Source organism: Neophocaena asiaeorientalis, unplaced genomic scaffold, assembly GCF_003031525.2.
Source record: "Neophocaena asiaeorientalis asiaeorientalis breed wild unplaced genomic scaffold, Neophocaena_asiaeorientalis_V1.1 scaffold150, whole genome shotgun sequence".
NCBI classification, from domain to species: Eukaryota; Metazoa; Chordata; class Mammalia; order Artiodactyla; family Phocoenidae; genus Neophocaena; species Neophocaena asiaeorientalis.
The window spans coordinates 14,186,129-14,330,307 of record NW_020176571.1 but is presented as its reverse complement, the minus strand read 5'-3'; positions in this window follow the sequence as shown (position 1 = coordinate 14,330,307).

The following is a 144,179-nucleotide window of genomic DNA, read 5'->3' as shown; positions in this document are numbered from 1 at the left end:
CTTCAAAATGGCCCGACGAGGTCTGTTCTGGTAGGATGAGGTTTAAACTATTTCGCACAGCCAGAAAGGCTCCGCGTGGCTTGGCCTCTGCCTTATGATTCTGGCTTCCTTTTTCCAAGGGGCTTCCCTTAAACTTGTTTCTTTGTCTAGCTAAATCCTACATTTTTCTTAAAAAATTTCCCTGCTCCTCTGGGAAATGTTTTCTTGACTTTTTGCCCACATGGCACTATTCAGCCATAGTGGTTCTTACTAAAACTTCTGTATGGTAGCTACATTACACTGGGGTCATAAAATGCTTGTTTATTCCTTCCAGAGTGCGCATGTCAGCTAGAGAGTTAAGGTTACAACTCTATACACATAGTTTTCTGGTATTTTATTCTCAGAAGGAAGACATTAGTGAAAGGATAAGTGAATACAATAGCTCTGAACCACTCTTGTTAGCTATGTAGCCCAAAGAAGGAGATTTGGGGAAGAAGGATAAGACAAACTAACCTTCATTTTAAAGCGTCTTTTAGAGTGGTATTTTAGAAACCTTGTCGATCCAGCTTCTTCCCTTAGAAATATCGCCAGCACTTGATGAAAACTCGACTAGGGTGGTGAAAAACTGCTAGATTATGTTTTTTTCCCTAGGAACGGAGTATTTAACTTTGAGATCTCACTTTTCCTTCCATTTTTGGGGGGGAATTCATAGATTTCCATAGATTTTTCTTCTCAATTTTAATGTTAAATCATTTTTCTAATACTGTAGAATTCTTTTTTTTAACATGTTTATTGGAGTATAATTGCTTTACAATGGTGTGTTAGTTTTTGCTTTATAACAAAGTGAATCAGCTATACATATACATATATCCCCATATCTCTTCCCTCTTGCGTCTCCCTCTCTCCCCCCATCCCACCCCTCTAGGTGGTCACAAAGCACCGAGCTGATCTCCCTGTGCTATGTGGCTGCTTCCCACTAGCTATCTATTTTACGTTTGGTAGTGTATACATGTCCATGCCACTCTCTCACTTCGTTCCAGCTTACCCTTCCCGCTCCCCGTGTTCTCAAGTCCATTCTCTACGTCTGCGTCTTTATTCCTGTCCTACCTGTAGAATTCTTCTTAAACCCTCAAGAAGACAGTCTGTTGCTTACACTGTACTATTAGACCATTACAAACTCATGTAGGAAAAGATCTCTGGATTACTATTTCAAGAGGCGATATATGTCCATATCACTCTCATCTGCTTTTAGCTATTTAATTATAGCCTTTGACAGCATTAAAAAATAAAACATTGATTTTTCCCCCCCTTGTTTTGGAAGGGGTTGGAGGGTGAAAGGAGGGAGGGAGAAGTGGAATTTTGGAGCAAGTTCAATCAGTGAAGTCTTTCAGCAGCGAGCCTTTTCCTATATGCTTTTAAGGCTTCTCATATAATACTCCCTCTTAGAGGAGGAGGAAAGGATGGCTTGAAATTCTGTTAAATTCTGCATGGAAGCTAGTGGAAGGGGCCAAAAAGAAAAGGCACAGACTTCTTTGCTTTATGGCCTTTAACACTGTAAAAAAATGACAACAACATCATATACTATGTTTATAGGGCCGGTTTTTTACAAAGCACTTTGTCTCACCTTATTTCATCTGATAGGGAAGGAACATCAGGTCTAAAAGTAAATGTCTCAAAATGTTTATTTGTTTCTCATAAGAGTTTAAAAACTATTATATTATTTGCAGTTATTTAAAAACCTAGCTTATAGGTCACTTGTCCCAAAGTATACATTCCCTGGAAATAAGAAATACCCCCATGACAGTTTTTTTTTTTTTTCCTGTCTTCAAAGAACTTAAAATTCTACTTACTTACCTTAAAGACTATTTTATATCCAAGAAACTGAAGCAGATGCTTTGTAGGGAAATTTGTAGAAAACTGTAAGCCCCATAGTGGGAACTGGAAATGTTACTTTACCTCAGTTATTCATTAGCTGCACATGAAGAGCTTAATGCTTACTAAGCACTGTGTCACCAAGGCTTGAGACCCAGTTTTTGCTACCGAGGTCTTAGGAACTAGCATGGAGAGACCGATAGACATCTGTGATGGTGTTATTTTGAAATGTTTCATTACAGTTATATGTTGTGCATTATAAGGAAAAATTGTGAAAAACCTTTAAATGGGCAAATATCGTGTGTTGTGTATCCACCTGCTATAAAATGTGCTGTTATTATAGCATAGTCAATGTATTTAGAATCTGACAGTTTGCTCTTTAGAATTTCAGGATTTTCCATCCATCCATCCGTCCATCCATTTAATTAACAAATATTTATTCAGTGCCTTCCAAGTACTAAGTACTGTTCTGGGCCCTCATGATATAAGTCGTGAATAAAATAGAAAAAGCCCTGCTCCTATGGTGCTCACATTCAGATGGCTAAGGCCTTAAAAAAAAATGCCTATGTAAAATATATAAAAGATTAGGTAGTGATGTGTGTAAAGGAGAAAAAAACTACAAGGAATGAGGTTAGGAAGTGTGTGTTTGTGTGTGTGTGTAGGTGGAGAGTGGTGGTTGAGATGCTTTGATAAGGTGGCTAGAGAAGGCCTCAGCTAGAAGGTGACATTTAACTACCTTCAGGTTTAGACTGCTTCTGGATTCCTCTTCTATTTGTCACTTCTGCACGTGGAACATATTTCTTCAGAGATGGCTATTCTCTGGGTACCCATTTCATCAAATAGGTGCTCAGAGTTCTGCAGGAAATGACTTTAACATCTTTCAGAAAGGTTCTGCTATTTCAGAATTCTTGTTGCCTTTTGAAACGTTGTTTTGACACCTTGCAAAGGGTACTACTCATCTTTTAGTAAAACTTGATCTCTAGCTGGACCTCAACCTCAACTTTTTTTTTTTTTTTTTCCTTGAGCTAAAAAAACCTGCCAATCTCAAAGCCTCAGAGCCGTGGAGCGGGGAGCAATTTGAACTCAGCTTTGAGGGTAAACTGCTCTTTTGTTTTAAGAAAATCTCTTGACTAAGGCTTTTAGATATGCAAATGAAAGGCTTCTTTCAAAAGTTGTTCTTTTTTCTCCCCTGTTAGTGTCTGGGAAGGCCTAAAGGTGGTGCAGTAACTGGAAGCAGATGTTTCAGAGGGAGATGGTGAGAGTTCTGTATAGTCATAAAAATCAAGAGTATCCTTCATGTTTTCTTTAGAGAATTTTTTCTCCTCTACATGTAGACCCCATAGTCTCTGAAAATTATTTTTTCTTGTGAGGATTGAGTGTATATCCTCATTCATGCTTTGTCCAAATGCTTTGTCCAAGCATTTGCCAAAGATTAGAGGGAAGATACAATTATAGGAGAAAGGATGCAAATGGACACCACAAACTGGGGGAGGGGGACCCTAAAAATGAGTTGACTGAAGTTGTTGAAGCTTATTATTCTGGACTGTTCTGTTGAAGCCCCACAAAGGATGTTATTAAAAATTGAATAGCTTTAGACTTTAGAAAATGTGCAATTATTGAACAGTAGTGCATTGTTCTGTTACAACTCTTAGGGCATATTGGTTGGAGACCTTATATCCCTTATAATTTACTGTGGGACGAAGCCAGTTCTAGGGCAGAGAAATAAAAATTCTTGGAGGCAAATTTTAGGTTCCTGCTCTCTCTGAGTCAAGCAACAGTTTTGTTTGGACTCTGGGGTATAAACAGAGTTCCTAAACCTCCCATGTGGCGGCAGGGGTGAACTGGCCTCTGTTACCTGGAGGAGTTACAGAAACTAGGCAAGAGATTCTGAAGCTGAGTTTGTGTTTTTAGGTTCTAAGAAGAGTGGGCACCGCTGGTAGCAGTTTAAGCCACTCTTTGTTTGGTTTGTCCCTTAATTATTCTAAGTCTCTGTTAAATATGTTGGTCTGGTTTTGAGCTGTGGAGAACTATGCTTAGGAAGGAGGGACAGAAGTATCATAGTCACAGTGGGGGACAGATGTGTCCCACAGAGCAGCCTTCTCATTGAGGAATTGGCACCTACGGTTGAACCAGACGTGGTGAGGATTTAATTTCTGAAACCGAGACCTGTGGGAGCATGAGCTATTATTACTTGACATTGAAAAACGTGACCTGCTTCTGGTGTGCTAGGTTTGTGAGGTCTATGACATATTTACTTATTCACCAAACATTTATTGACCTCCTGATGTGTGCCAGTTACTATTTATGTGTTTGAGATACACCCATGAACAAAGCAGGCACAGTGGCTCACCTCATGAGACAGACAGTAAATAATTATGTAGTATGTTAGAAGGTGATAAATGCTATGAGGAAAAGGTAGAGCAGGTGAGGTAAGGGGGAGGTAAAGGGAATCAGGAATACAGGGGTGAGGAGTTGTTCACTGCTTTAGTTTAAATAGGGTAATCAGGGTTGGCCTTGTTGAGAAGGGGACACCTGAGAAGAAACTTGAAGGGGGTGAGGAAATCTGCCATGTAATTATCTAGAAGAAGTGTGTTCCATGCAGAGACAATAGCCAGTGCAAAGGCCCTGAGGTCAGCATGGCAGGCTAAATAATGCACCCCAGATATGTTCATGTCACAATGCCCCAAGTCTGTGAATGTTAACTTATATGGCAAAAGGGACTTTGCAGATGTGATTAAGGATCATGAAATGGGGAACTTATCTGGATTATTAAAATGGACCCAGTGTAATCACAACTCTTCTTACAAGAAGCACACTGAGGAGTCAGAGTCAGAGGTGAAGTGATGAGGGGAGCAGAGGTTGGAGTGATGCAATTTAAAGTTGGAGGAAGGGGCCATGAGCCAAGAAACACAAGTGACCACTTAGAAGCTGAAAAAGATAAGGAAATGGACTTTTCCCTCAGAGCTTCCAGAAGGAACCAGTACTGCTGACAACTTGGCTTTAGCCCAGTGAAACTGATTTCACACTTTTGACCTCTAGACTGTACGAGAATGAATTTGTGTTGTTTTAAGCCACTACATTTGTGGTAATTCGTTACAGTGGCAAAGGAGATTAATGCAGTGTGAGTGTGCCAGTGATTGTTCAAGCAACAGAAAGGGCAGTGTGACTGGAGAGAGAGAATGGTAGTAGGAAAGGCTAGAGAGATAACGGGGTGGGGGGCAGCTCTCATGAGTTTAACTGAGGTTTTGTTCAGAGGGGTGAAGTGATCTGTCTTTTACAATAGACTCGTGTGTGTGTGTGTGTGTGTGTGTGTGTGTGTGTGTGTGTGTGTGTGTGTTGGAAGGAGGTTAGGGGAGCCTAAGGTGGTAGAAGGAGACCAGTTTAGTAGCCTAGTTCAGTAGTCAAGCAGAGAGATGACGGTGGGTCAGATCAGGGAAGTAGCAGTGGAAGTGGTGAGATTTGCTTTAAAGATAATTCCAACAATACGTCCTGACAGATTGGGTGTGGGATATGAGAGAGAGAGAAGGGTCAAGGATGGCTCCAAGATACTTGGCCTGAACAATTGGAAGGATAGAATTGCCAGTCGACTATGCGGAGGAAGCCACAGGTAGAACGTGGATCTAAAGTTTGAGTCTGGATTAGACACCCAAGTGGAAATATTGAATGGGCACTAAGATATACAAGTTTGGAGTTCCGAGGATGTTCTGGGATGGAAATACAAATTTGGGAGTTGTTGGCAATATAAATGCTATTTAAGTGATGAGATTGGATGAGAGCGCTGATGGAGTCATGGCAGGCAGGGAAGAGAAGTATTAAGACCTGGAGCACACCGATGTTCAAAGGTCTGGGAGAAGAGGGACCAGAGGTGAAAACGAAGAAGAGCCACGAGTGAGATAGGAGGAAAAGGAAACATTTTCTTGTCCAAGTGACAATAAACCCTTGTATTTAAGAAAACACACACTACTCCAGAACCCAAGGAGAGAGGGGACATTTGGGGGACACATCTCCACGAGTCTTTTGTTTTTGTACATTTTGTGAGCAGAGGCACTGACGGTCTTTATTCCAGGCTGTGTTTATAAAGATATTTGTGGAGTGAACAGCTTTGGAAGATACTGTGTCTCCCTCTGGAGCAGAGAACAGTTTTATTTACTGTCCAGTATAACAGGGGTAATGCCTCCTCCTTCCAGAGCTAAGTTCAGGCCAGTTTGCTAACTCTCATTATGAAAGGTTGAGGATTCCTATGCTTAAGTTTCCTCAACTATGACACAAACCCATCTAGGCCCCCTCTGCCCAGCCCTCAAGGGACTTGGGATAGAAGGAAACTGACACAAATAAGAAGCTCATACTTCCTGCTGTGCTGAGACTAACAGGTTCTTCTCTGACTCAGGAATCTCCAGTCTTCTGCCAGCATGAAACTGTAGCAGTTGCAACTAGGCTAAAACCTCAGGCCATTCACAGTTTGGGACAGTCACAATTCTTCCATTATCTGGATGTACGGATAATTATCCTGCCACACACGAAGATAACAAAATGCTAAAATGTTTGTACATTAACAATCTTCGAGGATAACCTTTCTCATTTGATCACATATCTTACCACCTTCTAAAAGAGGTTCTGAAATAATCTTTGACTTTTGGGGGGTTGGTGTACGGTCCGGCCCTGAAGGCCTACTGAGTTAGGTAGGGTTGTCTGTGTCTACACCTGTGATTCTCAAACTGACCTTTAGGAAAGAATCACCCGAAATGCTTGTGAACATTGCACTTTCCCACACCACCAAAGATGCTAATACGGGGCTTAGGACCTTACCGGTTTAATAGCCCAGGTGATTCTAATGTAAGTGCTTCATTACTTTGAGAAACTCGTGAAATGGCTCTGGATTAGCTAGGGTTTCACCTCTTTTGACGGCATGTTATAATTGTGTACCTTTTTCCCTTGCTGTCATTGCAAATTATTGCTGTTAACAGTGTAACGGCTTCTAGCAGCTTCTCACTCCTGCTTCATATTTTCTGTGCCCTAAGGAACATGATAACCAAATTTGTTAGCATTGTGTATAAACGAATTAAAACAATCTTTAAGTGAGGGACAGAGGCATTCTCCTGGTGCAACATGTGTGGTCTTTGGTGCAGAGCTTTTGTAACTAGGTTCAAACTGTTTAGAGTTTTTTTTATTTTACTTTCTTTGATGATCAGAACTGTGTTTTAGAGAGTCAGTGTTGCCATGTATGTGCTCTCTGGATAATTTAATATGCTGATTCCAGTCTTTTCCCCAGAAGAATACGAAGTAGCTTTTGCAACGTTAATACAAACATAATAAAATAAAAAATCAGAACTATGGAAAAATGGAGAATGCAAAATGATGCCATATGGATTAACTTATTACCATATTGAGCTTCATACTTACTTGTGAGATTTCTGGCAGTCAGTGCAAAAGGGGAAATAAAATAAACTACCTGTTTCTTCTTATTTAAAAGCAAAAAGCACAGGTCTTAGAAAAGATAGTTTTTCCTGGTAGCATTTTCTAGAATAAATTTTGTCCAAGGGCTTTTCTTTTCTTTTTTTTTTTTTTTTATGGTACACGGGCCTCTCACTGCTGTGGCCCCTCCTGTTGCGGAGCATAGGCTCTGGACGCGCAGGCTCAGCGGCCATGGCTCACGGGCCCAGCTGCTCTGCGGCATGTGGGATCTTCCCGGACTGGGGCATGAACCCGTGTCCCCTGCATCGGCAGGCAGACACTCAACCACTGCGCCACCAGGGAAGCCCTAAGTGCTTTTCTTTATAGGAGACATTGAATGATAGGTTCGATTATCTACCCAATTATTTTTTTAAACAACAAACGCAAGGGCAAATTTCTTTTGAATGTTTCTTATTACAACATTGCATAGAAGCTTAAGGCATCATTAAAGCATATTTCAATCAAAGCAATGCTGGGAGGTGCAGAACTCCTGTGGTCAAAATATGTATCATTTTGGTAATGTAATAAAGTAAGGCATAACTAAGTTTAATTTTTCAGGAATAAATGCTTGCAGAGAAAATGTTCACATTCGTCTTCTGGAATGAATGGCTGATGTGATATCTCTCAATGAGATAATTTAACCCTGATCTATAATGTACCTACCTCTCTGACCCACCCATTTAGTTTATACATCCCACATTGTGCTGCCTTACTTATCTAAAGGTCTGTAAATACTGTATATGGATCCTGTCTTGTTGTGGGTTTTGTTTTCTCGATTGTTGTTCTGCTCACCACATGGATTAAAAGCTGCCTACTTTTAACTCAAGCCTGAAAACTTTAGGGTACTCTTGCACTATGATCATTTGTGCTTGTGCTGTATGTTTTGAACACATCATTCACCACGCGGTTCTGTGAGGCACCACATAAAACTTCCCACCTTGACTCTAAGACATTATGTTAGCTAACTGTGACTAAAAAGGTGTTTAGATACTAGCTGTCAGCATGGTTTGAAACTCCCACGGAAAGATGGAAATTGCAGTAACAGCAAAAAATCCAACATGCCTCTAAACACAATGCTAAAGAAACAACAGTTGTCAATATCAGTCAGAACAGAACAATTTTAGACAGGGAAGTACCAGTGAATAGAAATTTGCAGTAAACTCAAAAAAATGTAGGCATTTGTCTTTGTAAGTATCCTGTTTAAGTTGGAAATAGACAACTGGTTACACAGAGCTTTATGATGTGCTACATCAAGATAAAATTTCTGGGGTGGGTAGAGCTAAACCCTCTGCACATAGTAAACATTTTGTTCTTGTTGTTAAGTGCAGTTTTCTTTGTACTTCCTATGGTTCTCTCAATTTGCACCAGTCAACTTCCTTCATAGGATATGGAGGCTTTTCTCCAGCTAGAATTATACTTGTGTTTTTAATTGGAGGGCCAGCATAAAATATCTAGCATTTCTACTTGAGCAAGGTTTTGATGTTATCTTGAGATGCTTTTTACCATTCACCAGCAAGAAGCATAGCAACCAAGATAATTATATAAACACTCTATGTAAAAATATTCTCTCTAAATCTGTGTAATTATATAATAATATAATATAGTAAGCTATATATTCAGACTACCTCTCAGAAAGAGATTGCAAAGCTTGTATATAGATGTGCTCTGGGATATACAGGAATCTGCAGACAAGGAGGGATTTTAAAATTGGAAGCAAGGTTGAAAACAGTTTACGATTCCAGGTTTCACAATTGGTGCCTTGAATATTAAAATGTTGTAGCAATACAAAAATTATTTTCTACTTTTCAGGAGAATTTTATCTACTCCCCTATAATGATAATCTGAGTCAAATGGTTCAGCATTCTTGTCGTAAATTCTTACCCTCTGTATGAGTGGGTTAGATATTTTCCAGAACGCTCGACTGGGCATTGAAGAACCTTTCAGGGCTGTCATGGCGGGCAAAAGGGGGACCTACAGTGGTGATGAGCTTGGATTCCAGTAGCTAAACACATCCTCCCCTAGAAGAGTCCCTGCTACTTCTTGCAAGCCAGAACATTTGGGAAAGAGCCTCGGTAGGCCAGAGAAAGCAGAGGATCAAAGTAATTAATAAGATCAACAAAATGGTTTTTAGGTGACTGTGACTGAGTGATAAAAAGCAATACAACAGGTAAAAAGCAACTTCTTTTATCACTTCAGTTTTGGGGATTTATTGATCCTGTCATTAGGTTTGTGGTTCATGAACTAAGAAAAGAATGAAATTGGAAAAAAAAAAAAAAAACTCTTACTATTTACATAGGAGACTAAAGTAGGAAGAGCAATGACTCAACTTGATTCTCCTTCCTTTGACAGCTTGGTGTTAACGTTCTTTTTCCCTGTTGTTTTTGCATGAAAGTAGTAAATAAGGGCTCATTAAAGCCAAACTGTATTTTAACATAAGTAAAGCTACTACTTATGAAGCATTACTATATCTTTTTAATGGGAGCAATATCACAAACTGTCTTGAAGTTCCACTTGAGCAAAGTTTTCTATGTAACCTTGATATGCTTTGCATCATTCATAAAAAATAAAAATATTTTAAAAATACTATATGAAAGTAAAGTACTAAGCAAAAGTGTTCATTCTACTCTGTATTCTATTAGCAGTCATTGTAGGGTTGGCGTTATACCATATGTTCTGTTTCAACTTTACAGGTTAACAAATTGAGGGTAAGTGGGTTTAGGGAATTCACTCAAGGTTATGTAGTTATTAAGTATATTGAGGGGATTATACCCAGGCTTGTCTAAATGGGAAATTTAAACTCAAGTTTACCTAATTCCAAGGCTGGCATTCTTTCCATGAATTTCCTAAATAATGAGCTCACACAACTTTAGCTTCATTGATTATATTGGAATTAGCTAAGCTGAATGACTTCTACTACAGAACACTTATAAAAAGAAAAGTAGTCAAAGAGACTTGCTTCATCAGAGGTGTTCAGAAGAAAACAAACAGATTTACTCCATGGAAAAATTCAAAGGGTTCAGAAGTTCAAAGACCCATAGGAAGGAGGCTTTCCTTCAAAAGTACGGATTTAAGTTTAGGACAAATGTTGCTGTAGGGAAGTGTGGCCTAAATCTACCTTATTAGAAGGCTCACTTGTGATGCTTGGTAAAAAATATAGAGTCCTAGCCTTCCCCCTTAGAGAATCTGATTCAGCAAGGTTTATGTGGGACCCAGCAATCTGTATTTTAACAAGGACTCCTCCTCTCAAGAGTTTAGTTTAGTCTATGATCAGGCAAGTTTAGAAAACATTGCTTAAAAAGGATGGATTGGTATTCTCAACTCCCAGAATCTAACAGAGACATGTATTTTAAATAGATGTTAGAAAAAGAGTTTAACAACAACAAAAAAATCATCAAGGAGAGTTTGTTTAAAGGTAGGTGTAAATACCAGACTGTGTGAGAAAAAATAAATCAGAGTAAATGGAGTTCAAGTAAAATAAAGGATAGTAAACATATTATTCAGGACTTTTTCAGATGCATGTGACCAGAGACCAGCACACACTAGTTTAAGCAAAATAATTTGGGGGGTGGGATCTACTGGCTGACAAATACTGGAAAGATTCAAGGGCTTAAATAATGTGTGGATTCCACTTCCCTGACTGCTGCTTCATTCTCAGGGAAGGCAGTGATGGCCAGTGTGAGTCACCTGCCTGCCCAGGTGGTGGTGTTTTATGATAAGTGACTGGCAGTCACATGCACCTCCTGGAGAGGAGAGGCAGGATTCTTCAAAGAAAAGAGTGGTGATATAAGAAAAGGGCATGGGGAGAGAGATCTAGAGCTGGGGAGAAAGTGATTTAGGTCGGTCACTACTGTACTGTCACACACTGTCATTATTACTTTCCTGTTATTTTGTGCCATATTTAAGACTTTGCATAAATTGTAAGATTAACTGCTTAAAATATTACAGATAAAGTTAAGTATTGTAAAATACTTAATATATTAAAAATGTAGGAGGGTGGAGTCAAGTTGGTGTACTAGGAGGATGTGGAATTTGCGTCTCCACACAACTCCCTCCTGCCACGCAGAACCCAAGCCCCGCCCCTACACCCCCACCCAGGGCCCTACCTCTACACTAGGAGACCCAGGGCCTTTCCTGCAAGCTCTGAAACTCACCCAGGCTCTTCCCTGCGAGCTCTGGAACTCCACACTCCAGAGGTCCTCATTTGGACGTGCTGCCTCTCCCCTTCCATGCAGGTCCTAAGAAGAGGCCACACCCCAAGCTTGAACGTCCTCCTGACTAGGCCCCACCCCCAAGGCCTTTTCTGGCTGCTGGATCCTGAGCCTAGGCCCCGCCCATGCTCAAATGTCACCTCCCACCTGCCAAAGTCCCACCTCACCCTAAACCCTGCCCTTGCCTAAGTTCCACCCCTGCCTAAACTCCGCCTCCATAGCCAAGGCCTTTGTTTTATCCTTTTTACCTCTTTTAGATTGGGGTTATGTTTTACCTTGTTGATTCATTGTTATTGATTCATTTATATTTTCATTTTTTCTAATAAATCTTTTATTTTTCTAATTTTATTTTATTCTTTGTTATTCTCCTTTTGGCTTGTTTCCCCCCCCCCCTTTTTTTTCTTTCTTCTGTTAGGGTTTCATTTTAACTTGCTGCAGTTGTTTCAATTATATTTTTATTTTTCCTAATATATTTTTTGTCTTTTTAATTTTATTTTGTTTTTTATTCTTTGTTGTCATAGTGCTCCATTTTTTTTTTTTTTTTTCCTTTTGCCTCACCACATGGCTTGCATTCCCAGGCTGGAGGTCGGGGCTGAGCTCCTGTGGTGGGAGCTCTGAGTCCAAACCACTGGACTAACACAGAACCTCAGACCCCAGGGAATCTTAATCAGAGTGAGGCCTCCTGGAGGTCCTCATGTTGGCACCAGAACCAGGCTCTAACCAACTGCCTGCAAACTCCAGTGCTGGACACCTCAGGGTAAACAACCAGTAAGACAGGAATACAGCCCCACCCACCAAAAAACAACAACAACAAAAATGTTACAGATGAAGGAACAAGGTAAAAACCTACAAGACCAAATAAATGAAGACGAAATAGGCAAACCACCTGAAAAAGAATTCAGAGTAATGATAGTAAAGATGATCCAAAATCTCGGAAACAGAATGGAGAAAATACAATAAACATTTAGCAAGGATCTAGAAGAACTAAAGAGCAAACAAACAGTGATGAACAACACAATAACTGAAATTAAAAATACTCTAGAAGGAATCAATAGCAGAATAACTGAGGCAGAAGAACGGATAAATGAACTGGAAGATAAAATGGTGGAAATAACCGACAGGAAACAGAATAAAGAAAAAAGAATGAGAAGAATTGAGGACAGTCTCAGAGACCTCTGGGACAACATTAAAAACACCAATATTCGGATTATAGGCACCCAAGAAGAAGAAGAGAAAAAGAAAGGGTCTGAGAAAATCTTTGAAGACATTATACTCGAAAACTTCCCTAACATGGGAAAGGAAATAATCAAGTCCAGGAAGCACAGAGAGCCCCATATAGGATAAACCCAAAGACAAACATGCCAAGACACATATTAATCAAACTATCAAAAATTAAATAACAATAAAAAATATTAAAAGCAGCAAGGGAAAAGCAACAAATTACATACAGGGGAATCCGCATAAGGTTAACAGCTGATCTTTCAGCAGAAACTCTGCAAGCCAGAAGGGAGTGGCAGGACATATTTAAAATGATGAAAGGGAAAAACCTACAACCAAGATTAGATTACAGCAAGGATCTTGTTCAGATTCAATGGAGAAATCAAAAGCTTTAGAGACAAGCAAACACTACAAGAATACAGTACCACCAAACCAGCTTTACAACAAATGCTAAAGCAACTTCTCTAAGTGGGAAACACAAGAGAAGAAAAAGACCCACAAAAACAAACCCAAATCAATTAAGAAAATGGTAATAGGAACATACGTATCAATAATCACCTTGAATGTAAATGGATTAAATGCTCCAACCCAAAGGCACAGACTGGCTGAATGGATACAAAACAAGACTCTTACATATTCTGTTTACAAGAAACCCACTTCAGACCTAGAGACACATACAGACTGAAAGTGAGGGGATGGAAAAAGATAATCCATGCAAATGGAAATCACAAGAAAGCTGGAGTAGCAATACTCGTAGCAGATAAAATAGACTTTAAAATAAAGATAGTTATAAGAGATAAGGAAGGACACTACATAATGATCAAGGGATCAATCCAAGAAGAAAACATTACAATTATAAATATTTATGCACCCAACATAGGAGCACCTCAATACATAAGGCAAATGCTAACAGCCATAAAAGGAGAAATCGACAGCAACACAATAATAGTGAGGGACTTTAACACCTCACGTACACCAATAGACAGCTCATCCAGACAGAAAATAAATAAGGAAACACAAGCTTTAATGACACAAGAGACCAGATAGACTTAATTGATATTTTTAGGACACTCCACCCAAAAGCAGAAGAATACACTTTCTTCTCAAGTGCACATGCAACGTTCTCCAGAATAGATCACATCTTGGGTCACAAATCAAGCCTTGGAAAATTTAAGAAAATTGAAATTATATCAAGCATCTTTTCTGACCACAAAGCTATGAGATTAGAAATGAATTACAGGAAAAAAAAACAGTGAAAAACACAAATACATGGAGGCTAAACAGCATGTTGCTAAATAACCAAGAGATCACTGAAGAAATCAAAGAGGAAATCAAAAAGTACCTAGAAACAAATGACAATGAAACACGATGATCCAAAACCTATGGGATTCAGCCAAAACAGTTCTAAGAGGGAATTTCATAGCAATTCAATCTTGCCTCAAGAAACAAGAAAATTCTCAAGTAAACAATGTAACCTTACACCTAAAGCAGCTAGAAAAATTAGAAGGAAAGAAATCATAAAGATGAGAGCAGAAATCAATGAAATAGAGACAAAGAAAACAATAGCAAAGATCAATAAAACTAAAAGCTGGTTCTTTGAGAAGATAAACAAAATAGATAAACCTTTAGCCAGACTCATCAAGAGAAAAAGAGAGAAGACTCAAATCAATAAAATTAGAAATGATAAAGGAGAGATTACAACTGACACTGCAGAAATACAAAAGACCATGAGAGACTACTACAAGCAACTATACGCCAATAAAATGGACAACCTGGAAGAAATGGACAAATTCCTGAAAAAGTACAGCCTTCCAAGATTGAACCAGGAAGAATTAGAAAAAATAAACAGACCAATCACAGGTAATGAAATTGAAACTATAATTAAATATCTTCCAACAAACAAAAGTCCATGACCAGATAGCTTCATAGGCGAATTCTATCAAACATTTGGAGAAGAGCTAACACCTATCCTTCTCAAACTCTTCCAAAATATAAAAGAGGGAGGAACAATCCCAAACTCATTTTATGAGGCCACCATCACCCTGATACCAAAACCAGACAAAGGTACTACAAAAAAGGAAAATTACAGACCAGTATCACTGATGAATATAGGTGCAAAAATCCTCAACAAAATACTAGCAAACAGAATCCAACAACACATTAAAAGGGTCATAAACCATGATCAAGTGGGATTTATCCCAGGGATGCAAGGATTCTTCAATATATGCAAAACAATTAGTGTGATACACCATATTAACAAATTAAAGAATAAAAACCATATGATCATCTCAATAGATGCAGAAAAAGCTTTTGACAAAATTCAACACCCATTTATGATAAAAGCTCTACAGAAAGTGGGCATAGAGGGAACCTACCTCAACATAATAAAAGCCATATATGACAAACCCACAGCAAACATCACTGTCAATGGTGAAAAACTGAAAGCATTTCCTCTAAGATCAGGAATGAGACAAGGATGTCCACTCTCGTCACTAATATTCAACATAGTTTTGGAAGTCTTAGCCACAGCAATCAGAGAAGAAAAAGAAATAAAAGGAGTACAAACTGGAAAAGAAGAAGTAAAACTGTCACTGTTTGCAGATGACATACTATACGTAGAAAGTCCTAAAGATACCACCAGAAAACTACTAGAACTAATCAATGAATTCAGTAAGGTTGCAGGATACAAAATTAATGCACAGAAATCTCTTGCATTCCTATATACTAACAGCAAGAGATCAGAAAGAGAAATTAAGGAGACAATCCCATTTATCATTGCAACAAAAAGAATAGAATACCTAGGAATAAATATACCTAAGGAGGCAAAAGACCTGTACTCAGAAAGCTTTAAGACACTGATGAAAGAAATCGAAGACGATACCAACAGATGGAGAGATATACCATGTTCTTGGATTGGAAGAATCAACATTGTGAAAATGACTATAATACCCAAAGCTATCTACAAATTCAGTGCAATCCCTATCAAACTACCAATGACATTTTTCACAGAACTAGAGCAAAAAGTTTCACTATTTGTATGGAAACACAAAAGATCCCGAATAGCAAAAGCAATCTTGAGAAAGAAAAACGGAGCTGGAGGAATGAGGCTCCCTGACTTCAGACTATACTACAAAGCTACAGTAATCAAGACAGTATGGTACTGGCACAAAAACAGAAATATAGATCAATGAAACAGGATAGAAAGCCCAGAGATAAACCCACGCACATATGGTCACCATATCTGTGACAAAGGAGGCAAGAATATAAAATGGAGAAAAGACAGCCTCTTCAATAAGTGGTGCTGGAAAAACTGGACAGCTACATGTAAAAGGATGAAGCTAGAACACACCCTAACACCATACACAAAAACAAACTCAAAATGGATTAAAGATCTAAATGTAAGGCCAGACAGTCTAAAACTCTTAGAGGAAAACATAGGCAGAATACGCTATGGCACAAATCACAGCAAGATCCTTTTTGACCCACCTCCTAGAGTAAGAGAAATAAAACCAAAAATAAACAAATGGGACCTAATGAAACTTAAAAGCTTTTGCACAGCAAAGGAAACCATAAACAAGACGAAAAGACAACCCTCAGAATGGGAGAAAGTGTTTGCAAACGAAGCAACGGACAAAGGATTAATTTCCAAAATATACAAGCAGCCCATGCAGCTCAATATCACAAAAACAAACAGCCCAATCCAAAAATGGGCAGAAGACCTAAATAGACATTTCTCCAAATAAGGCATACAGATTGCCAACAAACACCTGAAAGGATGCTCAACATCACTAATCATTAGAGAAATACAAATCAAAACCACAATGAGGTATCACCTCACACTGGTCAGAATGGCCATCATCAAAAAGTCTACAAACAATACATGGTGGAGAGCGTGTCAAGAAAAGGGAACCCTCTTGCACTGTTGGTGGGAATGTAAATTGATACAGCCCTATGGAGAACAGTATAGAGGTTACTTAAAAAACTAAAAATCGGGCTTCCCTGGTGGCGCAGTTGCTGAGAGTTCACCTGCCGATGCAGGGGACACGGGTTCGTGCCCCGGTCCGGGAAGATCCCACATGCCGTGGAGTGGCTGGGCCCGTGAGCCATGGCTGCTGAGCCTGTGCATCTGGAGCCTGGTTTCGGCAATGGGAGAGGCCACGGCAGTGAGAGGCCCGCGTACAGCAAAAAACAAACAAACAAAAGACAAACAAAAAAACTAAAAATAGAACTACCATATGACCCAGCAATCCCACTACTGGGCATATACCCTGGGAAAACCATAATTCAAAAAGAGACATGTACCAAAATGTTCATTGCAGCTCTATTTACAATAACCAGGACATGGAATCAACCTAAATGTCCATCAACAGATGAATGGATAAAGAAGATGTGGCACATATATACAATGGAATATTACTCAGCCATAAAAAGGAACATTGAGTTATTTGTAGTAAGTGGATGGACCTCGAATCTGTCATACAGAGTGAAGTAAGTCAGAAAGAGAAAAACAAATACCGTATGCTAACACATATATATGGAATTTCAAAAAGTGGCCTAATGAACCTCACGTCAAGGCAGGAATAAAGATGCAGACGTAGAGAACGGACTTGAGGGCAGGCGGGAGGGTAGGGGAATCTGGGATGAAGTGAGAGAGTAGCATTGACGTATATACACTACCAAATGTAAAATGGATCACTCGTGGGAAGCTGCTGCATAGCACAGGGAGATCAGCTCGGTGCTTTGAGATGACCTAGAGGGACGGGATAGTGCGGGTGAGAGGGGGGCTCAAGAGGGAGAGGATATGGCGATATATGTATACATATAGCTGATTCACTTTGTTGTACAGCAGAAACTAACACAACATTGTAAAACATACTCCAATAAAGATGTGAAAAAAATTTTTTAAAATAAAAATGTATACACAACCCTGGTGTGGCATTTTCCTGGAAATTTCCTGTACATTGACAGCTAAAAATCAAAGCTCAAATTGACCATGCTTCTCATTTTCCATTGCAATTGAACAGAAGGACATGGCTTCCAGGGCAACTATAACAAGCCTTTTTTTTTTTTTTTTAAATTGGAGTATAGTTGACTTACAGTATTATATTAGTTTCAGGTGTACAGTAGAGTGATTTGACATTTTTATAGATTATGCACCATACAACGTTATTATATTATTGACTATATTCCGTATGCTGTACTTTACATCCCTGTAACTTCGTTATTTTATATCTGGTAGTCTAACATGTCTCTTTAGGGCTTGCTCCACTCCCAAATAATGAGTACATCGTTATTTCATTTCCTTTTACACCCAGTCCTTCCTTAAAGGACCTGTTTGAAGTGATAAGTGGTCTTTGGAAATTGATTTCTTTCCAAAATTAAAAGCATCAATTTTGCTAGAGTTTTCCAGTGATGTTTCCAATAAAAATTCTGTGACTTTACTTCCTTGAGTATGTATTAACCTCCCTTCCAAAAAAAGCTTTATTATCAGTAGTTGCAATGATAGAGTGATTATATTTGAGTACCTTTTACTGAAAAGTTGTGGAGGTTTTAAAATATTTTTAGCAGACTAAAAAATATAGGTTATATTAGCAACTTTTTAAAGCAAAATGTCCTTTAAGATCAAAGACAAAAGAGACAGTGAAAGAGAAACCATTCATTGGTTGAACAAATCTTAAATACAAAAGCCCACTGTGTGGCACATTATAGTAAATAGTTTGGGAATGTTGGTATGTGTTATTTGTTATCTAGAATATTAGTTCTCTAAGTCTCTCAGAAATCTGTTGCATAACAGCTTTTGCTCAGTAAAAATTGGAGATTCATGGTTGTTGCCATCACCAGAAACATGGGGTGGCAAAGCCGGCCGTTCCTTGGTACTTGCTCAGTTCCCTTTTGGGATTCCTTCCTTGCCTCCTGTTCCTGTTCTTTCTGGTCAAGTTTCTGCACAGCTCATTCCCTGAGTGCTGTCCCTCTGGGGCTCCAAAGGGTCTCATTATTCACTCCCTGTCTAGCTCTACTCTCACAGTGTGCTCTATTCCTGAATTACCCCTTCTACCAGTTATGATAGGTCTTAGTTGGTGTTAAGATGATATTATGGTTAGGAACACAGTAATACTTGAATCCTGCCAGGCTTTCCGGCACCCTTTTTCTCCAAGTTCCCAAGGGAGAATGCAAGCATTGCAAAGTAAAGGAAGAAAATGTTTTTCTCACTTATGCTAGGAGAGAACCTGGTGAGGGAGGGTGGACTTGGTGGCTGAAGCTGGAGGACCACGGAGCTTTCCTCTCCTTCAGCCTACACTCAAACCTTGAATCTTCCTGCTATATAATAAAAGGCCCGTTAACATACTCACCAGCTCCTAGAAGATGGAGCCAGAGAGACAGATGGCAAGAGAGATGGCAAGTGTCCCTACTCTCCCAGGAGGCTCTGGCCCTGCTGCCTTGTGGGACAGCAAATCCTTCAATGTGTCTTTAAGATTTGTCTCCCTTCCAAGAGCACAGTTTAGAGATGGTGAGTGTTTCCTAATAACCATGAATCATTCTGTACTTGGTTTTTCCTTGCACTCTGCACAGACTGATTTAGTGGATTAGACCTTACTTCTGAAATGCTGGCTGTCGGCATTTGTGTGACCCTCTTAACTAAGGCACTGGGGTGACTGCAGAGAGGATGCAGCTGAAAGGCAGGCAACTTGTTCCCCTCCTGCTACTTGCCACCACTTGACTTTAGGCAATTCGCTCAAGTTCTCTGATCTGTAATCTAAGATATTACTACCTTTGATATTTTTCTGATGGAAAGATAAACTCTCGACATATCTGCCACCTCCCAAATCCTAAACGTCTTATTTAGGCTTTTAGGGAGCCCAGAGTGTGAGGGGTTTCTTTTTTCTTTTTCATTTATTTACTTAAAAGGGAGTGAAAATAAAGGTGGAAGCCTCATCTGCTTCTACGATGTCAGAACAAGTTACCCAAGAGGCTTGGTTGCATCGAAGCCTCCAGGCCTCCTGGGAGAACAGATGCAAAGACCTCGGAGGCTGAAGGCAAGGCCTTGGGAACAGCAGGATGGAGAAGTTCTAAGGAGAAGGGACTCACTGTGGCCCCAGCGTCTGGCAGCAGTTCTTGCAGTGGCACGAGGCTGCAAAGAAGGGCACAGGTGCTCTGTGTCAGCCTCCAGTTCATGGTTTGGCAGGAGCAGAGTTTGAAAACCATGAAGGGTTTCTCAGGAGATAAAAGGCAAACAAATGAAGAGCAGTAGAATAAATACCTTCCCCATTGAAAGGTCACCTGACATAAAATTATACAATATGTAAATCCATTTCTGAATACCTTCCTGATAACCTTGAGGACTTGCTGGGAGCATGGAGAGTTGAGAATCCCTGCTCATAAAAATCATGTAATATTTGGAGAAAGGAAGGTTGCAGAAGAAAAAATACAATCTGAGAATGAACTCTTCCCTAGAGAGATTCTCATTAGTTTCTGATGAGCAAGGCGTTGGTGGTAGAGCAGAGGACATCCCTCTCTTTACTGATACACTGGACACATGTTCCCTGGGCCTCCCCACCTGTGCACACACATGGGCTCAGGCTGGCGGTCTTGTCTCTGGTTCTCTGGTTCTTGCCTTCACTGGGCCACGGCCAGCTCTCTGGTGCTCCTCAACTTCTCATCCACTTATTTCCGGCCATATCTGACATGTATCTCTCGTGCTTAAGAGCAATTCTGTTGGCTAAAGATGTTGCCAAATCTGCCATACAGTAAGTCCCCTACATACGAACGAGTTCTGTTCCGAGAGCACGTTTGTAAATCCAGTTTGTTCCTAAGTCCACCAAAGTTAGCCTAGGTACCCAACTAACACAATCGACTATATAGTACTGTACTGTAATAGGTTTATAATACTTTTCACACAAATAATACATAAAAAATAAACACAAAAAATAAAACATTTTTAATCTTACAGTACAGTACCTTGAAAAGTACAGCAGTACAGTCCAACAGCTGGCATACAGGGGCTGGCATCGAGTGAACAGGCAAGAAGAGTTACTGACTGGAGGAGGGAGAGGAGGTGGGGGATGGTAGAGCTGAAGGATCGTCAGCAACAGGAGATGGAGGGCAGGCTGCAGTTTCACTCACACCTGACGTTGATGGCACAGGTTCTGGTTCCTCGCTGGAATCAATTCTATCTACCCTCTTGAAAAAAGGATCCAGTGATGTCTGGGTAGTAGCTCTTTTTTTCTCGTCATAGATGACACGGTAGCACTGGATTGCATTCTGAACGGCTGCTGCAACCTTCATGTACAGTTCTGTGTTTGGATCCTGTGCCTCAAATACTAACAGTGCCTCCTCAAATAAAGAAAATCCCCTTGCCATTTCCTGTGTCTTGAATCTCTTCGGTCTTTCAGTTACTTCTTCTTCCTTTTATCTCTCTTCATCATTTCTGTGGACCTCAAATTCCTGGCACTTCTTATCAGTACCAGCTACATCACTGCTGCTTTTACGCTTGCTTCCAGACATCCTGGCTTGAAATAAAGATACTGTACTACTGTATTCTGTACCATACTATACAGTAAAGTACACAACAGCACAATCGCTTATAGAGGATTCACACACATACGTGACAATGTACACCAGACACGTGAACTAGCTTTCGTGATTGGATATGAGAATGCATGTTCGTATCTTTGAAAGTTCACAACTTGAAGGCTCGTATATAGGGGACTTATTGTATTCTTCTTTCTCTCTCTGGTCCTTTTGCTCATTGTGATCACCCTGGGGGGTCACTGCTGTCTGGCTGCTGTGGCTAGAATCAGCGAGGGTGCTCCAAGCATGGTCAGTGAGGGGCATTCAGTGCTCCCAGAGGGCTACCTCTGAAGTCTTCAAGCAGCAAGGTGAGAAGTGGAGGGAGGCTTCTGTCCCATCCTTTAAGTCACACTGTTACTCACTGTTACATGTTACTTGGACACAAGTGCAGTGTAGGCTTCTACTGGGTGATTTGTAGAATCTCTCATTCAGCCTGGGGCCTATAGTCAGTCCCTATAAAATGGCTCATTGTGAGTCCCTGGGGCCAGGCCTGGGAATCCAACCAGCTACAGATGCTGTGTTCTTCTCTTTTCCCCATCTTCTCCCTCTCTGTATGTGTCTTTTCCCCACATGTAGATCAATTCTTGCAAATAGATGCTTGCTGACCACCTGCCCCCTTTCCTCATGTATATGCCTTGACCAGTAAAATTTTAGCGTTTGGGACCCCTGCTGTACTAACAATGTGTTTCGTTGCTATATTCATTCAACTATGCGGTCTATATTTAGAGTTGCCAGATAAAATACAGGATGCCTAGTTAAATTAAAATTTCAGATGAACCACGAATAATTTTTAAAGTGTAAGTATGTTCCAAATGTTGCATGGGACATACTTATACTAAAAAGTATTTGTTGTTTATCTGAAATTCAAATTGAACTAGGTGTTCTGTATTTTAATTTGCTAGATCTGGCAACTCTAGTCTTTATTACCTTATTTTCATGATTATAAAATATTTAAGAACCTTTTTATGATCATGATGGATGTTGATGCAGTTTTTTTTTTTTTTTTTTTTTTCTGTAAAGTTTCCTTTAGCCAAAATCCCTCTACAGAAGAGTTCTAGAAACCCAAGCTCAAAATTTGGAGAGTTAGCTGTCATAATCAGTTTCTTCCCCAAAGCTGAGAACCCTGCATTGGAAAGTAGAGATGGGGGAGATAGGCAGGGTAAGACTGGGAGGCCTGGCTTCCACAGAGAGAGAGTGGTCTGAGGAGCTTGGAGATCTTGGACATTTTTCAACAGAGGTTTGGGAACAGAGGCACCTGGGATATTACCCATGTCCTTGGTTATTGCTCAAAACAGGTGTGACCTGTATAAGAAGGATTTACCCAAAGTTAATGCTTAAGCAAACAAAACAGGAAACCTATGAGAAGAGCATCCAGGCAATTCTGATGTTAACAGTTCTATCTCCTGAGTTCTAATATTCTATGTTGAAAAATTCTGAACTAAGACTCTGTGGATTTATATAAAATGACAGAAAATACTTTTCCCATAGAGAGATATGAAAATAGAAATAGTGCCTTGAAAACTTTAGCCTTAGAAATACAGTCTCTATTGATCTGAATTGCTAATGCAAAAATATTATGCTTTTATTTTTAAATCTATATGCCTCTGCCTTAAATTTTTCATAAATATTGTAGCAGAATATTAACTTCCATTATTTATGAATCTGTTGAACTTTGCAAGGATTTGCTGACAGTTAAAAGATTACAATTTTAAGGATAGTTCGTTTTACATCATAAATAACCTAAAAGGTCATTCAGTATTCTACAGTAACATCCAAAGAGTAGATACTGAGAGTATAAGAGTTGACAATTACTTATAAAACAATCCATTGATTTAAAAAATTTGGAAATTAAAAAAAGGGAGTTCAATCAGGGTTAATATGTATTGCAAAGTGGTTGTTTTTGTTCTATCTTTTCTGAAAGTCCTATTATTTTCCTATATTCAAGGTCGTTGTTTTTTGGTTTGTGGCATTAATTAGGGTACAGGCTAGGCTGCTCTAACAAATAGACTCAAAGTTAAAGTGACAAACAAAATAGAGGTTTCTTTCATTCTCTCACACAGACACACACACACACAGACACACACACACACACAGACACACACGCACACACACACAGGCCTAAATGTCCTGGACTGGCAGGCACTTTTCCTTTTCTCAACCTGTAGCCGCCATGTTTGGGTCCAAGCTGGCTGTTTCTCTCAACCAGTGGAAAGGAACAAAGGAACCAGGAGATTCATGTTCAAATGTGTTGAGAGCAAGACCCAGAAGTGACACACATTATTTTTGCTGACGTTCCACTGAACAGAACTTAATCAAATGGTCACACTAGCCACATGAAACACTGTGAAATATCTGGGGCCATCTCAAAGTGTTATTTTCTGATTTATTTAACTAACAGGTGTTGACAAAATAAGCAATGAGTTTTTTTTAAGCAGAAACTCCTTTTTGTTTTAATGTCTTTTACTTTCTAATAAAATAATCTTATCTTGATTAACTTTCACTTAAGGTAATAATAAAATTAATTCTTATTATGTAACATTATAAATAGTATCTGTTCATCTGGATATTTTTGTAGTAATTATGAACTCCATGTAGGATGGAGTTAGAAAAGTATAATTGTTAGAAAAGTATAATTGTCACCGTAAATGGAAAATAAGCTAATATCTAGGTTTAATCCTAGATGGGGGTTTACATGCTTATGTTTCTATTGGATTTATGATTTAATGTGGAACTTTCTGTTTTCAGAAGTCTGATACTGAAAGTAGTTTTCAAATATTATGCCAACTAAAACATTTGTTTTGACTTTTTTTTTCACATCTTTATTGGAGTATAAATGCTTTACAATGTTATGTTAGTTTCTGCTGTACAACAAAGTGAATCAGCTACATGTATACATTATATCCCCATATCTCCTCCCTCTTGCGTCTCCCTCCCACCTTCCCTATCCCACCCCTCTAGGTGGACACAAAGCACGGAGCTGATCTCCCTGCACTATGCAGCTGCTTCCCACTAGCTATCTATTTTACATTTGGTAGTGTATATATGTCCATGCTAATCTCTCACTTCATCCCAGCTTCCCCTTACCCCGTGCCTTCAAGTCCATTCTCTATGTCTGCGTCTTTATTCCTGCTCTGCCACTAGGTTCATCAGTACTGTTTTTTTTAGATTCCATATGTGGGTGTTAGCATACGGTATTTGTTTTTCTTCCTGACTTACTTCACTCTGTATGACAGATTCTAGGTTCATCCACCTCACTACAAATAACTCAGTTTTGTTCCTTTTTATGGCTGAGAAGATGTGGCACATATATACAATGTTTTGACTTTTGAATCCAAAAACACTTTGAGATACTTAATGGAAAAAACTTCTCTAATGAAACGCTGTTTCCTTCTGTGCTGCTTAATTGTATAATTTGGTTTATATCATAGAAATTCTGTTATTCTGTGACATGTAGGCTGAGCTGCTGAAAGTGTTGACTAATATGAAGGGTTCGTGATGCCTCTGGAAGGTTGGTGGCAAGGTGCCAATCAGGCCAGTGCACAGGGCCTGCCATCCCATTGGTTAGAGCCCAGAAGTTTCAGATAATTATGAACAAGGGCTTAAATTGTACTGTTCCCTAGCCTCTTCGAAAATAAGACTCCCCCGGGGCCACTTATTCAATATTTAACTTTCCAGCCCCCTCACCTAGAGGTTCTGATTCATTGGTTCAAGGTGGGGCTTGGGGCTCTGTGTGTTTAACAAGGACTCTAGGTGCTTCTTATCATCAGGGGAGTTTGAAAAACACTGCACAGTGAGAGACTTCATCCACTGTGCTAAAGGGCAAGGCAGCATCCTCCTTCAAGGGGTCCTCCACCCCAAGTGCTAGGCGGGGTGGCTGCCAATCACCACCCAGTGGCTTCTTAACCTCTTCCTCTGCCGTGGAAGAGCCGAGATGACCGCGCCACTGTCCACTGTGTGCACCTCGAGGGACACATCTTTGTTCTTTGACAGTGAGTCGAAAGATAGCGTAAAATATTTTCTCTCTGGTTCCAGACTCACTACCTGATGGCAACTACTTTCGCCCAAGAGGAAATCGTTTCATGACTATGGACACTGCCCTAGCTGTCCTACCTTACACTCCAGTCCTGAAGCAGAATTGACAGTAGTTGACAGCAATCACTACCTCAGCGTTGTGGGTTCCGCAGTCTATCAGCGATGGCTATTTTACTTTTTATAGTCCTTTCATCTCTAGATTCTTGGTATCAGAATATTTTCCTTTTCTTTCTTTTTCACTCATGGGAGCAGGGAAAGTAATGGTCTGTGTATTGAAACTCTCTAAACTTTCTCTGGCTTTGAAGAGTTCAAGTTGAAGCCAGAGCCCATAATAGGATAAAAATAGTCAGGGCCTCTGACAAGCAGACATGTGGAGTCTTTTTTTTTTTTGGAAACTTTATTAAACATCTGAACTGAAAATCTCTTCTTCTTCTAAGATTCTGAATCCTTGGTCACCCAAATGGGGCACTATTTAGAATCTCATTTTAAGCAGGGGTTTTTACACAAGTATTTCCACCTTTGCTCTCCAAGTTCCAGTGCATCTACGCTCCACAGAGTGGGGTGGCCATAGACTTAGTTAATTCTAAGTGGAATTGTGCTACCATCCCATGACTAAAGAACCTTGAGTCAATAGTGAGAAACTTTTTAAAAAGCAGCATCCTTTACTGCGGTCTGCAGTTGCCTTGAATAGTTAGTAGGCAAGAGCATTCTTTTCTGACGCAGGATGACAAGTGGCTCTGTAAGCACATCTCTATTCTCAGAGTGTCTCCTTGAGGCAACCCAACCGGGGCAGTTTCTGTTCAGTGTGGGGTAAGTACCAATTTGATGAAATGGCCACTAAATTTTAGAAGGTGCAGAAAGAGTCATTTTGAAACCCTCTTACAGTCCTAAGCAGGCCCTCGTATATAGTAAAATGCTGGAAACACAAGTATGTTTTTACATACTGCAAAATGAACATCCATAATACCCACCTTCTGGAGCTCTGGAAATTATCGTCATTCATGGTAATGGGGATGACGTCTTTTCTGGAGAAATAGTGGCTATTCAGTAAGTATGGAGCAGCAATCTTCTTGTGTTTTCTTCTCCTCTCTGCCATTCCTTAAATGTGACTTTCTTCTCATTTCTATTGTAATTCAAAGGGAAAGGACTAATAGAATCATAGGATCTTATGGGCTTGAAAGAATCTTAATGGTTGTCTCGTTGTCCAACCATCTCTTATTTGCTGGAGAAACTTTTACATCCCACCACGTTGCCCTGCTGGTATTTATCTTGCTCCAGGGAGCTGGAAGCAGCTTCCCAGTTCTTGCAACAAATCATTCTCCTCGTGAATGACTCAGATTGTTCAAGAGCTTTTCCCCCAACTGAGATGAAAACTGTTTCTGAGTTCTACCTATTTTCTGTCTTCCACATGGCCACTCTTTACATGTTCGCTGACGCCATTCATAACCTCACGTGAGTGTTTTAATGATAATAACGATAGCTGCCATTTACAAATAGCCAGGCCCTGTGGTTAGTACTTTACAGGCATCATCTCACTTAACCATCACAATAAACCTGCATGTCAGGTGCCACCATGATCTTCATGTCACAGATAAAACCCTGAGGCTTAGAGATGTAAAGTGATTGGTGTAAAGTCACGGAGTTAAGAAGCCACAGAACTGAGACTTGAACATGACTGTATTGGAATTTGATTTCAGGTCAGCTTTATAGTGAATTTCCATTATTTGTTTAAGAAGCTCAAGTTGCTCTCTGCTATTGGTGGCCACAATTGGCCTAACAAATGTAATTGCTAGTCTGCACCTTACAGTATCCAGCTTGGATTTAGAAAAAATGTCAATTTTTTGTTTTCTGTCTCCAGTCTCACAACCTTTCCCCCCTTTTCCTGGATTCTTAAAGATCACTGAACATGGTTTGAACTACTTCTAACGGGAACGAACTATGTCTACAGAGCAGGACATGTAAATTCCCACTGTGCCAGGCCTTTGGGCAGAGTTTCAGGGGTAGCCCACCACTGCTGCTCTACCTGCCCCTCCTTTCACAAAGCACAAAACATGTATGTTGCCCAGCAGGGGTAGGGAGAAGGGTTGGCAAGATAGGAAAAAGAACACATTTCCTTCTTGTTTTATCCTCTTGTTTGAATACATCCCCTTGTGGCCTAGAAACAAAGCAAGACTTACGAGATACTCTATTTTCTTTTTTTAAATTTTTATTGGGGTATAATTGATTTACAAAGTTGTGTTAGTTTCAGGTGTACAGCACAGTGAATCTGTTATACAAATACATATATCCACTGTTTTTTAGATTCTTTTCCCATATAGGTCATTACAGAGCACTGAGTAGAGTTCTTTGTGCTATACAGTAGGTCCTTATTAGTTATCTGTTTTATATATAGTAGTGTGTATGTGTCAACCCCCATCTGAGATACTCTATTTTCTGAGCAAATTTTTGGTGTTTATAAAGCCACTGTTTGAGTATGTTACAACTCTGGGTTGAGTCAATCTAGACAGATCACCCCAGTCTTTTATCAGAGAAAACATAGTACCCACCTGACTACTGTTACATGAATGAAGAGATTTCCCAAGAACCTGGGAAACAGAAGAGACCCTAGAGGTAGGAAAAGAGGAAACATGTTTGGCCACAAAAGTTAAAAAGTCAAACACATAGTTACATACTACAATTACATCTTTAAAAAAGTGTGTGATCACCAATGTATCTGTAATTCCTCTTTCTCACATTTTCCTGGGAGTAATATATATTTTTAACATCTTTATTGGAGTATAGTTGCTTTACAATGGTGTGTTAGTTTCTGCTTTATAACAAAGTGAATCAGTTATACGTATACATATATCCCCATATCTCCTCCCTCTTGCGTCTCCCTCCCACCCTCCCTATCCCACCCCTCTAGGTGGACACAAAGCACCAAGCTGATCTCCCTGTGCTATGCAGCTGCTTCCCACTAGCTACCTATTTTACATTTGGTAGCGTATATATGTCCGTGCCACTCTCTCACTTCGCTGGGAGTAATGTTTTTAAGAGTGATATTAAGGTTAGTAATATTTCCCTGGTTCTTATCCACTCAGATCCACTCCTGGTGCAGCTCATGCACACTCAGATTCAGGTCCTCTCTGCTTTCATGCGTTGGGCAGTCCATTTCCCTAGTTGCTGCATTGGCTGCTCTCAGTAATGTCTGATGCAGAAGTCTTGCCTGCCCACCACGCTGGACGAGGTGCACTGGCCATTGCTACTAGCTGCCAGTGACTGGCATCCAGAGAGCTAATTGCTGCTCCAGGCTCCCAAAGTTGCTCTACCACCTCCAGGCAGGCCAACTGTTTGAGTCCTAGCCAAAACCACAGACTCAAGTTCGGAAACCTCCTTCCCCCACTGCAGAGCATTATTTCTTTTAAAAAGGCCTATTGAGATTTAGCTAACTCTCATTGCTGCAGTGGAGAACAGGCTAATTTGTATGTTGATTTTGATTCTCCCATTGTTGTCATTTAATAATTTATCTACTTATTACCCTCACTTTCACCAATGAGTTAACACGGTCAGGAGCAGAAATTGGAAATCCAGTCAATTTTATTAGCAAATTTTGTGGAATGTTTGGCGAAGAAAAGTCCAGAAAATGTAGTGCTGGCTACAAAGAGATTTTAGGATTATTCGCGGGCTTTGCTTATCTACGCCCTTCCAATCATGCTCTACCGCAGATAATTGGAAATATGCCGTGTATGCGTTACCATGTCAGGACACAGCAAGATGACACAGTGTGAAATGGCAGATTTGGGTGATGATGGTAGCTTGGTCTAAAGCAGCGTGATAAAATTAGTTAGCGAAAAACAAATTTAAAAACAGAGATCATGTTACTGAACTAAACAGAATGCAAAATTAGTTTGGAAATAGAAAAAAATCCGTGTGTTTAATATTCAGTGTATGGACCTGTAAAAAGTCAATTAAAGGTTTAAAATTTCAGTGCCGATCCATATGTCACTGCATATTTCCTTAAGCCCTGGTGCAGAAATGAATATTTCTAATAATAATCCTTTCCTCACGAGGTCCCTTAGGCCTACCGTGCTCACGCGTTAGAGCCTGTGGTGAAAAGAACTGATTGAAAAAGTATGATAGTCCTCCAGATCTGAGAGCTGCAAAATACGAGTGTGTCATAGCCAGTACAATTGGTATTATTTTCAGCTTCAAACAACTATGGATTTTCTTCTACCATCGTTTGTTTGCAGCCTGCAAACAATAGTGACCTGTAATTTTATTCATTAGTTTTTTTTACCCCTCCCAAAGGGGAAAAACAAGAAGTTAAGTGCCATAGAGCTGATGTGATAAAGATGGCAAGGAGGTAAGAGTCCTAAATTCAGAAACTCTCTGCAGGAAACAGTGCTTCATTAAGAAGGTGCACACAAAATTATTTCAACTCTAATTTCAGATTCTGTCTGAAAAAATAAAAGAATTTGATTTTATTATCACTTGCCTTCTTCTCGGGTTGGAGCGCTGATGACTGACACAGTAGAGTCCAGGCAATGAAAGCAGAGTTTGAAGGCTCTGGCCCCTCTTCTGGGGATATGGCCAGGCAGGCTGGAACAGTCCCAAGAGCTGACACCCTTGAAAACTCACTTCTGCTGTCCCCTGCTCTACCTCTCCTGGCTGTGTGCCAGGACAGAAAAGGCAGCAGGAGCGACTGAGCTATTACTTGATTTCTCAGAATTCAAATGTGACTGACCCCTGATTTCCAAGACGCACAGGCCCCTGTCTTTACTCTGGTTCTTTGCCTTCTCGGCTTGATAGGAGAAAGGAGAGGGGCAGAAATGCCACTTGAAGTCATCCCATGATACTGGAATGTGGAAAAGACAGAGAGAGGCTTCTGAACAGCAATGATGGAGTCATCTCTCAGGAAATCTGCAGCAATAATTATTTTAAAGAGGGGGAAAGGGTGGTGGGACTTAGAAAGAGACCAACGTGGCATTGTGAGGGATGGAAGAAGCCAGGTGAGGTCAGCTTCAGGGATTATGAAAGGATAGGTTTGGAAAGACAGGGAAGAGGCAACTTTATGATCTTTTTTTGGCAGGTGAAAGAACTGAGATGCATGGCGGCTGTGACTTTACCAAGGTTTCAGAAAAGTAAGACTGCTTATGTATGGGTAGGTTTTGATGTTATGATAACAGGTTCCAGCACTTCTACAAACAGGTGTGAGTGCTGACAGGTGAGGAGGCCAGCACGTGTGTCAAGAGTCTTCGCAAGAGTCTCGATATACTTTTATTGGTTCTCCAATCAGGGCACTGTTCTGAAGCTAGATCTTATCCAAACAATAAGCTGTATACTATTCTGAGCTTCACTTTCGGAACAGAGTAAAAGGAAGCTTTCCCAGCTTCAATTTCACTTTGCATTAGTGCACTACTGTAGATGCACGTGACACGCATACCTTGGAGAGCAAAAACCACCACCTCCCACGGGGTAAGACAACCTTGCCATTCTGCATTTTCCTCCTCTCCTTCCCCAGGCGAGATTGAGAGTGGGGTGGAGGTAAAGGCGTTAAGCATCCATCTTTTCAAAATGCCAGTTTTCTCTTGGTTCCATGATTCTTTGTATAATTGGAAGAGTTCCTAGAGCAAACCAAAGCCGCAGTGGTAACCCAGTCATCCCTGAATCGTATTAGTCAGACCATTACAGCTGCCTGTCGTGCTGAGATTACAAACCTCCAGGGCACGGACTAGGTCTTCTCTTCTGCTTTATATTACTTCAAACTCAATATGGGCCCTTGAGAAACCACAAATATGTGATTTAGTATATGATTTAATATTTGATATGATTTAATATAGTATATGATTTAATGTGTCACCTCAACCACTATATATAAAAAATTGAGAAATTTAAGAAAAATCCTGCTTAACTCCGTAAGTGAATTTAAAATTGAAACACAAAAATAAAACACCCTATGAACCTCTCGTTTTAAATTAATGTGTCATTCTAGTAGACTACTGCTTAGCTCAGAATAAAAATGTGGCAATAGGGCTTCCCTGGTGTCACAGTGGTTGAGAGTCCGCCTGCCGATGCAGGGGACACGGGTTCGTGCCCTGGTCCGGGAAGATCCCACATGCCGCGGAGCGGCTGGGCCCGTGAGCCATAGCCGCTGAGCCTGCGCGTCCGGAGCCTGTGCTCCGCAACGGGAGAGGCCACAACGGTGAGAGGCCCGCGTACCGCGAAAAAAAAAAAAAAGATATGGCAATAGCTTCTAGACTTTGACCAACACCTATCATTTGACACCTATGTCCAATTAGTTTTCAACACCTGTAGCTTCCTACATAGTACTGCTGGTATCGACTCCGTCTTATCTATATGGGATGATGAACGTTCACTAAACTTATTGTCATTATTTCATGAGGTATGGAAGTCAAATCATTATGTTGTATGCCTTAAACCTATGCAGTGCCATATGTCAGTTATCTTAATAAAACTGGAAAAAAATAAGCACTCATAATTACCTAGTTCTAGAATTCTAGTATCTGGCAGGTGCAGGCATTCATAACATCATTTAAAATTACACAGTAATTTAAAAGTTTTAATATTATATTGAATAGAACTGACAACTGCCTGTATCATTCATCCATTTACTGTTTTCTGTATGAAACTGGTTTCGTCTCTACATCACATTGTAATATAAAGCCCTTCCAAGAACATGATACTTTTAATTACAGTTAGCGGCAATTTTATCCTTCACGCTTGCTTTTCAGGTTGTGTTGGAAGCTCTGAAGAGTTTCTTGTGGCTTTAGGGCCATCTGTTGGGCTCCAAAGCAGTCTAGGTAGGAGTGCTTGTCTGTATCACCCTTTCCTCCTCACATTTGATTGTCTCCTTGTTCTTAGACTTACATAAAGACACTTAACCACGCCCTCCCGTTCTCCTTGGTTACTTCCTCTTATTTCTTTCACTTGACCCCTTTTCTTCCTGTTCCCAGCTGGAGCCATTCATTAACTCTTTTGTAAATGCTTCATTAATGGCCATGCTTAATCACAGCAATTTCCCTCCATGATGTTCAACTTCCTCTGTCATTGGCCAGTGTGTGAGTCTTGACCCATTTCTGGATGAGCTTGTGATGCTGTTCGTCTTTGAAGACCTTGAGTAGTTAATTCCAGTGCATGCCTCTGCTTCAGGCACAGCCACAGCCGTCAGAGAGAATGTTTGTACAGTGCTGAGAACAGCACCTGGCGGGTAGTAAGTGCTATGCTATTCCTAAATGTATAAATAAATAAATTGTGCCCTACATGTACTCGGTTTCCGAGACCAGGCTTTGGTTTGCTTACACTCCTTTTCACCCTCGTTAAGTCCTGGGTTGTGAACTGTAGTCAGTGGTGTGCTGAAGCTGGCTTGCACTGGCTTACCAGTAACTTGTGAAATTTTCAGGGTTTTTGTGAGCTGGTTATTAAACGAGGCCATAATTAAGGATTAAGTTCTAGGAACTTAAGATTAATAATTTATTTTTAAAACAGAGGTAATAAATACTCAAAACCGGTCACTTCCTAATGATACTTCTGCAATTTAGTATCATCTATGTGTTGAGGTTATTATGTCTGTCATATCTGTACCACAGGTAGCTAACAGCCACTTGACAGAACACGGCAATGGTTGTTTACTTCAGTGGCTGTCCTTCTTCAGTGGCTAGAAGGGGACATCTCATGTTTTTACATATATCACTCTATACCAGAAACTGGCTTCCAACCTATTCTAATGAAATCTTTTTCTTTAAAAAAAATACTCTTTAATATAGCATACAACCAAAAAAGTACAGAAACATAAATGTATAGTTTAATAACTAATTTGTAGTAAATACCCATGAAACCACTACCCAGGTCAAGAAATGGGACATGATCAGCACCTCAGAAACTCCTAGTTGCCTCTCTCCAGATTGAGGAAACCCTTCTCCTGACTTAATAATCTTTTACTCACCTTTCTGTAGAGTTTCACCATTTCTTCTCATGTAATTCTACACCACCATTTATGTCTGATTTAGAACATTTTATATCACTGAAATCAAACAGGATGTATATGTCTAGCTTTTTTTCTTTTCAGTATTATTGTTATGTGCTTCAGACATGCTGTCATTTTTGCTAAAAATTTTAATGCTTGTAACTCTGGTGACAAGCGGGCATTTGGTCCATTTTAATGAACTTATCCCACTAAATGAAGGTGAAATTTAACTGAGGTGCTGAAAAGGGTAACCTTCATGTATTCCAGGTGTTTCCTGGCCCCAAACTGCCTTCAGGCTCTTTCCATTTTCTCCTCTCGAAGCCAGGCCACCAGAGCCAAAGCACTCAGCCATTTTGTGCAAAACGGTCTCATTACCTACATATATGTTCTCTCCTTCTCTCCTCTGTGCTCTCAGAACCAAAGTCCTATGGAGGTATAAGACCCCACAGCAATCTTCTAAGGGCAACACCTGCCTGGTGGCAGTTGGTCATAGCCTTGGGGGCCCAGGTAGGAACTTGTCATTTACTTGAAGGATGCCAGTATTGCTGCCAAGGAAGCGTCCCTCCCACCCTGTGTTGGGGAGCGGGGTCAGACCTGCTCAGGTTGGAGCATATATAGGGGTGGGAGTGGCATGTCAGAACCATGGTGAGTGGCCAGAGACAAGAAAACACTGAAACTAATAAGCTACTCTAGGAAAGGAGCTATTAGAGAAAAAGAAGTTTTTGGTAGTTACAAATATGGTTGCTGATTAGGGACAAATTACGACAAATGGAGAATCCATCCATGAGCTCCAACAAACATCTAATAGGAGTTCTAAAAATAGAAAATTGAGGGGAAAAAAAAGAAAGGAGAAAACAATATAAATATATCTCAGGATAGATGAAATATATGAGTGATCAGATTGAAAGGGCCTATGAAGTGCCATACTGAATAATAGTTTTTAACATCTTACATTAGCTATATCCCTGATAAATTTCAGAAGACTAAATTTATTCAGATGAATAAAATGAACATTCTGAAAATTATTCAGAGGAAAAGCTATTTACCTTCAAAGGAGAAGGAGTTACATTGGTTTCAGACTTTTCATCAACAGCACTAGATGCAGGAAGATAATGGTTCAATAATTTCAAGTTCTGAAGGGAAAGATTTTATTCTAGAATTCTAGGCCTGGCCAAAAAGCCATTTCCAGAAATTCTAGCAAGAGGTCCAGAAATTTTGTCTCTTATTAACTTTTTCTGAAAAATGTATTTGCAGATATGTCAAGAGAAGTAAAAATGAATCTAAGAGAAAAGAGGATATGGAATCCACGAAACAATAAAGCTAATCTAGTAATATGATAAAATCCTTGGATGATCCAAATTAAGGTGAAGCCCAAGGTATTCAGAAAGGGTGTCTTCAAGAAGAAAGCAAATTATACTACAAAATTTTATCAAGAAGTTATGTCATCTTGTTGATAAGAGAATGATTTGTTTTACCAATCACAAGAAGGAGGGACAATTAGCAGCTATGGGCAAAGGAACTGTTTTTTGTTTTTGTTTTTTTAAATCATAATCCAAATGTTGAGCAAACTAAAATGTGACATGGCTTTGAGTAATTCATGAATTGTAAGAAAGGTGAATTGATTTGACCCTAATGTTTGCAATATTTTCCTTCCACACAGGGTTAGCTGAGATTTGGAGTTTGTTGAGAAGTTTAAATGTGGTAACATTTGAAGGTACCCACTATACAGTAATACACCCACTATGGAACACCTACTGTATAGTAATTGCTCAAACATTATTAGTTCCTTCGTTATTCCTACCCCAACTCCTAGCACTTCTAAGTACTTATCAGCAAAACTTGTATTTTAAGTAAGCATATAAGACTTCCTAAGTGTATAGATGAGGTTTCAATCATTTAAAAAAATTGTTACATTTCCCTTTGGGAAGAAATGAAAGAAGCTTGACCAGATATATAATCAAATGATTGCATTGGGTTGACTACAAGATTCTAAAGCAGAAATAATATTTAGAGAGAAGACTTTTGTTTTGGTGGGGATGTTAATACTCTGAGTACCTTAAAGGAATAATATAGTAACTGAAAATACAATATTAGAACACAAGTACCTGTTCTCTCTAAAGGAAAATCAGTGTATCATAAAAGACCAAAGTGATACACTTCTGATTGCTTTAGTCTTTTTCTTTCTTTATATATAGCAAAGCGTATATTCCCACTGCTCCATTGCTGCAGACATTTCAAGGAGATTGGTGTTTTTCAATAGGTGTCCTGTCCTTCCTTCAAAAGAAGCAGAGTGTATGAAAAATCCTAGGCAGATCATTAAAATTGTAATAATACCCCAATGTGGAAGATGAAAGGGAAGAACTCTGCCTCATGCTGGATTTATTTTTAGTACTCAGTGGTGTATTTTTTGTATGGTACTTGGATCAGGTCATCCAGAAGGAAAGGATCACATTAACATTGCTGTTTGTGGTGAGATGTAATATTATTTAGTGGGACTATAGCCTTTGAAACCTAGATGAAAATGAATGGAGACGATCCTGCATCAAATCCCATTTATTGAAACCAGTTATTTTGGCCAGTGATGTGCCTGACAATTCAATGTAAACTCATCTCTTTTTTATCAATTTATTGCCCAATTTCAGTTAGCAATCTATTGCCTGAAACATGCCAGACCACATTCAAAGTCTGTCAGATTTACCCGACAGTCTTAGATCATAATTTATTTGCTTCCACGTCAATAGAGCCCTAACCGCTCCTCAGAATTTTCTAAAAATGCAAAGTCAGTAGGGTTGGATATCCTAACTACTAATAAGAGGTGGCTCGGTTATTGATGGCCCTGTGACTTCAAGTGAATCCTGTAGCGGCTACCCTTCCTCTTTGTTTCTGCCTGACTTTTCCAGCTCCCCTGTTGCGTTAGGGCCTCAGCAGACTCAGACTTGAGGAACACATAGGTGGCTGAAGGAAGGCAGGCTAATTTTAATATCTGGGGAGTTTTGGAAAAGGTTGATGGAGAGGAAGTTTTAGAAATGATCCAGAAACTAGAAATTTACATTTGATTTCATCTACCATTGGCATTGCAGGATTAGCTTTGAATGTTCACATAAGAAGAGTATTTTTCACAATGACCCGTTTTAAAACAAATCACACTACTCAAAAATGTTAGTAGACAATGTTCGTTTTGCTAACATTGTGATTCTGGGCAAGATACTCACTTGGCTTTAGTCTCCTCATTTATAAAAATAGCACCTACTTCATAGGATGATGGGGAAGATGAGCTAAGTTATAAAACATGCGTATAGTGGTACTTGTGCATATGAAATATAAATATAATACATGATTTAAATATTTACAAGATAGAGAAGAGTAACAAAAAAGTGTGACCTTTTAAATAAACAAAAAGGTGCTGAATCTTTATGCTGTTAGATTTTAATTTAAAGATTTGTTAAATGCTCCAAGTTTCAGGTCTAAGCAATTAAAATTTTAGTAGGAGACAGAGTTTCAGCAGATTTCTTTCTAGGACTATAGCATAAAGTGCTAAGGCTGCTTTCATGTCATTTACCTCCCTTTCTTTTTCCTGTCCATCACAATAACCAATCTGTTCTCCTCTTCCCCTATTGATACGGTTCCCCTGCAGATTTTGACTTTGAGAACTTGAAATCAGTCACAAATTTGGACAACTAAATTTTGCTCTCAGGAATGCCAATTTTTTTAAATCTAAAAATACTAGAATTCTATTAGGTAATTTTTATTCTCAACACTGTGCATCATGGAAAATGATCTCTGAAAAAATGTAAAATGTGCCTCAGCTGAGTATTGCATGTTTAAAGCTTTAAAGCATGTGACTATACATCAGTATTAACACACTTTTTTTCCCAAAGGCTTTTATTTTTAGAATCAATTTCACCAGATTGTTTTCTAGGTCAGGCACAATATTTTTATTCGTTTTCTATTCTCTTCTTCAGTAATTTTAATTAGAATTATGTTAGTCATTATTTGGCTTTCCATATGTCTTAGTGTCTGCATATTTTGCATCTCTCTGTCTTCTCTGCTTCATTCTGGGTAATTTCTTTGTGTGTGTGTGCGTGTCTGTGTGTATATTAGTTATTAATTTTCTCTTCAGCTGTGTTTTTTTTTTTTTTTTTTTTGTGTTACGCGGGCCTCTCAATGTTGTGGCCTCTCCCGTTGCGGAGCACAGGCTCCGGATGCGCAGGCTCAGCGGCCATGGCTCACGGGCCTAGCCGCTCCGCGGCATGCGGGATCTTCCCGGACCGGGGCACGAACCCGTGTCCCCTGCATCGGCAGGCGGACTCTCAACCACTGCGCCACCAGGGAAGCCCTTCAGCTGTGTTTTATTTTCAGTTTAGCCCATTGACTGAGATCTTGACTTCAACATTATATGTTTCCTTTCTACAAGTTTTATTGCAGATATATCTGTCAGTCTTTAACAGTCTCATTTTGATAGGTGATCTCTGATTTTATCCTCTATTTCTTTAATCATTTTGTATGTCATTGTTTTGTATTCTGTAGCTACATTTGTAATCTCTACAGCCTCTGGATCTGTTCTTTCCCCTCTCTCTCACTGGTGGCATGTTTTCAACTATGTTTGGCATCAAATATTGTGAGTTTCTTGCTTGATCCTTTGTGCCTAAATTGAACATTTGAGAAACTGTTCTGTAGAGAATTTCCTTTTTTTTTCCTGCTGGTGGTACCCTCCAACCTGGAACTACCTAAGCTCTGCATGTGAGTTGTAGGTCCTTGTTCTGAGACTCGTACTGGCCCAAGGCTGGCGTAAGGCTGAGTTTCCAGACAGCGTTGCTAGTATAGCAGCTGCCTTCTGGGAACTCTGCTCCTCCTGGATGTCTGCTACCAGTCTGGATCCAGTGACTTTTTAAAAAGAGAGTATGTCCCTGGGAAATGTTCCTATTCCTTTGAGGTTAGCAATATTTCACACAATATGTTGTTTCCAAACTTCAGTTGTTCTATAGAGGGATGTTTCCTTGAACCTTCTAGTCAGGCATATCGCTGGAAGCAGAAACCTGTTATTACTTGTCATGTATACACACACTTCACAAGCAACCTGAGCATGTTTTGCCTTATCATTCGTGAGTATATATAGTTGTTTGGAGGAGTATATGTTAAATAAATGACATCTATCTATGTATCTACCTATCTTTCTTTCTATCTATTATCTCTCTCACTGTTTTATTAATGTTTTAAATGATAATATTATCTGTTAAATCTGAAACAGTCAGGTTTCAAAAGTAAATATTCAATATTTGTTTTATTATTTTATGTCATAGCTTATTTATATTCTTTTGTATATACCAGATATTTCATTTACCTAAAAAAATGGGTACATAGTATTGAAAGGAGATGTAGAAAGCATTGTTTGTCAGTGACCTCACAGAAAGCTTTAACATGCTCAGCCTGATTGTTCATGAGTATTTTGCAGTGCTTTGGGTGAGCACTTATTACATAAGATGACATTAAGGAGGAAAGGGAGCATCTGGAAATAGGAAGATAAGATTATTAGACGAAACTGAGGATCACAAGAAGGCTTGGATTATATGTATAAAAAGAAGAACCCCCCTCCCCACACCCAGGTATATTTCCAAGGCACTGAGCCACCCAACAAACTGGGTAAGTTCAAGAATATAGTGAATTCTGAGACCAACTCGAGGGAGTGGGCAGTGTCCTCAGAGATGGGTCCGGGCTCACTCGACTGAATAAATACACATAGACTTCATTCTGGGAATCAAGCCAGCTCACATCAAATGGCAGATTGAAAACTTCAGTAAAACTACTAAAGTATTTTATATTTGAATATTTACAAAATATCATCAGTTCCTATAAAATAATCACCTCCATAAGGCTTTAAAATAAAAATCTTCTTTCTACTGAAGTTAACTTTTCTATTATACTCAATAAAATCAAAAATGAAAAATCACAATGAAACCATGCATTGGTATGAAAAGAGAAGGCTCATAATCTAGGAGCCTAAAATGTAGTTTTTCTTTCACCCAAAACAAATTCTCAAAATATATCGAGGCCTTAGTTCTTGAGAAGAATTATGGCACAACTTGCCAGAAGTGGTCTTTCCAAAGCGCTGATCACCGTTCTGTAGCTGGTTTTTGGATTTTAATGGGTCTCATTTTTATTTGACAGTAACAGTTGTGTAAAAACCATGTGCTAGGTCCTAAGGAATTCCAAGGTAAATAAGACACGTCCTCTGCCTTTTGTTTGCTTACAATCCGGCAAATCACAAAGAAGCAATTAAGCTGCAAATTTTATGACACATTAGGGGCAAAGAAGGTGCTTTCTGATTTGTATTTGTGCACTTGACACGATAAGACCCAGTTAATAAACATATATATAGCTTTATAAAGCCTACATTTTAATGAGGTTTGAAAGAATATACAAAAATATTAACTGAGTGATTACTTCTGGGTGGTGGGATGATCATGTGTGAATTTTACTTTCTTTTTTTGTCTCTTTAAAACATATTTTCTGTAATGAACATAAATTACCTGTTAATAATCATTAAAATGGATTATTATTGTTTAAGTATTCAACAAGCAATTACAATGGCCCTTTTAGGTAGGGATTAAAGTGTTGGCTTTAATCTTTAAATTGTGGCCCTAACACAGACCAAATGTTTCTTGCTGTGGATACAACGATGAGTAAGTTATCACAGTTCTACCTTCGTGGAGTCTAAGAGTCCAGTGGACAAGGCCATTAAATGAACAATTACAAGTGTGGGAAGTACTGGACTGAAATAGTAAATGTACAGATTTTATGGGACTTAATAACAGTTATATGCCAAGTATTTAAAGATGTAATCCTCACAGTAACTTTATTAAGAGTGCCTAATTATCACCCCCTCCCCAGGTTTCACTTATGAGGAAACCAAGGCTTATCGAGGTTGTAGTAAGTTGCTCAAGATTACACAGTTTATGTGCCAAAGTGTCTGTCATGGGGTCTGCAGCCTCTTTGCAGATGGTTTGGTCAAAGGGCAGTGTGTGTCTCTGTGTGTGTGTGTGTATTGGTATCCATCTCTCTATATTATCAGGATGGCAAGCTATGAACTGTGCTGCTCATTGTACTTTTCTTTCAAATTTACTGTGGGAATAAAAAATTTCAAAATTAAAGGGAAGGTTACACAACTGGTAAGAGTTGGGAGTCAAATGAAAATCTAAAACCCAAACTCATATACTTAAGTGCTCAGCTACTGCCATCTTGTATGTAATCTCTCCATTCTCAGGCATATGTATCATTTTATATGAGGAAGCAGGAACAACATATAATATGTAAACCGACTGAAATGTCATAATTCTCTCGTAGCTTCAGTTGAATATTTTTAAAGATTATATTCAGTTTGGACCTTGGAGCAGCTGACTTGTAATCCTGTTTTGTATCTGTTTTCTGATATGTGCTCAATTTGACTGATTGTCATTCAACGAGTATTTATTAATCACCTACTCGACATTCAGTCCTGTGGTAGATGTAGCTAATACAGAAAAGTTCAAGAGTTCAAAATATCTATCTTTTAAAGAGTTTAGAGTTTGGTTAAGTAGACATGATGATACATGACAAACAAGAGTGACCAACACCAACACAAATATATGAGCAGAATTTTGATGCAGACTCTAAGTGCTCTAAGAAGTGAAAAGACAGATACCGATGTGGTCTGGGGTAATTAGAGAATGCTTCGTGAGGAAGGCAATCTTAGAATCTCTTTGAAAGATGGTTAAGATTTGAAAGTTTAGGAAAGGACATTGCAGATGGAAACAATATAAGCAGCGACACATGAGTATTTTGTGTTCATGGATCAATGATGCAGCCTGATAGAAAGGATTTGTACAGAAAGGGTGTTTAATAGTGTGATGAGTTGGATTGGAAGATATAAATTCTAAGGTGGAATTTCTTGTAATAGAAAAAATTACAAGAAAAAATAAACTAAGGTTATATTTATCAGAGGTGTACATGATGAAGCTTTCTTTTTGAAAATCTTCATGCTTTACTTTTTATTGTTGAGGCCACCATCAGAACTCCTTTCAGTGAATCGGGTTTTTTGTGTTAGAATCACAGGTTTCAATAAGACATATATACATATATATATATATATATATATATGTAGACATATATATGTATATATATATATATTTTAAACTGTGTTCACTGCAGGGAAGTTGTCAGATACCTTGCTTGCCACATCCCTCAGGGACCCTGATGTTGGGAACAAGGAACTTTTCTCCCATGTTCTTGATTCAACATGGAGGAAGCTGCAAACTATATATCTCTTTGCCCCTCACCTGCTCCTCCTTTGGGGAGGTGTGAGTTAATCTGATGGGTGATTTTGGAAGGAAGAACTGGGCAAGGGTAGCTCATTCCCTCTCTCTGCTCTTCTTTTTGGGAGTGAGTCTGTCCACAGAGTGTGCTCTCAACTGTCCTCTGCTGTTCTGGAAGCTGAGTGGTAAAGGGGGCCCTGCTGCCTTTACTGGGGGCCATGGCAGGGACTGGCAGAGGGAGTCGACCTAATTCTGGGTTCAGTGTGTTAAGCCTATTCGTCTACAGATATAGGTCACATTCTCAAACTGCAGCTTTATCGGTGGTAATCTTGTTATTTTAGCTCCACTGGCTTGTTCCTTTCTTCTAATTTCTCAGCTGATAGAAAACCTGGGTAGGAGAGAGGGTTGCTATTTGTCGAATTTCTTCCATACCCCATCATCTTATGAAAACAATGTTCATATTTGGACATAGAAAACTATGAATGTACATCTTTCATTTCATTTTCTTCATCATATTGTTCAAAACCAATTTTTTACTAAATTAGAACAATTATATATGCTTTTATAATCTACATATCTGTGTTTTAGCCCTCCCCGATATTGTATTCTAATTTCTACTTTCTTTAGTTCTGATTTTTTAAATTTATGATGAACTATTTTGTTTATGTGCTTTCTACATGCCATCTCAAATATTTCTATGGATTTAGGCCAAGTTTAAATCATATAATACTTCCATGATATGTTGACAGACCTGGAAGATTGGCTGGGTATAGAAAATGAAGGAGAGAAGTTAATTAGAAGTGAGTCAAAATCTCACATAAATGACTATAAGAAGGTGGCATTGCTGTGAGACGTCACCATCTCACAGATGGCAGGTGATGGTTTTCAAGTGAGCAAGGGACATCTGAGTGAAATACCCAGAAGATGGGGCATTAGAGAGGAGCTTGGGCAAATGAAAGAAAGAGAACAAATTGATAAAGAATGAATGAGAAGGGTTGGGGTGGGGGGTGGGGGAGAGAGAGAGAGAGAGAGAGAGAGAGAGAGAAAGAGAGAGAGAGAGAGAGAATAACCATATATTGTGGAGGAATTTCCATAGTTGATGTAAAGAGGAAGCACAACTAGAGAATAAAATGAAAAGGATCAGACAAAGAAGGAGGAGAAAGTAATGTTCCTGAAACTGTGGGAAAGAACAGGTAGTAGACATGCAAATGCTGCAAGTTTTGTCAACTGCAAAACAAAGTTTTAGGAGAATGATGATTGTAAGCCCATAGCTAGGCAACAGTCTCTTTGAGGGATTTATTTTATCTTTCGTTAATTTGTTTACCCCATTCCAGAAATGTTTATACAGTGCCCAGCATAATACTATATAATTTGTGCTTGGACGTGATAAGAATTAAATAAGGGATTCAATGGATGAATTCAGCTAGCTGGTATGTTTTGTAGGGTGGTTCTTCCTACAAGGCTCTCCCCTGCTTTGGAAGGCTGGCTGTTGAGTGTATAGTATGTGGGTGTAGGCGTCAGCTGGAATGTGTGAGCAGGAAGTATATAGCCACTGGATGATTAAATAAGAAGCACCTAATTCTGTGGTATCCCATCCACTCTACGAACCCTGCCCTTTCCAGGCATGTTGTTCAATTTCTTTAGAGAGCATATCTTTGATTTTAGTCTAGGGCAAAATGCTGCTGCTGCCAGTCACTTTGCACACGTGGGCGTGGAGGCAAGTTGGGGGAGGGGGCTGTATCATGCTCTAGAGACAGTCCTTTGATTGATCACCTGATTTCTGCCCCGTTCCCACTCAGTTCGGGGTTTGGAGCTTCTCTGGAGCTGAGCTGGGAAGAGTGGCTTCCCCTTTCCCTGCTGCCTTCTCCTCCGCATGTTCTTGACCGCAGTCTGTCCCCCCAGCCCCTCTTTTCCATCTGCATATTTCCACCTGCTTTCTGTTTTCTAGAAGTCATTCAAATCTGTTAATGTCACTCCTTCTTCTTGGGGCTGCTATGAATTAGTTCTCTTTGTTTTTGGCATAAATTATTGTCATTTCAATTAGATCTTTGCAGGAAGGGATGGTAAAATATGTATTCAATCTACCCTCTTGCACTGGCGGGCAACTCACTTTGTTATCGAGCAGAAACTTAACACACCATTGTAAAGCAATTATACTCCAATAAAGATGTTAAAAAAATAAATAAATTGCCAAGACCCTTACTTTGTTATTGCTTTCCTTATGGACATTTGAAAGATCTTCATTTCTCAAACTGCGTTTATGATAATAAATTAATTGTGATGATAAAAACGTATTTTTCCCCTTAAAAAATCATTATTTCTAAGGGCCAGACAGAGCTTCCAATCAGCAAAGTAAACTATGACATCAAACTGAATTGATGCAATTCCTGGCAAGAGCAAGAAATTTAATATTTTTTAACACAGCTATTGTGTCAGAAAATAAATTATTAATGTCAAAATCTGATTCAGATATTCCAAATTGTGGTCTTTTAAAGGAAAAATGTAGGTTACTATGAGGAAGCATAGTAGGAGGAGCCTAATTTAGTTTGGAGGATCAGGAAAAGTCCTCTTTGGAAAGTGACATTTAAGCAGAAGCCTAAGATATTAGCTAACAGAATAGCAAGGGGAGTATTGGAGGTGATGGAACAGCAGGTCAGTTGCTCAGTGGGCTAGGAATGGGCCAAGAATGGGGGAGAGAGGCCCAAGATGAGGCTGGAGAGAAGGGCAGAGACCAAATCAAAATCCTGCAGAGTCTTGGATTAATATCCTAAAAGCTGTCAAAAGGTTTTACCCTTGGCATTGATTTGACCTTGTCTGTACTTTTAAAGGTTTGCTCTTTTTCGCTTTGTGAAGAACAATTTGGTAAGGTGGTTCTACTGCAGTAGTATAGGTGAGAGATGATGGTGGCATGGCTAGAAAATGGCCAAGGCCATTGAAAAAGGTAGATAAAATTGGAGACACACACACACACTCACACGTATTGAATTGATAGAACTTAGTGATGGTTGTGATAGGCTTAGGAAGGGAAATTGAATAACTTCCAGGTTTCTGATTTGGGCAATTGGTGAGATTGAAGTTCCATTTACTGAGATGAAGGATATAGAATAAGGATGAATTTTGGGGAGAAAAATTAAGAGTTCAGTTTCTAATTTTTACTTGGGAGGGAGACAAATCCAAGTAGAAATGCTAAGAAGGCAGTGGATCTGGATCTCAGAAGAGAGATCTTGGCTAGAGATATAAATTTGGGAATTGTCATCATATAGATATTATTTAATGCCACAGGAGTGGAAGGTATCAGGGAGAGAAAGAAAAAGAGAAAAACCACATGACTAAACCCCAAGGAACCTCAACATTCAGAGGTTGGATAGAGAGGAGAAGCTGCTCTGAGAATGTGAAAAGAGCCAAAGAGATGGAAGGAAAACCAAATGAGTTGATGTCAAGGTTTCCAAGAAAATAGAGTATTTTAAGAAGGAGGATATAAATGGTTACCCCTTTAAAGTATTCCTAATATACCTTGTATGTTCAAGGATCCATATTACCTTTTTCCTGTAAAGGTTTCAGACAGAGATGAAACCACATTCTAAAGCCAGGGAGAGATTCTGGGAGTGGAGCTGGGCAGGCGGTCTTGGTGGTGTGCGTCACTGGTTAATGGGAGACCAAGCAAAGAAATGTGTGTCAAGGATCTGGCTTATCTAGTGCCTCCCCCTCCTCCACACTGCTTCCCACCTCAAACATCATTGCTTCATAATCTCAACAAATATTATGCTAACATATTACTTGAAAAATTGTTGTGAAGACAATACCATTGGAGAATTTCCCAAAGAGAGAAATTTCTCCTATTCGTGTCTAATATGGACCAGACTGAGAACAACTGAAATAGTTAATACAAGTAGTTTTATTTTACAAGTAGTAGGGGAAAAGGACGTTCGTTTTTTTTTTGTTTTTTTTTTTTTTCGGTACGTGAGCCTCTCACTGCTGTGGCCTCTCCCGCCGCGGAGCACAGGCTCCAGACGCGCAGGCCCAGTGGCCATGGCTCACGGGCCCAGCCGCTCCGCGGCACATGGGATCTTCCCGGACCGGGGCACGAACCCGTGTCCCCTGCATCGGCAGGCGGACTCCCAACCACTGCGCCACCAGGGAAGCCCAGGACGTTCGTTTTTAACTCAAGTTTTCTGACTGATTTTATGTGAATTTATGTGAGTCAGATAAGTCTTTGACCATCTGCATCTGAACATTAGTTGAAAATTGAATATCAACTTCTCCTGAGTCCTTCTACTCCTGGCTAGCTTACCATACTTTATGAAGATAAGATTATAAAGTATTGTCATTTTTTGTTTTGCATGTCGTTTTTCAAATCAGCATAACAACCAAATATTACTTTTCTGAGTTTTGTAGTTGTGCAAAATGTAAGAGAAAATGCTAGGGGAAATTATATGAAATTGTCATTTGATGAAAAAATGGCCAAACCTGGGCAATTTCATGTAGTTCAACCTAATACTTGACATGTGTCTAGCAGCTTACCCCAGAAATGGCTCTTTGCTTTTGTTCAAATAGTCTCTCTTAGTTACTGTGAGCTATGGTAAATTAACTTGTACTAAATTTAATTTATTTTATTTTGAATTTTTATCTCCTTACATACTTTCTTTGTTAAATGGTTTCAGACAGTTCTAAGGAAGGAACTTAATCCAGAATGTAGTGAAAAGCTTTCAAGTTTTACTCATTCTTTTCTAGTCCTTTCATTATGCCTAGGATGTAAATGGATGAGATTTCATAGAAGCTCATCCTGTGCCTCAGAGCTATATTCTAGTATGTTCTTGAGCAGTGAAGGCAACAGCTCAGAAAGATACCTTTGGCTGTCTTGAAGGATAGTAGCTTTTATTTTATTGCTCTTCTCAGGCAAGATGATCTTTAGCTATTTTTTGAGATATTTTATAAGGGAGCAAATTTCCAGTGCTTAACCACGGGCCCTCTAATAAGGTCTTTCATTCTTGGTCAGAATCAGCTCTCATATTGCTGAATTTATCTTAAAAATTTTTTCATTTTTAAGATTTTTCATTGAAGTATAGTTGATTTACAATGTTGTGTTAATTTGTGCTGTACAGCAAAGTGATTCAGTTATACATATATTCTTTTCATATTCTTTTCCATTATGGTTTATCACAGGATATTGAATACAGTTCCCTGTGCTATATAGTAAGAACTTGTTGTTTATCCATTCTATATATAATAGTTTGCATCTGCTAACCCCAAACTCCCAGTCCATCCCTCCCCCACCCAGCCCTCTTGGCAACTGCAAGTCTGTCCTCTATGTCTGTGAGTCTGTTTCTGTTTTGTAGATCGGTTCATTTGTGTCATGTATTAGACTCCACCTATACGTTTTATCTTTAAATTTAACTGAAGCTGGAATTGTTTTGGGGCTGCCAGATAGTAATTTAAAAAATTGTGTATAGATTCAATACTCAGTAAGATTAGATATTGATTTTATGTTTGCATGTATACACATGAGAAAAAGAACTTCAAGTTTTGTTATAGCTGTAAATAGGTAAGTAGTATTCTAATCCACGGAATTTGAGTTATAGTTACTTGTGTGTATGTGTTTTAAATTTGAAAAACTGTCAATGGGAAATAAATTGAAATCGAAGTTAACAAGGGCCTGTTAGTTCCTTCCTCCTAATATAGACAAATTATTTGAAAAACCACAGAGTCCACAATCTATGGACTCTAAAATGATACACATAGTTGCATTTTCTTGAGATTGTACATGTAGTATCTTTCAGAAGATTGGGGAAACAGAGAAAAGAATAAAGGAAATCAGAACCCTTTGTAAATTTACTACTAAGAAATAGAACCTATTAATGTTGTGGTGTGTTTTGTTTACACATATGTAACAGAGCGTGGCCGTTCAGACTGTCCTGATTTATTTCTTTTTTCTTTGCTGCAAATGAAAGATGGTGCACAACAATTTCTTCTTATCTTCTGGAAGGGCTGAAGATGAGACTTTCCCTACGCTCAAGAAAAGGCAAGCTATTTTTAAATATAAATAGCTTTTAATTGTTTAATTTTGTTAATTGCTTAATAGTTAAAGATATGAATTGCAGGTGTAATGGGGCTTCTGGGTGTATTATAAAAGAGAAGAGGAGTGTACAAGTGCTGCTCAAGAAAGCCTGAAGAGAAAAGGTGGGCTGTGGGGATGTGTGCCATGGGATGGTGGTGGAGCTGTGAAGAGTAACAGAGATGTACCTATTAAGGTGGGAAATTTTGTCCAAGGAAGGAGAGGGCCTGATTTCTGGGAAGTCTCAGCTGAGTGAACCTGACAAAGGAATGCTGTAAGGGCGTTATTGAACTTACCAGGACGTGCACTGGACCTGAGTCTCTGCCCATTGATAACCCAGCCTCCTGTAGCCTCCCACAGCATTTCAACCCTTTCCAGCAGGGCCAGAGAAGGGTTTGCATTCTGTCTGTAGCTAGCGTTATCACTCATTGCCCAGCAGAAGTGATCCTGTCCATGACACAAGACTTCGCTTGGTCCCTGTTTGAGTATCACGTGTGGACATCCCTCCAACAGGGACCTGGGAGTCTTTCTTAGTTTGTCTTCTTCTAGAGGTAAATCCAGAGATGAAGACTGGAGTACAAGTAATTTATATGAGGATGACTCCAGGAAACCCTGGTAAGAGGGTGGGAAGATGAAACAGGGGAGAGATGACAGCCAAGAAAGGGATCATAGTCAAGCAAGTAATCCCTGTAGATAACTGGAAACTCACTGAAGAACTCCAGGAAATTGCAGAACGTGTGCCTCAGAGTTATCCTCCCCCCATGTGAAAGGAACTGTGGCATTTATACCCCAGTTCCCTTCAGTCATTGGTTGAATGCTGCTCCTGGGGGTTGTTAATTCTCTGACACTTCCGACCTGCCATGTGTGTGGACAAAGAGGCTCTGGCCACCAGAGAGGGTCATTAGACAGTTGGAAGTCAGCTTTGTGCACTACAGTGGTAAAGTTTGAGGGTGTATGGGTGGTACACTGACAATCTCTGCTACAGTCTTCCCCTTGGCACTGCTCAGATCCACTCATGCTCCATGATGAATTCATTCCATTCTGTCATTCATTCTTCAAGGTGGCGACCAGTCACCAATTCTTAAAAATTTTTTTTCAGCAGGTGCCCTCTAAATCCCTTGAGTCCCAAACATACTTAACCCCTGTGCCTGTTTTGTAGAAGAAATTCCAGCTCCCCATGAGAGTCAGTCACTCTTGCTTGTATAATGACTCACTTTGTCTGCTGATCTATTAGCATGAATGATGAAAATGCCTGGGAGGCAGTCATAGCTTTAGGTTTAGTGGACCCTTACTTTGTCCTTTACTGTATTTCCACTTACCCAGGAACCAGGATCTTTAGTCCAGTTGACCTTAAAGCTGAAGGAGCAGTAAGCACAAACTCCTTGAATAATTTACTGGGACTAATGGTGAGAAGGGCCACGTTTACTCTCATTCCTTGGTGCCTGGACCTACTTCAATCCTAACTGTTGACACAGAGCAGCAGATAATGGCCATTCGTTCAAAATATGTACTGCATCCTAACCTCATAGGCTATTATCCCATAGCAGGCAGCTCAGCTGTGCCTTTAAGGTGTTCAAACATCCTGAAAGGCCAATAGCTTTTGGCGTGAAGTATATGGTAGGAATGAATGTGAGCTGCTCTCCAATCCAAGCAAATGCAAACTACTTCAGATACTCTTTCCTGCAAAGAATCTAAAAGAACTCCTTCAAATCTGTAGCTTCATTCCAGAGTCTGTGCTAATTTCTTCTAGTAAAGATACCACATCCAGCGCTGCTCTAGTGACTAAGATTGCCATTTAGTTAAGTTTACATGATCCATTATCATTTTGTGTGACCCATGGGGGTTCTGTGTGGCCTAAACTGGTAAATTAAAGGGAGATTAGTTGTAGTCTACCATCCTGCCTCCTTTAGGACTTTGAGGGCGACGCTAATTTGCTGTTCTTTCCAGGATGTAATATTACTTTGATTCACAGTCCTGGATGGGGAAGGGACAGATTTAGAGACTTACAGGTTGCCTTTCTTACTACTGTAGCTCTTATTCCATAGGTTAGAGAACAGAGGTGAGGGTTATACCAGCTGCTAAAATGTATCTACCATAATTATGCACTCAGACTGGGAAAATGACCACAAGAGGATTCTTGGTCCAGATCTTCAATTATTGCTTTGCCTCTGTAAGTTCCCCTTCTAACACTGGGACTATGGCGATGTTTTGAATCTCCTAATATCTCAAGAGTGTCAGCTCAGACCATGTAGCCAACTGTTCTCAAATAATCTGGGCGTTATCTTTTTAAAAAAAAATAAATTTATTTATTTATTCTTGGCTGTGTTGGGTCTTCACTGCTGTGCACGGGTTTTCTCTAGTTGCGGCGGGCAGGGGTTACTTTTCATTGCGGTGGATTCTCTTGTTGCAGAGCACAGGATCTAGGTGTGTGGGCTTCAGTAGTTGTAGCTTATGGGCTCTAGAGCGCAGGCTTTGTAGTTGTGGCTCATGGGCTTAGTTGCTCCGTGACATGTGGGATCTTCCCAGACCAGGGCTCAAACCCGTTTCCCCTGCATTTGCAGGGGAATTTGCAGGCGAATTCTTAACCCTTGCGCCACCAGGGAAGTCCTCTGGCCATTATCTTTATGGTAATGAATATCCATAGGTCCCTTTTTAGAAGGATTGGGGAATCTGTTGTGTTTGTAATTGCTACGGTATCACAGTGTCCTTCCTCAAGAAGTCAGACGCTTCTTCAACCAGTGGGCTTTGGGTCTGAGAATTGGCTTGGATCTGGAATCAATGTCATCCGAGGAATACTGTGATATATTAGCCATGGCCACAGATCTTTGTGGGTCCGGATTCTCTGATGCCGTTTTAGACTTGTTGCTGTAGTGGTTATTGTTAGTGTTGCTACTTGGCCTCTGCACTTCTAGAATCCATTCATCCGCATTGATACCACGGAGCCCAGTTGCATACCATTAACCCTATCATCAATCCTGGCTTACAGAGAACATCCAGCACTGAAATGTTCAAAAATGTCTTGTACACCTCAGTAGCATATTACTGTTTCTTTAATGAAGAGTGTTCTCTGGCCTCCTGGGGAACATATACAACTGATGAGTCCTCTGATTTTATATATAATAGACACATCCTGGCATGTCCACCTTTGGACCAACCTTGGACCCCCTTCCTTAAACATCTGCCAAGGAAGTTCTGACTTCCATCTCCTTTACTGTAGACCATCATTTTGTTCCTAGCTTCAAGTAGCTATTCTAGCAAGGTATTAGAATGGGTTACAGGTATCTGTCTCTTCCAGATGTTCAATCCTGAGTCACAGGAGAGTACTCCTATATTATAAATATTTCCTTTACTCAATAGTATTTTCTGCTTCCTTTGGTTCAGTACCATTAAGATTCAGGTCCTACAGTTCTTTTCATAGATAATCCCTTTCCTCCAATCAGAGAGACCCATGTTTAATAATGCTGAGACTTAACCCTAGTTATTGGCCTGGAAGTAATCAGAGGAGGTGGGAGCAAATCTTGAGGAGGCAAGTGTTATCTTGTGGGACATCCGCCATAGGTGTGGATTTTGCATGATCTGTAGACAAGAGAAAGCTGCTATCTTAGCAGGGGTATTAGAGAATTTCTGCCAGCCCAGAAGATTTAGGGGAACCTAGGGGTTCAAGTTTCTCAAGTACGTCTAACCAGATGTCCCTGTTTCAGTTTTCTGAATCCCACTCCTTCAATATCTAGGGTCTTCTCTAGACTTGCTGGACTCTGAATTCAGTCTCTCATTGTAATGGCTAATCTCAGATTCTAGGCTTGATATTCAGCAGCTGCTCTTTTAGCTGCAAGAGTTAAGTGTCTCTAAAGGCTGTCACGGAGGACATCTTTTCGTTTCCTCAGTGTGCTCTGATTGGTTGACCTGAGCCTGTCAATACTTTTCCTTTAGTGCATCAATGATGTTTCACAACAACTAACTAATCAAAAAACCTCACAGTCTTTATAAGTTCTCTCTAATTCTGTGGATATTGCATAAGTGAGTACACCTTAATCTCATCCCAATTCACCACTGTTGAGAGTCTTCCTTATTAAGATTCCACAGCTAAGTTATCACTCCCTACAATTTATCAGTATCCAATTCCAGAGTCCATGATAAGGATCTGCTTCCTAGAACCATTTCTGTCACGAGCTGTTTCAGTATGGGTTTCCACAGAAGTACAACCTGAGATGAAGACTTGGTACAATCGTTGGGGTTGATCTTAAGGAAACACCAATAATGTTGCGTTATCAAGCCAGTTAGCTTTGTGGGTAACTGGAGTTTAATTCTGCTGGGAGAACACATACAGTCAGGACATAACATGTGTCTCAGAGTTGTCTCTCTGGAGGGGTGAGAGAGTTGGCTTATTTGTATCACCACTCTACAGTCATTGGTGGAACACTGGTAGAGATGGAAATGTGAACTGTCGGTCACTTCCAGCCTGTTCTAGGTGCAGGCAGAGCAGACTCTGGATGCCAGAGAAAGCCCAAAGGCAGTTGGAAGCCAAGCAGTGTAACCTGCCTTATATGACCTGAGGAAAGCTGCTGGGGTGCTGACAGTGTCTGCTCTGGGACCCAGTGACTCAGCAGAGAACCCTGGATGCCTTGTGGGCTTGTGGGTCACATGTGTATTTGGGGGTGTCTGAACTCAACATGTTTGAGATCCTCAAGCTGGGACATGGCTAGATGCTGCCATATACATATACATGCTGCATGTCCAATTTTGTACCTTTTTATCACTTAACATTGTATACAGTGAGTATGGTCATTTTACCCAAAATATTATTAAAACCATTCTTTAGGTGCCATCAGGAGTTTCATCTTCAAATGAGAAGGCAAGTTATACTCTTTAATGACAATTTTTGGAAATTAAAAAGCATGACAGAATGTTGACAAACGTATTTTTATGGCTATATCTAGATACAGTTTTGAATCTGTAAGCTTAGAGTGCATCCCATATTTAAAAAATGCAAAATGCACACTGAAGTCCAGATGTAGTTTGTACGTACTTTATCATGAGGACGGTTCCCTTTCCTCCCTGCCTCTGCTCCCTGTTTGTTCTCTCACAACTGCAGAAGTGTCATCTGCATGAGTGCTCCTGAGAGACAAATTGCTTCCTATCCTGGGCCTCCATTGCTTGTCTGGAGTAGCGCTTAAGAAATAATTACTTCAGGGATTTCAGAGTACTCAGACCTAATGAGTTCTTCTGGCTGTTTCTCAAGTAGTCATAGGACTTGCGACTGAGGCACCAGAAGATTGATTTGAAACATAGGAAGCAAAGATGTGATGACTAGGGCACAACCAAGAAATGCAGAAAGTGTTTTGTGATGCCCAACCCAATGTGCTGAGTTATATACTCATCAGGTGTGCAAAACTGGGAGTTGCTAGTTTCTTGTAAGTGGAGGTGGGGTGGGGTAGGGTGGCCAGATAGCTATGAACAAAATGATGGAGGGCTGTAGGGTAAACAGTGCATGCCATACATCACCCGGCAGACCTTTAGAAACTTAATCCCCCCAAAGAGCATGCCGAGGAAGAGGGCATTCCATAATTCATAAGAGGCAGCATTGAGTGTGTATAAGCTACCCGTGGAATGAGCTGGGCTCAGAGCAGCCGAAAAGCATAAAGTAACTTTGACTCGCTTCAGAAATGCCTCTTATACAGGCTCGGGGGCTCTTCCCTCTCCCTGGTTCCCGTATGACATTTCAAGCAGGTTTCATAGTTTTAAAGCCACTTTTAGATGAATCAATTATCCCCTTGTTTTAGTGCTAAAAGCCCAGATCGGTCTAATAATGAGATGATTCCTGTCTAGTCTACTGTTGTATAAAAATAAAAAATAAGCCCAATGTACTTCAAATTCACTTACCCAGCTCAAGGCTGCTTCAGGCTTGTCAGCCAGCAGTGGGAGAGCAGCTGTGGTCAGCTTCTGGCTCTTGATACATTTCCTTCCCCTGGAAAGCAGCTGCTCTGACCCCTCCAGAGCTGGCCCAGCCAGAGAGCAGATCCGGAGCAAAGTGGCCGTTTTATGAGGAAATATAAACAGCTCTTCTTCAGATAAACCTACCCTTTTCCTGCATCTGTAGCAGAACAGCTAACTCCCAGTATAGCCCTTTTCTAACAACTGCTATCTTTTTCCTTTAGTTTTGCCTAGTGGAAATGAGCTATTATTTTTCAAAGTCAAAGGGACACACATCTGACTTTTCCAGTGTCCTGTGATGTTCCTCTCTTCAGCTTGAGGTAATGGGGACCCACCCTCTTCTTCAGTCCCCAAGTCTCTCTAAAAGAAACATTTTCTCTAGTGTCTTCATTCATTAAACCCTTGGGGTGTGAGGTAGGCTAACACTGACAGCACTGGTTTGATACTTTCCCAGCATGCCCTACATTTATTGGTGCTCTAGAATCTCACTTGAGGATTTGGGCAGTACTTGCCACTTGTATTATTCTTGGTCTTTGGAAACTCAGCTGAAACTGAGATATGTGTAATTTTACCACCCATCTCCTGTGCTTTGGCGTTGGATGGTCATAGGTTTGAATGGGAGCTCTCTTGCTTGTAACTGAGCAACCTTGGACAAGTATCTTAATTTCTTTCAGCTTCAGTTCTTACTTCTGTAAAAAGGAGAAAATAATATTTCTCAGAAACAGGTTTGTGAGGAATGCACATGCATGAGTTCAGGACCTGGGGCTCCTAAGATGACGAGCATGACGATGGCAGTGGCTGGGTTCCCTTAGGTTCTTGAGTAGTTTCCTGCCACCACCTACTAAAGAGAAAGCTGCGGCCATTGATGAGATTCCCTGCCTACAGTAATTCCCCCAGCTCTCCACTCTTAGAGTGGTGGAAATGCCTGGGCAGTGGCAGGGTGGCACTTCTAAACATCTTCATCCTTCAGCAGAATCTTGGGAAGAGATGAAAAGATGTAAGAGATGGTCATAGTGCATTATTCTTTTCTCTACTTATTCCTGTCATGTACCCATTGGAAGTGTTGGAGGAGTCCTCTCCCTGGACATTCGTTCTCTCACCAGCCTCCCTTACCAATCAGGAAGGGGGTTCAAGGAAACCCTGGCTGGTGGTGGGGTGCCAGGTAGTCTCTGCTTGCAGGGAAATTTGATGTGGCAGCTATAACTTATTATCCTTGCAGCTGCCCTGCAAATGCCAGAGAAAAGAGCTTTGTAAATAAGTGCGAGGAGCTGACAGCAAAAATTTGAGACCGCCCTGCAGTACTTCAAACACTTTTATAGAGCGCTTGTTTAGTACTGGCTCACAGAAGGGTAGGCTACCTTGAGTACTGAATTAGCATGTCCCCAGGGCATTCTTTGGCATTCTACCCAGGCCGCTAACCAAGTCCTCCATGCTTCATTTATGGAATCTGACACTATCACAGACTCCAGCAGTATAGCTGCAGGCTCTAGTAAACTCCTAAATTAAAAGTCAGCCCAGTCAAGGATATTTTGATGTCCAGGTATTTGTATGCAGCTCCCATGAGGATTAGTGCCCAAGTAACTTCTGACTTATTGAAATAAATGCAGATCCTTCTATCCTAGCTTTATGTTTTTGCACAGGAATTTTTTAAAGCTGAGATGAGATTTTTATGTAGGTCAATCACTTTAAGAATGCATCATTTTTGGAAGGAGGCATATTACATATGTAAGGCACTATTCTGCAGAAAGGATAAAAATACTATCCTGAAAATAAACTATTCTCTTTGGTTTTGTGCTTTATAGCCCGCATTCTAAGAGAGTCCACCTAACAGAGCCATTGAGGAAAAGGGAGAAGGAAAAACCTGTTAATAAAACAGTCATGAGTAGCATTGAGGTGGACAGAGAGAGGCTTCTCAGCTTAATTCATGGATCTAGGTGGTTCATAGATCAGGTAGTTGATCAGAAGCCACCAAACATTTAACTATGGTGCTATTTAGGTGTCACAGACCAGTAGTGTGCCAACCTGTTGGCAAGATTAAAAAAAATAATGTACCTTTCAGAGTAACGCAACCAACTAAAGTTTTTATTGGTTCCTTTTTTCACCCTCATCCATGACATGCAATTTAGAGTGGAGTATTGTCCCAGTTACTCACCGGGGATGTGTAATCAATGTGCTCAGCGGCCACTCAGTCATGTGGGAGACTAAACTGCATTTAGAGTCTTTGATCTTACAATGTCTGGTTAGCTATCAATTTACAGATATGGTAAAAAGAGAAAAAGAAGGAAAAACAAAAATAGAAGCAGAACTTCTGAAACTTCTGTTGTTTGTTGGTACTTTTTTGGGTGCCGGATCCTTTGCTTATACTATGTTGCACTTAGAAGAGGTAAATGGCTTAGAAAAAAGGACTCAGTGGAAGTTCTACTGTTTAAATTTTGATCTGTAGGGGAAATAAGTTATTTCATTTCAGTCTTCTACTCTACTGCAAATTATGGCAAATGATTCCAAAAATTCTAATGGTTTGTGATATAAAATTGTAAGGCAAGCATTTTTTATGAGAAATGAGCATACTGCTAATTAAAACACCCAACAAGAAGTTTGACATTGAACTGAAGAACTTTAGAACTGGAAGGTGTTTTAGAGAGCATCTATGTAAAACTTTTTCTCCTTATCTGTGTCCCTATTCTGTCAGGGGGAAAACTAAAACACTAAGAGATGTGGTGGCTGTCCCAGTTCACAGCACAAGGTAAGAGACCGTTGTCTAATGCGTATGGCTTTTTGAGTCATTATATCTAATGGGGGAATTTTAGGACTGTGGTAAGACAAACCAGTATGGAAATATCTGGGAGGGGGGCAAGGTGGGATGAACAGAGAACTGTTTCTGAAGTTCTTGTGCAGCCACAAATAGAATAGTAAAGAAAACCGTCTGAAAGAAGAGCAATGGTGGGGTGGAGGAAGGTGAGGAAGAATTAACCCTGCCAAGATGTTAAAATATATTATAAAGCTTTAAAGCTTTACTAACCAAAAGATATGGTACGCGTTCATAGACATATAAACCAATGGAACATACTAAATCCAAATATATATAGAAATATATAGAAATTCTATGATAAAGTCATCTTCAATAAGTAGGGAAAAAGTAGCCTATTTAATAAATGATGTTGGGACAACTGGTCAGCCATCAAAAAAAATAATAAAGAGTTAAATGTAAAAAAGAAACCCTAAACATTCTATAGAAAGAAAAAATAGTGAATGTCTTTAGAACCTTGGTGTGGTTCTTGGTGTCTTGGTGTCTTTAGAACCTTGGTGTGGTTCTTGGTGTCTTGGTGTCTTTAGAACCTTGGTGTCTTTAGAACCTTTTTGAGTATGACACAAAATCTGAAGTCCATAAAAAGAAAAGATTGATAAATCAAAATGCATAAAAATAAATTCTATATGGTGGGACCATCAAGAGGGCCAAAAGACAACCTGGTGAAAATATTAGTATTCTCATGTCACATATAGAAAAGTAACCTCCTTAATATCTAAGGACTCTTAGATGATACAGAAAGACCAACTCAGTAGAAAACTAGTCCAAAAATATGCACAGAGGTTGTACAGCAAAGGAAGTAGAAAGGACTCAAACATATTACAAAGATATTCTATATCACTCTTATTAAGTGAAATGTAAATTATATATCCACTGAAACGTACCTTTGTAATTTATTGAATTGGCAAGAATTCCAAAGATCAATGACACACTTGTGTTGCTGAGGCTGTGGAAAAACAAGCACTTTCTACCGAAATACTTTCTTTGATGATGGTGGGCAATTTAGGACAATTTAGGAAGATCTCTCAGAATTGAAAATGCATGTACCCTCTAACCCTTTAAGTAATTCCACTTGTGTGTTCTTCTACACGTACTCTTGCTCAAAGTACACAATGATTATACAGACATAAGTCACTGTGTACAGTTCTATCTATCTATCTATCTGTTTAGCTGTCTATCCATTTATATTTTAAAATATTTTTAAGGATATTCCCTTGTGAATATTAGCAAATGTGTTGAAATAAGCTGAATGTTCACCAATAGGTGACTGATTAAACAAATCATAGTATAGGGCTTCCCTGGTGGCGCAGTGGTTGAGAGTCCGCCTGCTGATGCAGGGGACATGGGTTTGTGCCCCGGTCCGGGAACATCCCACATGCCGCGGAGCGGCTGGGCCCGTGAGCCATGGCCGCTGAGCCTGCGCATCCGGAGCCTGTGCTCCGCAAGGGGAGAGGCCACAACAGTGAGAGGCCCGCGTACTACAAAACAAAAACAAATCATGGTATAGACATGCAATAGAATATGATACAGCTGAGAAAAAACATAAAGTTCTTTGCATACTGAAATGGAAATACCTTTCAGGAATATTAAGGAAAAAAAAAGCAGAGTGCAGAACATTGTATGTAGCAGGCTACCCTTTTTTCTCTTTTGTAGATTTGTGGGAGTTGGAGGAGATGTATATCTGTATTTATTTGCTTATGCATAAAAAACTCTAGAATTACAAAGAAATAATTATAGTGGTTATATGTGACAGGTGGTAGATTAGGAGCTGGCAGGATGGGGAAGGGAGCTGGAAGAAATCTTTTCACTGTGTACTTTTATATAAATATAAGGAATAGGGAAATGTATTACCTTTTCAGTTAAGTAAATGTCAAAAAGGGAGAAAATATTAGGAGAAAAAAAAATACCACCGATCCTCTGTATCAGTCAGGGTTCCAACAGAGAAGCAGAACTGTAGAATATATATAAAAGGTTTGATTGCAAAAAGTTGGCTTATGTGACTGCAAGAGCTGGTTAGGCAAGTTCAAAATCTGTACATCAGGCTGACAGGAAGGACTGGATGGAAACTCTGGGAGGACCTGATGTGGGCCAATTTCTTCTTCCTCAGGGAAACTTCAGCTCTACTCTCAAAATCTTAACTGATATGATGAGGCCAACCCAGATTTATGGAGCATAATCTCCTTTACTTAAAGTCCATTGATGGAGGATGTTAACCTCATATGTACAAAATACCTTTACAGCAGCACCTAGATTAATGTTTGATTGAATAACTGGAGACTAGAGTCCAGGCAAGTTGACACATGAAACAGACCATTACACTCTGCCTCTGAAATCCAGTTGGGATTAAAGAACTGCAAGGTTTGAACATGTGTAAAAACAGATTGTTTTTCCTGGGTTTTCTGGGATTATCCTGGTGTCAGTTTGATCACATCTAAGATGCTATTGATTGTAAGACACACCATTATTTTGTGTACCACTAATCAAGAAAAAACGTTAAACCAACATGTTGTTGATTGCAAGACACATCCTTATCCTTATTTCAGTGATGTTAGAATAATAAAACTATGTGTATATTAGAACTGATTAAAAAATACTCTATGCTCTGTTCTTGTTTGACCATGTGCAACTAGACCAATGTGTCTGACCAGTATGTTTCAATTTTGATTCAGAAAATATGATTATATTATACATAACTCATGTTTTTGGATTGTCTGCCCTGTTTTCTGGCTCAGAAACTGAAAATTAGCTCTGTCTAGAGTCTATAGATGTGTCTCCAAAGGTGGGGGGGGTGGGGGTTGGGAGGCTTTTTAGGTAGAGAGTGAAGGATGGCAGGAGAGTCCTTTGCAGACCTCTTCCTGCCCTCCTTTCTCCATCCCCATCCTAAGTGGGGAGGAGGACCACAGCAGTCTGGGACGTTGTTTGCCACACGCTGAGGGTATGTTGGCTTCTCCCACTTCCTCTTCTTCCTCTGGTGGTCAGAGACCTCAGGCCAACCTGAGGTGTCTCACCTGCTGAGCCTAAATATTAGAAGATTGCTTTCATATAATGATAACTATAGGAATGTGCAAATTTCACTCAGTGGTTATGAAGTATACTAGCTCCTAATTAGTTTAACTGTAAGACAGAAGGGTGACAAAGCCTCCTTGCGGTCCAATTTAGAGTTACAGAAAAAAAAGTTGGGTGCCGTGATTCTAGCCAGTGAGTGGAGAAATGACATCTGGAACCCCGCTGAGCCATCATAATCAGTTACAGTGGCCTACATGTCCTGAGGGAGTGGGCGGCTGGCCCTTCTATTTGCCAGGGCCAAATTTACAAGCACCATTATGAATTAGAACACTTACATGTTGCAGATGTTTGAACATCATCTCATTGAGGGTAGCCTACTGTTTGTAGAAAACTGGTTCTGATTCCTAACTTCAAAAGGGCCAAAAAGGCCTATCAGAACCATGCCTTGTTCAGCTTAACTCACTAATCTTTCTGTATCCCGTTTTACTCTATTTGATGGAGTCCACAGAGGAATCTTGTTTTTGATACAGTGGGTTCAACAAAGTAAGCCATGGTACAGACTGTCTTTAATGCTCAGTTAGTGGGAATATAGAGCTCAGAAAAGATCAGCTTGCTTTTATTTAAACTGATAGTAAAAATATAAAAAAGATAAAAACACAAAAACAACTGAATCACTTATAGACACTTATTTCTAAAGAGCTAGGTAACGATTTAGGGTGTACTTGTGCTGTTTAAAAAGATGGCATCATAAGCTCTTCGTGCTTTGAAACTTGCTTCTTTCTTCATTGGTTTTCTTTTTCTGAAAAACAAACTATAAACAATTTTAATGCTGAATTTCCTCCCTAATTTGCCAACCACTGGAGGTATTATTGTAGATACAATGTCAAAAGAAGGAAACAAAATCCTATAAAGGAGCAGGAATAAGTACCCCTCAAACAGTGAGTGATTCTGAGAACAGCTGTTAATATCCATTGTGTTGAAATCTACTTAAAATGTACAGGTGTGTACAATAGCCTCATAGCAGCCTGAGGAGCCCTTTTGTGTCTGACAAATAAGTCATCTGAATGCATCGAGAATAGTACTGTGCCTCAAAAATATGTTTTATATTAAAGGTATTTGAAGAAAAAAAAGAAAAAATAACAGCTAAGGTCCAAGGTTCTCCCACGCAAAAGAGGAAAAAGTCATTGAGAAGAGAATTCAGAAGCTGATGAACTTTGACACTTATTTTCATTATTTTTGACAATAGCCCCCTATTATACCTCTGATTCTACTGTGAAATCTAATTTTCACCTCTACCTTTGAAAATATGGTTCTGAAATATGCACAACGTAAGAGGTAAAATTATGAGTGGCCTCATTGAGTCTGTTACTTGAAAAGGTAGAGTGCTTATTCAATGAAAACATTTACTGAGTATCTTCTATATATAAGATAATGACTCTGGGTTGTGGAAGGTGCAAAGATGGGTAAGACACAGTACCCGCCCTCGTGAAGCATGCAGAAGACAAAGGAGAGAAAACTGTAAAAATAATGACTCGTTGTGCTGAAAATAAGTCATACAAATGAATGCAGTGGGATGTAATACTTTCTTACAAATTCAGCCCTTCCCTCTTTTCAGACTTGAGAGCCGGTCGCAAACCTCACCTCCTCACTTGCCCCTCTCACACCGTGATTGCAGTGTTCTTTGTCTTGGAGGCCTCCATTTGCAGAATCTGGATTCTAAGTAACACTTGCTTGTTTCTTCCAGTTTCTAGCATGGCTTTGAGAACGAATGTGTGAACTTCTAATTAAATGAATGTGTAAGAAAAGATCTTTTTCTAATCTTTCCATTTAAATATTCTTTTCAACAAAAGCTTCTTCTTTCCTAATAAGAATTGATGCCAGTACATGGCATCAGTTAGAATTTGACTATTTTCTGCATTTGTAGAGACCGCATTAGGTTTTGATTCTAGGCATCCTTTAAAAAATATAAAACCTGAAAAAGAGATGGGGAACTGATTTCTCGAAATTGCTAGTTTTCTGTTATTGGTTAATGGAATCAGACACAAGATGGCTGTGTTGATCTGAAAACCGGAGGAATGCTGCTTCAGTGAGAACAGGAGAGGGAGGAGGGCAGGACAGGGGAGGGAGGAGGGCCGGAAGGCACCAGGCAGCACGAGGGCTTCAGTTACCTGCAGGATGCATTGTGGCGTCATGGGGAGAGTACAGATTCTGGAGTCAACACACTGGACTGGAAGCTTGCGTATTAGTTGTGCCTCTTTGGACACTTAAGTTCTTTAAGCCTCAGTTTCCTAATATGTAAAATTGGTTTAATACCGCATAGTTGCTGAGAGTGTTAAGTGAGACAACAAATGATTTAGCATGTGTTACTTGTGTATTTCATGGTGTCTAGTGCATAGTGAGTACTCAGTAAATGTTTATTTCTCTCCCAGGGCAGAGGGAAAGTACTGGAAACAAAAAGCGTGAGGGAAATGCTAAGGAAAAAAGGAAGAAAACAATGGAAGATGAAGTTCATAAAGTGACTGGAGGTGGTGCTGATTTTGAGTATCTATAAACTACAGAAAGCTGGTATTGTCTAGGAAAATAGTTATCCTTCTTCTAGGCTCACAGGTAGATGGGTTGAAAGACCACTGGATTGGGGTTTAGGAGGCTTGGGTTTTAGGCTCAGCTCTCCCACTAAGTAGCATGGCCTTGGGCAAATCACTGAACCCCACTGGGCCTCTGATCCACCATTTATTAACTGAAGAGCTCATTTAGATGATCTCTTCCAGTCCTAAAATTCTTGATGAAATATTTAAGATGAAAATAGCTGAGAATCAACCTATGTATTTCATCCAAATCTAAGTAGTGACCTTGTAAAGGTCAGGAATGAGTTTTAAGACGTTTATTTACAACGGTGCAGTGCTCATATTATAAAAACAGTGAGGCAGTTACCCCTTCTAGGCCTGAAGGTGGGGTGGGGTGGGAGATACAGAAAGAGTCTTGTGGAGGCCACTTCAAGAGGAACCATGACCTTGGGTCAAGGACATAGCCAACCCTAGGAGATCTCACAGAGTAGGGGCCAGGGGAACAAATCACTCCATCTCACTCTTCCTTCCGATCTCCTGCTGGGACTTCCAGTTGTTATTCTAAATCCAACTGGAAGGCTTAGGATAAAAGAACTTAATGTTAGGTCTTGGGGCAGGGAGCAGGGTAGTAGGCTGGGGAGTATATGTGGAGGGAATGTGGAAGACTTACGGTATAGATCTAGATTTACACTGGAGTCTTAAGTGAGAGCTTGTTTGCTAACAGAAGGACCCCAAGATGCTGCTGTTGCAACCAGCCTGTGGTTCCATAGAGCCTGTAGATGCGAACATACAGTCTTCACAAGACAAAGGCCCTTGATGTGCACTTCTCTCCACTCTGAACACATCCTATCTATCCTAGTTTAGCACTAGTAAGAGCCCTTAAATGTTCATAGTATCAGAGAGCTCTGAAACACACAATCAGTCTGATCCCTGAGCCAACGATATGTAATATATAGCTAGATGTTATATAAAGGATACAGAGCCTGCCATACCTCATCGAGAGTTCCACTCAAATTGCCCTAGAAACTAAAGAGGGCAGATATTTTGCCTCCAGAGAAGTAAGTTTTATTCTGATGCTCCGTATCTTTAGGGCATTTTCGGTTACCTTCAGGGAAAATAAATAATTGCCAGTAATTGAGGGCTGTCTGTGTGCCAGACGTTGTACGTACTTCACAGGCGAAGTGAGATAAAAATTAGGCCACTCCCTTTTAAATCCTAGGAGGGATCTGGTAAGACTTCTTGGGCAGATTTTTCTTATTAAGTGAAACATTGGTAATATAAGAAGACCTGTTTGCTGTTCCTCAGTATAGCAGGGAGGATAAAAGAAAAATGTACATAGGGAGTCCAGTGGACTTTCTTGGAGGAAGGGGTATCAGAACTCTTCTTTCAGAGATTTGAAATTCGGGAAATGGGTCTTCAAGCTTTGCTATCAAGAAGGGGCCCTGTAGTGCGTTGAATAGTGTCCCCCCCTCCAAATTCATGTTCACTGGAACCTTAGAACGTGAGCTTTGGCAATAGAGTCTTTGCAGGTATTAGTTAAGATGAGGTGGTCCTCACTCATGGGCCCTAAATCCAATGACTTATAAGAAGAAGACAGAACTCACAGGGATAACAGAATGAAGAAAACATGTATAGATGGAGGTAGAGGTGGAGCGATGCAGCTACAAATCAAAGAATACCAAAGATTGCTGGGAGCCACCAAAAGCTAGGAGGCATGAGACAGTTTCTCCCTTACAGCCTCCAGAAGGAACCAGCCCTGCTGGCACCTTGATTTTATGCTTCTAGCCTCCTAAACTGTGAGAGAATACATTTCTGTTGTTTTAAGCCACCCACTTTGTGATAATTTGTTATGGCAACCCCAGGAAACTAATATAAGCCCTAAGGCCTTGAAAAGGAGCTCCAGGAGGGGACATGGTAGCTGGGTTAGTGCCCAGGCCCAGATGCAAGAGTCTGAGGAAGGATTGGTTGCAGCAGAGTAACCTGTTAGCCCAAGAGTGAGACATCATTAGTCCTGGGCAGAAGTTGGATCCAGCAATGCCATTACTGAGATGGTAAATAAGCGTCCATCAGAGAACACAGGAGTAGCCTTTATGTCATACCGTGTGACAGAATCAGGTGCGTGGACCAACGGGCAGCTCCAGCTGTCTCTCTGATTAACCTAGATTTGTCTTCTTTGGACTGACTACGTCCTCAGCATTCTTGGACTACTTGGCATTAGAGATGAGTTAAGCAACAAGAGGGAGACATTGAACATCCAGTTGGTAAGAGCATCTGGGTGCTTGAGTTATTAACTCTAAATGAAAAGAGTCTTGGCCATGTGTTTATGCTGAGTTGGTGAAGCTGACCATGCTGCTTATACCTTTATAACTTACGGGGTGGGTTAGATGTATTTATCATGTTTAGATTGTTTTGGAAACTTGGAGAGAATAGGTAACTGGCTTATTGTCACACAGTCTAGATTTGAATTCAGAGCTTGTACTTTTAATGGCTGTACTTTCCCTCCTCCAAGACTCACTGGGAAGCTACTGGATCTTCATCATCTCACATAGAAATGTGTCCAGCATACCAGCATTGGAATTGGGTGGGAAGGGTGGTCTGTACCCCAAGGTTGAAGCAGGGTCCTGAGTGTGGGCATGAGTATGGTGGAAGCTGAGGAGGGTTGAATGGAGCTGGAAACCAGGTGTGGGGTGGGCAGACCGAAATGGAGCCTCAGAGATGGTAACAAGTTGACACCACAGGGTGGGGTTTCCTGGGTGAATCCAGATGTAGCAGCCAGCTAGCAAGCATGGCTCAAACAGGACTGGGTTGTCATGGAAACAGAGACAGATCCAAAGGCCAGAACCTGGAATCCAAACCAGGGCAGAGCGAGACAGTGACTGAAGCCACAGCTGGAGCAAAAAGGGAGCTCGCAAAGGGCCAGGGTGCACAGATTCCCTCTGAGTGCCTGTCTGCTGCTCTGACTGCCTTTGGTTCCGCTCAGTGCATTGGAGAGCTCTCTGGCCCTGGAGTGCCTTAAAGACACTCTCATGCTTCTGACAAGCAAAAAACTCTTCCATTACCTCTCCTTAACTGGTTTACTGGTTCCTGCTCAAATATATTCAGTGGCAAGGTTCGGAGGCAATGGTTCTATCTTTAAACAGTTTAACTGTGATACAGTTTTGTTATATGGCACTAAAACCTGATTCTGGACCGACAGGGAGTGTTTTCTCTTTCTCCTGGGGGCCAGCCCTTAAATTGTTAGTCACAGAGACTGGCTGGAGGGATCTTCAAATTCTCAAGGCTTAAACAGCAGAAACTCTGATTCACTAAGTCCGAGACAGGGCCAGAGAGTCTGCATTTAGAAAGACTCCCAATATGCCTGGCATGTGCAGCTAGAGTCGGAAACCACTCTTCTAGTTTCCTTCATTAAAATCCAGCAAACTAGTGACTATAACAGAAAAGGAGCAGACTCACAAATATAGAGAACAAACTAGTGGTTACCAGTTGCGGGGGGAGCGGCAATATAGGGGTGGGAGAGCGGGAGGTACAAATTATTGGGTGTAAGATAGGCTCAAGGATGTGTTGTGCAACACGGGGAATAGAGCCAGTATTTTGTAATAGCTGTAAATGTAAAGCAACCTTTAAAAATTGTATACCAATTTTTAAAAACTCCTGTCGATTCTACCTGCCGAATTATTTCTATAAACAGCTGGCAAGGCTTGCCCTCCTCACCATGCTTGCCATCTTCTAGCCAGTTTTCATCAGCGTCTACCTGTATTATTACACAGACTTCCCACTGGGCTTCCCATCTCCAGTTTTTCACCCTTTTAATCCAACCTCCCCACAGTTACCAAAGTGCTCTTTTAAAACTACACGTATGAGCCTGGCGCTCCTTGCCTCCAATCCTGTGCTCACTGTCCACGGCAATGATAAGTGAAATAATACTAAAATAAATAGGCAACCAACGATGTATTAGGCCTTTGGCAGTGAGGCCTCCTCCTGCCTTCCTTCCCCTGCTGTGTCCCGGCTATGCGACACCATTTGAGGTTCTCCGATGCTTCCTGCTTTCTCAGCATCGTACCTTTGCATTCTTCCTTCAGCCAGGAATGTTCCTTTCCTTGGCTGATTAATCTCCTGTTTGTCCTTCTACACTCAGCTTTGGTATCGCCTTCACAAATAAGCTAATCCCAGACTCTCCTGCACCACATAATTCCTTACGCAATATTTTGACTTGGCTATTCTGGTAAATTTTACCCTGAGGACATTTTTTTTTTTTGCGTTTTTTTTTTTTCTCCCGTTGTGGAGCACAGGCTCCGGACGCGCAGGCTCAGTGGCCATGGCTCACGGGCCCAGCCGCTCCGCGACATGTGGGATCTTCCCGGACCGGGGCACGAACCCATGTCCCCTGCATCGGCAGGCGGACTCTCATCCACTGCACCACCAGAGAAGCCCACCCTGAGGACATTTTGATTCCAGGAACGTTTTTATACACCATCATTTGATTTGAATTCACTTTGATGGAGCCTAAAAAAGTGAACCATTAAATTTTTGACTTAGAAGAATCCCAAGAAAAAACATTTATTCTTACTCCATTACTGACCTTTACAAGCATTGCTGACCTCCCCCTCTGGGGGTGGGGAGAGAGAGGGGATATGGTTTAGGGATGGGGTGAAGATGAGAGTGTGGACTGGAATAGAGTCAGAGATGGAGGATGGGTCCATGATGGAGCAAGGATTGGGGTCAGGGTGGAGGGTCAGAGGCTTCTGTGAACATGGGAGTGTAACTTTTGTTACAACTTCTGCTTGAAAAAAAAAAAAAAGGTATTTTGACATGCCTATTTTAAATTAGCCATGTGTTATGGGTTGAACTGTGTCCCCGTCCCCCCAAAAGGTGTTGAAGTCCTAGCCCCCAGTACCTGTGAATATGACCGTATTTGGAAATAGAGTCTTTGCATATGACCATGTTAAGATGAGGTCATTAGGGTGGGTCCTAATCCAATATGACTATCCTTATAAAAAAGGGAAATTTAGCTACAGAGACAGCATACATAGAGGAGAGACTACGTGGAGAGACACAGGGAGAACACCGTGTGAAGATGAAAACAGAGGTCAGGGTGATGTATCTGCAAGCCAAGGAACACTAAGAATTGCTAGCAAATAACCAGAAGATAAGAGAGATTCATGGAACAGATTGTCCCTCACAGCCTTCAGAAAGAACCAACCCTGTGGACACCTTGATCTTGGACTTCTAGCCTCCGGAACTGTGAGACAATAAATTTTTGTTGTTTTAGCTGCCCGGTTTGTGGTCCTTCATTATAGCAGTCCCAGGAAACTAATACACCATGAAAAACAATTGTATCAAGAAGTCCTGGCCAAAACATCCTGTTTCAGGGTGAGTTGCCTGTCCTCTGAACTCCCAGAGCATCATTACTCTGTATGTTAATGGACTGAAACTTGTCTATCTTGGGCACAAAGTTGTTAGTTCTCTAAGGTCAAAAGCTTGCTTTTTATTCTGTTTTTAGTACCCAATGTATTAAGCCTAAATAATTTAGGAATAAGCAAACCATATGCACTGAGGATGCTGCGAGGTTGAGATTAAATGGTTTTCCTGATTCTCAGAGTTATTAGGGTTGGGAATGAATTCTGCCTTGGTCTCTAGGCCATTTACTTCCCATTACACCATGAAGAGTGCTAGCAGATTTACCTCTAGTGTTTTCCTCTTCAGGCTAAACTTCCTCTGTTTCTCTAGCTTTGCCTTATGTTCACAGGTTTTCAAAGCCTTCATTATACTGGTTACTCTACTCTGGATAGACTTGATTTTAAATAGTGGCATCTAAACTGAACACAATCTTCCATCACCATTACCTCCTTTGATACAGACCCTGGGCTAGTACTCATTTACTTAAGTCTGTTTGCACATTCTGGCTAATTATGAGCTGCAACCTACCTCCCGTGCAATGCTTTTTCACACAGAAAGTTTATCCAAGTCTCCCTTTCCCTCACTCTCTATTCAATTTCTGCAAGTTTTGGACTCAAATATGCAACTTTATAATTAATTCTGTTAAATCTTGCTGTTTTCCCTAGTGTTCTGATTTGTTAACATAATTTTATATCTCAGTATATTGTCTTAATTATATTAGCTCTCTCATTCAGTTTTGGGGCATCTGAAAATATGCTCGGGGTGTTATTTATGTTTTCAAATCACTGCTAAAAATGTTGAACAGTTGGATGCTTACCCAGTGGAGAAGAGCTGGTTAATCATCGACTCTCTGCTTTGCTTTTTTTCTATGTAGTCTGGGATCAAATTAACACAGATCTGGAAAGCAGAATAAAGACTTTTCAATATGATGCCAGCCAGCAGCTCTGTGCGCACACTTGGGTAGCAGATAGTAAGATTTTCGTGAGTTACAGATTTCTTCCTATCACAGCTGTTCTTCCCACCTCAGCTGGGCGTGTCTGGTTCCAGCAGCCTGGCAAGAGCCCCCTCCTTACCCAGCTGTGCTAATGCGACCTGGCAGAATGGTGGCTGTGTGTTCTCAAATTTTCCAGTTGTAGAAAATTTTGCCTAAACTTCCCATTTGCTTTCTTACCTTCAGTTAAAATCCTCTTGATGGGAATTTTAAATAGTAAATTAGCCAGCTTTTTCCAAACTCTGCTACCATCTCAGGTGTCAACTAATTGGTAGGGCATTTAGTTAACTTGGGATTTAAAGTAATCTAATAAAGAGTGGGCACTATGGAATTTGTTTTGGGTCCAATTTCAGTTCTGTTAGTGGACTATGTGGCACCAGCTAAGTTATTTAGCCTCTCTGTACTTCAGTGTTCCCATCTGTGACAGAGGATCTTAATACTTGTTAGTATTAATGAGTTTTAAATTGAATTAGGGGGGGTAAGTAAGTGCTCATCATAGGGGCTGGCACACAGGAGGCATTTAATAATCATTATCAACATCATTATTATTTAAGCATAAAGCATTTACATCTTTTAAAAGCACTAAGACTGAGAGGACTATACATGGAATACTTAAATTGTCCTTACCGTTACTAACATAAGAGCTTAATGCCCCTATCAATCTTGGCATGAACATGGGCTTATTGAAATTATTTCACACATCTAAGGAATGCCTTCAAATAAATGGAATGGGTCACCTGATTACCCAGGTCCTTTCACTCTAAGCAGAACTGATTCACTCTTCTAGTATGCCTTGGAGATCTGTGAAATCCAAAAAAAAGGGAGCAATCTCAACAGAAAACAGCCCAAATTTTCTAAAATAGAAGCTAAAAAATCCTCTACAAAGTCCTCAAAAGAATGAAGACAAATTCTGATGAGGTCCATCATGCACTATTAACTAAATAGGAATATTTCCTTAACATTTGTACATTTGACCACCACGCTCAATAAGGAGAGTATGAAAATTGTTCTTCCATGGAATTGACTTTTATAGTCCAGTTTTTTATTGTCTTAGCCTGCCTACTTGCTTTCACTCCTTTTCTTTTCCTGAAAATCTGGTTTTTCTCGTCAGATTAAGAAAGAACTGCAGTATAGTTCGGTAAACCCGTGTTTGCCCTGTGATATGATCACTATAATAATAACTGAAGTCTGCAGTCAAAATTCAGTTCATTTGAGTGAGTGTTTATCATACAACTTTTTATATGCAGATGCCACACTAGGGCCTCTAGGGGTTCAAGGATGACCAAGTGTTGGTTTCTGTCCTCAAAGCAATTACAAGTAAGGAGGGACAATTCCAGAAGAAATTGCATGAGCAAAAGCATAAGGGAGGCAGCGAGGACTGGCAAGATGTTCAGAGAATAGGGCTGGAGCAAATGATTTGTTTTGGGAAGAAGGAAGTTGCAAAAGGAAGGCTAGGGGACTGACTGTGAGCCCTTGGCTATAATTATTTTTCATGCTATTTTCTATTTGGTAATTGATCTAATACATCAAGTGTCAGTTTTCATTGAACGGAACACTGAAATAGTGGTGCTCAAATGAGATGAAGTCAGTGTTAAATAGCTTTTGGTATGTGTATCTGTTAGTTCTCTCAGTATTAAATTTTCTTGTCTGACATATCATTTATTTATTAATTAGTGATGAAAGTGCTCTAAAACTTCTAATGAAAAGCTTCACAGATTGACAACTCCGTCTCTAAATTTAAAGTGCTTTTTCCCCTGTACCATTTGCTTCACATCTGTAAATCTTTAACCAACTCCAAGTAGATGGATTACGTCATTTTATTTCCATTAGATAGGACTTGGAAGAAGTGATTGTGACCATGGACAGTTTGTAAGGACAAGACCGAGCTCTGATTTTTAGGAATAGTAGTTAGCCTTTGGTAGTTACTAAGAATATCTGAGATTACCAGTCCATAGGCAAAATAAAATCTTTATTAATAAGGCAACATAAATGTTAAAATCCTAGAGAGAATGTGATAGGTGACATACTGATTCCAGGGTCCAACCTGGGGTATCATTTATTATTCAACTGTTTGTTTACTTTCCTGTCTTCCTTCTCCCAGAGATGGTGATCCCTGTTCTCTGGGCTCTCTAGCACTTTGGATATAAGCCCTGGCAGCTTTTGGGGTAGATAGCCTTCAGGCATTAGGTATTGCATTAGACACTTATCCTAAGATCAGAACTAGCACCATTGTATCTGTGAGAGATCCCTGTCCACCTCTTTTTTTTTTTTTTTTTCAAATCTCAAGTTAGACAAAAATATATGGTGAGAAGTAGAATGAGCTGTCTTTCACTAGTGGCCTACATAAGTCTGGTCCAAGTCCATAATCTTTCCTTTTACTGATGAGTATAGGTTTTTAAGCTATCTATTCTAGCATATAAGAATGGACACACTTCTTTTTCCCTTAAATCAATTTAAATCTGCATTTGAGCTCCCATCCTGTTGGGGCTGGTAGCAAATTTGATCGTTAGTATCATCTGCCCTCTACACCACCAGGTTGTACACAATTCTGAGGCATTTTAGGCTGCACCAGAATATCAAGGAAGCTCCTCCTGTCTCATTGATAACCTCTGTGATGCCTGTTGTCCACAGTCCTTCCAAGTCTAACAACTGTGTTGCTTTTGTTCCAAACTTGGGGATCATTACTTTTGACTTAGGGCTCAGTGTCCCTGAGTGACTACATAGCAATGGTCTGAGTTTCATTACCTTCTCAGCTTGCTGGTATCGAGTAGGGCTATTCTTGGGAGAGGTGTGCCTCTGTTATCCATATACTTCCCTTTACACTGTTCTCAAGTCATGGGTCTTTTTTGCCTTATCTTCTAAGACACTGGCATGATATCTTCAGTGAAGTCAGTCCTGTGATGTCTGCACAGCAAAACACTTGAACCGAGAGAGCTAAAGGATCTGGCTACCTGCTTGGTAACATGGAAAGAAAACGGAAGGGTGGTCTGATATGATTAAATATCAGTAAAATATCTTGCCTCATTCTCACTGAAGGAAGTAGGATTCTTAGTGAGACCCACTTTCTCTTCTAAAATTTTTTCCTTACTGGGTTCCCTTACCTTCAATATTTTTTATACAGCCTCAATGTTTTCAACATTTTGAAGCATTTTGAAGATCTGAAGTTTCAGATCTCTACTAAAAAAACATTGTCATTTCTCCCCCTAAATACCTTTCCTTGAATAATGATAATCGCACTCTAATAGTTTATTTTAACTCCTCCGTTATGTGTGGGCCCATGCAATGTATTTCTAGGAAAGAAACAATTTTACATTAGTTGGTCATAAACACATATGTCATCCAGAGGAAGCAGGTGGGTGTGAGCAACCATTTTACTTCTTTCCTTTTCCTGTTGGGTTGCCACTTCTGAGTTAATCTTATTTGGATTTCTGCGAGTTCTTTCTCTCCGTGGTCTCTTCTACCCTGCACAAGTCCCAGTTCTGCTGGTGCAAAGAAAAACCAAGGTCATAGTAACCTTTGTTTTGTACTGGAATGGCTGTTATCAATTCTTATGGTTGCTGTGTGTGTTAGTCATTAGAATTTTTTCATCTCAATATTGGCAGGTGGTAGGATTACAGTCTTAATTTTGTAGTTAGGCATGGCCATGACTTGTTTTGGCTAATGAAATGTGAGCTAAAGTGATGTGTGTCACTTCCAGGGGTAACTTTACCAGCTAGTGCATGATTTTTGTTGCCCCGTGCCATGCTGTGGTTCATCAAGGAAATGTGTATTAAGATGGACCTCTGTTTAGTCTCAGTCCTCGAGTGACTATAATGAGCAGGATTCCGAGGTCAATTCACACTGGGCATGAAAGAGGGAGTGAGAAATAGTTCTGTGCTGTGTTTAGTCACTGAGATTTGGGGGTTGATTTTTACTGAAGCATAACCTAGCTTATACTGATTGACACAATTCTCTTTAATAGTGGATTAGCTGTTCTAGATTGTTAAGAACATCTAAGAGATACAAAATAAATGTCTTACTAATCTCCACACACTCTTTGGTTTAAAAAAAAACTTATGATGTCTTTGCTTCTTTCCTTGGTCTTTCAAAGCTCCCTTTCCATCTGAGCGAGAGTGGATGGAATGAAAAGAAATTGAGTGGGGTGGACAATCCCTTTGTGCCACAATGGGTCTGGGTGCTGGTAGTCTCCATTTTCTTCAAATCTTCATATTTCTCAAATGATACATACATAGTTAAACACACATACTTTATTTCTCTCTTTTGATAAGTCATTTGATTATTCTAAGATTGAAACCTCAGGAATTCCAATGATCCAAGACCAAAACCAAGAGCATTTTCCCATACCAATGTGGTTGCTGTATCTGTGTTCAGCAGAAACTTCAGGTCTAGAATGGCACACACAGCATGCTCTTCATTCAGTCTTATAAAATTATTAATGCCCTAATATGTACTATGGCCATGGCTAATCATAATCAGTGATAAGTGCTCTGAATAAAAATTGCAGGGGAAATATAAAGGCATGTATCAAGGAGAATTGATCTATTTGGGGGCATCAGGAAGGTGTTCTTGAGGAAGCAACATTGGAGTTGAGAGCTGAAAGATGAGTTGCATTTGGCCAGGAAAATGATGGGAGAGGGTTGGGAACCAAGAGTTTCTGCTGAGTAAGTAGTGCTATACTTACGAGGAATCTGAGGCTGGAGGAAGCAGGACATATTGGAGAAAGAAAAAGAAGGCTTGTGTAAGGTGGAGCACAGAAGTGAGTGGATGGTATATGATCAGACTGAACAAGTAGCCAGGACCAAACTAATAGGGCCTGTATGCCAAGTTGAAGATTTGGTTATCATTTTAAAAGTTACGGAAATCCACTGAAAGATGGATATCTAAGGCTGGCTATTGACACCATCAGATTTGGGCTTATGACTGGATTTAAGATTGTTCATTTATTTATTCATTCATTCAGCTTTCACGTGGGGATTACATAACAAGGTGTTGCATCAGCTGGGTTTACCTTTACAGAAGCCAGAGAAAGGGCAGGGGAATTGTCTCCAACAAGCTTAATCATCTGTAGCTTGCTTTGATGTGGCAGCTAAAGTGTAGGGCATGGGGTAGGGATGAGGTTATCTGAATTTATTGGACCAAGTCTAAGACAGATAATAGTAAGCCTTGTCTTTTTTTTTTTAAAACATCTTTATTGGAGTATAATTGCTTTACAGTGGTGTGTTAGTTTCTGCTTTATAACAAAGTGAATCAGCTATACATATACATATATCCCCATATCTCCTACCTCTTGCATCTCCCTCCCACCGCCCCTATCCCACCCCTCTAGGTGGTCACAAAGCACCGAGCTGATCTCCCTGTGCTATACAAGCCTTATCTTTTAAATATATTCCCCCAGGGACAGGCTATATCCTAAAATACTGATTCAATAAGCCAGACTAAGGCAGGGACTTTATATGTAATTGCAAGCAGAAACTATGTTTAGATGTGGATAGGTAGTAGTTTACAGAAGAAGGCCATATGTTTATTTATTTATTTTCCATTTTTATTGAGATATAATTGACATATAACATCATATAACTTGAAGGTGTACAATATAATAATTTGATGTATATATATATATTGTGAAATAATCACCACAATAAGTTTAGTTAGTATTTATCACCTCACATAATTATAATTTTTGTTTTTACTTGTGATAAGAACTTTTAAGACCTACTCTTTTAGCACCTTTCAAATATACAATACAATATTGTTGACTATAGTCAGGTCACCACTTTATATTAAAGTATATTGCCCAGGACTCATACAAGTTCTCCTTGATGTTTGGTAGCAGCTGAATCATAGTTTAACATAGTCTGAACTTAACCTCTGAGCTCTTATGGTAGGAAGCAGTTCAACATTGTTAGGAATCTGAATTGAATGCCCTATAAATCATTTCCACATATGAGTCTCCATTGTTCAAAACAAATCCATATTCATTCCAATGATTTCTCCTTCATTCTTTTCAAACTCACAAGCAGAAAAGATTAGATTCAACTTTCCTCTCATAAATTACACAGTTTTAACTCAGTAAATTTGCATAAGCATCGAATACCAACTTCCTACAACTAGTTGAAAAAGACGTAGCATTTATGTATCACATTATCTATTCATAGATTTTCAAATTATAAATTATCTGACTTTTGTAGAATGTAACTATGAGAAAGGTCAGCTTCAAATCTCACAGCAAAGATAGAGCAAGAAGTGTTGTTCTACTTAATGAGCCTGAGATCCATGAATTAGAGCCCAAAGAAGGACGAGGAGAGTTGAGGAATGGAATAGAATTCCAGAGGAGCCAAATTTTAAACAAAATAACCCTTTGGAGGAGTGTCACAACATGAAGCCTTGTGTTAAGCACAAGGTCCAAGCCATCTGCTCGTGTTCACTCCATACCAAGCCTGATATCTGATATTCTGAGTTGATGATAAATTCCTCTGGGACTCCGGGGAGCCTTGCCTGGAGATTGGATGGACTCAGGATGTTTAGTTGCATGTGCCTGGCAGAGTGAAGATGGGTTTATAGTTCCTGTCCTCTTACCTTCACTTTATTGCACTTCACTCTGTTGCTTCTGCCCATCAGATGTTCTCATTCCTTTCTTCCTCATGCCTTTCATTTCCCCCGTCAAATGTAAATCAATGGCCTTATTGTCTTTATTCAGTCAATTTCCATCTTCTGAAATAATGTCTCTCCTTGTCTTCTAACCAGACATGGGTAACCATACCCATCCTTCTTGGACCTCCCTGAACTTTCTCTCCTTCAGAAGCCTTTTATGATTGTCATTCAGCCTTTCCTCCCCTTTTCCTTTTTCTCTGAATATCTATTGTTTTTATAATCAAAGCACAAAATTTCATGCCTAACTGTTCTGAATTTTTTAAAATGAGTTTTCTTGTATCTCTTCAATGAGCTATAAGCTTTCTTAAGACAGGGACCATGTCCTATACATTTTTCACTTGTTGAACAGGTTTCAGCTGGGCATAAAGCAGGTACTAAAAACCTATTGACTAATTATATTGCTTTATCTTTTCTTCCTGTCAGGATTGTTCTGTATTATTTGAGGTATTTAGTTCAGCTGCTTTGGGGAAAATTTTACTGTTACAGCATGGGTCTTGCCAAATGCATTAAAGTAAAATATGATGCAAATGAATTCTAGTAATATGGCAAGTGAATTCTAAGTTTTATCCATCATCAGTTTCCTAAGTATTCATTTCACTTATGTAAAATCACACCATTTTCTGAAATAATAATATATATATTTCAAGGTATAGGTGCTTTTCATATCTATTTTAACAATGCACATTAAGATCACTTATGTAATCTAAGTGGAGAAATAGATTTACAAAAAAATGTTGCCTTTAAAAAAAGAAGTCTAAAGAAGATAAATCCTTAGTTCTGTAGTATATTTAGGTTTTAATGTATATCTGCAATGATTACTAAGTTAATAAATAACTTTTATTATCTGTTTCAACATTTACTTTTATCATCTCCAGCTTTTATTGGTAAGTTCCATGAATTATTGACTTATGCTAAGCGAAATATTGGTTTGTTGACCATTGACAGGAAAACTAGATTTTTCTAAAATTCCTGATGGAATGAATTTAAGGATGTGAAAAATATGATATTAATTTAGTCCCTTTAAATAGGAAGACAGATGTTTGGTTATTTGAATGCTCTAAAACATATTTTCAAAGTAATGTGTGTTCATGTAGAAAATTTTAAAAATACAAAAAAAAAAAGCAATGAGCCTAATCTCTGAGTTAATAACTATTAACATTTTAGTGTTCCTAGTTTTTTAAAACTCAACATTTTACCATAGGCATAAAATATATTTGATATTTTTGTCCTTAGCTACATGGAAATAAAGATAAATGCAAATATTTATAAAATTTTTTAAACTTGTGAAAATGTGAGTACATTTTATTAACTTTATAAATTTTTGCTCTGGTGAGTTATAGTAAAAAGCTTAGCTTCTTGATTTGCAGAGTTTAAAATTTTACTATTATGTCTAGATGGAAAGTTGCTGATTCTGACCTTGAGGGTGATTAATTTTTTAAAAAATATTTTGAAGCTTTCTGGGTAAATTGTTTAGCACAAGCTAGAACGTATGCTCCAGTTAGAATTAGAGACACAGTGAATTTTCCCCTTCAAATTTTCAGTGAATTTTAAGTGTTTGAGAAACATGCCAGATTGACAGATGATGTTAACTCAGAAGACATCATAAACACTGATAAGTACAGAGAAAACCTACCTGCTTTGAGCACACTCAGAAATAACAGCAAGAACTTTTATAAAGCACAAAACACATATGGAGGAAGTGTATAAGGAAAAGACGTTCACAAACAACAAAGAATTAAGGTTAGTCAATTATATAAAAATTGTGGTATAGTAGACTACCGGTAATTCTTCTTGCTTTTATTATCGTGGAATGATCATGCATACAGTTTTGAGTAATTAAGCCTTATTTTTGGAAATGTGTGCATGTGTTGGAGCTGGTTTAGAAACAAATGACAAATATTAACAACACCAGGAAAATTAGATATCAGGATCCAAGTACAAATTCATTTAGATTGATTGTATGTCTGCAGCATTTTGCCATTTAAGAGAAACTGCATAAGTGAAAGTGACTCAAACTCCAAACCCTGTTGATATTATAAAGTAAGTCTCCAGAATCATATTTGTAGAACACCTCCTTCAACTGTGTGGGACTAGTATAGTATAATAAGGCATTTTGCCAAAGTAGGGTTTCTAAGATTTTCTTCTATCCCTGATGCTTGTCATCTGTGGTAGACACAACTGGTGGATCCATGTTGGTTCCAGAACTAAGGGGAGAAATTTACTCTCTCACTCATCCCATATTTATGAAACAGTTTGTTCAACAAGTATGACTGAATGAATGAATAAATGAGGAAAATAAACCCTTTAGATTACAGCAGAGTCATGCATGTGAAAGGGAAAGCTATGTGTAACTAGAAATAAAGCTTTGGTTGTGAAGGATACGGATCTCCTCAAGAATTATCCAAAAGTTGTTCTTGAGAAAATTTTAAAGACACCTGGACAAATTAGTAAAAAACACAGTACAGAGAGCAATTGTATAGAGGGAAATGAGTGAGATAACTTGATAAGCTTTAATTATATCCCAGTGCAGAGAAAAAGGTCTTTTCATAGCCCAGATTACAAGAAGAGCAGAGGAGAGGGTAGAGGCTCATTTTTGTAATCCTACTGCAATCACCCCTCATTTGGATCAAGATTGGCTTGGTCTCTACACAGAGCCCAGCTGTGTCTCCACCCACTGGGGGAAGAGGAGAGTCAAGACAATTATCCTGCTAATCTATCTAAAACAGACAAAATTGCAAAAACAGTTTTCTCATTTCTCCCCAAATTATCCAGATAAGGGGTCCAGCATGATTAAGTTTCTGGGGGAATCTTTCTCTCCCCTTCATTTTCCCTGTAATTCAGTCTGTTTCCTCCATTTCTGCAGCTGAAATTTGCCTACTGCTGAGTACTTTGAATTCTGTACCTTTGCAATTTGGCCATGAGGTCACTGTGTAGATCTGAGAAGTTCCATATCTCAGACACATGCACATACACACTCACAAAATGGAGATCCATTCCCACAATAATTCTACTTTGATGCACTCCATATTGTAGATATGCCAAATGAAGAGCAGAAGCTTATATAAAATAGCCCAAGGTTTAGGGGAGCCTTAATCTTGTTTTTCTAAGTACATTCTCTGTTCTTTGACAGAAAGGACCATGTTGTATATTTCTCATTGTAACTTCCATAACACTTAACATGGTCTAGTCACATAGCTGTTTTTTAATAAAGTATTTTTGACATTGAAATCTCAGTTTAGTGCTTGTTTAATGTGGTGTGAGTCTTTAAGCAGAGTCTTTAACATGTATGAAGCTGAGGTAGGGATGGTTGCATGTTGTCTTAGTCTGTTTGGGTTGCTGTAACCAAATAACATGGCCTGGGTGGCTAATAAACAACAGAAATTTATTTCTCATAGTTCTGGAGGCTGGAAGTCCAAGATTAGGGTGCCAGCGTGGTAGGGTTGTCCTGAGAACCCTCTTCCGGTGGCAGACTTCAGACTTCTCACTGTGTCCTCACATGGTGGAAGGAGCAAGGGAGTTCTCAGGGATCTCTCTTATAAGGGTACTAATCCCATTCATGAAGGCTCCACCCTCATGACCTCAGCATCTCCCAAAGGCCCCACCTCCTAATATCTTCACTTTGGGGACTAGGATTTCAACATATCAATTTTGGGTCGGGGGGAGGCACAAACACTGATATATAGCACATGATTTTTAGGGAATGACTTGGCCTATTTTAATCTCTTCATGCTGTGGGGAGGGCAGCAGAGGCAGAGCCCGACTGAGAAATGGCAGCTCCTTGATGGTTGTAATAATTTAATGACTTTTTCAAATTACTTTTCTTTGTATGGTCCTTTAACTATTATTTTGAGAAGTAACTGAATAAGATGTCAGAGAAGGATAAAGAAAGAGAACTAGCTATGGCAGTTCTCAGCTTTTCTAAAATAATCCTCAGAAAGTCAGTTTTGGCCTGAAACTTGCATTCCCCTCTTAGCAAAAGAAAAAAAAACCAAAACACAAAAAACCCTGTGGTTAATCAGATATCGTTTCCTTAGAAGGAAGGCAGGGTTAGCAGGCTGTTACGGTGTCTAGCCCTCTCTAACCTTCCACCTTCCGAGCTTATTCTTTCCATCTATAACTAGTTTTCTCTGAGAAGAGTCCAGATAAAAACAAATTTCTTCGTCTCATTCCTTTCCAGTGACATACAGTGACTTCAGAAATGGGCAGTATGTACATTTGCCCGGCCTGGGAACTGGCTTAGGGCAGAATTTGTGATGTGAAAAGTTTGGATAAAACATTTTGCTTCAGGACACGGCTGAGCCATGTGCTACAACATAATTGAAATATCCTTGACTCCATCTAAGTCCCCTCTAACCTTTGGAGATGACTTTTTGGAGGTGTCCAATACAGAGATGAAAAATTGAAGCTGCTTGGATTGTAATTAATTTTTCCCTTCTTCCTGAGTTCTGCCTGGGAAAAGACTGACTTATTGAAAATTTGTATTCTAGACACTCTCCACGATGCATGTGGTTGGGGAAGCAGTGGCAGGTATACAATGTCCTAGGGCTTCTGGAGGTTAACTTCTCAGCAACATGTAGTCAGAAGCCACCAACCTAAAAGCCACAGACAAAGTTGCACTAAGCTTTCTTTATAAGATTTTACATTGTTGACCCTTAACCATAATTCTGGTATTGAAATGTATCGGTCTGAATCTGCGTTAGCATCCTCTGGGATTTAGAAGCAATTACATTTAAAAATGGAATTGCAGTCCACACGTAAATAGGAATGATCTTTAAAGCAAATTAAACAAAGGCTCTAATTACAAATCCATTTAATTTACAAACAGAATTAATCTTTGGTTCATTGGTAAATAAATATGCAGAGAAGCAATAATCCACAATTTAATAACATGAACAAAGTATTTCTTATAAGCTTCAGGGCTGATATTTGATCATAGTTTCCATATCACTTCACCTTTTGAATTTTAAAAGGGTTGAGAAGAAATTAGTATGAGGAGAGAAGAGAAGGAGTTCTAAGTTAGATTCTGGTTACTATTCCTTATTTATTATGTCCGGAGATTATTTATATACAAAAGACCTCTTTATGACAAAGCATGTTTACAATGGGCCACGAGTCCTGACTTGTAACATTCATTCTGTCTGGCTAAACTGTGAATCTGTTCATATAAAATAGGTTTTCTGGCCAAAGATTTTAGGAGTGTGTCAGTCAGAATGTAGCCAGAAACACATGGTGACCAAAAGTAGTGTTATGGCCTGAATTGTATTCCCCCGAATTCATATATTAAGGCTGTAACCCTCAGTACCTCAGAATGTGACTGTATTTAGAGATGGGGCCTTTAAAGAGGTAATTAAGTTAAAATGAGGCTGCGGGACTTCCCTGTGTGGCACAGCGGTTAAGAATCCGCCTGCCAATGCAGGGGACATGGGTTCGAGCCCTGGTCCAAGAAGATCCCACATGCCACGGAGCAGCTAAGCCTGTGAGCCACAACTACTGAGCCTGCAGTCTAGAGCCCACAGGCCACAACTACTGAGCCCGCATGGCACAACTACTGAAACCCACGCGTCTAGAGCCCGTGCTCCACAACAAGAGAAGCCACCACAAAGAGAAGCCTGCACACCACAATGAAGAGTAGCCCCTGCTCACCACAACTGAAGAAAGCCCGTGCACAGCAATGAAGACCCAATGCAGCCAAAAAAAAAAAAAAAAAAAAAAGTGGCAATTATGGTAGGCCCTAACCTAATAAGGCTGATGTTCTAAAAAAAAGAGAAAATTCGGACACATAGGATAGTCCCCAGGGATGTGCACTCACAGAGAAAAGACCATGTGAAGAAGCTGCAAGAGGGCAGCCATCTGCAAGCCAAGGAGAGAAGCCTCAGAAGAAACCAATCCTGCTGGCATCTTGATCTTGGACTTCCAGCCTCCAGGACTGTGAGAAAATTAATTCTGTTATTTAAGCCACCCAGTCTATAATATTTTGTTAAAGCAGCCCTAGCAAATTAATAAAAGAATTAAGGGAAGTAGAGGTTGTCTATAGAAATTAGAACTCACACAAATGTGAGGCAGGGAGAGGAAGGAAGAACTGAAGAGGAGAATGAAAGATCAGAAAGTCACTAATCATAATGGCCCAGAATGTGGGTTCTCAAAATGATGTCTGGGGATACCCTGACATCCCTGAGACCTTTTCAGTGGTCATAAAGATCCTTTCAGGAAGTCTGCAAGGTCAAAAATATCTTAATGACAGTGCTGAGATGTATTTTCCTTTTTCTCTTTCAGTCTCTCATTAGTGTATGGTGGGGAATTTCAGAGGTTACATGGCTTGAGGTCATATTGAGATGGAATGTGTGTATTTTGTGTTTTAAAAAAGTCTCAGTTTTAATTTATAATATTTGTAGATATAACCCATGTATACTAAAACTCTTTGGGGTCTTCAGTAGTTTTTAGGAGTATAAAAGAATTCTAAGACCAAACAGTTTGGAAGCTCAAACATGAAGCTTTGGTGAAAATATGCAAGTTGGAGTTTGTAGGAGAATCCCAAAAGCTGTGTGTCTGGTAACTGGCATGGAATTGTGAAAGGGGAGCTCATGGAGAAGACTGTGGAAGCTGCTGCCTTCATCGGAACAGCAGTCAAGCATTTGGTAGTTGTCTTGGGACCCCCATCAGTGGGCAGGCCAGGAGTCAGGAAGACCACAGGAATCTGGACCTCTCTGGACTTCTCCACGTCTGTCTGTCACTGTGTCTGACTGCCATGGCTTGTTGAAAGTAATGGCCCCTGTTTCACTTCTGACTACTAAACTTTTTGCAAATTTCCCACTTGGTCAGCTCTAATCCAGAACATACTTAGTTCCAAGTCATAGATAAGAAAGGAATAAGCTAATAGACAAAACATAGTTTAGCACACTCTATTCCTTTTTCAATTTAGCATTACATATACATTTTTAAACCATATCTAGCTTTCAAATAAAAACCACAGAAGAATCTTGCTTCTGTAATATGTGATGAAACTATCCCTTGTACAAACAAAAACATGGTAATCCTGCCTTCAAAAGAGAAAAGTCTCATGTACCATTTTAGACATATTTGGGGAATGTTCATTCCTCTTCTAACTGCCTCATTCTTCCTATTTGAGAAACTGTAATTAAATCCTGATATATAGTGCAAGTCATTATCAGTACTTTAAGTTAGATAGTAGGTAAATGGGAGAGGAAAATCTTGGTTCATCTCTATTTGAATATATTCATATCAAAGCAAGGAAAAAATATTTATAACCATTACAGTTCTAGTTTCTGCCACTGGTAACATGGTGGTATTTAAAAGTTCCCTCTTCTACTCCTCATTTCATATTCTCTTTGCCTTAGAAAGAATCTGAGCAGGCCAAGTTTCCCTATAATCCAGTGCATTAATCCCAAAAGATCTCTGACGTCAATAGTCTTGCTTGTATTGGGTTGTTGTGGTCCATGAACTTTTACCACAGTATGTGAGATGCTAAATGGCACTACAGAGAATTTTCTGGGTTCCAGGCATACTCCTCCTTGCTTACATAGTAGTAAGAGAAATCCAAAAACAAAAAACAAAAAACAAAAAGAGATATCCAGTTTCCCCTTAATAGTCAGGGTCAACCACCCCAACCAGTGCAGTAACCCCCTTCTTTGCCTGTCATTTCAGTGGAATAAAGAGCCCAGGTGTCCAGATAGCAGTCTCAGCTTCCTGTTCAGTGAAACTGTAGCTATGTCCTCCGGTGGAAGCAGTCCTCCCTTGGGAACTAAGACTCCTAAAGCAGTTTAGCCCAAAAATGTGGAGATGAGGAAGTAAAAATTTTGCTAATGAATCATTAAGTGTAATGGTGAGAGGAATTGCTCACATATGTATTTCTTGATTCCCAGGTCATGAATTTTGGCTATGGTAGAAAGAGTATCATAGTTTGGGCACTGAATCAGAGTATATATTGGCTCCTAAAAGCAATACCCCCACTCTAAAACCTGGCATGATAACTGAGTCTTCAGGCCATTCCACTATTCTGTCAATCCAGCTGCTTCATAGTGATGGAGAACATGATGAGAGCGGTGAACCCCTTGATTAAGAGCCTAATACCACATTTCATTCACTGTGCAATGAGTCCTTTGGTTACAACTAACGTTATTTGGAATACTATGAGGGTGAATAAAGCATCTACGGAAACTAATTTTGCCAAAAGTATGGAAGGCACAGCAAATCCACATGAAGAAATGAAGCAAATTGATGCCTCTTCCATGATGGGTCATATTCAGTTAATCAATGTACCTTCAGTTCTTCTTAGTTGCCATATTGAGGGCTCAGTGTTGGTTCCGGCGGATGGCAGATTATGGTCTCAGATTGACCTTGCTGAGTGAAAAATCATGTTGCTGAACCCTTGCGAATCTCCACTCCTGTTGCTATTGCCATTTTGCGCAGGAGCCCATATGGCAATGACAGAAGTGACTGGAGAAAAAGTGACTGACCTTCACAATTGGGTCATGTTTTCTATTTGATTGGTAAGAGCCTTGTCTGCCAAAATTCCTTTTTGTGAGGAAAATTCCTTTTGTGAGCAGTTACATGAGGCACAAATATCCTCACACTACTTGCCAATTCTGAGAGGTCTGTCCAAATAACTTCCCCTGACCTTGTTGTCATCAATGTCACAATTGTGCTCTTTCCAAGTCTCCAGTCATCTAGAGAAATGGCTAGCCACTGATCATGAATGAGCGTAGATCCATACCTCTGGAAATCTTTCCTTCCAGGCAAAATGAATATATCCAGTTCTCTGCTCAAAGATCTGCCTGCTGGGACGGTTTCCTTTCACCACTGTCCATCCCTGAATGGGCTACAGTGCTCTAACCAGCCACTTGTAGGTTGTACCAGTATTTATATAAAACCAACTGTAGAGCAGGCTCACATTTTTCATTTATCAGCTACCTGGTCCCTATTTTCACAAGTTTGGTGGTTTAGAAAATACCTAGTTCATGATGGGTAGCTCAGATGAATAGTTAATTGGTGGTTTATGTTCAAGAATTCAGTTTGTATTAGGGCCCGTGAACAAGCTAGGGAGAATAGTTAAATGGAGATTAGTTATATGTAGAAGTGGAAGCAAAGATTAACTGCTTCAAAATACTGAAGACCTATATTGTGATTCGCCTATGATGACCAGCCACAGGCTTCCTACAGCGTCCCTTTAAGCACCATTAGTTCTATTGGATCATATGGACCAAACAGTAGAACAACTTGCATGATAAGCTGCATCTGGTGCAGAGCCTTCTCTTCCTCTGGCTCCCACTCAAAACAGATAATTTTATAGATTACTTAGTAAACTAGTCAGAGCAGCCTGTGCAAATGATGTATGTATGTTGACTCCAAAATCTGAAAAGGCTCATTTGTTGTTGTACCTCTTTTTCAGTAACAGGAGGTACAAGATCAGCAACATGCCCGTCGTAGAGGGCTTATCTCAACATGCCCCAGACCACTGAACCCCTAGAAATAATAGCAGGAGTTCAGGTCTGTGTTTATTTGCTCCAGGTGAAAAAGAATCACATCTGGAACAGCAGTTGCAATTGCAGCTGAAACCTGAATACGTTTACAATAACCCATTGTTATTCCCTAAGATCCATTTATTTGCTGTACAGTCCAGAGAGGTGAGTTAAATGGGGATTTTGTAGGAATAATCATCCTTCATCCTTCAAGTCCTTGATGGTAACACTGATTTTTGTGATCCTTCTGAGAATGTGGTTTACTCTTTCTGTAGGTAGAGGCTGTTATAGGAGTTTTCACTTGCTCTTTCCTTTAATCTTCCTTAGGGAATCAGTATGGTTATTGTATTAGTCTGTTAGGCATACCATAACATAACACCACAGACTAGGTGACTTAAACAGTAGGAATTTATTTTCTCAGAGTTCTGGAGGCTGGATGTCCAAGATCAAGGTGTTGGTTTTGGTTGGTTTCTCCTGAAGGCTCCCTTCTTGACCTGCAGGTGGCCACCTTCTTGCTCTGTCCTCACATGGCCTTTCCTCTGTGTGCGTGTCATCCCTGGTGTCTCTCTGTGTGTCCGAATCCCCTCTTCTTAGAAGAATACCAGTCAGATTGGATTAGGGCCCTCTAGAATGGCTTCATTTTAACTTAATCACCTCTTTAGAGGCTCTGTCTCTAAATACAGTCAAATTCTGATGCACAGGGGGTTAGGGCTTCAATATAGGAATTTTGCGGGGGACACAGTTCAGTTCATAAGAGTTATTCTGTCAGTTACATTCTGGAACTAGGGAAGTAGCCATGGGGAATCACTGGGTCCACTTTGGGAGGAATCCAAGCCAGAATTCCCTCCACCTGATTTCTGTAATTCTGCACTCTGACTGGTAGACCATATTTGTGTTTGGGTCCCTTGGAATTCATGTTGGATGTGAGCTACTGAACAGAAATCTCTGAAAAATGTGGGAAATTACTTTACCCAATGCACAGTATGCTGGAAAATGGTTAATTAGGTAAATGGCTGCCGGTCTCTTTAGGAAAATGTAAATGGAAGATTTACAGTACACATCTTAAAAGGATAGCAGGGGGATCTTCTTAAAGGGGACCTGGCCTTTTCTTCATCAGTGGACTCTGGGTCTGGGAAGAAACTGAAGTCTGGAAATTGGTTGAGGAGCCATAACTTTATGAAGGTGATTGAAGCCACACTTCTGCTCACCAGCACAAGACAAATCAAATTAAACTTCTGTAGCCTGCCCATCTCTTTCAGTCCTAGTGACGGCACGATTAATTCAAAGAACTTGGGGTGGGCCGTGGGGACTTCCTGATGGTTTAGCTTTGCTGCCATTATAATAAAATCCATTTCATACATATTTTTATTCCCCAGGTTTCCATCACTATAAACTGGCAAAATCTGATAATTGTTCTGGCATGTGTGGGACCTCTTACTGGGCCATGCTTTGTACTCAGTCTCCTGGGTCCTACTAGGATTTGAGGCTACTTATAAGTGTAGAAGCAATGAGAGGTCATGGAGGTGGGTCTTGAGGAAGATCATCATTCCCCTGCAAGGACCCCCCCATCAGAACATGTCATCAGTCTCTTCAGATAAGGGAAGGCTACTCCCCTTGGAGGGGAGATGAAGAGCCGCTTCTGTTAGAAGGGGGAGTTCAGCAGAATTCAGGTGTTCAAGGTCCTCAGCTTCCTTCAATCTGCCCAATCTTTCAGGACCCCATTATTTCCCCAATCAGCATCTTAACTTTAACATAAGGAACCTCTTAAAGCTATGCATTTAATTTACATTGTAATTCAGTCACCTGCAGATTCAGATTTGGGGTTTAGTTTTCAGAAAATAATCCTGTATATACAGGAGATGAGCATTTCCTTCAGGAGCATCATAAATGCTTTTTGCCTCCTTACCTGCATCATGATCAGGGACTTTTAAGCTCAGAGATGATCATTTTCTTTCTCCGAGCTCCATTGGTAGACAAAGAACTCCATAGTCTTTATTCTCTTTCTTTCCGCTATGATGTTTGACGGTTGCAGCAATTTGGTCATCCAAAGCCTTGACTTTTATAGGCACTCAATTGCTGGTGACTTCAGGTGACAATGTAAGTGACTTTTGCCACTGGATATCATGGACTATTATTGTCTCAATAAGAGCAACAAGGTCATTAATGCCTTTATATCTAATCAGACCAGAGGAAAAAAATGTCAGATTCCCCTCCCTATGACCCTGTTTTTCTGAAACCACATTCAGTACTAAACTGGGGCCATCAGCAGAAGCTTAATAAACCAACCACTAAAATACCATGGGGTTGACCACAGAAATTAGAGTTTAATATACATGCGGGAGGAGCCAGGAAGTTGGCAATCTGGATGAGAAGAATCAGGATCAGGAAAAGTAATACAAAAGCCAGAAGCTTTAGTGTTAATGTGTGGGTCAAAACTTGTGGGAAAATCCTCCAAGCGGAAAATCTGCCCAAATGAATTACACTGAAGGGGAATGTAAAGGCGGAGCTGGTGGAGAGGTCTGTGGAAGCTGCCACCTCTATGGGAAATGCAGTCTAGTATTTGGTGGTTGGCTTGGGTTACTCTTGGCTGACACAGCCAGAAGCTGGGAAAAGAGCTTAAATCTGGAGCCCTTTAGGCACTTTTACCACGTCTGTCACTGTGGCCAGCTTTAACCCAGGAGTTTATGGGAAGGGTATCCTGGGAGATGTCATCCCCAGCCTCAGAGGGAAGTGATAACACCACGTTGACAAAACACAATCTGGCATATAGACACAGTGGAATGCGGGTACTCTGTGACATAGTTTTACAAATTAACAAGTAATTTAGTATAATAGATATAGTGTAATATTTCTTTATTTTGCTCCCATTCATCAAAGTTATCAAGAAGAGCAACACCAATTATAATTTAGACTCCTCACTCCCTTATTTATTACAGGAACCTAGAGATTTTACTCAGTCCTTGAAAAAGAGATATCCATTGTGGTCAGCTGTGTGGCTGCTCTCAGTGGAGGGTCCATTTTATTCAGAGACAGACATCTCTCAGTGCAAACTTTGACATGGGGCAGTCATCTTCCTAGTGGCCATCTTTAGGCATCCCACACATTTTTCCTATGTGAGTAACTGTTTGACTTTGGGGCAGTACTTAGCAGGAGTCCTGCTCTCTCTCTCTCTATTACAGGGAGCCTATAACTTCTCTTCCCCAGATTCATTCATGTCAAAAAGCTCCCTTCTCTACCCCTAGAACCTATAACCTCCAAAATGTCTTCTTTGGGGGAGAAATTCAGCCTCATTCTTCTGAGAGATGTGACATTCCAAAACAAAGGTCTATATAGAGCTGTCTACATAGTCTTCTCATTCCCACTGTCAACAACTCCCTTGATTTCCCCAAATTGGAAGGTTACTTTTCTTATCTGTGATTTAAAAAAAAAAAAAAAGACATAAGTGAATTTCCCAGTCACTCTGCCTTTTAGCAAATAGTTATAAATATCTTGTCTGTTGACTAAATCAAGAAAGTCACTGTTTCAAATAGATTTCCTAGGATTTTTACATTTATTTCTTGCATACTAACTTCAGAAAAATTTGATTGGCTTTGATAACATTTGGAAAACTTTTAAAGGCTGTAAGAAAAACCTTTAAGTATGATGTATAGTTTGATCTTTGAGGATGAGTTTTCAAATTAGTGTACGTTTTGTAATTTGAAATGAATTTCAAAGATGTTTGATGGTAGATATTATGGAATTAAGTGATAATGTTGTGAAGACTTTAGTAAACAGAACCACTAGTTTGTGACTTGAAACCATACAGACGCTATTTTGATATAGGACATGCTATGTATATAATTGTGTGTGTGTATGTATGTGTGTGTATTTACCTTTGTGTTTACTCATATCAGTATAAGGGAAATTACCTGTTATGGAACAGCACTAAATCCACTCCTTATACTCTGGTTCACCACAGAGCAATCTTGTGTTTTGTCATTATTACGACAAAAGACTGTCTAGATTTGATTTCACTGTTGGGGAGTTTTATATCCTTGGGCTCTGAACAAAATGATAAATAAAAGAAAACAATGAGAGATGTAGGACACAATATTACCTTCGATATTGACAGTGGCTTAGAGGATGTGCCTCTAGTTCTATTTAACAAAGCGACCTTACTAGTAGTGAACCCCAGAAATAGACAGGCTGATGCTAACAGATGCGTGCAATGTTGGACCAAGGCGGGCACACTGCCTTTACCCCCACCATAAGGCAGATGATTCTATGCTGTCTTAGGATGAGCTGCTTCCTAAAAAGGAAGAAAGACAGAGCTGGGCTCAGCACACCCAGGTTATTACTCCCAAATTCACCAATAAGTTGAATCTTTCCAACTCCCTTAAGGTGGAGTGATTAAGAGTGAAATAGAAAGATAAAAACAAATACCGTATGCTAACACATATATATGGAATCTAAAAACAAACAAAAAATGGTCATGAAGAACCTAGGGGCAAGATGGGAATAAAGACGCAGACCTACTAGAGAATGAACTTGAGGATATGGGGAGGGGGAAGGGTAAGCTGGCACAAAGTGAGTGAGTGGCGTAGACATATATACACTACCAAACGTAAAATAGATAGCTAGTGGGAAGCAGCCGCATAGCACAGGGAGATCAGCTCAGTGCTTTGTGACCACCTAGAGGGGTGGGATAGGGAGGGTGGGAGGGAGGGAGTCTCAAGAGGGAAGAGATATGGGGATATATGTATGTATAAATGATTCACTTTGTTATAAAGCAGAAACTAACACACCATTGTAAAGCAATTTTACTCCAATAAAGATGTTAAAAAAAAAAAAAAAGAGTGAAGCTAGGCCAGGAACACTAACTGAGCAGTTCTCTTAACAAAGAAACCTAAGGAAAGGGGAAAAATTTTCTCTCTTAATACTATCAGACTGAGAGGATTATAAAGGTAGCTATGACTCATCAAATTGCTTCAGTCTACACTTTTGCCTGATTCCTTTAGTCCCTGAGACTCTATTGGCTGCTAACCTGTGATTAAAATTCACTGGGGGCTGGGGGTAGTAGGCATGTGTATTTTGGAAATGGTTCCTAAATCTAAAATATCCTCTTGGACTTCCCTGGTGGCGCAGTGGTTAAGAATTCTCCTGCCAATGCAGGGGGCATGGGTTCAAACCCTGGTTCAGGAAGATCCCACACTCCGCAGAGCAACTAAGCCCATGCGCCACAACTACTGAGCCTGTGCTCTAGAGCCTGCGAGCCACAACTACTGAAGCCTGCAGGCTTGAGCCTGTGCTCCACAACAAGAGAAGCCACCGCAATGAGAAGCCTGGGCGTTGAAACAAAGAGTAGCTCCCATTCACCACAACTAGAGAAAGCCCTCATGCAGCAATGAAGACCCAGCACAGCCATAAATAAATAAATAAATAAAATAATAATAAAATAAAATATCCCCTCATCTACCTTCTGTTAGAAACCACTGACTTAGATTGCAAATATGCCAATTTATCCTCCCCCATGGCTTTCATGAATCTTCAATTTCTGTTGGTCGTTTGGTTCTGACTCAATGCTTCATAGACCCTGCAGGTTTGCATATGTTCTACTTTTCTGGTCCTGGAGTTTCACCCAGGCCTCAAGCACACTGCTGTCCCTATGACAACCAAGCCTGAGGAGAATGGAAATGAGGCAAGAGCATGCTTATAGGAGAGTAGCTGCCTTCACGGCCAGCACTGATTGGGAACAGAACAGTTGGCAGCTGTAACACTCCACCTTCAGGTCAGCAGCTTGAGGCCCTGGGCTGCCACCAAACTGAAGAACTAATCTGGACAGGGCTGGAGGAAAGCAAGAAGGAAAGGATGAAATGTCATGGGACATATGGGAAGGACATCTGTTTAGCGAACATTTGAATGTGTAGCAAAGAGTGTCTTGTTCAGGGCTCACAAACTGACTGATGCATTGGGAGGAAAATTGAATTTGATTCTTTTTATGACTTAGACTCTCCAGTTTGCTCTTTTCCCTGTCTTCCATTTGCCCTTTCTTTTTAAACTAGGCTGCAGTCCACATTGATATTATCTGTTCCGACCGGAAAGAATTTGAGTTTGTTGCCTCAGGTCTAGTGTGAACTTGAGATTTTTTGTTTTTTAAAACAATCCAAACTTTTGATCCTCAATCTGCAACCTTTTTTGGCTTCCTTGGGGAATGATCCTTAATTTCCTCATTGCTTAGTTCCTCCCTAAACGTCAATATAATCCTAAATGTTTGGGCAGTGAGGAGTCAAGTCAGTTACTAATTAGGATGGCACTATGGCTTTTAAATTCAAAGACTATAGTATGCTCTTATGGGCTGAACTGTGTATCCCCCCCCATCCCCTTGTTCTATATGTTGAAGTCCTAACCCTCGATAACTCAGAATGTGACTCTGTTTGGAGACAGGGTCTTTAAAGAGGTGATTAAGTTAAAATGAGGCTGTTAGGGTGGGTCATAATCCAATCCGATTGGGTCTTTATAAGAGGAAATTTGGACACACATGGGGTGTGCACACACAGAGGAAAGACCGTGTGGGGTCACGGTGAGAAGGCGGCTGTCTGCACTCCACGGGGAGAGGCCTCAGAAGAAACCAAGCTTGCTGGCATCTTGATCTTGAACTTTCAGCACCTAGAATGTGAAAAAATAATTTTCTGTTGTTTAAACCACCCGGTCTATGGTATTTTGTTATGGCAGCCCTAGCAAACTAATACCAGCCATTTACCATAGGAACCTACTGCTGTGCATGTATCCTAGGGGAAGGGAAAGAGGGAGATTCTATTATCTTTTATACTTTTATCCTCAAAAAGCCTTATGTAACAGTGTCTCCACTTACACCAAACATCCTGACTTCTTTTTTTAGCACATGTCACTAAGCAGACCATATTCCAAGTCACACTTCTCCAGAGCCTCTTTTTTTTAAAGACTGATTTATTAAGATACATAACTACTAACTAAAGACAATCTAGTACTTTCACTGGTCTGCCTGTCACTCAGACCGAGTGGCCTAGATATAGTGCAGACTCGAGGGTCCCCAAAGATAACCTAGGTGAAAAGTAATCTAGGTCACCCTGCCTCATGGTTTCATTTCCTTTTTTCCCTATAGGTTCCTGGGCCCATATTGTGTCCAAAATGAATTAGAGGGATAAATACAGTCATATGGAAACTGTGGAAGCTGAATTTGTACAGCGTGACATAGGGGAAAGCTGAACAAACAGATTATAACTTTGATTGACATGGACAGTTATCTGGGCACCTTGGGTAAAAGCACTCCTATGTGCTGTTTAAGGCACCACAGCAGATTTCTAGTTGAAAATAATGTAATTGTTGATTTCAAAAAGTAAACTGTATTTCCTATTTCAACCTATCATTCCAGTTCCTTCATCTTCAAACATTCCTCTTCTTAAGATTATTTATTCACTTAGCAAACACTTTGAAAGCCTGGTATGGTTCTTGACGTTAAAGATAGAAGAAAAATGTATGAGACCTATGACCTGCCCTCAAGAAATTACAGTCTATTCAGACATATAAACACATAATTGCAGTGACGTGTGTAAGCACACTTCAGCTTACACAGATGAATTTTGTGTAAGCAACAGCAAAAGGAAAACCACATGGCATTCTTTGTAGAGAATGTTGTTGAAGTCCTCAATATGAAAGCCACGCTAGATGAAGGCCTAGGAAGACCTTCCTCTGAGGAACCACAGTGAATTCCACCCCCTCTTTCACTTTGATGGAAAGGAAATCCAGAACAAAATTTGTAACACAATTTTAGGAAATTCATAGTGAGGCTTGTTATCTGAGAACTCCTCCACCCTCTTTCACCACCCCCAACGCCCCCCCTCCCCCACTCAACACACACACACACACAGGGTCTAGGAAGAAGCAACTTGGACTAGGTTTTCTTTGTTGTCAGAATTGTGTGAGAGGGCAAGGTGTGTGTGGGTAGGGTGGGAGAATGTAAGTGGGGAACACTGGGTGGGGGAAGGGTTCATGGGAGGGAGAGTTAAGGAGCCAGGACCTTGGAAGGTCTGGTTTCTCATGCAGGATGAGAGAACCAGAACGAGAAGGTTGCGTTAAGGGCTTAATTTCTGACTTGAAGGCTCTTCCCCTGCCCCCCACCCAAATACAATCTCTAGGGCTTTGGAACCTTGGAGGGCATCCCTTCTGTAAAGAACTGTTTACGTTGTTGAGGCTAGTGTGTTTCCTTCAGGGAGAGACAAGGGCGGTGGCATTCATTACGGCAGAGAAGGGGTATCCTCCCAGTTCAGTGATGAGTGGCAGCCTCCTCTTAGGGATTCCCAGGCCATGGGGAGCATCTTCCCAGAGTCCTTGCACAGCTGAGGAAACAAGGTCTGTCAACCCATAAAAAAATAGTTCACAGCAAACTTTGTGGGATAGGAAAACCAAAGGCGCTTCTTTCATGGGCCAGGACCTTATGGCTTGACTAGAAATGTAAAAGTCTCCTCATGATACTAGCTTCTCATTATGCATTCCCCGTAATACTTCTCATTATGCATACATGTACCAGCTTCACATTTTTGCCATTTTACATTTAATACTTGTGCTACTCTTTACTTACTATTGCTGTGAATAAACTCATTTTGAAATTCTAAAAAAATAGCTTTGTTCTAAATAACTAGTACTTGTGAAATCATAGGTTCTATGTGCTATATTTTTTAAAAATGTACGTAAAATACAAGTAAAATTTCAAAAAAGTTAATTTGCATGTCACTTAAAATCTTCTCAAGTACCAGTTTGGGTAACACTATCATAATGTATTTATTAAAAACTTTTTTGATTATAAATTTAAGAAATGTGGTTTCCTGAGCTGCCTTAGTTCCTCTGTGGTGGCTAGTGATGGGAGCACATATAGGAAGGAAATATAGATACCAGTGTGATGCTGTCAGGATGGAAAGTGGGGTCTCAGGGTAAGTCTTGTTGGCTTCCCACCAGTAGAAGCCCTTTCTGGAGTTGGAGGTCTTCTCTCATTGGATGATGACTCTTGTGCTTCTGATTCTCATGGCAACCCCTACCACAAGTCCCGGCTTATTCCTGTTAATTGGGGGATTCTGCCATAGTGGAACTGGTCCAAGGAGATCATCCTTGATTTTTCTGACTTTAAGTGAAAAACCACAAATTTGTCACATTATCTGGAAGAACACACAAATTGGTGTTTCTAGGTCCTGGGGCTGCCAGATAGCCAGTTTTACATTTTCTGTATTTTTATGAAATTTTGGCCTACTTTTGACTATATTATTTCAGGCCTGCCTAGCAGAACTCACGCATAAATAGACAGCAAGGCTTGTTTTTGCCTGAATTACTATGGTGATTGCAAAACCTTTTCTCAGCTTTGACTGGAGAGACAGGGTAAGAAGGGGAGGTTTGGAGTCAGTCCTGAGTAAATCCCTGTACTTTTTTCCATTCCTCAGACTCCCTCTGGCAGGATCCTTACCTTTGGTCTCTTTACCTGTGCCAGCCAACTTGCTTACAAAGAGAGCAGCTTCTGGGAGTGAAGTCTTTTAAAAAAGCTTTTAGAAGCAAAAATAGCCTGTTTCTTTTCTATGCGAACCCAGATTAATAGTTGATCCCTTTTTATTCCATTTGCAAAGTTCAGTTGCACCTTTTTCAACAAATGTGGTCTGAACGAGCACGGCTTGCAGTGGCCTAGAATTGTCACATATGGAAAATAAACTGGAAAGGAAGTTCACTTAAGAAATGGAGAAGAAGCAGCGAGCAGTTCATTTTAGGACCATAATTGGCCAATGTTCCTTCCTGATGTGTGGCAGCAAGTTTTACTGTTGTACAGCAAAATCCACTGATACATTTCCCAGGAGATTTCATAGAGCTATTCCATGAGTGCCTTGCTAGCTACAATGCACGTTGAGAGTTGGCTGTTGAAGAAAGCCCAAGGTTTTGTACAGTAAGATTAAGTAGAGAACTAACATTTTCTGTGAGCTAAACAAGGGGAGACTTTCCTTTTGGAGCAAGTGCATTTTAATGGCAGAAGAGGAAGAATAACCGTGCGCGTTTATTTTTTCAACAGTAACACTGAAAAGATTCAAATCAGCTAAAAAGTGTTTGCCTTGCATTTGCATATAGCCTTGTCTGTGCTGCTCTGTGAATTGGCCACATCCCCTGCATCACTTTTTTAAACTGATTTCATAGCCTGATGCTCTGGGATAACACTGCTTTCAGAGAAGTGGAGAGATTGAATTTTTAATTCTGTATACAGCAGGAGCCTAACTCAGAAGGGGATGATACTCTCCCTCCACAACTTGACCTGCTGATCATAGTTGAAATGAAGTTGACAGCCTCTGTGGTCCTGCATTAGAATTTTAGCCTCCATCTTAGAGTACCTCATGTGTACAGCATGCTGCTCCTCCTGTGGGTTCTGAATCATTACATCATGTAACACGATCCTTAGAACAGTCTGAAACAGTGAACACTATTATCCCCCCTTTTTTTTAAACAAAGAAATAAGCATGGATATGTTAAGCAACTTGCTCAAAGTATCACAGCTTGGAAATACCTGCCTCTGAAACGTATTTTCCTTCCACACTGTTGCAAGCGTTGGTGGTGGAGTTCAAAGTACCACTGACCCCCAAATGTCTCTCGTCATGGGCAAACTGACCAGAAACTCTCCTTTAATCAAAAGAAAGGCTTTGTCCAAAATGAGAACAGATTCATAGATACAGTACAGAGAACAAATGAGTGGTTGCCGGAAGGGAGGGTAGTGGGGGCGAAATAGGTGATAGGGATTAAGCGGTACACACTCCAGTTATATAATAAATAAGTCACGGGTATGTAATATACAGCATAAAGAATATGTAATACAGCATACAATAATACTGTAATAACTTTCTGTACAGGGACAGATGGTTACTAGACTTACAGTGGTGATCCTTTCATAATGTATGCAAATGTCAAATCATTATGTAGTATACCTGAAATGAATCTAATATTGTATGTCAACTATATTTCAGTTAAAAAAATGAGACATCGTGTGAGGAGAAGGTGGTATATGGGAACTCTGTGCTATGTGCTCATTTTTTTCCTGTAAATCTAAAACTGTTTCAAAAAAACCTTTTTTTTATTGAAGTATAGTTCATTTACAATGTTGTGTTAGTTTCAGGTGTACAGTAAAGTGATTCACTTATACATCTATATATAGTCTTTTTCAGATTCTTTTCCTTTATAGGTTATTATAAAGCATTGACTATAGTTCTCTGTGCTAGACTGTAGGTCCTTGTTGTTTACCTATTTTATATATAGTAGTGTGTATATGTTAATCCCAAACTCCTAATATATCCCTCCCCTCCCCTTTCTCTTTGGTAACCATAAGTTTGTTTTCTATGTCTGCGAGTCTATTTCTGTTTGTAGGTAAGTTCATTTGTATCGTTTTTTTTTAGATTCCACATATAAGTGATATCACATGACATTCATCTTTGTCTGTCGTACTTCACTTACTATGATATTCTCTAGGTCCATCCATGTCGCCACAAATTGTAATATTTCATTCTTTTTTAATGGCTGAATAATATTCCATCGTATATATATACCACATCTTCTTTATCCATTCATCTGTTGATGGACATTTAGGTTGCTTCCATGTCTTGGCTATTGTAAATAGTGCTGCAATGAACGTTGGGGTGCAAGTATCTTTTCAAATTATAGTTTTCTCTAGATATATGCTCAGGAATGGAATTGCAGGATCATATTGTAGTTCAAAAAATAAAGTCTTAATTTAAAAAAAAAAGGGCTTTGTCTTTAGCTGGTTCCTGGAGACTCTGGAGGACACTTATGTCCAGTGTCTGTGGTTAGATTTATGATAGTTCTCAAACTTGTTCTGGATGCAGACACCTAAAGGTCACGGTGCTTTTTCAGTGTAATAAATGAAATATGGATATATTAGTCTTCTACCTCTGAAATACCAGTTTTTGAGAAATGAGGGAAATAGAAGTCAAATATTAATTACCAACGTGGGAGGGAGGGAACAGTTAGGGAAACAGGAATGAATAATTGGAACTTATCTGAACTTGTTTTACAGTTTTCTCTTTGGAAATATTTTTTCAGTACTGTTAAGAAATTATTTTAGTCTATGTTTTTTAAAACGGTTATATATATTAATTAATTAAATTAGTAAAGTATGAGCTTAAAACCTTATAAGCTTTCACTAAAAAATATTCTTGATTCATAGGCAACTCTAGGTATGTTTCCAGTATCAAACTGAGGTGCACATCAGTGTAACTGTCTTTATGCATTAAACCCCAGCAAGATTAACGGTTTAAAAGAGAAGTCTGGATACTCATTTTGCCAAGTTTTCAAGTCACACAGTCTATGTTGCAAAGAAGGATCTTTAAAAACACCTTTACTGAGATATAATTCTTCCACCATACAATTCACCCTTTTAAAGGGTACAATTCAATGGTTTTCAATATATTCACTGAGCTGTGCAACCATCAACACAAAAATCTATGTTAACTGTGTATAACATTTATAGGATCATTTTTCTTGTTCACGAAGTACATAACTTAAAAGTTCCTTCAGTGAAGGTCTGTTGGTGGTAAGCTCCCTCAATTTTTGTTCATTTGAAAATATCTTCATTTTACTCCCATTTTAAAATGATAGTTTTGCTGGATTTACAATTCTGGATTGACAGTTACATTCTCTTAGACTTTGAAGATAGTAATGCTCAGTCTTTGGCTTCCATTGTTGCTAACAGTGTTAGTTATCAGTATAATTATCATTCCTAGTAAATGACCTGTCTTCTCTCTCCATCTGCTTCAAAGTTTTTTTTTCTTGTTTTCGGCATTCTGTAGCCTTATAAAAAATGTCCCCACGTGGATCTCACTTATCTATCCTGTTTGGTGTATGTGGAACTTCTTGTATATATATCCTTTATCAATTCTGAAAATGTTTGCACTGATTGTGTCTTCAAACCTATCTTTTCTGCATTTTAAAATGTTCTCTCCTTCTGGGACTCAGTTGAATGCATGCTAGAATATCTCCTTTTTCTATTATTTCATACAGTTCTTTTTTTCTTTCTGTACAGCACCCTAGGTAACGTCTTTAATCTTTCTTCCAGTTTACCATCTTGCTCTGTTCTGATGCCCCACTCATTCACTGAGACTCCATCTTCACCCTATTTATGTTTTATTTCTAAATGTTGATTCTCCCATAATTCTTTATGGTGATTTCTGATTGTTACTTCTTCCTTGATCATTTTTTGGACCATACATTTTAAAAGATTGTAACATTTTGTACATGTTCTTTTATGTGTTGTATCTAATAATTCTAAAGCTGAGTCTTTGATGCCCTAAAACTGTTGTCTATCTTTTCTGCTCATCCTCACAGTGGATTCTATGGCCTCTTTTTTGGCCATTTTTGATTTTGAGGTCTCATTATTTTGAACTTAAGTCAAATTAGATCCTAAATTGGGGATACATTTCTGAAATTTATTTATTTGTTTATATATCTTACTGCCTGTATTCCTTGACAAGAATATAAGCTACTTGAGGTCAGGAACCCTATCTTGTTCACACTGTATTTCCGGTGCCTTGAACAAGGCCTGATATGTAGAAATTATTCCATCTCTGTGTATTTTCTCTTCCTCTCTTTCCCCCTACCCAACATGCATGCACATGCTCATACTTTGTCATACAGTTTCAGAGCTACCATTGATTCTAATTTAATAACTGCTAATCTAAATTCATTTGTTTGGTCATATACATATAGTGCACTCAGCTTCCAAGAAGGGAAAAAAGTATGTGCCAAGTATTTTCAGGTCATATTTCCTTATATTTTTCTAATTTATTCCTCTGAGATGCTTACTTTAAATACAAGTCACTATTGGTTTGGGATCAATAGGGCTTGAAATTGCAAGCTAAACACTTTTGCCATCATGGCTGAAAAAGGGTAAATATAGTTGAGAATTCCTTACTTAATCCTGAAAATAATTTCATGTGTTTTCTGGAGAGACCTTTCTAAGTCACAATAAGTTGTTAAAAATCCTCAGCATAAATGAGGTAAGGCACAAACATTGGCTTTATTAAGGTTGCAGTTATTTAAAATATGAAAAATGAATCTTACATTCTTGAAAAAAAGTTCTATGATTAAGTAGACTACTTCAGGAACACAGAGAAAACATAACCAAATTACTAATGCATTTATAAAACTGATATTTACCCAGGAATTTTTGTATTTTACCTGTAAAACAAAAGATTTGTATTTTGAAAGTCTTATCAGGCTCACGCTTAACTTGGAACTGAAAATTATAAACTATTTCTCACTCTGAAGTCTGAGCTTTGTATGCTAGATCTTCTTTAGGCATTTGTTAAACACCTACTCAGAGTAGTAAGTAGAGCCTCAGAAATTAAACATTTCACTCAGTTTAGTTGCTTGCATACATAGGGCATTTGACAATAACCTCCACACTATAAAGTAGGCACTGATGTTCATTAAGGTCATAAAAGATAATGCTAATGAGAACCCTGGAATGAATCCCTTAAGAAAAATCTTTATGCCACTAGGGAAATGGTTTTAGGAAGTGAGTACTATGTACATTATTAATGAATGGTATGCTTACCATCAAAGCATCACTCATGGACTTCTAATCTGCTATCAAAAGAAACGTTTACTTGGAACTGAAGTAGCTTTATGAAACGTTTTGAAGACCCTACAAAGATCACAAAAGACTTGGTGTTTCTACCTTTTTTTCCCTGAGAAATGTAAGGCCATCAGAAATTCTACTTCTTCACCAGCAACTGTGTGTTCTCTGTATTTCATCTGGTGAGAATGACTTTACTGGACCACTTTTAAGACAAGATATTTCAAGCCTTTGGAGAGCTTCCAGATCCCATGGGTACTCAACAGGAAGGGAGTCAGTGACTGAATTATCTGTGTCAGTGCTTCAGTTCTCTCTCATCCTCATTTTGGAGCTTTAGCTTCTAACACCCTTTCTGTTGTTTCTTCCCTTGTGCTTTATTCATTCTGACCCTCCAAGTACAGGTGATAAAGATAGACTGAAGTGTCTTCAACTCACACCAGGTGAACAATGTTTGAAGTAGTTGGCAAGAAGACATTCTGCATTTCTGAAAATATCAAGACTCTTGGGAAAGGTTTTAGCCTTGGAATAGTGGGGTAGGGGATCAGATTATGCTTGGTTTCATGAATAATGACATGCATAAGATACTAGCAAATGTTCAGGAAATGCTCATTGAATGAAAGATTTATTGAATGAAGTTATTACACACTGAAAACAGGATGATGATATAACTGGCTTCTTTGAAGCCAGATATAAAGTAAAGCATTTTCTTTGCTGTCAAATCATCTGAAGTGTCTTCCAGAATTTTATTCAGAGATTAAATCTGCAAACCGGAAGTTGAAAATGCCCTAAAAAATTTTTGTAAAGTGAAACAAGGAGCTAGTGTAGGTTGGCTTAAAAAATAAATGTACACCGAGTGAGTATCAAGTTTGTAGCTATAAAATGATTAATGAAATCGCTACCACAATAACACAGAACTGACCCTGGAGAATATCCAGGTAGACTTGATTACATTACATTTCCTTTATATAGTTCTCCAAACCCAGCTTGGCTTCCTTTATATTCAGATATTTTCCTCTGGATGAGATTCAGTTATGCTTTTTGACTTTTCCTCACACTTGCCTGTTAGATTCCCTTAAAGGACCAAGGTCTCTTTCTTCAACACTTTCAGGCAAATGAATCTTTTCTAAAATATTAGTCTGTTGATAAAGTCTCCTTTATCCCTCTTTCTTTTGTGTTGAATGTAGTGAGGTCTTTCACTCTCTCCCTCTAAATCCCTTCCCGTCCTTCTAAGGCACATAGAAATATGATACAGGCCAATTACCTTCCAACCAAATGTACTGGAAGAAATTGTTCAAAGCAAAATGTGCATGAAAAGAAGGATCATTATGAGTACTGACATCTACGGACCATGTTTAATGGTGAGCAAAGTAATGGAATTCATAAACGAAAATAAAATTTTTTTGATGGGGCATTTCAGTGGCAGCTTCATTTGTAATTATGGGACATTAAAGGGTTTAATAATTATCACCATTATTAATAATAATGCCACCTGAACAACCAGTCACTCCAACCCAGTCATCTAGAAACATCATGGCAGCCTCTTATCTAATTATCACTTCAAGCTTTTATCCACAATACAAATTAATATGAATTTATCTACTTTTTAGGTTTTAGGGCAGGCAAGATGGCAAGTGCAGCATCACAAATTCTGTAAAAGATTAAAATTGCTAAACTTGTTTTTCATAACTAAAATAAAATTATTTTGTAACCAATCTTATATATGCCTCTGAATGAAAAATCTCTCAGAATTTGGGATGATAAAATAATAATGATAACAACAATAATAATAGCAGCTTCTACTTGATGAATGCTTCATGTGTGTTAGGCACTAGGTTAAATGATTTACATACATTGTCTCATTTGTTTTTCTACTTACCAGCCCTTAAAGTAGGTATTATCTCCATTTTACAAGTGAAAATTGAGGTTTAGCAAGTTTAACTTGCCGAAGGCCACTTAGCTAATACGTAAAAGAACGGAAACCTCAGTCTGGGTCTGATGGCAAAATCTAGTCTTTTGGCCATGTTGCTATTCTGTGTGTGTGTGTGTGTGTGTGTGTGTGTGTGTGTGTGTGTGTGTGTGTGGTGTGTGTTTGCATGTGTGCACGCAGGGATTGTCCATATACACAGCTCAATTGATCATGAAATACAATAAAAAGCTGTTACTGTTGGGATGCTTGCCATGGCTGGAACAGGCTTAAATCTAAAAGGCAGCTTTGGATACTGAGTCATTTTTTATGGGCACCATGTCTATGCCTGGGAAGGTGTCATCAACCACTTGATGATGCCAACTGGGGTAACCAGTAATCACTAATTAGAACCTTTCCTTATGCATCCCTATTCGAGAATTTTAGAGATACAGACATATAATTCAGCTATTACGTTATTCACTTATGAAGAAATTTAACTGTTCCGTCCATATATTTATGATTTATCAAACATTTTCTGTATGCAGGTATTGTTTTAGTTTCTAAGAACTATTATTTTGTTATACTGATGAAAAATCTGATGTATAGACAGTTTAAGCAGGTTACCCTAAAGTGTACAGATTATAACTGACAGAGCTGGGGTTGTAATCTGACCACTATACCACAGAGCCCATGACCTATTCCAGGGGACTCAGTGGTGAAAAAGATGCTGTAGCCCTCAAGAATGTAGAAGAGAAAGATATAAATAGCAGTTCTCAGCTTTAGTCCATGAATACCGATGAATTAATTTTCCAAATCAAAGCTTCAATGTGCAATAGAAACTTCCAATAGGTTGTGAGGAAACTTTCTTCCTTGTGATTAATTTGTTTATTAATAGAGCCTTGAACTAATAAAGGTAAGGCTGACAACAGTGTCTGCTGAATTCCTGCCTTTAAGCTCAATGTGGCTTGAAATACTTCACCTGGATAATTCATATCAAAACAAGTACTTTCAAGGCAAAACTTCCCAGATATTTAGCTTAGAATAGTAGCCAATAAATAGCTAGTGTGTATTGCTATTTTTCCAAATCTATTCTTCACTTACATGAGCGTAGATTAAAAAGGTTCACATAACCCTGATAAAATGAAGCTTGTCTGTCTTCTAATGAAATCTTTGAATCAAATACTCTCATGAGGTATCTTAGTGTGTTTGAGCTTCTGTAACAAAGTACCATAGACAAGGTGCTTATAAACAATGGAAATTTATTTCTCATGGGTCTGGAGGCTGAGAAGTCCAAGACCAAGGTGCTGGCAGATTTGATGTCTGATGAGGGCCTGCTTCCCAGTTCCTGTGTCCTCACATGGCAGAAGGGGTGAAGGAGTGTCTGGAGTCTCTTTAATGAGGGCACTAATCCCATCATAAAGGCTCAATCCTCATGACCTATTGACCTCCCAAAAGCCTCGCCTCCAAATACCATCCCATTGGGAATTTGTTTTCAACATATGAATTTTGAGGGGACACAAACATTCAGTCTACATCATGAGGTCAAATAATAAATGAGGCAGTAAAAATGAAAGAAAAACCTATGAGCTAAAAGTGAGAGTAGAGATCAAGATGTATAGTTTTGATGATTGGGTAAAGACAGAGTTTATTACTTCATTTATTTATTTTTAAACTCAAACTGTTCCACAAGGGATTTGAAGTGGCTAATACAAAAAAAGATAAACAAGTATGTTAAAAACAACAAGAATTTTAAAATAAAAATATTGAGTAAATATAAATTAGAAGATCAAGGCAAAATTATAGGCAGAATTAAGTAAAGAGTTTGAGGTAATGATGCATCTGAATCCATTTTTAAATTGCTATATGTGAGAAGGTAAGAACTTACACTAAATTAACTACATTGGGTATCTCTACCAGATGATTTGTCTAGGTAGATGCAGGCTTCATCAGGCATTCCAGTATAATTTTTTAGCATATGTGTGTGTTACAACATTGCTCTGAAAAGCGCAAGCCTACTCATTCACAGAACAAAAGCTGGACAGACATAAAATCAAGAGATGATGTCACAGTCTTAGTTAAAACATCCATTCAGTCTCATTTATTTATTTTACTTTCATAGACTGGGAATTTTCCATTGGAAACTGCGTTGTGATTGACTGGAGTACATTAGCAACACAGACTTAATGAGCTACCATGCATTTGCCTGCATTAGACATTTTCTTGTCAGAAGGATTGGCACTAGAGTGACTCAAGTGGGCTGCTTACTGGGTACCACCCACACTCCCCCACCTGCCTCACTGTGGCCAACAATTCTAACACCAGCCTGGCAGGACTTGGGAAGCCACCTGTGATCACTAACGGAAAGTACTTCATGTTCTTGCAGTACAATCAGCAGACAACTGTTTATTACTGTTATTATCTTTATCATTATCATTATTTTTGAATGGAATATGGAATGAGGAGGAGATGAGGAGGAGAACGAGGATAGGATGGAGATGGTAGATGTCACATGGAGAACAAAGAGGAGGAAAATAGCAGCGAGAGGGAAGAAGCACTTAACAAAGGAGAAATGAGAGAGAAAGAGAAAGACAAAGAGTGAGAGTGAAACTGATGGGAAAGAAACAGGTTTGCGGAGGAGAACCAGAGACAGAATCAATGTGACGTCTTTTTTTGCCCTGATATGATCCCACTAATTCCCTGTGGATGCCAGCTTGTTCATTGCTGGGATGGTGGGGGAGGATAAGCAACAAGACATCAGAGGTCACTGTCTCGGTCCCTCTTCAGTAACCCCAGCCTCTAAGAACCTGTAGGCAGCTGTGGCCACTGTGGGAACAAAGCTCGGAGGGAAGGAGGAAGAGTCTCAGTTTCTTGGTGACTCATTCTGGCACTGACTTGGCCTTGAGAAAGTAATTTAGCTCTACTGAGCTGAACCTCATCATAATTAATAACAGGATACCTGTTTATAGAATAAGTTCAGTATTACCAACACAGTGCTGCCTGAGCGGGAGGCTGGGAAGAAGAAACAATGGCTGAAGAAAAAGAAAAGGAAAGCAAGAAAAAGGAGAGAGGACAATAATAGCTTCCAACATTCTTTAGGTTGTAGGGACCTTTTGGTGTGTGTGGGGGTGCGTTGGGAGCTCATGTGTATAATGCAATTGAGATTTAATGGAACTAATACTTCAGTGCCTGTCAGGTACGAGACAGAGTGCTGGATGCTTTTTCTATATAACTCATGTAATCTCTCCAACAGTCCTGGGCAGTAGCTGTTATTATCCTCCTTTAACTGAGGATAGGAAAATAGCTTGCTTGGTATAACAGGTTTGAACTCAGGTCTACAGGATTTGAATCCTGATAGATGTTTTTAACTTCAGAATAATTGTAAAATCTGGGTTATACTTTAAAAAGCCATGGCTTACACACACACACACACGCGCGTGCATATATATATATAAAATATATATATATATTTATTTTTACATCTTTATTGGAGTATAATTGCTTTACAATGGTGTGTTAGTTTCTGCTTTATAAAAAAGTGAATCAGTTATACATACACATATGTTCCCATATCTCTTCCCTCTTGTGTCTCCCTTCCTCCCACCCTCCCCATCCCTCCCCTCTAGGCGGTCACAAAGCACCGAGCTGATCTCCCTGTGCTATGCGGCTGCTCCCCACTATCTACCTTACATTTGGTAGTGTATATATGTCCATGCCTCTCTCTCGCTCTGTCACAGCTTACCCTTCCCCCTCCCCATATCCTTAAGTCCATTCTCTAGTAGGTCTGTGTCTTTATTCCTGTCTTACCCCTAGATTCTTCATGACATTTTTTTTCTTAAATTCCATATATGTGTTAGCATGAGGTATTTGTCTTTCTCTTTCTGACTTACTTCACTCTGTATGACAGACTCTTGGTCTATCCACCTCATTACAAATAGCTCAATTCCATTTCTTTTTATGGATGAGTAATATTCCATTGTATATATTACATATATATTTAAAAGAAAGTAAACTTTCTGCCAGAGTCATTGCCTTTCTTTTCCAGTGTCTAAATTTGTCTTAAAATCCCAATGTATCAGACTATCTTTCAGCTTCAGAAAATACTCAAGGATTTTGTGGTGGGAAAAAAATGGAAGGAAATGAACTCTGAACTCAGAAACCTGGCCTCAGATTTTATTCTCACAGTTAGATGATCTTAGGAATCTGTAAAATAGGATTAATATTAGGCTTTTTTTTTTTTTTTTAGGATGAATGCGTTATGGGACATGCCTAGAATAGAGCTTTCCACTTAGAGGGCACTGAATTGTTGGTTTCCTTTCTTGACATTTTAGATAGAATTCATTTGTTCCAGAATTTTCCAAACTATGCTCCACAGAAGATTAGGGGTTCTGAGAGATGTGATTAATGTTCTTTATTAAAACATTTTTAATGGTCAGATATGTTGGCATCAAGTAAATTACTGTTTTTCCTTTATTCTTATGACCCCCTCCCCAAATATTCCCCCACATAGGGCTCAGTGTATTAAGACACTAAATGTAAATTAAAAATTAAAGCCATTTAGAAGAAAATACAGAAAAATATTTATATGATCTTTTGATAGTGAGGATTTCTTTAAAAAGACACAAAAACTCAAAACATGAAGGAAAGAATTTTGACTATATTATGACTATATTTTGACTATATTGACTATACAAAAGACTTTATTAAAAAATCATATGCCAGCTATAGAGCTTATTGGCAAGATGGCGGAGTAGAAGGATGTGCTCTCACTCCCTCTTGCGAGAACTCCGGAATCACAACTAACTCCTGAACAATCATCAACAGGAAGACCTGTAACTCACCAAAAAAGATACCCCACATCCAAAGACAAAGGAGAAGCCACAATGAGACGGTAGGAGGGGCGCAATCACAGTAAAATCAAATCCCATAACTGCTGGGTGGGTGACTCACAGACTGGACAACACTTAGACCACAGAAGTCCAGCCACTGGAGTGAGGGTTCTGAGCCCCACAACAGGCTTCCCAAACTCGGGGTCCAGCAACGAGAGGAGGAATTCCTAGAGAATCAGACTTGGGAGTCTAGTGGGATTTGACTGCAGGACATTAACAAGACTGGGGGAAACAGAGACTCCACTCTTGGAGGGCACACACAAAGTAGTGTGTGCATCGGGACCCAGGGGAAGGAGCAGTGACCCCATAGGAGACTGAACCAGACCTACCTGCTAGCCTTGGAGGGTCTCCTGCAGAGGCAGGGGAGGCTGTGGCTCACCGTGAGGACAAGGACACTGGCAGCAGAAGTTCTGGGAAGTACTCCTTGGCGTGAGCCCTCCCAGAGTCTGCCATGAGCCCCCAAAAAGAGCCCAGGTAGGCTTCAGTGTTGGATTGCCTCAGGCCAAACAACCAACAGGGAGGGAACCCAGCCCCACCCATCAGTAGACAAGCGGATTAAAGTTTTACTGAACTCTGCCCACCAGAGCAACAGCCAGCTCTACCCACCACCAGTCCCTCCCATCAAGAAACTTGCACAAGCCTCTTACATAGCCTCATCCACCAGAGGGCAGAGAGCAGAAGCAAGAAGAGCTACAATCCTGCAGCCTGTGGATGAAAAATCACATTCACAAAAAGATAGACAAGATGAAAAGGCAGAGGGCTATGTACCAGATGAAGAAACAAGATAAAACCCCAGAAAAACAACTAAATGAAGTGAAGATAGGCAACCTTCCAGAAAAAGAATTCAGAATAATGATAGTGAAGATGATCCAGGACCTCGGAAAAAGAATGGAGGCAAAGATGGAGAAGATGCAAAAAATGTTTAACAAAGACCTAGAAGAATTAAAGAACAAGCAAACAGAGATGAACAATACAATAACTGAAATGAATACTACACTAGAAGGAATCAATAGCAGAATAACTGAGGCAGAAGAACGGATAAGTGACCTGGAAGACAGAATGGTGAAATTCACTGCTGTGGAACAAAATAAAGAAAAAAGAATGAAAAGCAATGAAGACAGCCTAAGAGACCTCTGGGGAAACAACATTTGCATTATAGGGGTCCCAGAAGGAGAAGAGAGAGAGAGAAAGGACCCGAGAAAATATTTGAAGACATTATAGTCGAAAACTTCCCTAATATGGGAAAGGAAATAGCCATCCAAGTCTGGGAGCACAGAGAGTCCCATACAGAATAAACCCAAGGAGAAACACACTGAGACACATAGTAATCAAATTGGCAAAAATTAAAGACAAAAATTATTGAAAGCAGCAAGGGAAATATGACAAATAACATACAAGGGAACTCCCATAAGCTTAACAGCTGATTTCTCAGCAGAAATTCTACAGGCCAGAAGGGAGTGGCATGATATACTTAAAGTGATGAGAGGAAAGAATGTAAAACCAAGATTACTCTACCCGGCAAGCATCTCATTCAGATTCAATGGAGAAATCAAAAGCTTTACAGACAAGCAAAAGCTAAGAGAATTCAGCACCACCAAGCCAGCTCTACAACAAATGCTAAAAGAACTTCTCTAAGTGGAAAGCACAGGAGAAGAAAAGGGCCTACAATGACAGACCCAAAACAATTAAGAGAATGGTAGTAGGAACATACATATCGATAATTACCTTAAACGTGAAGGATTAAATGCTCCAACAAAAAGACACAGGCTTGCTGAATGGATACAAAAACAAGACCCATATATATGCTGTCTACAAGAGAAACACTTCAGACCTGGGAACACATACAGCGTGAAAGTGAGGGGATGGAAAAAGATATTCCATGCAAATGGAAATCAAAAGAAAAGCTGGAGTAGCAATACAGATATCTGATAAAATAGACTTTAAAATAAAGAATGTTACAAGAGACAAGGAAGGGCACTACATAATGATCAAGGGATCAATCCAAGAAGATATAACAATTATAAATATATATGTGCCCAACATAGGAGCACCTCAATACATAAGGCAACTGCTAACAGCTCTAAAAGAGGAAATTGACAGTAACACAATAATAATGGGAGACTTTAACACCTCACATACACCAATGGACAGATCATCCAAACAGAAAATTAATAAGGAAACACAAGCTTTAAATGACACAACAGACCAGAGAGATTTAATTTATATGTATAGGACATTACATCCAAAAATAGCAAATTACATTTTCTTCTCAAGTGCGCATGGAACATTCTCCAGGATAGATCACATCTTGGGTCACAAGTCAAGCCTCAGTAAATTTAAGAAAATTGAAATCATATCAAACATCTTTTCTGACCACAACGCTATGAGATTAGAAATCAATTACAGGGAAAAAAACGTAAAAAACACAAACACATGGAGGCTAAACAATACATTACTCAATAACCAAGAGATCAGTGAAGAAATCAAAAGGAAATCAAAAAATACCTAGAGACAAATGACAATGAAAACACGATGATCCAAAACTTATAGGATGCAACAAAAGCAGTTTTAAGAGGGAAGTTTATAGCTATACAAGCCTACCTCAAGAAACAAGAAAAATATCAAATAACCAATCTAACCTTACACCTAAAGGAAGAAGAGAAAAACAAAACAAAACCCAAAGTTAGCAGAAGGAAAGAAATCCTAAAGATTAGAGCAGAAGTAAATGAAATAGAAACAAATAAAACAGTAGCAAATATCAGTAAAACTAAAAGCTGGTTCCTTGAGATGATAAACAAAATTGATAAACCGTTAGCCAGACTCATCAAGGAAAAGAGGGAGAGGACTCAAATCAATAAAATTAGAAATGAAAAAGGAGAAGTTACAACGGACACCACAGAAATACACAGCATCCTAAGAGACTACTACAAGCAACTCTATGCTAATAAAATGGACAACCTGGAAGATATGGAAAATTCTTAGAAAGGTATAACCTTCCAAGACTGAGCCAGGAAGAAATAGAAAATATGAACAGACCAATCACAAGTAATGAAATTGAAAATGTGATTAAAAATCTTCCAACCAACAAAAGTCCAGGACCAGATGGCTTCACAGGTGAATTCTATCAATCATTTAGAGAAGAGCTAACACCCATCCTTCTCAAACTCTTCCAAAAAATTGCAGAGGAAGGAACACTCCCAATCTCATTCTATGAGGCCACCATCACCCTGATACCAAAACCAGACAAAGATACTACAAACAAAGAAAATTACAGACAGACCAGTATCACTGATGAATATAGATGCAAAATTCCTCAACAAAATACTGGCCAGCAGAATCCAACAACACATTAAAAGGATCATACACCATGATCAGGTGGGATTTATCCCAGGAATGCAAGGATTCTTCAATATACGCAAATCAATCCATGTGATGCACCATATTAACAAATTGAGGTCTCCAGAAAGTGGGCATAGCAGGAACCCACCTCAACATAATAAAGGCCATATACAACAAACCCACAGCAAACAGCATTCTCAATGGTGAAAAACTGAAAGCGTTTCCTCTAAGATCAGGAACAAGACAAGGATGTACCCTCTCACAACTATTATTTAACATATTTTTGGAAGTTCTAGCCACAGCAATCAGAGAAGAAAAAGAAATAAAAGGAATACAAATTGGAAAAGAAGAAGTAAAACTGTCACTGTTTGCAGATGACATGATACTACACATAGAGAATCCTAAAGATGCCACCAGAAAAATTCCTAGAGCTAATCAATGAATTTGGTAAAGTGGCAGGATACAAAATTAATGCACAGAAATCTCTTACATTTCTATACACTAATGATGAAAAATCTGAAAGAGAAATTAAGGAAAGACTCCCATATACCATTGCAACAAAAAGAATAAAATATCTAGGAATATACCTACCTAGGTAAGCAAAAGATCTGTATGCAGAGAACTATAAGACACTGATGAAAGTAATTAAAGATGATACCAACAGATGGAGAGATATACCATGTTCTTGGATTGGAAGAATCAATATTGTGAAAATGACTGTACTACCCAAAGCAATCTACAGATTCAATACAGTCCCTATGAAATTACCAATGGCATTTTTTTCAGGACTAGAGCAAAAATCTTAAAGTTTGTATGGAGACACAAAATACTCTGAATAGCCAAAGCAGTCTTGAGGGAAAAAAGCAGCTGGAGGAATCAGACTCTGTGACTTCAGACTATACTAAAAAGCCACAGTAATCAAGATAGTATTGTACCTGCACAAAAACAGAAATATAGTTCAACAGAGCAGGATAGAAAGCCCAGAGGTAAATCCACACACCTATGGTCAACTAACCTATGACAAAGGAGGCAAGGATATACAATAGAGAATAGACAGTCTCTTCAATAAGTGGTGCTGGGAAAACTGGACAGCTACATGTAAAAGAATGAAATTAGAACACTCCCTAACACCATACACAAAAATAAACTCAAAATGGATTAGAGACCTAAATGTAAGACTGTTCACTATAAAAGTCTTAGAGGAAAACATAGGAAGAACCCTCTTTGCCATAAATCACAGCAAGATATTTTTTGATCCACCTCCTAGAGTAATGGAAATAAAAACAAAAATAAACAAATGGGACTTAATGAAACTTAAAAGCTTTTGCAAAGCAAAGGAAACTAAAAACAAGAAGAAAAGAAAACCCTCAGAATGGGAGAAAATATTTGCAAATGAATCAATGGACAAAGGATTAATATCCAAAATATATGAACAGCTCATGCAGCTCAATATTAAAAAAAAAAACCTAATCCAAAAATTCGCAGAAGACCTAAATAAACATTTCTCCAAAGAAGACATGCAGATGGCCAAGAAGCACATGAAAAGCAGCTCAACATCACTAATTATTAGAGAAATGCAAATCAAAACTACCATGAAGTATCACCTCACACCAGTTAGAATGGGCATCATCAGAAAATCTACAAACAACAAATGCTGGAGAGGGTGTGGAGAAAAGGGAACCCTCTTGCACTGTTGGTGGGAATGTAAATTGACACAGCCACTATGGAGAACAGTATGGAGGTTCCTTAAAAAACTAAAAATAGAATTACCATATGATCCAGCAATCCCAGTACTGGGCATATACCCAGAGAGAACCATAATTCAAAAAGACACGTGGGGACTTCCCTGGTGGCGTAGTGGTTGAGAGTCCGCCTGCCGATGTAGGGGGCGCAGGTTCTCATCAACAGACAAATGGATAAAGAAGATGTGGTACATATATACAATGGAATATTACTTAGCCATAAAAAGGAACGAAATTGGGGTATTTGTAGAGATGTGGTGTATATAGAGACCATCATACAGAGTGAAGTAAGGCAGAAAGAGAAAAACAAATATTGTATATTAACGCATATATATGGATCCTAGAAAAATGGTACAGATGAACCAGTTTGCAGGGCAGAAATTGAGACCCAGATGTAGAGGACAAATGTATGGACACCAAGTGGGGAAAGCAGCGAGGGGTGGTGGTGGTGGTGTGATGAATTGGGAGATTGGGATTGACATGTATACACTGATGTGTATAAAATGGATGACTAATAAGAAGCTGATGTATAAAATAATAAATAAAATTAAATTTAAAAAAATCATATACCCGCTATAGACTATAAGAAGGTATTCAAATGCATTTAATCAACAAAGCATTATTATCTGAACATATAAGTATTCTTACATTTTAATAAGAAAAATGCAAACAGTGCAATAGAAAAATAAGCAAAGGGTGTAAACTGACAATTCACAAAGGAGAAGTTACATGGCCAGGAACATTAAAAAAAAAAGCACAACTTCATTGGTAATTGAGGAAATGCCAACTATTAGAAAGATACTTCACATTGACGAAATTCACAAAAATTGAAAAGGTTGACAATACACACCTTTTCATTGTCAGTTATTACTTCCACTACATTTCTTCATTTATGCTAGAAGTTCTAGCCAGCACAACAACATACCTCAGCAAACAGACACAAACATATGAGATAAACCGCATAAGGATTGGGAAACAAGATACAAAACTGTCATTATTTATAGAGTGGAATATTTACCAAGAAAATCCAACAGAAACTCCAACTATTAAAACAAATAAGATAGTTTAACAAGTTAATAGGACTTAAGATTAAGAGTTTTTAAAAATTCAATTTTTACAAACTGTGATCAAACAATTTATAGTAACTATGATAACCATTAATGCTGTTCAATAAATAATTTTGATTCTGTCTTAGTACACGGCAGGATTTTACTTTCTTGTCCCTTTAAAGTTAGCTTTGATCATATGTCTGTGACAAATGAAATGTAAGCACAAGTGGTGCCTGTCACTTCCAGGTGTAAGCTTTGGGAGCCTAGTGCATTACTGGCCCCAGTTTTTCATTGTTCCTCAGAACATGGCAATCTGCCTGATAACAGCTGCTCTATCAGTTGGGCCCTGGGTTGAGCACAAAAGAGAGCAGTGGCCCACCTAATACCTGCCAGACACGCAGCATAAACAAGAAATAAACTGTTGCTTTAAGTCACTGAGATTTTAGAGTTACTTGTTAATAACCTAGCCCATCCTGAGTCAATAAATTAATGTTTGTTAAGCATTTATATGTGCCAGGCACTGTTCTAAGGGCTTTGCATCCCCCCTCCCCTGTTTATTTATGTAATCGTCACAACAGTCCTATGAGGCAGCCATTATTAGAATACTTGATTTTGTAGATGAGTGAACTATCTCCCACAGGCAAAAACAATTTAAATAACTTGCTTTAGGTGATATACCCTGTAAATGGCAAAGTCAGGATTTGAACTCAAGCCTCTTGGTTTCAATATCCAAACTTGTCCTGTTAATCATTTGGTAGGCTGTCTCCCTTAGAAAATGTTCTATAAAAGCTTTATATATCATTTATAATGGAAAACAAGACTGGTATCTGGAAAAAGAAACTTATGAAAGGTTATTATGACCTTTATTGAGAAAATTATAAAACTTTATTAAAAGAAGACAAATATTGGCGAGATGTAGCATAATTGTGATACCATGATTTACGGATGGGAAGAATCAAAGTCATAAAGATGGAAACTTATCCCAAATTAATCTATAAGTTCAATGCATTTTAAATAAAAAGTCATCAGTTTCTTTTTAATGGGATTTCACAAGCTAATCCTAACATTTATGTGGAAATACAAAGGACCAAGAGTAGTGAACACAATCTTGAAGAAGAAGAATGGTGGATTTGCCTGACTAGATAATAAAACTTCTGTAAATTCATAAGAATAAAATCTGTGAGAGTTGACACAGGAAAAGAATGGAATGGAAAAGAAGAGGAAATTTGGAGCCAAACCTATTTACTTGAGGACTGTGGTAATAAAGTTTGGCTGAAACAAGGTGGATTATTAAATAAATGATATTTTGACAATAATTGATATGGAAAAAGTTTATATCTTTTGAATAGGAATTGAATTCCAGATGGACTAAAAGCCTGAATTTAAAAAGTAAAATAATAAAATAATTAGAAGAAAATGTGGGAAAATAATATTTTAATTATACAGGGCTACATTTCTTATATATGATGCAAAAGCACAAACTAATAGGGAAAATACTAATAAATCTGACTTCATAATAACTTCTGTAAGAGACCATGAACAATGTGAAAAAAGTAGATAAAAACGGCCAGAAATTTGTAATGCATATAACCATCCAAGTATAAGTATCCAGAATATATAAAGAGATGCTGCAAATTAATGATAAAAAGAAAACCAACCCAATAGAAAGATAGGCAAAGGCCATGATGGGCAATTCACAGAAGAAAAAAACTGAATGCCAATGAAAATTTGAAAAGGTTTCAACGTTGCTAGTATTCAGTTAAAAGTCATGACATACTATATCAGACTTATATAATGAGTACAATGTAATAATTCTGATGACACCTGCTGGAGAAATTATGTATTAACAATGGTGTTATAAATGTGAGGATTGTTGTGTGCTGTCACCCAGCAGTTATGCATTTTTAGGGAGAAGTTCAGGTGTATAAGGAGACACATATATAATTGTTTTTCAACATCGTGTTATAGAGCCATACAAATAAGCAAACTAGAACTGCAGGTACCAACGTAGATAAATCTCAGAAATATATTTTTTAGAGGAAAAAGATTAAAAGGTTATGTTTAGTGTGTATGTAAAGTTTTAAAATACACTAATATTAGTGAATTTTCTTTATGGAGGTAAATGTCCCCAAACTTGTATGAAATGATACACAACAATTTCAGCAAAGTGGTTGTTTGAGAGGAAGAAAAGAGGAAAAGAAGGGAAGTAGGTCTTTAACTTTAGCTGCAACATTTTGTTTTTTCATATAAAGGGAAATACCTAAAACATATAATGGAAAATGTTAACATCTGTTTATATTAGTGATATGTCGATAGGTAACTGTTATAGTATTTTCTACACTTTTTTTTTTTTTTTTGTGGTACACGGGCCTCTCACTGTTGTGGCCTCTCCCGTTGCAGAGCACAGGCTCCGGACGCGCAGGCTCAGCGGCCATGGCTCATGGGCCCAGCCGCTCCGCGGCATGTGGGATCCTCCCAGACCGGGGCACGAACCTGCATCCCCTACATAGGCAGGTGGACTTTCAACCACTGCGCCACCAGGGAAGCCCTTTTCTACACTTTTGATGTTTGAAGTATTTCATGATTAAACTTTAAACTGGAAATACCCTGGGATGGTATATCTTCACATATGTACTGTAGTACAATTTTTCTTAAATCTTGAAGCTGGGTTTTTCTGGTGGTGCAGTGGATAAGGATCTGCCTGCCGATGCAGGGGACACGGGTTCGATCCCTGGTCTGGGAAGATCCCACATGCCGCGGAGCATCTAAGCCCTAGTGCCACAACTACTGAAGCCCACACACCACAACTACTGAAGACCGCGCCTAGAGCCTATGCTCCGCAACAAGAGAAGCCACTGCAATGAGAAGCCTGCACACTGCACGAAGAGTAGCCCCCGCTCCCTGCAACTGGAGAAAGCCCGCGTGCAGCAATGAAGACCCAACACAGCCAAAAATAAATAAAATAAAAAAATAAATAAAAAATCTTGCAGCTAAGCTTTATCATTGATTCTTTGTTTATCATATATAATAGACATTTTTTCCCAGCTGTTTTTTTTTTAATCCATGTTTTAAAGCAGGTGGCTTAGTTATTTCTGGGATCTTTAGCAATAATTGTGTATGTTCTTGAAACACTGTAAGGTCTATAGGCTTATTTCCAAGGTGTTAGCTTTGTTGTCACACATACTCCCAGGAAGTAGATGCTACAATCTTATATGGAGATAATGGGACTGGAACAGATTGCCTACAGTCATCTATTGAAAAGTAACAAGGCTGTTCCTCATAATTAGGATTTCATCCCCTGAATCAAATCACTCTTTTCTGCTTTCAGCTGTCTTCATTTTTTGTTTTGTTTTGGTGCATGATGGGGTCCATAGTGGACAAAGGAGATCTAGAAATACAGCTCTTTGGCCATGGTCTTGGTGATCCCCTTCCTAGCTAGTACAATAAGTCTCCTACATACGAACAAGTTCTGTTCCGAAAGCACATTTGTAAGTCCAATTTATTCGTACGTCCATTGGCTGGCATCGAGTGAACAGGCAAGAAGAGTTACTGACTGGAGGAGGGAGAGGAGGTGGGAGATGGTAGAGCTGAAGGATCGTTAGCAATAGGAGATGGAGGGCAGGCTGCACTTTCACTCATGCCTGATGTTGATGGCACAGGTTCTGGTTCCTCGCTGGATTCAGTGCTACCTACCTTCTTGAAAAAATGATCCAGTGATGTCTAGGTAGTAACACGTTTGCATCTTTGAAAGTTGGCAACTTGAAGGTTTTTATGTAGGGGGCTTACTTCATTCACATTTGCCTCCAGTGGATGGGAATACTAATGATTTTAAGTCTTAGCATAAAAAGACAGACTATAAACATTTTAAAGGAAATACTTTTGGCAAGCATTATAAATTCTGCGGAAATAAGATGTCCTTAAAGTAACAACTATCTACAGGAAGAAAGAAGAAGTGAGAAAGGTAAGGGTGAAATGAACAAGGGAGAGGAGGAAAGCAAGATGTTGGAAGGAGAGAAAAGAGAGAGAAGAGGTGTAAGGATCTGGGATGATAAAATGCTGCTGACAACTGCCTCGTGGGCCTAAGGTTCCTTTGCATCTGCCATCATCCATCCTTTCTGGTCATGCAGAGTTTTCAAGGTGGGAGCCTGACATTTAGGAATGAGGCATGCAATCCAATCTGTTGCAGTCCATGCACTGACTGCATGTAAAGCTGGCAACTGGCATTGTTGAAAGTGGAACCAGGCAAGATACTAGAAGAGCGAGGGGGGTTTCCCCGGTGGCGCAGTGGTTGGGAGTCCGCCTGCCAGTGCAGGGGGTGCGGGTTCGGGCCCTGGTCCGGGAAGACCCCACATGCTGTGGAGCAGCTAGGCCCGTGCGCCACAACGGCTGAGCCTGCACTCTGGAGCCCGCGAGCCACAACTACTGAGCCTGAGTGCCACAACTACTGAACCCGCATGCCTGGAGCTGGTGCTCCGCGGCGGGAGTGGCCACCGCCTGCCGCAGCTGGAGAAGGCCTGCGCGCAGCAGCAAAGACCCAACGCAGCCAAAAAATTAATTAAAAAAAAAAAGAAGGACGAGGAAGGGGTAAAAACTTGGACATGCGGGAACTGCAGGAGGAGAGTCACTGGAGTGTGTGACGTGTAGGTCTTCTGTCTGCCAGGCAGAGTTCATTAAGTGGCCAGCATCTATCACTTTCATCTCACAAACAGAAAGATAGCAATGACAGCTCAGTTGTCACTATTAGATAAGGCAACTCTTGACACTATTCCTCCAATTAAAAAGAGTATCAAATCAGACATTGGAAAGAATATAATTAAAATGTATGATCAGCAAACTTTTCTACATAAATTGCATTTAAAAATATTGGAAGTGAAGACATTTTAGCTATGTTGTAGCTGCAATTTGTATACAAAAAGAGGAAGCAAACTTAGTGGAGGTATTTTTCATAAACGTGTTATGTATGAAAGAAAATTTTAAATACAGTTAGATTTTTAAATACTGCTGTTTAAAAACACTATTAAGAGATGCAGATTCTAGCAAAAGTAGGGAGAATAATAAAATAAATATGAATGGAAAGATCTCTAATGGCATATATTTAACAAAATACCTATCTTGCCGTATGAGAGAGATGCACCTGGTAATTGAACTAATTCTTTCACTTGTTAAAATTCATGTATTAAACTCATATTTATTGAGGGTCTGTTCTGTGCCAGGCATTGTTTTAGGTGTTTGGGATGTATAAGTAAATCAAAGGTACAAAATCCCTGCTCATGTATGTCTTACATTATACTAGTGGAAGAAATAAACATAATAAATAGGGAAATTACATAATACATTAGAAAGTGATAAGTGCTGTAAAAATCAAGCAGAGAGGGGGTCAGGGAGTGTGTGTATCTGGGGAGAGGCAGGCTGTGCAGTACAGTTTTGTACTAGGTAAGGCCTCATGAGGAGATGATATTTGATCAAAGACTTGAAGGAGGGGTAAAGACCATTTCATGCAGAGAGAACAGCCAGTGCAAAGCCCTCAGGTTGGAGCTTGCCTGGTGCATTCAAGGAACAGTATGGAGGCCAGTATGATTGGAGAAGAGTGAACAAGATGGTGGGTAGAAGGTATCAGCAAGGTAACCGGGGCCATAGCACCTGGAACGTATAGGCTATTGTAAGGCTTTTGCCTTCAGGGGGCCTTTGGGGTGTTTTGAGCAGAGGAGTGACATGATCTAACTTAGATTTCAAAAGGCTCACTGTTGAGAATAGACTATGGAATGGCAAGTGTGAAAGCACGTAGATTGGTAAGGAGGCTAACACAGTAATCCAGGTCAAAGATGATGGCTGGAGCAGAGGGTAGCAGTGGAGGTGGTGAGAAGCAATTGGATCCTGGATATATTTTATGAGTGAAGTCAACAAGTTTCTCTGATAGAATGGATAGAAAGAATGTGGAGTGAAAAAGAAAGAAGAATAACTCTAAGGTTTTGACAAGAGTATCTACAAGAACAGAATTGCTGTCAACTGAGGTGGGAATTCTGCAGGTTTGGACTGAAAGATTAGGAGTTTGATTCTGGACATGTTTAATTTGAAATGGCTATTAGGTATACAAATAAAGATGTTGTATAGTAGGTAGCTGGATAAAGGAAGCTGGACTTCAGAGGAGAAGTCTGGGTAGGAGGCATAGAAATCATCCCATGACCCGAAGTGATGGGATGGGATAAGATTACCTGGAAAATAAATGTGGATGGATAAAGAAAAGAATTCCAAGGACTAAGCCCTGGAGTCCTCCAATATAAAAAGGTTGGGAGAAGAGGAGAAACTAGCAGCAGAGACTGGGAAGGAAACCTTGGTGAAGTAGGAGGAAAACCAAGAAAATAAAGTATCACAAAAGACAAGTGAACGAAGTGTATTAAAGAGGAGTGGGTAATCAAATATGTCAAGTGCTAGTGATGGGATTTAACAGTGGGGAGGTAGTGGTGACATCAAAGGGTCTTTACCTATTGTAGAGTCATGAGAGCAACTGGCTTGTGGGAGCAGATTGTTAACGCCTTCTATATTTTACAAAACCTTTTTCAAAGCTCTATAAAAAAGTAGTTACAAGCTTGTCATTTAGTGTAGACTTTAAAACATAAACTTATTTTCATGTCCAAATCATACCCTTTTTTCCCCTTACCACTTTGTTTTGTTTTGCTTGGTTTTGTTTGCAATGCAACCAAGAATACGTAATACCCACACCATGTCAGAGTGATATTGTTTGTAATTGTACTGTATTGTTGAGTTAATTATTTTCTCATTTGCATTTATTTTTCTTCACAGAGTAACTATGGTAATTTTGGGACAGTTGTGTAATACTCAAAATTTTCCAAAATACCATAATACATTAATTGAAAAATCTTTGCTTTAACTACAACACGAACCTTGGCTGGCAGCTTACTCCCAATATGAGAACGTATTATTTTTAAAGACACAAATGTTGAAATATTTAATCCTGAGATGTGAGTTTACTGTGATGAAACACATATAGTCATCATTTTGTTTATTTACTAGGCAGAAGTTCAGTGACAGTGAACAATTAGTCACCCCTCCATAAATCCACATCTTTGCAGTGCCCTTCTACCATGGGTGGGATCACCTTTCCCACTCCTTGACAATGGGTTCAGCCATGTGGCTTGTTTTGGCCAATGGGATGTTCACAGACATAGCACGTGAAGAGGCTTGAAATGGGCTTATGTGTTAGGGTTTGCTCTCTGGTGCCTCTGCCATCACCATGGGAACTTATTCAAGCTCTCCCGCTAGAGAATGAGAGACATGTTGAACCGAACCACGTCTCTCCAGTTGTTCCAGTCAAGACTAATCGAGATCATCCAACTGCCAGCTGACTCCCAAACATGTCAGGGATAAAAACTCACAAAAGCCACTGAAGTTTTGTGGCAATAAATAACTGACATTGTACCCTTTTCTACCCCTTAAAGTCAAGTGTATTTCTCGGTATAGTCATGCCACTGAAAATGGGTAATTGACTTATAGGCAATGCAGCTTAGAAACTTTTATATTTTTCTCTCATTGATACATTTCCAATTTGAAACCACTCAGCTGTCTGCAAGCCTATAGTTAAAACCCTGCCCCCATTTCTAAGCAGGTGACTTCTTCTCCTTTTCTGAAAAGATTAAATTAATTAATGTGGCCTCTTTTAATTTCCTCCCTGACAGCACCTTAATTTAACTTTCAACTGTTATCTTTTTTTGCCTTCTTTCAAGCTCAGCAGAAGAAACACATCCTTTTCATGGCTAACCCTGCCAAATTGTTCTCTTAATTCATCCCTTTACCGTCTCCCTGACTTTGCTCCTCCAAGTATTCTTTTTATTTTCTATCCTCACTGTATTTTGCCCTACCTGCTCCTTCCCTTCAGCGTATAGATTAACTTATGTTTCTTCGGAGAACAGAACTTTTTCCAGTGTATCCGTGCCCTGAAGTTACCATTAAAACTCTCTGCATAATGTTAATTTTATTGTGTCTACGTTCTCAGTTCTTACTTAGTTTTTCGCCTGGAGCTGTCTAAATCCTGCCAACTGAAACTGCTCTCTTAAAGACCACCATTGATCCTCTCCAGCCTTATAGTAGGCAACACCTTAAGGTCATATAACACAATTGACTACTGTATTTCCTCTTTTGTGAAACTCTCTGTCCTAGATTCTTGAGATACAGCACCCAGCCATTTCTTGTCCCACCTTGTTTCTTGTTTTCTTTTCCTTCTCTAATCTCTTACATTTAGATATTCCCCAAAGCTCACCTTTTGGCTTTCTCCTCTCTTCTCTTCTCCTTTTCTTTCCCCTTTTCCTCTTGGTGATTTCACAGGCTCCTGTGGCTTCAACTATAATCTCTATGCCCAGGACTCGTAAAACTACCTCTTTAAGGTCCTATCTGATTCCAAATGGGTATTTCCAATTGTTAGCAGGATAACTCTAGTACTTCAAACTCACATGTTCATAATCAAATAAATTATTTTCTCTATTTTCATGCATTTGTGCTGCAGTATTACAAACGGCATCATTATTCTCCTAAAATGGTAACTTCTCATCCATCTTTAATGCTTCCATTTAGTTTATATTCAACCTCTAATCTTTTGCTGTATACTGTGGAGTCTACTTATTCAACAGCTCTCTTTTTTCTGATCTCCCAGCCATTACCTTGTTTTAACTCTCATTATCTTTCAACTGCATTATTTCAGTAATTCTCTAACTAGTCCTTTCCTGATCTAATCTGCCTCTAAATTCTAGAATAGTCTTTCTAAAGCAGAATTCTGATTAGATCATTCCTCTTCTTCAAAACCTTTATTATTTCTTTGTCACGTACACACTAGAGTTTAAACGAGGGTTTCTCAAGACAACCTAAAACAGATCAAGCTGGGATAATTGTTGAAATGCAGATTTTCAGGCTCATCCTCAAGCCCTCTGAATCGGACTCTCTGGGAATGGAGACCTGGAGTGAGCAATAGCCTGCTCTTTGAGTGATTAAATACACTAATGTTTGCAATTCACTAGCTTAAATTTGCCTGCATGTTGAATTGGATACATGGATTATTTTATTGAATCAAGCTTGTTTTGTAATTCCACATGGACTTTGTGTTATTCAAATCTACTTGGATTTTTCATATTATTTTGTAAATAATAAAAATGTTCTTACTCTATATGTCAAATTTCTGTTTATGTTTTTACATCTAAGGTAATTATGTTCAAGGATAAGTGCTTTCTGTTACTTTTAAAGAAAATTGTCATTATTTTTGTGCATCTGAGGGAGCAAAATGTCCTCCAGTGACTGAGACAAGCCTCTCCCCATCCTGTGTCTTTCCATCCTTTTTTTTTTTTTTCAGTACGCGGGCCTCTCACTGTTGTGGCCTCTCCCATTGCAGAGCCCAGGCTCCGCACGTGCAGGCTCAGCGACCACAGCTCACAGGCGCAGCCGCTCTGCGGCATGTGGGATCTTCCCGGACCAGGGCACGAACCCGTGTCCTCTGCGTCGGCAGGAGGACTCTCAACCACTGCACCACCAGGAAAGTGCCCATGTGTCTTTTTGAATTATGGTTTTCTCTGGGTATATGCCCAGTAGTGGGATTATTGGATCATATGGTAATTCTATTTTTAGGTTTTTAAGGAACCTCCATACTGTTCTTTATAGTGGCTGTATCAATTTACATTCCCAGCAACAGTGCAAGAGGGTTCCCTTTTCTCCACACCCTCTCCAGCATTTGTTGTTTGTAGATTTTCTGATGATGCCCATTCTAACTGGTGTGAGGTGATACCTCATGGTAGTTTTGATTTGCATTTCTCTAATAATTAGTGATGTTGAGCTGCTTTTCATGTGCTTCTTGGCCATCTGCATGTCTTCTTTGGAGAAATGTTTATTTAGGTCTTCTGCCCATTTTTGGATTAGGTTGTTTGTTTTTTTAATATTGAGCTGCATGAGCTGTTCATATATTTTGGAGATTGTTTGTCCATTGATTCATTTGCAAATATTTTCTCCCATTCTGAGGGTTGTCTTTTTGTCTTGTTTATGGTTTCATTAGGCCCCATTTGTTTATTTTTGTTTTTATTTCCATTACTCTAGAAGGTGGACCAAAAAAGATCTTGCTGTGATTTATGTCAAAGAGTGCTCTTCCTATGTTTTCCACTAAGGCTTTTATAGTGTCTGGTCTTATATTTAGGTCTCTAATCCATTTTGAGGTTACTTTTGTGTATGGTGTTAGGGAGTGTTCTAATTTCATTCTTTTACATGTAGTCGTCCAGTTTTCCCAGCACCACTTATTGAAGAGACTATCTTTTCTCCATTGCATATCCTTGCCTCCTTTGTCATAGATTAGTTGACCATAGGTGTGTGGGTTTATATCTGGGCTTTCTATCTTGTTTTTTGATCTATGTTTTGTTTTTGTGCCAGTACCATATTGTCTTGATTACTGTAGCTTTGTAGTATAGTCTGAAGTCAGGGAGTCTGATTCCTCCAGCTCCATTTTTTTTCCTCAAGACTGCTTTGTCTATTTGGGGTCTTTTGTGTCTCCATACAAATTTTAAGAGTTTTTGTTCTAGTTCTGTGAAAAATGCCAGTGGTAGTTTGATAGGGATTGCATTGAATCTGTAGATTACTTGGGGTAATATAGTCATTTTCAAAATATTGATTCTTCCAATCCAAGAACATGGTATATCTCTCCATTTGTTGGTATTCTTAGGATGCTTTGTATTTCTGCGGTGTCTGTTGTAACTTCTCCTTTTTCTTTTCTAACTTTATCGATTTGAGTCCTCTTCCTCTTTTTCTTGATGAGTCTGGCTAATGGTTTATCAATTTTGTTTATCTTCTCAAAGAACTAGCTTTTGTTTTATTGATCTTTGCTATTGTTTTATTTGTTTCTATTTCATTTATTTCTGCTCTGATCTTTATGACTTCTTTCTTTCCTTCTGCTAACTTTGGGTTTTGTTTGTTCTTCTTTCTCTAGTTCCTTTAGGTGTAAGGTTAGATTGTTTATTTGATATTTTTCTTTTTCTTGAGGTAGGCTTTTATAGCTATAACTCCCTCTTAGAACTGCTTTTGCTGCATCCCATAGGTTTTGGATTGTCGTGTTTTCATTGTTATTTGTCTCTAGGTATTTTTTGATTTCCTCTTGGATTTCTTCAGTGATCTCTTGGTTATTTAGTAATGTATTGTTTAGCTTCAATGTGTTTGTATTTTTTGCGTTTTTTTCCCTGTAATTCATTTGTAATCTCTTAGTGTTGTGGTCAGAAAAGATGTTTGATATGATTTCAGTTTTCTTAAAATCGCTGAGGCTTGATTTGTGACCCAAGATATGATCTATCTGGGAGAATGTTCTGTGCGCACTTGAGAAGAAAGTGTAATTTGCTGTTTTTGGATGGAATTTCCTATAAATATCAATTAAATGTATCTGGTCTATTCTATCATTTAAAGCTTCTGTTTCCTTATTTATTTTCATTTTGCATGATCTGGCCATTAGTGTAATGAAGTGTTAAAGCCCCCACTATTATTGTGTTACTGTCGATTTCCTCTTTTATAGCTGTTAGCAGTTGCCTTATGTATTGAGGTGGTCCTATGTTGGGTGCATATATATTTATAATTGTTATATCTTCTTCTTGGATCGATCCCTTGATCATTATGTAGTGCCCTTCCTTGCCTCTTGTAACATTCTTTATTTTAATGTCTATTTTATTGTATATGTGTATTGCTACTCCAGCTTTCTTTTGATTTCCATTTGCATGGAATATCTTTTTCCATTTCCTCACTTTCAGTCATATGTGTCCCTAGGTCTGTAGTGTTTTTGTTGTAGATAGCATATATATGGGTTTTGTTTTTGTATCCATTCAGCAAGCCTGTGTCTTTTTGTTGGAGCATTTAATCTATTCACGTTTAAGGTAATTATTGATATGTATGTTCTTATGACCATTTTCTTAATTGTTTTGTGTTTGTTTTTGTAGGTCCTTTTCTTCTCTTGTGTCTCCCACTTAGAGAAATTCCTTTAGCATTTGTTGTAGAGCTGGCCTGGTGGTGCTGAATCTCTTAGATTTTGCTTGTCTGTAAAGCTTTTGATTTCGCCATTGAATCTGAATGAGATCCTTGCCGGGTAGAGTAATCTTGGTTGTTTGTTCTTCCCTTTCATCACTTTAAGTATATCATGCCACTCCTTTCTGGCTTGTAGAGTTTTGGCTGAGAAATCAGCTGGTAACCTTATGGGAGTTCCCTTGTATGTTATTTTTCATTTTTCCCGTGCTGCATTCAATAATTTTCTTTGTCTTTAATTTTTGCCAGTTTGATTACTATGTGTCTCAGTGTGTTTCTCCTTGGGTTTATCCTGTATGGGATTCGCTGTTCTTCCTGGGCTTGGGTGGCTATTTCCTTTCCCATGTTAGGGAAGTTTTCGACAATAATCTCTTCAAATGTTTTCTCAGGTCCTTTCTCTCTCCCTTCTTCTTATAATGCGAATGTTGTTGCCTTTAATGTTGTCCCAGAGGCTCTTAGGCTGTCTTCATTTCTTTTCATTCTTTTTTCTTTATTCTGTTCCGCATCAGTGAATTCCACCATTCTGTCTTCCAGGTCACTTATCCATTCTTCTGCCTCAGTTATTCTGCTATTGATTCCTTCTAGTGTAGTTTTCATTTCAGTTATTGTATTGTCCATCTCTGCTTGTTTGTTCTTTAATTCTTCTAGGTCTTTTTTAAATATGTCTTGCATCTTCTCCATCTTTGCCTCCATTCTTTTTCCGAGGTCCTGGATCATCTTCACTGTCATTATTCTGAATTCTTTTTCTGGAAGGTTGCCTATCTCCACTTCATTTAGTTGTTTTTCTGGGGTTTTATCTTGTTTCTTCATCTGGTACATAGCCCTCTGCCTTTTCATCTTGTGTATCTTTCTGTGAATGTGATTTTTCATCCACAGGCTGCAGGACTACTGTAGTTCTTCTTGCTTCTGCTGTCTGCCCTCTGGTGGATGAGGCTGTCTAAGAGGCTTGTGTACGTTTCCTGATGGGAGGGACTGGTGGTTGGTAGAGCTGATTGTTCTATATTTTCTCTTAATTTTACCCAATGCTGAATTAAAGTTTTGAGATTTACTATTAGTATTTCCACTGAGTAAAAGAGGAAGAACAGGCCTGAGACTGACACACACTGACCTCAGCAGAGTGATGATCTCTGGAGAGTAGGGTGAATAAAAATGTTTGTAGGGGTGTCTTTCGCTCTATATGTACCAATTTATCTCTTTAAAAAAGATCAGCCATGTGAAGCCATTTTCGCAAAATACTAAAATCTGCTTAATCTCTGTGGAGACTGCACATGTATTGAATTATTTTCTGTTTGAAATGTTTTATAATTAGACATTTAAAAAGGAGGGAGTGGAGGAGTAGAAATTGTTCTCAGGCTAATCCTGTAGTGTTCTGACCACCTTAGATTAAGCACATATTAAATCCAAGATTTCTAGGTGATTTATAATAATTATTTTTAGTTTTTATTGATAAACTGATGGAGCGTTCTACCCCTTTAAGCTTGCCTGTCAATGGCATCTGCTGGCTGACAGCCTTAGGACCAGGCTCCTGCATTTCACAGGCACCTGGATATATACACCTATATCTCCCAATCTTATTCCCAGCCAAGCTCTTGCTTCAGTTCCTGTGTCTGTCCAGGCCCACGATCAGCTTTATAAGCCCTTGCTCATGACCCCAGATTGGCTTGATACAGACACTATCTCCAACTATTAGGTTCTCTGGGCTGGATCAATCTACTTAATTACTAGCTTTATGTTGCTTGGGCTGATGTCACCTGGTTCTCAGTATGGCTCTATCTATCTCAGGCAGTTTTGTCAGAGCACTTTCCCAACCTTTCCCAGACTTTTTGTGAGCAGTTCCACTCACAGCCTTTCTGCTGTTTCTATCTCAAATTTACTTAATCCTAAAAGCAGCTGTTTGGTGAGCACTGGAGGTTAGTGACCACAGTTTAAAAAAGAGGCCAGGAATGGAAATAAAGACTTGAGAATTATAAAGATATAGTCAACGGAAAATAAAATGGGAATGAATGAAATTATCCCAGAAGAGAGCTTAGAAATAAAAAAGAAGAAAACAAAGACTGAACTCTGGGACAACCTAAAATGTATGGCGCAAGGCAGTGGAAGAGGATTCAGTGAAGAAAACAAAGCAGGTCAAGTGAGAAGAAAGAGAACCTGAAGGGAATGCTACCTTGGAAGCCAAGAAGTAGAAAGTTCCAAGAAACACAGAGTGGTAAAAATGGTCAGTGTTTTAGGATAGTTAGTGAGAATAATGTCACTGGAGCTGAAATTAAGATGTCATTGGATATTTCTGCAAGAGAAGAACAGAGTGGGGTAGTAGAAGCCAGACTGAAATGAATCGAGTATGGAGTGAGGAAGTGGAAATGAGGACAGACCGTACCAAGGATGCTCTAATGTGCGTCAGAATCATTTGGATAGCATGATGAAGGCTTTAAAAAATAGAGATGTCCAAAGCTCACTCTCAGAAGTTCTAAGTTAGTCTTAGCAAGGGCCAGAAGTTTGCCTTTTGAAAAGCTTCCCAGTTTTAATAAAGTCTGGACTATATTTTTAAAAATTGACAATGAAAAAGAGGGAAGATGTGGGGAAGAAGCCTAAATGCTGGTGGGGGTGACACATACCTTATAATTCTAAACTTGCTTCCCCCTGCAAGCTTTCCCCCAGGGCAGTAATGTGTTGTCCCGCCAAGCCAAAGAGCAGCCAGCTTAACAGTTGTGCTTTTCATGGGAAATTATTTAATTGCCTTTTGGTTTGAATCAATTTGGGCACCATGACCTAATATATCCTAGGCCCTGATGGCCCTTGGATAAACTGAATGTCGATTTCTTTAGCCTTCAAAAAACATTTATTGTTTGATTTTAGCTCTGCAGCTCCTAGAAACCAAGTACTTGAGGATTAAAAAAAAATTCTGAATTCTTTCCCGACCATCATTTCTTCAGCCTCCATTCTTATTTGCCAAGAACAAAGATTACTAGTGATAACCTTCCAGGCAATCTTTGCAAAAAAAAGCCTTTTACTGTTTTCAGTCTTTCCAAAAAACCTTTTATTATTTTCAGAGTCCTTGAGAGCTCACTCTTTTCAAACATTTGCCATCTGAATTCTACCCTTCCTATTCTGCTTAAATTATACCATTTAAGGTCACCCAATGATGTCAAAATTCACATTAAATTTTTTGTTGTTGTTTTTAATTTTTGACTACTCTGAAGCATTAGAGATTGTTAGCGTCACTTTTCTAAAATTGTCTAGTCTTTGGATGTTTCCTATTCTCCATATTGCAGCCTAATTGTGGATGGCCACAAAATACCTGTTTTCCAACATTTACATAGTAGTCTCATCTACTCCTAAAAATACAAATGTAAATTCTATGCAGTTTATTTAGAAATTTCTTATTTTCAGCCCTGCCTTTCTTTTTTAGTTACTATCTTTCTCACTGCCTTTCAGGCTTTTTAACTTGATTGGCCTGACCATGACAGTGTCTCAAATGCAATGGCAAGAGTTGAAATAAACATTCATGCCCTTTTGATTCTTTTCCAGTCATTTTGCTGTTAGTGCAACTGATTTATGTATGTTGATTTTGTATCTTGCAACTTTACTAAATTTGTTTATTAGTTCTAACAGTTTTTTGGTGGAGTCATTAGGATTTTTTATATATAAGATCACATCGTCTGCAAACAGAGACAATTTTACTTCTTCCTTTCCAAGTTGAATGCATTTTTCTTGCATAATTGCTCTGGCTAGGACTTCCAGTACTACGTTGAATATGTTTTGTAAGAGTGGGAACCTTGTCTTGTCCTAATCTTAGAGGAAAAGCTTTCAGTCTTTCACTACTGAGTATGATGATAGCTGTAGGCTTGTCATATATGACCTTTATTATGTTGAAGTACATCCCTTTTATATCTACTATGTGGAGAGTTTTTATCATGAAAGGATGTTAAATTTTATGTTAAATTTTGTCAAATGCATTTTCTGCATATATTGAGATGATTATATCATTGTAACCTTTCATTCTATCAGTGTGGTGTATCACATTTATTAATTTGTGTATGTTAAACTGTCCTTGCATGCCAGAGATAAATCCCACTGATCATGATGTGTGACAATGCACTTTTGAATTTGGTTTGCTATATTTTGTTGAGAGTTTTTACAACTATTCTCATCAGCTATATTGGCCTATGGTTTTTTTTCTTGTGGTATCCTTATCTGGCTTTGGTATCAGGGTAATGCTGGCCTTATAAAATGAGTTTGGGGATGTTATTTCTGACTCTTTAATTTTTTGAAGGAGTTTGAGAAGGATTGGTATAAATACTTCTTTACTTGTTTGGTAGAATTCACCAGTGAAACCATCTGGTCCTGGGCTTTTCTTGGTTAAGAGATTTTTGATTACCGATTTAATCTCCTTACTTGTTATTGGTTTGTTCAGATTTTGTATTTCTTCATAATTCAGTTTAAGTAAATTGCATGTTTCTAAGAATTCATCCATTTCTTCTACGTTGTCCAATTTGTTGGAGTGTAATTGTTCATAGCAGTCTCTTATGATCCTTTGTATTATATTTCTGTGGTATCAGTTGTGTGTCTTTCATTTCTGATTTTGTTTATTTCAGTCTTGTCTCTTTTCTCAGTCTAGCTAAAGTTTTGTCAATTTTGTTTATCTTTTCAAAAAAACAGTTCTTAATTTGTTGATCTTTTCTATTTTTTTCTGGTCTCTATTTCATTTTTTTTGTCCTGATCTTTCTTACCTCCTTCCTTCTGCTAATCTCAGGCTCAGTTTGTTTTTCTTATTCTAGTTCCTGAAAAAAAAATAAGGAAAAGCATCTAGCTTACAATATCATTAAAAATGATAAAATATTTATAAATAAATTTAATCAAGGAGGTGAAAGATTTGTACACTAAAAACTATAATATTTTGATGAAAGAATTTGAAGAAGGCACAAATAAATAGAAAGATATCCCATGTTCATGAATGAGAAGAGCTAATATTGTTAGAATGTTCATACTACCAAAGCCATCTATAGATTCAATGCAATCTCCATTGAAACTCCAATGACATTTTTCTTAGGAAAAAAAAAATTTCTACCACAAAAGACCCTGAATAGCCAAGGCAATTCTGAGGGAGAACAGGAAAGCTAGAGGCATCGTGCTTCCTGATTTCAAACTATATTACAAAGCTATAGTAATCAAAATATTATGGTACTGGCATGAATACTCAGTGGGAATAAAGGATAGACTCTTCAGTAAATGGTATTGGCAAAACTGGATAATCATATGTAAAAGAATAAAATTGGAAATCGTATCTTACATCATTCACAGAAATTAACTCAAATGGATTAAAGACTTAAATGTAAGATCTGAAACTGTAAAATTTCTAGAAGAAAGCAGGAAAAAGCTCCTTGACCTTAGTCTTGGAAATAATTCTTTGAATATGACACCCAAAGCACAAGCAACAAAAGCAGAAATCCACAAGTGGACTACATCAAACAAAAATCTTCTGCACAGCAAAAGAAACAATCAACAAAATAAAAGCACAACTTATGAAGTGGAATAAAATATTTGCAAACCATCTTTCTGATGAATTTATTAATATCCAAAAAATAAGGGGAACTCATACAACTCAATGGCAAAAAAACTCCCAAAAATCTGATTAAAATGGACAGAGGATCTGAATAGACATTTTTCCAAAAAAGTCATACAGATGTTCAGCAGATACATGAAAAGATGCTCAACATCACTAATCTCAGGGAAATGCAAATTAAAACCACAATGAGATATCACCTCACTCTTGTTAGAGTGGTTATTATTAAAAAGAAAAAAAGAACAAGAGATAATAAATGCTGGCAAGCATGTGAAGAAAAGGAAATCCTTGTGCACTGTTAATAGAAATGTAAAATTGGTACATCACTGTGGAAATTAGTATGGAAGTTCCTCAAAAAATTAAAAATAGAACTACCATATCTAGCAATTCCACTTCTGCATATTTATCCAAAGTAAACAAAATCACTATCCTGAAGAGATATCTGCACTCTCTTGTTTATTGCAGCATTATTTATAATAACCAAGACATGGAAACAATCTTAGTTCATCCACTATTGGATGAATGGATAAAGAAAATATGGTAGGTATATACAATAGATTTTTTGTTTTTTGCATTTTAGAAATTATTTTTTGCTGGATCTCATTATTTATTTTCTTTTCCACATTTTAAAAATTGAAGTATAGTTGGTTTACAATGTTGTGCCAATCTCTGCTGTACAGCAAAGTGACTCACTTATACACATACATACATTTTTTTTTTTTACATTCTTTTCCATTATGGTTTATCCCAGGAGATTGGATATAGTTCCCTGTACTATACAGTAGGACCTTGTTGTTCATCCATTCTAAATGTAATAGTTTGCATCTACCAACCCCAAACTACCAGTCCGTCCCTCTCCCTCCCCCCTCCCCCATGACAACCTCAAATCTGATCTCTATATCTGTGAGTCTATTTCTGTTTTGTAGATAGGTTGATTTGTGCCATATTTTAGATTTCACATATAAGTGTTATCATATAGTATTTGTTTTTTGCATTTTAGAAATTATTTTTTGCTGGATCTCATTATTTATTTTCTTTTCCACATTTTAAAAATTGAAGTATAGTTGGTTTACAATGTTGTGCCAATCTCTGCTGTACAGCAAAGTGACTCACTTATACACATACATACATTTTTTTTTTTTACATTCTTTTCCATTATGGTTTATCCCAGGAGATTGGATATAGTTCCCTGTACTATACAGTAGGACCTTGTTGTTCATCCATTCTAAATGTAATAGTTTGCATCTACCAACCCCAAACTACCAGTCCGTCCCTCTCCCTCCCCCCTCCCCCATGACAACCTCAAATCTGATCTCTATATCTGTGAGTCTATTTCTGTTTTGTAGATAGGTTGATTTGTGCCATATTTTAGATTTCACATATAAGTGTTATCATATAGTATTTGTTTTTCTCTTTTTGACTTACTTCACTTAGTATGATAATCTCTAGTTGCATCCATGTTGCTGCAAATGACATGGACATTTGTTTCCATGTTTTAGCTACTGTGAATAGTGCTGCTGTGAACATAGGGGTGCATGTATCTTTTTGAATTATAGTTTTGCCCAGGTGTATGCCCAGAGTGGAATTGCTGGATCATATGGTAATTCTATTTTTAGTTTTCTGAGGAATCTCCATACTGTTTTCCATAGTGGATGCACCAACTTACATTTCTAACAGTAGTGTAAGAGGGTTCCCTTTTCTCCATACCCTCTCCAGCATTTGTTACTTATAGACTTCTAATGTTTGCCATTCTGAGTAGTGTTCAGTGGTACCTCATTGTAGTTTTGATTTGCATTTCTCTAATAATCAGGGATGTTGGGCATCTTTTCATGTGTCTACTAGCCAACTATATGTCTTCTTTGGAGAAATGTCTATTAAGGTCTTCTGCCATTTTTCGATTGGGTTGGTTTTTTGTTTGTTTGTTATTGAGCTGTAGGAGCATTTGTATATTTTGGAGACTGAGCCCTTGTCAGTTGCATCATTTGAAAATACTTTCTCCCATTCCATAGGCTGTCATTTCTTCTTCTTTTTTTTTTTTTTTATGGTTCCCTTTGCTGTGCAAAAGCTTGTAAGTTTGATTAGGTCCCACTTGTTTATTTTTGTTTTTATTTCTATTGCCTTGGGAGACTGACCTAAGAAAATATTGAATCAGAGAATTTTTGTTCCTTTTTCCTTTTTTTTTTAAATTGGGTTATAGTTGTTTTACAATGTTGTGTTAGTTTCCACTGCACAGTGAAGTGAATCAACTATATGTATACATGTATCCCCTCTTTTTTGGATTCCCTTCCCATTTAGGTCACCACAGAGCATTGAGTAGAGTTACCTGTTCTGTACAGCAGGTTCTCATTAGTTATCTATTTTATACATATTAGTGTATATATGTCAGTCTCAATCTCCCAATTCATTCCACCCACCCACCCCTTTCCCACCTTGGTGTCCATATGTTTGTTCTCTATGTCTGCATCTCTATTTCTGCCTTGAAAACAGGTTCATCTGTATCATTTTTCTGGATTCCTCATATATGCGTTAATATACAATATTTGTTTATCTCTTTCTGACTTACTTCACTCTGTATGACAGTCTCTAGGTCCATCCATGTCTCTACAAATGATCCAATTTCATTCCTTTTTATGGCTGAGTAATATTCCATTTGTACAATGGAATATTGTTCAGCCACTAAAAGAAGGAAATTCTGTTATCTGTGACAACATCGGTGGACCTCGAGGACATTATGGTAAGTCACATAAGTCAGATAGGGAAAGAAAAATACTGTAAAATCTCACCTATATGTGGAATCTAAAAAAAATGATAGATACAGAGAGTAGAATGGTGGTTACGAGAGGCTGGGGGTGTCGGGGAAATGAGATGTTAGTCAAAGGGTATGAACTTTCAGTTGTAAGCTGAATAAGTTTTGGGGGTCTAATGAACAGCATTGTAGCTATAGTTAACAACACCATATTATATATATGAAACTTGTTAAGAGAGTAGATCTTAAATGTTCTTACAATAACAAAAAGGTTATTAGATGAGATGATGAAGGTGTTAATTAACCCTATGTGGCAATCATTTTACAATATATACATATTCAAATCTTCATCTTGTATACCTTAAACTTTATGTCAATTACATCTTATAAATTCTGAAGAAAAAAATCCACTTCCCAGATCACTTCCTTTTCCTGGATTCTTTCTTTCTTTCTTTCTTTCTTTTTCGTGATTCCACCATGCTTTCAGAAGAAAGTTACTCCTTTGATTTTATGTGCAGTTAGTTGCTGACATCTATCATTTATTCCTTTTCGATGTATTTAGAATCAGTCTCTTAATTTCCAGTCACACTACCATCAGATTTAATTTGGATCTTTTTTATAGGTTTATCCAGGTATAATTACATATTATAAAATTCACTCTTTTAAAGTGTACATTTTAATAAAATTTGACACATGTATACAGTTGTGTAATCACTGCTACAATCAAGATATAGAACATCTGCATCATCCCAAAATATGGCAATCATTGTGCAGTCACTTCCTCCTCCACTCCCCTGACCTCTAGCCCCTGGCAACTGCTGGTCTGTTTTTCTGTCCTTATGATTTTTCCTTTTCTATAAAGTCACATAAATGAAATCATTCAGTATGTAAACATTTTAATGAGGCTACTCACACTTGGGAGAATGCTTTTGAGATTCATTCATGTCACATGTATTAGTGTAGTTCTTTCCTTTTTTATTGCTGAATAGTATTCCATATATGGTTGCCCGGCAGTTTATCCATTGACTAGTTGATGGATATTTGGAGGTTTCCACTTGTGGCTATAATGAAAAAGCCTGCTGCAAATATTTGCATGCAGATCTTTGTTTGGATGTATGTTATCATTGCAACAATGCTTCAGTCATTTCTCTGCATATGGTTTCTCAAGTTCATGGTACAAACAGAGAAAATTAATAGCTGTGATAGTGCTTTTCACTTACACCAAAACTTCTAGTGGTTTTCCATTACATTAGATTAATTAGACAAACCTTATTCATTAGATAACATTATTAGATAAATGTCAGACCACTTGTTTTTGCATTAAAGCTTTCCAAAATTGATCTCAATCTACCTTTTCAGGTATATTACTCACTTTCTGCTCATGTGTGCTTCTGGGTTATTTATCATTCCAAGCATGACTTATACTTTAATACTTTTTCTGCTTATACCATTAATTTAAATAGAATTTAGCTAAGTAAACGTTCATTGATTACCTACTATGTATAAGTTATAATGTTTTATAGATACTGGTATCCCTTGCTGATCAGGTCTTATTGGTTCCTGAGTTTCTGAGAGCAAATAGTGAGAGTTCAGCTAATGAAGGACACTGGCCCTATCTTAAACATTTACTTGAGTATTTTTAAATTCAGATAGTGACAGGAGAGTCTCTAGCCCAAGACAAGTTTCTTGTATACAATGGATGTTTAATAAATGCTTGTTGAAATAAATATAATTCATATCAGTGGTATGAGCATTGGAGTAGATTTCAGGTGAGTAGGGTAAGTTTATTTTTACACACACTTGAGATAGAGGCATCATGAAAATGTGGGGTGGAAACTAAGGAGAGATCTCATTTAAAGATAGCTTGGAGCAGCAATTACATAGATGTGGTAGTTGATGCCAAGGGAGTGAGTAAGGTCCCTTAGGGAGAAAATAAAGAAAGAGGAAAGACAGAGCTGAGAATGCTTTAAGGAATGCAGACATTTCATGCCTTCTCGCTAGAGTGGGACTGAGATAACTAAAGAATGAGTGGAGCAGAAGCAGTAGAGGAGACAAGGATATGCAGGAAATGGGCAAAGTGGTAGAGAGGGAGGGCATGGTGAAAGGCTTGAACGTTTATTGAATGACTATTATATATCTGATAGAGACTAATTGGCAATTTACATAATTTGCCTCATTTAATCATCATAATATTTCTCATGAAATAGGTAGTATTATTCTCATTTTGTAGGTGAGCAAGATTCCTCTCAGACAACTTAGTAAGTTTTCTAATGTTAATATGGCTGGGAAGTGCTACAGCTGGGTTAAATATTAAGCACAGTGAGGGCATGTTGATTCATGTCTGCCTTTACCATTGATCTCCAGAACCAATTTAGTCCCTGGCACAGACTGTGCATTCTGTAAACCCTTACTGATTGTATTAAATCAAATTTAGGTTCGTTTGACCTCAAGGCTCATGGTCTTTGCACAATACCTCATTGAATGATCACAGAAACCAAGGAAGGTGAAAGTTTGAATATAAAAGCAAACGCTAAATCATTTAGAAATGTTGAGTCATCAACAAGGATTTAGAAGAGTGCGCTGAATTTTTCAGTATGGAAAATAGTCACTGGCAACTTTTAAAAGAGCATTTTCTATAAAGTAGACTTTGAAGCCAGAACGTAATAGGTTGGAAAATGCCTTGCCCCAGTGAACACTGGGATTGCATACTGGTCCCTACACATAGCAGCAACACTCTAAGATAATTGCAGCTTATCAGCCCATTTCTATTGCCTGATCTTGGTGGGAGTCAGATTCCAGTCCACTGTGCTCCTTCTAACTTCAGGGCTCACATGCTGAGTTTCAAGAGCAGACTCACTGATGCTCCCTCATGAGGCTTGAGAGCTTCCCCACCCCCAAGGAAGATGTGACTCCAAGCACAGTTTTAGAAAGAAGCCCACTCAGAAAGTCCGTCTCTTATATCCATTTTTATTTTTTAAAATATTGTTGATATGGCAGAGGGTTTCAGGCATTGTTTCTAGTGAACTAGTTAAAAAATTCTATAAGTGATCTAGCCACTCTTTTGGAATGTAACATCTATTGTGTTGGTGTCTCCATTGAAACTTATAATTTATCGTCCTGTTACATCAGCAAATATTTGCAATACAGTGTAATTTGTGTTATATAAGAGGTATGAAAAGGCATGGAGCAAAGGAAAGTGTGATCAAATCTCATCTGGGGTGGGGACGTGGTCAGGTAGAACTTCACAGGAAATGTGGTTTGACTTGGGTTTTGAAGGATGGCAGCATGTGGGTGGCACAGGGCTTTGACAGTGGATGACAAATAATGTTCTTCCTGTATCTTTCCCTTACTGGCCTCTTTCCAAACTCTTTTGGTATAGGTGATAAACTGCAATTGCATAGCTTTGCATTTTTGAAATACTTTTTTCTTTTTTTCCCTTTAAGTTTATATAAGAAGTAGTTCTGCTGTGGCTGGCATGCTCATATGCAATAGGTGGAAAATAAAGAGACAAAAGAAATGACTTAAACAAAACACAAAGGAAGCAAAATTAGATTTTAAAAAAAGACTCAGAGAAGAAAGCTTTTTAGGAACCAGTTATGGGAAGGTTCCTGTTAAAGAAGTGGGAGGACTCTCTAGAGTGTCACTGTGCCTACTGACTTGCTTTATATAGGCAAGTTGAGTCATAGACATAATTTAATGTGTTGAAATAAAATTCTCACAGATTGAACCAAACTAGATAACGTTAATATAAATGTGGTAATAGAGCAATATTTTAAGTTGAATTTCAGACCATGCAGATAGAATGAAAGAAGATTCAGGATAGTTGTCATTAGGTGATCACAAAGAAGTCCTTTTTGAGGTGAAGGAGGTTGGTACAGAGAGTCTGGGTCATGGAGTGTAGACCTGTATGCAAAGTCCAATTGTGTTAATTTCTGCATTTTGACTTTGGGAAAACTACTCCTTCAAGGCTTCAGTTTTCTCATGTCTAAAATGGAAATGATGACATCTTTGTTATATTTAGTTATGTGCATTACATGAGTTCATATACATGGAGTATCTTACACAGTGCCTGAACCAAAGTAGTTGCTCAATTAATGTTGGTTAATTTCTCCCTTCTCCTGTCTTCTTTTCCATCCCCGCCTTTACCTCCTCATGTCTTCCTTTTCACTTCTCTTCCCATTAAAAGATGGGAACAAGAGGGCTTCCCTGGTGGCGCAGTGGTTGAGAGTCTGCCTGCCAATGCAGGGGACACGGGTTCGTGCCCCGGTCCGGGAGGATCCCACATGCCGCGGAGCGGCGGGGCCCGTGAGCCCCGGCCGCTGAGCCTGCGCGTCTGGAGCCTGTGCTCCGCAACGGGAGAGGCCACAACAGTGAGAGAGGCCTGCAAACCGCAAAAAAAAAAAAAAAAAAAAAAAAAAGATGGGAACAAGAAGCTATGGTATATTTAAGGAAAGTCTTGGTAATCATTAAGATTCAGGAATTAAGGTTCAGGACTTACATAAAAGAATTAACATAGTAGATTTCACGTTGGAGATTTTGCTTACTATCATCACTCTCATTTTACACATAAGGGAACTAAGCTTTGGAGAGATTAAGTAGTTTGCTAAGCTTAATCCATAATGCAAGTCAGATCCAGGACTTTATCCTTCCTTCTTTTTGACTTTGAAGAACAAGTCCTTAATCACAGTTCACACTATTGACTAATGGTAAGCTCACCGTGAACTTGACTAAATTCCTCATTTCTCATTTCACCTGCTGCCCTTACGCCACAGCTCCCTCTACCTGTGCTTGAATAGCAAGGCTCTTTTCTTTTTCTTGTTGCTGTTGTACTGACCTTACATTTATCCTTATTAAATTCCATCTTGTGGCTTCCCTGGCGGCGCAGTGGTTGAGAGTCCGCCTGCCGATGCAGGGGACACGGGTTCTGTGCCCCGGTTCCGGGAAGATCCCACATGCCGCGGAGCGGCTGGGCCCGTGAGACATCGCCACTGAGCCTGCGCGTCTGGAGTCTGTGCTCCGCAATGGGAGAGGCCACAACAGTGAGAGGCCCGCGTACTGCAAAAAAAAAAAAAAAATAAAAAAAAAAAAAAAAAAAAAAAAAAAATCCATCTTGTCCCGTTTGGCGCATCTCTCTAGCCTGTCAAGGTCTTTTTGGCTCATGATACTGGTATACTGTCTTCCAACCTATTCCTTATCCTTGCAAGTTTTGTATCCTCCGCAAATGTGATACACATATTTTCTGCCTTCCTTCAAGTCATTGATAAAATTGTTGAACAAGACAGGGCTGAAGGCAGAGTTCACAGACTGTGACATCATTTCATTAATCAGTATCCTCAAGAAATGGCTTTTCAATTTATTTCAAATCTGCCCAGTTGTATTAGCATTCAATCGCTTTTTCTCTATCTCTTTCACAGGGTGTTAAAAAAGACTTTGTCAAGCCTTTTGGCCTTGATAAAGTCTAGATACATCATGTCCACTACATCTTCCTGATGTACAAGTTAAGTAACCCTGTCAAAAAAGGGGACTCTTCAGTTTTCAACATAATTGTATGCATTACATATTGTTTGCTAAAATATTTCCTTTCAAAAGAGGATAAAGTCCTATATAATTTTTTTATAGCTACCTAGTTAAAGTGAAACTTAAATCTACAGCTCCTGATCATAGCTTTCTTTGTATAAAGGTTTTCACTTATGCCTTTTCTAAATACCATAGGCTCACAGCTCATTCTCTTAGGCATGAAGTTTAATATAAATAAATATACTGTCTATTAATTTTCATAATTCACACATTCTCAAGACAGTGTGCTTAAAGCTTCTAATTTTCCCTAGATGAAGAATTTTGAAGGTCATTCCAGGAAGTTGACAAAACTCATAAAATTCTATGTTAAAAGTAATTGACTTAAAGTAGAATTTATTTAAATATAAAATATTTAAAATCTAAAGTCTATGTGATTGTATTTTCATTGGAATAGGAATATTAAGGAGTGACGTCATGAAGATGGCAGAGTAGGACACTCTCCCACAAAGATCAACATCCTCTCACAAAGATCAACGGTTAGACAGCTATCAACCAACAAAAACAGCTCTGGGAGATCTCAGGAGTTGACTTATGAAACTTCAATAGCACAGTGGAACAAAAGCCCCTGAGAATAACAACACACAAAGGGAAGGAAGAACAGCTTCTTTTTGCCTTGCATCATCCCATTCCCCAGGCAGCACTGTTTAGTGCAAAGAGGGAACTTTCCAGCTGGAAAGAGCTGCCCTGGCCAGGAAAGACAGAGAAGGGCAAGCCACCAGCTTCCCAGCCTTTTGGGGACCATATGAATGACTTGCTTTGGCTTCACCCCAGCACAGACCAGCGTAGCTAAGACATGTAGTGACAACTAGGAACAAGGAAGAGGAGCAGGGGCCATCAGCCATGCAGTGGGAGTTACTGAGGTTCCCATTGACCTGCTCTTCAGAGGGAACCCCAGCAGCTTAAGCCACTAAAGAAACCAACAACCAGCAGAGCCACTGCAGGCCCTTTGCAGATTTTACTGGGTTTTGGCCCACAGGTTTTTGTGTTCACATGTCCCTCCCACTCTTTACCCCACGCGGGGCCTGGGATCTACGCTGGCAGCCAGCCCTGGCCTCTGTGCCTCTGCATGTGCAAGATGCCAGCCTAGACCCCTGCAACTGACCCCCACCAGCATATGGGAATCCGGAGCTGGCTATATTGAGCCTTAATTGATATATAACATTGTGTAATTTTAAGGTCTACAATGTGATGATTTGATACACATATATTGCAAAATTGATTACCACAATAATGTAAGTTAACACTTCAGCTCAAATAATTACTGTTTTTTGGTTGCTGTTATGGTGAGAACATTTAAGGTGTACTCTCGTAGCAACTTTTAAATGTACAATGCAGTATTGTTAACTGTAGTCGTCATATTGTGCATTAGATCCCCAGACCTTATTCATCCTAGGATGGAAGTTTGTATCATTTGACCAATATCTCCCCATTTCCCCAGCTTCTAGCGCCTGGCAACCACTAATCTACTCTCTCTTTCTATGAGTTCAGCTTTTTCAGATTGCACATATAAGTGAGATCTTACAATATTTGCCTTTCTTTGCTTGATTTATTTCACTTAACATAATGCCCTCAGGGTCCATCTATGTTGTCACAAATGGCTAGATTTCCCTCTTTTTATGGATGAATACACACACACACACACACACACACACACATACACATACACATACCACATTCGTTTTATGCATTCATCCATCGGTGGACACTTAGGTTGTTTCCGTGTCTTGCCTGTTATAAATGACACTGCAGTGAATATGGGGGTGAAGATAGCAGATATTGGGCTAACTTTTAATTAGGGAGTAATGTGTGAGGAATCTCTGGCTCATTACATTAGGTAGAACCCTATGAATTTGCCTTTTTTTTTTTTTTTTTTGCGGTACGCGGGCCTCTCACTGCTGTGGCCTTTCCCGTTGCGGAGCACAGGCTCCGGACGCACAGGCTTAGCAGCCATGGCTCACGGGCCCAGCCACTGCGCGGCATGTGGGATCTTCCCGGACCGGGGCACGAACCTGTGTCCCCTACATCGGCAGGCGGACTCTCAACCACTGTGCCACCAGGGAAGCCTGAATTTGCCATTTTTTAAATCAAACAATTGAATATTGGCAATCTCATATAGTTTAAACTAATAATTATTTGAAATTTGAGAGAGAAAATTTATTGAAGCAATTTCTTTGTAACTGGTTAATAGCAGGGAAAAACTGGTTTGTGTATGATTTCTAATGTAACAGAGCCATTACCATCTTGCAGTTTATTCTTCTAATTGGCAATGAATAAATTTCCCATATTATGAAGAGCAATGAATGCTCATACAATGCCAAAGAAGAAAATATACAGCATTCAGATACCAAAATAGAATCTTTATAGTGATGAAACAAACAATAAATGCAATGCTTGCCAAAGTGAATAATCACGGTTGTAAAAAAGTTAAGCCAGAGCAGTGTTTAGCTTTCAAGGACAATGAACAGATGGCCTGTTCTCATAGTCAGAATGACGCTGGATCACTTATTTGAGTTACTTACTGTGATTCATGGGTTTTACATCACATGTTGGGAAACAAAATTAGTTATGGGAATGTTTGGATGGCTTTGCTTGTCAGCTTCCTTTAACTACACTTAAATGATTTAAAAAACCTGAAATAAAAGAGGTGAGATGGAAATATTGGATGAACTATATTGTGTTCATTCATAGAATCTGTTATTGATCCCAACAGCAATTTTGTAGGCAACATAGAGTGAGACAAACCACATGGTTGTAAACCTTAGCATAAATTTATATTATAAAATTCTGTGCCTTTTCCAAAGTAGCACTTTGTCCTTGGAATGTCTTCTTGTACTTCCTTTATCTTAAACTGTTAAGTGGACCCTTTCTCTAAGTTAAGTACATCCTGAAATCTCATCTATTTCTGTATGGATCATAACGCTTTGCCCCATCTTTCTTCAGCTTTGAATTGCATTGGATGTATGCCTTGCTTTTCATGTGTGTCTTACTTAGAAGTTTTTATTCTGTAGCTCTTCATAGACCTTTGTCATTTTATCATCATATCACTATATACATAACTGTAGCAGTACACATAAACCAAATGAGATATTGTGTGTGAATCAGTTTTTGAATTGTGAAATAACATGTAAATAGAAATAATTATTATTAGCCTATGTTACTGACTTATAAAATCCCATAGAGTAGGGCTTCCCTAGTGGCGCAGTGGTTGAGAGTCTGACTGCCGATGCAGGGGACACGGGTTCGTGCCCCGGTCCGGGAAGATCCCACATGCCACGCAGCGGCTGGGCCCGTGAGCCATGACCGCTGAGCCTGTGCGTCTGGAGCCTGTGCTCTGCAACGGGAGAGGCCACAGCAGTGAGAGGCTCACATACCGCCAAAACAAAACAAAATCCCATAGGGTAGTGGTAGGCTATGTTTATGAAATTCTTTTGTCATATTATTATACAAGGCCAATGATGGTGATGCCATGTGTCAGAAAGGGTGTGTTGATGGTATTTGGAAAGGAGGAATAATCAGAACTATCAAAGCTTTTATGTGTTCTTGGTTCAGTCTGAGCTCTAAAGAAAAATATGTATCAGTTATTGTACAGCTCTAAAAATTGTTCAATACCCTTGTGTTAAGAGCTTTGTGTTCTTTGCCAGGATCTCCCAGTGCTTAGTGCAGTAGGAGTCTAAAGAATTTGTTAATGAATGAATGTAATGTAACTATTTAGTAGATAAAGACGATTTTTGAGCATTATTTGTTATTTATTTAAAGTTATTCCTTCCGAATACATATGTTGTCTATTTAGGACCTTAATAACTATTCAGAGGCTTAGTAGTAAGTTTTATTTTCTGATATGATCCATTTGAATTACTGGTCAATAAACATAGATACATGAGAAGTTAACCATTTAATAATTGGAGGAAGATAGTGAATTAACTTACCCCAAATTGTAATTAACATCTGTGGCACTGTAAACCTCTCTTTTCTCTCTCTCTCTCTCTCTATACAATGTATGTGTGTGTATGCACATATATACACATATATACATATATGTACATAAGAATGCTAGAAAATTTTGTTTCTTTGTAGTGTTCAGGTCTTATTCATTCTCATTACCTACTGAACCAAACTTTTTCTTCATTTGCACTTCTCTAGTATTTAGTTTTTAAAGGAATACCGTGTCGATGTATTTTTCAAGAATTTAGCTGTGACTGTTTGTGAAGATAGACTATGTAAGTATGGTGGTCTTGAGTTATAATATTATACATATTTAAGGTAGTGACTGACAATGACAGAGTAAAAATGGTCTTTTAAATGTCACACCAATGTAACATGAAAGCCAGCAATTTCTAAAGCAGTTTGAGATGGCTCAGATTGATAATTGTTCACAGTAATGCTATCATTTGTATTCTCAGAAGAAATTTATTTATTTAATTTTGTTGCGGTACGCGGGCCTCTCACTGTTGTGGCCTCTCCCGCTGTGGAGCACAGGCTCCAGATGCACAGGCTCCAGACACACAGGCTCAGTGGTCATGGCTCATGGGCCCAGCCGCTCCGCAGCATGTGGGATCCTCCCGGACCGGGGCACGAACCCATGTCCCCTGCATCGGCAGGCGGACTCTCAACCACTGCGCCACCAGGGAAGCCCGATTTTTATACTAAACTTATAACAATCACTTTCCTCTACCTTTTATCTTAAAATGCTTTGCTACTATAAATTTTCACAAATTATAGAAATAAAATGCAAACTATAGTATAATCACACATCAAACCAAAATAACCCATTATGTTTTATTTATAACTAGGTACTAAGCATAATGCAGAGAATAAAAATAAAGAGAAAAGTCATGTGCACCAAGCTCTGTAGTTAGCATTTGCAAAAATTCTGTATCTGTGTCCTGGGTGATTAAAGAGACTTTCAATTTAACTACAATAGAATTAGAGCTTTGTTCTTTCTTTCTTCTGCCAAAAATGACTTAGAAATCAAAGAATGTAATGACAAAACAAATGATTTCTCCTGCATGCAATCCTGAAATCATTTGACCCTGACAAGTTAGAAATAGGGGCATATTTGCTTTAGCCTTAGGAATAAGACCAATTTGTCTACATTTTTGCAACTCTAGTACCTGTCATTAGGAAGCTTTTGTAGGGTATTAGCACATGCTCATCTGTCTTTCTTCCTTTTTGTACTTGGATAACTGCTAGTCATCTTTCTCATATCAACACAAGAGTGACTTTCTTGGGAAAGCCCTTTCTGATTATGTCAAATTTCCTTATTATAAGTTCTTACATTACCATGTCCTTCTCACTTTATAGCAGTTATCAGCTTCTATAAGTTGGTAACTTCTGTAACTTCTTTGTGGTTATTTGATTGTCTTCCCTGCCCCCACTCCAACTGTAATCTTTGAGATTAAGGACTATTTTTGGTTTTTTGCTGATAATTTCTTTCTGTCCCTGAGTGTAGAGGCCAATTCACTTTTGGGCATTAGATATATAACAGTTGAATGAATGAATATGATAAATTGTACTCAATAAACTTATAGGAGATAACGTAAAGGAAGAAGAGAAAGAAAATAAGTGAAATAAAAATGTATTGGGGAATTTTGAGTTGAGTAGTAAAATATTATCCTCAAATTGAGGGCTGGTGCAAATAAATCATTATAACTTAACGCAGTTCACTGCATTGCTTAATTTGAAGTAACCTGAATAAGAAATGTAATGAATGCAACAACCACATTCTAGCCAAGGTTTTTATAGCCATTGCAGGCCTAATTACAGCACATAATATTCTTTGTTATGGTTTTATGGAACTCAATTAAAGAAAGCTACCAGAATGACAACCATTACTAAGTTTTGTCCACTCTTAATTTCTTTAATCTGTTGTTTCTTCAGCCAAAGAGCATATAGGACATGAAGAAAAGAACCTATATAAGAAGCTAGTTATTATACAGTTCCACATTACATTCTTAGATAATTTAGGAAGCAATGGACTATCATTCTAATGATTTACCAAAGAATTCTTTAAAATACTCCAGCTAATATTGGCAAGAGACTAGAAATAAGAAAGTTTGAATTTGGTATCTCAACTCTACTGCACATACACAGTCTTTATTTTAGCTGTTTTATATGAGGTCTTTGAAATGGTCAAGCTTGACATAAAGGCTGATCCCTGTTACAAGAAGACATGTTCTAGATTCAGATTTGCTCTTCACTTTCATATGTGTTTTGGATACAGGACATACCAATCCTATTTTTCTCCCTGGAAGTTATT